Here is a 142,997-nt window from a genome sequence, read left to right as displayed (position 1 = left end):
TTTTTTTTTTAAACACTGTCTGGCTCTGTTGCCCAGGCTGGAGTGCAGTGGCACGATCTCAGTTCACTGCAACCTCTGCCTCCTGGGTTCAAGTGATTTTCATGCCTCAGCCTTTCAAATAACTGGGATTACAGGCACGTGCCACCATGCCCGGCTAATTTTTGTGTTTTTAGTAGAAATGGGATTTTGCCATGTGGCCCAGGCTGGTCTCAAATTCCTGGACTCAAGTGATCAGCCTGCATTGGCCTCCCAAAATGCTAGGATTACAGGCATGAGCCACCGTGCCTGGCCTAAAGATGCAATCTTTCTAAGGCAAATATCAGGTTAAGAGTGTGGCCTTCATGGCCAGGTGCAGTGGTGGCGTGTGCCTGTAGTTCCAGCTACTTAGGGGGCTGAGGTTGAAGGAATGCTTGAGCCTGGGAGGTTGAGGCTACAATGAGCTGTCATCACACCACTGCACTCCAGCCTGGGTGACAGCATGAGACGCTGTCTCAAAAAAAAAAAAAAAAAAAAAGAGCAAAAACTATAAAACTCTTAGAAGAAAACATAAGGAGAAAACTTCATGACATCAGATTTGACAATGATTTTGAAAAAGCAACCCATAGAATAGGAGAAAATTTTGCAAATCATGTATCAGATAAGGGATTAATACCTAAAATATATAAAGAACTCCAACAACTCAACAACAATAAAAAAAAACCCCAAAACAGGTAAGGTTATGAATAGATATTTCTCCAAAGACATACAAGTAGCCAATAAGCACATGAAATGATACTCAATACACAATTTAAATCAAAACGCCACTTTACACTCACCGAGGTGGCTAGTATTAAAAAACAGAAAATAACAAATGTTGGTGAGGATATACAGAAATTGGAACCCTTTTGCATTGCTGGTGGGAATGTAAAATGTTGCACCTGCTATCGAAAACAGTATGGCCATTCTTCAAAAAAGCAGACATGGAACTACCATATAATCCAGCAATTCTACTTCTGGCTGTATACACAAAAGAACTGAAAGCAGAGACTTGAACAGATATTTTTATTTTTTTATTTTTATTTTATTTTATTTTTTTGAACAGATATTTTTATATCTGTTATATAAAATGTTCATAACAGCACTATTCATTACAGCCACAAGGCGGAAGCTATCCAAGTGACCACTGACAGATGAATTGATAAACAAGATGTAGTACAATGGAATATATCCTGAAAAAGAGATTCTGATGCAAGCTACAATATGGATGAACCCTGAAGACCTTATGCTAATTGAAATAAGCCACACACAAAAGGACAAATATTTTATGATGCCACTTATATGAGGTACCAAGAGTAGTCAAATTTATAGACAGAAAGTAGAATGGTGGTTGCCAGGGGTTGGAGAGCAGGGGGAATGTGAAGTTATTGTTTAATGGGTACAGTTTCAGTTTGGGAAGATAAAAAAGTTCTGGGCCGGGCGTGGTGGCTGACATCTGTAATCCCAGCACTTTGGGAGGCTGAGGTGGGTGGACCACCTGAGGTCAGGAGTTTAAGACCAGCCTGGCCAACATGGCAAATCCCTGTCTCTACTAAAAATACAAAAAATTAGCTGAGTGTGATGGCGGGCACCTGTACTCCCAGCTACTTGGGAGGCACAGGCAGGAGAATCGCTTGAACCTGGGAGGCGGAGGTTGCAGTGAGCTGAGATCGTGTCACTGCACTGCAGTCTGGGCGACAGAACAGGACTCCATCCCCCCGCCAAAAAAAAAAAAAAAAGGTTGGTTGCACAACAATGTGAATGTACTTAATGCTACACAACACTTAAAAAGTTAAGATGGTAACTTTTGTTAGATACATTTTAGTGCATAACATACAGTCTGACTAGTTGAGACTTAAAATAACTTTAGGCTCCCTTGTTTTCACTAGTAGGAAGTGGCTTGGTGAAAGCTGAGCATTTTCCAAGGAGAATGGTCATACTTCCCAAAGCCAATCTCAGATGTGGCCATGAAGGGTAATCAACAAGGAAGAAGTCAGGCAGAGCAATGTGTGCCTGTAGTAGTTGGGGCTACTTGGGAGGATAAGGTAGGCGGATTGCTTGAGTCTAGGACTTTGAGGCTGCAGTGAGCTATGATCCTGCCACTGCACTCCAGCCTGGACAATAGAGTGAGACCCTCTCTCTTCAAAATAAAATTTTAAAAAGGCAAGGAAGAACTTGCTAGAAAGTCACATCCAGGAGCCATGGAGAACAACGGACAAAAGAATCCATCCCAGCCCAGGTACGGCAGCTCACGCCTGTAATCCCAGCACTTTGGGAGGCCAAGGTGGGGGGATCATGAGGTCAGGGGTTCAAGACCAGCCTGGCCAACATAGTGAAATCCCGTTTCTACTAAAAATATAAAAATTAGTTGGGCATGGTGGTGCATGCCTGTAGTCCCAGTTACTCGGGAGGCTGAGGCAGGAGAATCACTTGAACCCGGGAGATGGAGGTTGTGGTGAGCCAAGATCGCGCCACTGCACTCTAGCCTGGGCAACAAAGCAAGACTCCATCTCAAAAAAAAAAAAAAAAAAGTCCATCCCATAACAAAAACAAGGTCTAGGCTGGGTGTGGTGGCTCATGCACATAATCCCAGCACTTTGGGAGACCAAGGAAAAAGGATCGCTTGGGACCAGGAGTTCAAGACCAGCCTGGGCAACATAGCAAGACATTATCTCTATAAAATATGGCAAAAACTAGCCAGGCATGGTGGAATATGCCTGTAGTCCCAGCTACTTGGGAGGGGCTGAGGTGGGAGAATCCCTTGAGCTCAGAAGTTTGAGATTACAGTGAGTTATGATCACACCACTGCCTTCCAGCCTGGGCGACAGAGTGGACCCTGTCTCTAAAAAAAAAAAAAAAAAAAAAAATCACATTCTAATCCAGGAACTCCCTGCAGTCCAGGGAAAGGGGCTTTGACCTGCCTGAGCAGTGGGAATTCAAAACTGCTTTGGACCAGTGACTGTGGCACTTCTTCCATGCTTTCCTTTTCTGAACGGGGGTTTGTATTGAGGTTATCCTTTTCGTGCTCTACCAATGTATACTGGGTATGTTTGTGAAGTGCAGATAACTTGCTTTTTCAGTTCACAAATCACCATAAGGAACCATACTGAAGCTGACTGAGAGACTCTGAGCTGAATACAGTGACTAGATGGGATTTGGGGCTATTTCCCCTGGGCAGGAGTAAGTGTATTCTGTGAAGAAAAACAGGTATTTGGCTCAGAAACACAGACTGTAACATACAATTATCTGTGTTCTCTTCTTGAACTCACAGCCAGACTTCACTTCCCAGTAGGGCTACCAGATATAGCAAATAAAAATATGGGAAGCTGGTTACATTTGAATTTCAATTAAGCAAGGAAGAAATTCTTAGAAGTATGTCCCATGCAATATTTGGAATGTAATTATACTGAAAAATAACTTGTTTACCTGAAATTCAAATGTAACCGGGCATGCTGTATTTTATCTAGGAAACTACTTCCCCACTCCTTTGCGGTTAGACGTGGCCATGTGACTAAGTTCTAGCTAGTGGAATGGAATGATGTGCTGACTCTTCCAGGCTGGCTCCTTAAAACTTTTCTGGGAGTGGAGGACTCTGAGGAGCTAGAGCAGGACAGTCACAAAATGGACAAGACTGGGTCCCCAATAATTGGGCGGAACAGACCTCCCTTCCTAAACCTGCACTAGACTATGAAGTAAAAAAGAAAGGAACTTTTATTATTAAGCCACTGAGTTTTGGCAGTTGTTTGGTATCACAGTTAGCCTACCTTGGATAATATCCCTAATCCCTAAATTCGATAGTTTTTCTCATCCTTTCCTTAACAGCATATGACCCTGCTAACCATTTCTTTCTTCGTGAAACTTTTTTCTTGAGACAGGGTCTCACTCTGTCACCCAGGCTGGAGTGCAGTGGTGTGATCATTGCTCACTGCAACCTCGACCTCCTGGAATCAGGTGACCCTCCCACCTCAGTCCCCCGAGTAGCTGGGACTATAGATGCCCACCAGGATGCCTGGCTAATTTTTGTATTTTTTGTAGAGATGGGGTTTCACCATGTTGCCTAGGCTGGTCTCAAACTCCTGGGCTCAAGCAATCCACCCACCTCAGCATCCCAAAGTGCTAGGATTACAGGCATGAGCCACTGTGCCTGGCCTTGAAACTCTCTTTTCCGTCAATGATAGAATTTGTTTCTGGTCCTTTAATGACAATAATGGTAATAAAATGGCTACCATTCATGAAGTTCTTGCCATACAGGCATTGTGCTTTACCTTCATGTGCTAGCATAGTGCTTTACCTTCATGACTGCCCACGTGGTAGATGCTATCACCCCCACTGTAGATGAGAAAACAGGCTTACAGAGGTTGAGCCACCTACCCAAACTCTTTCAGCCCCTCCCTCTTCTCTCTCCACACTCTTTTTTTGACAATTCCATCCAATAGCATGGCTGCTGTAATAACTGTGCCTGTGTGCATGGTTCCCTGACCACTCTCTTGGTCTCCAGTTCCACATTTCTTGGCACATAAATGTGCTGCTTGGCATTTTGGACCCAACATGTCCAAAATGCAGCTATTCCTTTGTTAGCACTGTTCTCAACACTTTTCATACGGTGACATTTAATTCCCACCACTACCCTATGAGATGTTATTATCTATGAGCTAGATATTATTATCTACATTTTACAGATGAATAAACTGAGGCTTAGAGAGTCAGTATCTGGCTCAAGTTTACACAGCTAGTACACACTAGAGCTGGGCTTGGGGCTGATTTCAAAGCCTAGATTAAGACCTCAGCTCCACTCACACTGGGCTCTCCCTGTCCTATCCTGTTCCACTTCCTGCCTTCTATATTCACTCTCTACCCTGAACTTTCAAATCCTACCTATCCTTCAAAGTCTAGCTCAACTATCATTTGTCCATGAAGTCTTTTCAGGTATCCCAAGCTGGAAGGGATCTCCATCTTGTGTGAACTTACAGAGTACATGCTCTGTGCCTCACTTACCTTTTCCTTTCCTTTTTTTTTTTTTTTTTTGAGACGGAGTCTCGCTCTATCACCCAGGCTGGAGTGCAGTGGCCGGATCTCAGCTCACTGCAAGCTCCGCCTCCCGGGTTCATGCCATTCTCCTGCCTCAGTCTCCCGAGTAGCTGGGACTACAGGCACCAGCCACCCCGCCCGGCTAGTTTTTTTGTATTTTTTTAGTAGAGAATGGGGTTTCACCGTGTTAGCCAGGATGGTCTCGATCTCCTGACCTCGTGATCCGCCCGTCTCGGCCTCCCAAAGTGCTGGGATTACAGGCTTGAGCCACCGTGCCCGGCCTCACTTACCTTTCTCTAAGGGCACAAGTAAAACTTGAATTCATTCTAATCATAAAAAGTTCAAGTAGGGCTGGGCACGGTGGCTCATGCCTGTAATCTCAGCACTTTGGGAAGCCGAGGCGGGCGGATCACGAGGTCAGGAGTTTCAGACCAGCCTGGCCAACATGGTGAAACCCCCCGTCTCTACTAAAAAATACAAAAATTAGCTGGGCGTGGTGGCGGGCACCTGTAATCCCAGCTACTTGGGAGGCTGAGGCAGGAGAATTACTTGAACCGGGGAGGCGGAGGTTGCAGTGAGCTGAGATTGCGCCACTGCACTCCAGCCTGGGTGACAGAGCAAGAATCCGTCTCAAAAAAAAAAAAAAAAGTTCAAGTAGTGAGATATAGAGCAAGAAGTTTAAGTGTCCTTTCACTCCCGAGAATTTATTGCTTTCTGCCTTGATTAATGTTTCTGTGTCTGCTAGCAACTCTATTAGACAGATACATGAGGACAGGAGGCATAGCTGAGTCATCTTTATTCCCCTAAAATAGGCATCAATAAACAATTACTGAAAGAATCAATCAGTTTCAAACCCCTTGAGCCTGCACATATTACACTTTTAGACGTCAGTGAGAGGGTCTGTTCAAGAAAAGTGACATTTTTCCAGGAGGACTGGTAAAGGTATGTCAAACACTCTGTCTCCTCCCACCTTCATTAAAGAACAAAAAAAAAAAGCATCTACTTCTAGGTACATGAGGCGTCTGGTTTCTGTTTTAGCAGGGTCTCAGAAGGAAATGACTTTTCTCTGAAACTGTAGACACCCCACCTAGCTGTGGCATTGTTAGGCCTCAGGGTAAACAGGAAACTTCCTGCCTTGGGCCCTTCATGTCCTTCTCCCAGACTATTAAAGAGACTGTTAATAGGATGGTAAAAGGACAGCTGCTGGTCATAAAATCAGCCCATTCCTTAGATCCTCAGAGAACAACTAAATCCCTGCAAGGTCAGAGAGAAAACCTTGTCCAGCTCACACCAGGTGCGCCTACCTAGCTGGGCTCCTGTTACAGGGTTTCTGGGCATGATGAGATCTACTGTGAAGGTTAAGCTGAGACTGCCAGAGCAGTGACATCACACCTACTCTGTGGGGTCTGAGTCACCTTTTCCAGTAGAGGAATAATCAGTCCTGATTATCCCCCAAAAGGAGGCAAAGAGGAGAGCGAAGAGCCCAGTGCTCCTACCTCGGCAATGAAGAGCTGAAACAGGACCCCAACACTTCCTGCACACAAGGTGGAAGTGTCTGGATTTGCAGCTGTTGGCAAGGAGAAAGGGATCAGTTTCTGCCAACTAACTGGAGGGACACTAGGGCAGGGGTGATCATCGTTTGCCAAGAAGGGCACTCGGTGTCTTGGCAGAAGGCAGAGGGCTGCCCCGATCTGTGTGTACATTTTCAGAAGCATTTGACTCTGGACCAAATTCTCTCAGCTGTGCTAGTGCTGTGGCGATGGATGGGAAATGCTTATTGGCCAGGCTGACCAGAAGCTCCAACAGAGGGTACTGGGGCTCAGCCAGGAGCTTCCCTTCAGCTGGCAAGTTTAGCTTTCTGTCACGGTCAAAGGGAGTGTGTCAAAATTCCAATTCTCGAGGCTCTCTAGAAGCTGCTTAGGATTACCCATCTGTTTTGAAGAGTTTCTGCTTACTGGATTTTTTGGCTTAAATGGGAAATAAAAGAGGTGATGGATGATACAGAGCCAAACTCTCATTTGGCTCAAGGAATAGGCAAAGGTAGCTCAGCAGGGGTCAATGATCTTACTTCCATTATAGTGGCAGGCTTATGACCAAACTGGGGCCAGGAAGCAGGGCAAATACCATTTCATTCCACCTTGGACTTAACGTATGATTTACCAATTCCTGCCGCTGTGCTGGCGCCTCTGACCCATGTCGACCGATCAAGTAAGCAGGCACCTGAGAACGGGACAACAGGTGCCTTATCTGCCAGATGTCACTGCTTTCCCTCATTGAAAGGAAAAACCACCTAAGTTACTCCCAAGAGTTGCACTCGGGGGTGGAGGAGGAGTTTCTTCTAATTGCTGAAAACATGAGAACTGGATATTTTCTCCTAAAATCCCACGTTTAAGCCTCTACATTAGCATTTAGACTGGGGCGTTTCTGTTGTTTAAGGCAGTTCTTAAGATCTTAGAGCAGAAAGGGACCTACAAGAGACTGTATGGTTCACCACCACCCCTTGAAGAATATCATCATTTCCCACGGTTTCAGAGATGGTAACTAAGGTTCTGAAAACTCTCCCAAGTCACATGGCTGGTAAATGGGGTTTTATTCAGAGGACTAGAATCCAGGGTTCCTGATGCTTTCTTCTTACCCTTTTTCCCCCAACTGGTTTACATTATTTTAATTTTTTAAAGTTATTTTAGTTTTTGCCACGAGAAGGGAAGAGCATGGAAAGATCTGTATTATTTTTATTTTTTACTTTTTCTGAGACAGAATCTCACTCTGTTGCCCAGGCTGGAGTGCAGTGGCACAAACTTAGCTCACTGCAACTTCCGCCTTCCAAGTTCAAGCAATTCTCATGTCTCAGCCTCCCGAGTAGCTGGGATTATAGGTGTGTACCACCACACCTGGCTCATTTTTGTATTTTTAGTAGAGACGCGGTTTCGCCATGTTGTTCAGGCTGGTCTCGAGCTCCTGGCCTCAAGTGATCTGCCCACCTCGGCATCACAAAGTGCTGGGATTACAGTGTGAGACATTGTGCCCGGCCTGTATTATTTATAAAAAGGTAATTCATTGCATGTATAACTGTAAGAAGTTTAATTTGCATATCTTTGTAAGATTTTTCTCATATAAATAAAAATAAATGCACAAATCATAAAAAAATTCATCAGAAACAATGTCCCATTTGGAAAAAATGGTCCCACTTTACTACTCCCACTACTTTGTTCAGGCCTGTACCATCTTGTGTAGACCGTTACCAGCCTGTCAGCTAAAGCCTTTGATGAAATTTACACTTCAATAAATTGACATTTAAATTTACACACAGGTCAATGGTAGGTTTAAGACTGCCTCTGCTATGTTAATTGACTAGACAGATCCAGGTGTACTTTAAACTTGGAATAAGACAATCTTCACTTACAGAGAAAATAGTTATCTAAAATTTGCCCTCGCCAGGACCAGACGGGGCTCTCTAGTGGCTGACACTTCTCCCATCCCTGACCAACTTTCAAGGAGAAAAAGATAGATTATAAAGGACATAGTAATGATCCCAGGGCAGCACAGGCAGTTCCAATGTGTATTTTTACTTTCAGACCCCTGGGTTAAGTCGGCTTCCAGCCTGTCCCTGGAGAGTCCAGGTCATGTCCAAGGCAGGAAGTTGCAATGTAGGAGTAGTCCCAGGAGCCAGTAAGTCAGGAAGTAGCCTAGAATGTATCGTGTGATTGGAGAACAGGTTTTCCAGCGATACAAAAGTCCCATGATAGGATTTCTGGGGACCTTTTGTCCTGGTGGGGAGTCCTCTGCAACAGGCTTCCAAGGCACAGTCTTTAAGGATCTCAACAGCGGCTCTTGATCCTGAAGCAAGTGAGCTGGAAACCAGTACACAATAGGAGTGGAGGAGCCCAAAAACCTGGTGAGAACCTAGAAATCATGAGAGGGGAATACCCAGACATTTACTGGAATGTCACTAACTCAAATTGGACTAGCCTGGGGACTTCTTCACTGCTGGGTGAACTATGGTCACCCAATGTATTACACTGGTAAAGAAACTGAAAACAGCTTAGGATCCATCTTAGAAAGATGTATGTAACAGCAGACAGGCATCCTCCATGTTACAAATAAACATAGCTACAGACTAATTACATTAATTACTATTAAAATAATGGGCCAATGAATACTAGAAACTCTGTGGGGTCTAATTTTAGCCCAGGGCCTGGACTCTAAACTCTGTGATATTGATTTGGGGCTTGGGAACCTGAGGTGGTTCCCTTATCCCATGGGATGGCAAAGCACAGGGAAACAGGCAGAAGACCCATTGCTTGAACATTCTCTCTCCTACTGGAGTTCAGAAACAAGTTTCCAAATGGTCTCCCTCAGCTAGCCTGGAAACTTTAAGCTTTGCTGGCACTCATTCTGTGATTTAATCTAGCTGAAAACACAGAATGCTACTTTCTATTTTCTCTGTCTCTTATCCATACAGCTTGGAAAAACTTTAGAAACAGCCAATGTGCAACTCCAAGAGGAAGAAACTGTTAAGAAGAGGTCAGCATGGGGAAAAAAGACGTCCCCAGGGTGGTGCCACAGCCAATAACAGAAAATCAGATATAAGATCAAATCCTTCCCATCCTGCTCTATCACCACCGCCACCACCCAAAACATTGGTTAAGGTATCTCCTCTGGAAATTGGGGGACTGCCTGAGTTGAGAAGCTCCAGAAGTCAGCAGTCAAGAAACCAATATGGATATAACTGTATATTAGGAAAAAAGATCCCAATATACAACTGTATAAAAGATTCCTAATATACAGTTATATATATAACTGTATATTAGGAAAAAGAGACATCCTCTGTGCTTATTCTTGTATCTCAGTCCAATCAGGTCCTTTCACAACCTTCGTGTTTTTGCATATGCCCTTCCTTTTACCTAGAATGTTCCTCCTCTGCTTCTTATATGGAAAATCTCATTCTTTAGGACCCAGCTGAAATATGACGCCTTTCTCAAGTACTACAGTGAGTTACCTACTTCTTCTTTGCCTTCATAATACTTTATCTGAGCTTTAAAAAAAAAAAATATCGCTGGGCGCGGTGGCACACCTGTAATCCCAGCACTTTGGGAGGCCGAGGTCAGGAGATCAAGACCATCCTGGCTAACACGGTGAAACCCCATCTCTACTAAAAATACAAAAAATTAGCCGGGCGTGGTGGCGGGCGCCTGTAGTCCCAGATACTCGGGAGGCTGAGGCAGGAGAATGGTGTGAACCTGGGAGGCAGAGCTTGCAGTGAGCCGAGACCGTGCCACTGCATTCCAGCCTGAGCAACAGAGATTCCATCTCAAAAGAAAAAAAAAAAAAAAAAATCTCAGGCTGAGCATGGTGGCTCATGCCTTTAATCCCAGCACTTGGGAGGCTGAGGCGGGTGGATCACTTGAGGTCAGGAGTTCGAGACCAGCCTGGCCAACATGGTGAAACCCCATCTCTACTAAAAATGCAAAAATTAGCTAGGTGTGGTGGCAGGCGCCTGTAATTCCAGCTACTCGGGAGGTTGGAGCAGAAGAATCGCTTGAACCCAGGAGACAGAGGTTGCAGTGAGCTGAGATCGCACCACTGCACTCCAGCCTAGGCAACAGAGCGAGACTCCATCTAAAAAAAATAAAAATAAATAAAGTAAAATAAAACAAATCTCAAAATGGCACTCCCCTTTCTATCCCATTATACTATTATTTTATGTTAAATGTCTGTCCTCCTGTTTATACCATGAGACCCTGTAAGGCAGTAATTTTGTCTTTTTTTTTTTTTTTTTTGAGATAGAGTCTCACTCTGTTGCCAGGATAGAGTGCAGTGATGCGATCTCAGCTCACTGCAACCTCCTGGGTTCAAGCAATTTTCTGCCTCAGCCTCCCGAGTAGCTGGGATTACAGGTGCCTGTCACCACGCCCAGCTAATTTTTGTATTTTCAGTAGAGACGAGGTTTCACCATTTTGGCCAGGCTGGTCTTGAATCCCTGACCTCGTGATCTACCCGCCTTGGCCTCCCAAAGTGCTGGGATTATGGGTGTGAGCCACCACACCCAGCAGTAATTTTGTCTTATTCATGTTTCATCCTTAGAGGTCTGACCCAGGGTCTGGCACAAAGAATACCCCTAAATAGTCATTGAATGAATAAATTCAGTATGGATCACTCAAATGGGAGATGTTAGCTGCCTTCCCTGTCCTTGGCCAAGGGGTTTTGCCTGTATTCACATCTTTATCCCAGTCAGGAATCCACCTCACCTGAACATGCATGCACAGACCTCCAAACAGCAGCAGCACTGCAGCGTGGACCAGGTACACAAACACCTTAGGACTGAGGAATCCAAGATCGGGCTTCTCTAGGGTCTTATTGTTCTTGCTCCTTTGCAGCCCAAGTGTAAGGCAGAGCCAAGGGTGGGTGGTCACGTATGTCCAAGTTGCCCAGACAACCAGTATAGCCACTGGTGCAGCCAGTAGAAAATTGGGCACCTGCCTGAGCTTGTAGTATTTCAAAAAGCCAACATTCCAGTAGACATCCTGGATATAGCTGTATATTAGTGGAACATCCCAGAAGCACCAAGGTGGTTCATTTCCCTCTGCAATCCGGTAGCCCTTGTCTACGGCTAACTGTACCAAGGGCTCAGGAATGGGGCGGGCTGAGCCTGGCAGACAGAATTGGGTGTAGGCATAATACTGAAAGAGGGCAAAGGGAAGGCCAAGTGTGAACACCGACAGAAACAGAGAGGCCATCAGCTTAAAGAGCTGTCTCAGGGGATTCAGCATCGTAAGAGAAGAGAAAAAGCCTTGGCACTGAGAATGCATGAGGAAGCCAACACTGACCAACCCATTGGAGCGTACCCCAGTGGCAATGGCAAAGAGGAGTCCACTAGTCCAGACTCGGCCCCTCTCCAGCTGCCCCATGGCACTGAATGTCAGGAGGGCAAACAAAGCTTCTGAGTAACCAGCTGCCAGGAAGACATTGGCAGGGCTGAGGCAGAAGAGCAGAGCTGCATAAAAGGCCTGGCGGGGACAGTGCAAAACCAGACAACCCAGGTCATGAAGTGCAACTGCAGCCAACATGAAGAACAAGAAATTGAGTGATGCTACTGAAATCAGCAGGCAACTGCGCAGAGTCAGTAACCCCCGTAAGGGTCGCAACAGTTCGGTCCCCACCATCAGGGCCAAGGGGAAACCAGGAAAGAAGGCGAAGTTGTGCTCATACAGGTAGCCATGCTCAGCAATGAACAAGAAGTGTTCAGCATCCCAGCGAGACAGGCCACCCAGAAGACCATCCACAAGTTGGTCCACAAAGCCTGAGGGGGCCAGGCGAGGAGGAGAGAAGGCTTCTGCATGGTGATCTGGGATGATGGCATTGAAGAGGGCCTGTGGAGTAAAGAAAAACCAGGATTTTGGTTGAGTAACTGGAAGAAAAGAATTGCCATTTAATAAAATGAGGAAGAAGGCCAGGCTCATGCCTGTAATCCCCACTTTGGCAGGCTGAGATGGGAGGATTACTTGAGTCCAGGAGTCCATGACCAGTCTGGGCAACATAGCAAGACCTTGTCCCTATAAAAACTAAAAAAATGTCTCAGCACAGTGGCTCACACCTGTTATCCCAGCACTTTGGGAGGCTGAGGTGGTAGGATCACTTGAGCCCAGGAGTTTAAGACCAGCCTGGGCCAACGTAGCAAGACCTTGTCTCTACTAGAAATAAAAAAATAAAAATTAGCTGGGTGTGGTGGTACATGCCTGTAGTCCCAGCTACTTAGGGGGCTGAGGTGGGAGGACTGCTTGAGCCCAGGAGGTTGAGGCTGCAGTGAGCCGTGATTGTGCCACTGTATTCCAGCCTGGGTGACAGAATGAGACCCTGTTTCAAAAACACTCAGAACTCTTCTTGAGGACTGAACCCTGGACATGTTAACATCTGAAGGTTAGAAAGAGGATGAAAATCCGGTAATGAAGAAAAAAAGGAACAGTCAGTGAGGTGGCAGGGAACCCAGGAGAGCATTAGAACCAAAGGAAGAAAAGGAAGTGATCAACTCTGTTAAATGCTGCTGGGAGGTCAAGTAAGATGGGGGCTGAAAACTGACCACTGGATTTAACAATGTGAAAGTAACTGGTGACTTTGACCAGGGCTATCTCAGTGGAGGGGAAGAGACAGAAGCTTGCCTAGGCTGGGTTCAACAGAGAATGGGAGAAGAGAAACTTTGAGGAGTTTTGCCTTAAGGGGAAGCAGACAAATGCGGTAGTAGGTGAACAACAATGTGGGGTTAAGAGAAAACTTTTTTTAAGGTGGGAGATAAGGGTGTGTATGTTAGTGGAAATAACCCAGTAAAAGGGTATGCAGGAGAGAGGGAATTGCAGGGTAGGCAAAAAGGGATGGAATCTGCTACAACGGTAGAGGAGCCAGCCTTAGAGAAGAGGACAGACAGTTCATCCAGTCTCCAATCTTCAGTACTGAAAGCACAAAGGTGCAGAAATGGGTAGGCTGAAGAATGTGGTGGGCACACATGGAAGTCTCCTCTAAAGCCTTCTATTTTTCTGAGTTGTCATTTAGGAAAACAAGTTGTTACATGTTACATGTTTTTCTCTTTCCTCAAATCTCTAACACCCCCAGAACTCACTCTCAAGTGATAGCCTCTTTTCAGGACACGGCACACATCATCTTCATTAATAATGAAACCACCAGGAAATCAACAGAAGTTGTGCTGGGAAGAGTGACAGTGAACCGGGGGCTAAAACCGTCAAGGATTAGCTGTCACTGACAGAGACGATAGCAGCAACGACGGGTAACTTAGGGATATAATCTGATGGCTTGAGCGTTAAAGCTGGAGGTGGGGGGATGATAATCACATTTACTGTTAAATGTCTTTTTGCTGGCCAAGTGCAGTGGCTCACGCCTGTAATCTCAGCACTTTGGGAGGCTGAGGCGGGCAGATCACGAGGTCAGGAGTTCGAGACCAGCCTGGCCAACATGGTGAAACCCCGTCTCTACTAAAAATACAAAAATTAGCTGGGCATGGTGGTGGGCGCCTCAGCTATTCCGGAGGCTGAGGAGGGAGAATCATTTAAACCTGGGAGGCAGAGGTTGCAGTGAGCCAAGATCACGCCTTTGCACTCCAGCCTGGGGCAAAAGGGCGAGACTCCATCTCAAAAAAAAAAAAAAAGTCTTTTTGCCCTATCAGATGGTCACCTACTCAAGAGAAAAGAGACCATGTTTTTTTACACTTACCATCTAGCCCAGTTCTTGGAACGCAATAGGTACTTTAAAAATTTTTGGTGGTTGAATGAACTGCCTAGAGGAAATATACTGTTTCCAAAATTACCACCTGAATTAGAACCCAGCTGTCCTGGTTCCCTATCCTGATGCTGACTTGCAGCATTGCTCCTTTGGTCTGCCAGTAACCCAGCTGATGCTGGTTGAAAGACATCACTGAGTAAGTCTCCCTAGCCTGGCAACAGGAGCATAGCCCCATTTTTAAGGCTTTTTAAATTTTGGTCAGTTTCCTTATCAGGCCACTTCAAACAGTAAAAACAAACAGGACAGGAGTGACAGTCACAGATAAACAGCCCTAGCCTGCAGGTGGACACGTTTAACTAATCTCGAAACCCAGCAGAGTCTGCTATGCCTTATATAGTGGGGAAGGAGAGAGGAAAGTTTCCACAAAGGGACCGGTTATGAGCCTCAGAGACAATGGTACTGGCATAAAAGGCACACATCATTATGTGAATCTAACACCCCTAGGGTGTCGACATACATTCAACAACATTCATTCATTTATGAACATACTGAGCTAGGCACCAAGCACTGTGCTAGGCAGCAAATAATTCATATATACACGATATTTTATTAAAATATGTATCAAGGGGAGCCTCAGAGGGGAAAGGGAACTGCAAAAGGGCAAGTGCACTGAGAGTTGTGAGTGGGTGAGGCAGGAAGGGGAGGCACTCGGGGGAATAGGAGGAACCATTATATATCCAGATGGTCTCACGACTTGCACATTGCCATGTTTTTCCCACTCAACTGACTGATACAATGCTCAGTCTCCTGGTAAGGGGGACATAGGGCAATACTTTGAGCTGTCACACCCTACAAGCATCTCTGGTTACAGAACATCACAGTCTGTTGGAGAGACCACTAGCTCAGGAGTTAGGAAACATGGGGTCAAACTCCAGCCCTTCTCTATCTTGCTGTGTGGCTTTGGGGATGTCACTTAACCTTTCTGGGCCTCTGCTGCTTCATGGGTAAAACAAGATTAACAGACCATTTTTCTTTTTTTTTTTTTTTTTTTTTGAGACGGAGTCTTGCTCTGTCGCCCAGGCTGGAGTGCAGTGGCCGGATCTCAGCTCACTGCAAGCTCCGCCTCCCGGGTTCACGCCATTCTCCTGCCTCAGCCTCCCAAGCAGCTGGGACTACAGGCGCTCGCCACCTCGCCCGGCTAGTTTTTTTTTTTTTTTGTATTTTTTAGTAGAGACGGGGTTTCACCGTGTTAGCCAGGATGGTCTCGATCTCCTGACCTCGTGATCCGCCCATCTCGGCCTCCCAAAGTGCTGGGATTACAGGCTTGAGCCACCGCGCCCGGCCAACAGACCATTTTTCTAAGATTCCTGACCACTTTTCAGCTCTAAAGTCTATGTCTCTGTGGTTTCAACCACATGGAGGGGCACACCTGAGAGGTGGAAAGGAGATGGGGATTCTTCTTACTGCCTAGTCCAGTCATGTAGCAATGACACATTCAGGACAAAGGATGGGAGACTGACCTGCAGCATCAGAGTCAGGATACGGCAGCTGACTGCAAACCTCAGCACCTCCTTCCGGGATGGGTCCTGGGGCCACATCCTCTCACCATCAGGAATTCAGGGGTGTTGCTACCAGGATTAAGCTCCCTCAGGCCTCTAAACTCCAAAGGAGGAAAATGTCACATATCGAGTGAAAGCAAATTCTTGAAAGCATTCTTCACTGGAACCTCCCCTCTCAGAATTACTATGACAAACTTAACCAACCACCTAACTTCCCAGATGAGGGGAAAGCATCTTGACAGCAAATGGGTTCAGTAGGTGTCACTTTGAAGCACTGAATTCTCGTTGGGAAAGTTCCATACAGCTAAGCAGGTAGCTGGAAAGTTAAGGTCACAGAAAATCTTTTAAAGTCTATTGAATGTACCTCTGCAGGAACTAAAGATCTGGGTTCAACTCCTGACTATCACTTACAAGTTCTCATTAGTCCCTCTGAACCTCAGTTCTTTAGATAAAAAATGGGAGCAGACTTTTTTTTTTCCTATCTCACAAAATTGTCATGATGGTGAAACAGACCAAAGTGTGAAGTTCTACTCAAATCTGTGTTGTGGTTGCTATTATTTAGTGTGTGCCCTTTTCCTCTTGCCCAGAATAATAAACTAGGTCCCAAACCAGAGTCCCCAAAGTGGGGCATAAAACCATACTGGAAGACCATAATGACTCCACACTCTAGCTTAGCTCTCTGATGTGTGTTCAGCTGGTCTGTTAAATTAAGTGGGGAAGGAAAAGAAAACCACCACTCAGCAGGACCTCAGCCAGCTCACACTGCTGAAACAAACTGAGGGTGAACACAGAGTAGACTACCAGGGATGGAGAAAACTGTTATTTCCCATCTCTTTATTGGGATGGTAGCAGTGTATAAACAACTACAAAGCCACTCCGAGGCAGGGAATGCACCTTAATCTTTTATAATTCCCTGGGCTAAAAGAAGTCATAATAGCTCCTCAAGAACTTTCAAACACCAGCCTGGGAAATTCGAAAGGAAAGCAAAAGCATCAGTGGCAGCTCATCAATTTGGGGTGAAGAACTATGCCCAAAAGGAAAAAAAAAATTTGAACTGAGAAATTTAAGGAGGAGGGCTGGAAGACTCTTCTCTTATTTGGCGAATACCTACCAAACCTGTATCACTTGTTTCTGGAATTCTCTGATCCTCACTAGACAGTGTGCTATGCTCTCATTACATTCTGCCCTATTGCCTTTATTGTTTTGCTTATTTAAGTTGCTAAGGGCAGGGGCTTTATATCACAACTATATCCCAGGGCCTAGAACACAAACAGGCATCTTAAACTTGTGTTCTGAATGAAAGGAAGTGGTAGGGACAGGATACAGCATCATCAGTTCACTGACTCTAGATATGAAATCACTGCCCCAAGTATTCTTCCCACCATATCTCACGTCAGCAGCATGACGACAAAGTCACAGAAGGCACAGGAGAATAAAATTTCCCCAAAAAGGGAGCCAAGTTGGCCAATGGCAACAGTACTCTTTCCTTGGCACAAGGGGGCGCCTGCTGCTTACTCCATCGCCAGGAGACCTAGAGGAAGGGAGGGGCCCCCAATTCCACGCCGGTTGGCTCACGAAAATTCACTTCAAAGGCAAGCTTCTGAAAGCCCCAGAGAGCAGCGGTAGTCTGTGAATCTACCCTACGTTTCCAACGTGTGACTCGCTGAATCGAGAGAAATCACGGAAATGGGCATACCCAACCTCACACGGCTACTCCTTCCCTATCCTAGGGCGAATTCACTCTTCTTTCCTCTTTCTTGGCTTCCCACCCGCACGCAGAAGTTGGGAACAGAAAAGCACTCAACCCACCTATGCCATTTGACCATGCTTGCATTCTTCCTTTCCTCTCTCGAGTCAAGCTCTAGCCTCAGCGACTATAGATGTGTGTACCCCACACTTTGCTTACAGGTAAACCAAGTAAAAACAAAGCCAGTCAATTCTCCCTCTCAGCTAATTGCCAGCCTCCCTTCCCAACAACCCCTTTGCCAAATCACAGACTCTTAACTGGCAGGACACTTACAGATCAACTAGTTTCACTCTTCAAAAATTTTCCCGTGAGATAAATAGGCTCCAGAGATCTCATCAGACACGGCGAGGCCAGTGTAATTACCATCGCCATTTTATGGATATGGAAACTGAGGCTCACTGGGGTCAAGTGACACACCCAGGGCCACTTAAAGATGCTGTCATGTTTTTTGCTTCTTAAACTTCACGGTACCAGCCCGCATCCCTCGCCAAAGGGTATGCGCCCTTTCCGGGCCAGGATTATGACCCAGGTCACCCAAACGCCTAGCCCAGTACCTCCATGCCACAGTCTGCCCTTGCTGGGTATGCCTAGGGTAGTTGGGCCCTATCTGAGAATCTGGGACATCCTGTTGAACTGCAGCTCTGGACCCTCTGAGTAAGACCAACACCCCCAGCGTGGGCTGGAGAAGTCGCTCTGACCCAGGGTCCTCAGAGCCAAAGGCCTCGTGGGCCGTCCCGAGATAGGGGCTGCCTTCTGTGAGCCCAGCCGTGTCCGCAGCCCGTTTCTGGCCGGCTCCGTCTGGACACAGTCCCTTCTGGGTACTAATCATCGACTCTCAACCCAGATGGGCCACGGCCCAGGGACCACTCCCGAGGAAGCCTGCGGAGCCCCACCAGGCCACAGGGCCGGAAGCAGGCGAGGGCGGGAGGCTGGAAAGGAAGAGGCGGCGCCCAAGGCTGCTATGGCGGAGGGGCGGGGCTGCCCGCTTCTCCGGGCCTCTGCCTCATTTCTACCGGCCTCCAGTTGATAGCTTCCCTCCCGCCAGAACTCCAGGGCTCCCAGGCTGGCGCCAGGTCCTCAGCCCGGCCCGTCCCGACCTCCCCGGCGGGGACCGAACCTTAGCTTCTCCATCCGGGGCCCACGCGGCCCGCGCCTGCGCGCTGGCTCCGCCGACGGCTTCCCCGCCCCCCTCCTGCCCGGACTTGGAGCAGCCCCGCCTCCCTCCGCGGCGGCCATGTTGACTCCGGGCGAGCGGGGTGGGGGCCCCCGCTCGGCGCTTCGTCTTGTAGCACCTTCCCACCTTGGTGACTCCTGAAGAGTTTCCTCGCACTTCTCTCTTCTTCAAGGCCCCCCGCCACCCCGCCTTCAAATAGTGAGCCGAGGCTGCTGTCTCACAGTCAGTGCTCTTGCCCCAGTTCCTTCCCGCTGACGTTCACTGAGTTCCCGGTGTGGGCCGAGGCTCTTGTAGTCGGGGGCTGACCCGCAGCCTCTTCATAGAAGCCAGAGCCGCGCTCTTCCTGCTGTCAGGCAACAATAGCTCAGCACAGGGCCTGGCACACAAGGGATGTCCTCCGAATAGCCAAAGAAAAGCATTCTTGGGGTTTCTGTGGCCGGCAGTGGCACCCTGCGTTTTGGGTGTGAAGAAAGTGGGGGATCCCCCTGATTTTCCCCTCCTTTAGCTACCAGAGACCTTCTGTCCTAATTCAGTCCTCAGCCCCACCTCAGGTGGCTAATGAGGATGGCGAGGAAAACCTCAGAGAACACCCCCCAGGCCAGGACTCCTTTCACCTCCCTCACCCAAGTAGTTTCTCTCATAGGAAGTGGGGCCAAAAAAAAGAAGAGGCGAAGTCAAAACCGTCTACTGGGGGGAGCGGCCAGTTTGTACCCTTGTAACGGAAACTGTTAGAACAACTTTGCACCCTTCTTAAAGGAAACAGATGATAAATCCTTCTCCGTTGGTGGATTTCTTGTTTCTCAGGATTCCAAAGTCTTCTGTGGTTTCAGTTATCTGCTCTCCAAACGAAGCCAGGGGCCGGGTTAGCCTCTGGCCACAGCCTGGCTCAGGGAGGGGTTTATCTTCTGCAACAGCTACTCATGTGGGTGGGAACAAAGAGATGGTTGCTACCTCTCCAGGCGAAGACCAGCCCACATCAGTCTGTGGGGGCCTGGGACTGTATCTCTTGACTCTTTATAACTCATTTCAGGCCCTGAGACCTAAATTGCCTTCAGATATTTGTTGTGTGCAAGGTGAAGAAAATGCAAATCACATTTAGTCGTTGTGTGTTGGAGAAGGGGGAAAAAAATGGAGTTTCATGGCCCTTCCCCCAGGTTTTTCAGTGCCACGCACTTGTTCTCAGCTCCAGAGGTCTGTGAGTGACATGGCAAAGCCTGGGGGCACGCTCGTGACTGGAGCCTAAGGCTGTGACTTGAATCTCTAGAAGTCCACCATGAGGCTCCAAGCAGCACTCTCTTTGCAAAGACAAAACTGAGACATGAACTGTCCTTGCTGTGTAAATTCACAAGGGGAAAAAGACGTGCATTCTCAGGGTTCCCTCTGTCCACACCAAATTCTCTCAAAAATCTATTTGTAAAAAGGCCAGGGGTCTCTCAAGACAAGTCAGAATGTTTTTTAAAAGCTCAGCTGTCACCCTGTAGAGGTAGAACTTTATCCAGATTTTCAGCTGTACTTTCCTGCAATTTCTCCTTTCCTTCTCTGCTACCCAACCCCCTCCTCTTCCGCTCTGTTTCCGTTTCATTTTCTGACTTCTGCTCTGACAGGAAAACAAGGAAGCTGAATCTTGTGCTCTCAAAGCCCTGACTCCCTGGTATCAGATTGGAAGAAGGCTAGGTGGTATAGGAGGGGTTTCTAGGGCTCCAAGGCTTTGAGTAGTGAAGGAGTCAGCCTCTCAGTGTTCTTGTAGAGTCTGCAGCTAAGATGGAGCCTGCATCTACCCAGGGAGCCAGCTGAGCTACCAGAACTGTGGAAAGCAAGTGAGACAGAGCCATATCCCAGGCTCCAGAAAGACTCCACACTTCCCAGACATTTCCATTAAGAAGCACATATCCCACATCACCAAGAAACAGTATCACATGCAAATCCCTAACCCGAACAATGCAAGCAATGCATTACTATTCTAGAAGCTTAGGATTTAAGAGGGTTACATCATTTCTGTTCTTTGAACTTGCCTCATTCTGCTCTTGCTATTTTCCCTGCTTGAAGCACTCTACTTTCAGACCACCCTTTGGCCAGTCCATTATGTTTGGGTCTCAGAAGAGATGTCACCTCCTCAGAGAGGCTTTCCCTGTACTATCCCATCAGTCTGTTCTTTTTTTTGTTTGTTTTTGAGACGGAGTCTCACTCTCGCACAGGCTGGAGTGCAGTGGCTGGATCTCAGCTCACTGCAAGCTCCGCCTCCCGGGTTTACGCCATTCTCCTGCCTCAGCCTCCCGAGTAGCTGGGACTACAGGCACTGCCCCCCCTCGCCCGGCTAGTTTTTTGTATTTTGTATTTTTATTATTTATTTATTTATTTATTTAGGCGGAGTCTTCACTCTGTCGCCCAGGCTGGAGTGCAGTGGCACCATGTCGGCTCACTGCAAGCTCCGCCTCCCGGGTTCGCGCCATTCTCCTGTCTCAGCCTCCCGAGTAGCTGGGACTACAGGCGCCCGCCACCGCGCCCGGCTAATTTTTTGTATTTTAGTAGAGACGGGGTTTCACCGTGTTAGCCAGGATGATCTCGATCTCCTGACCTCGTGATCCGCCCGCCTCGGCCTCCCAAAGTGCAGGGATTACAGGCGTGAGCCACTGCGCCCGGCCAGTTTTTTGTATTTTTTAGTAAAGACGGGGTTTCACCGTGTTAGCCAGGATGGTCTCAATCTCCTGACCTAGGTGATCCACCCGTCTCGGCCTCCCAAAGTGCTGGGATTACAGGCTTGAGCCACCACGCCCGGCCTTTTTTTTTTTTTTTTTAAAGATGAAGCCTCACTATATTGCCAAGGCTAGTCTGGAACTCCTGGGCTCAAAGGATCCACCCACCTTGGCCTCCCAAAATGCTAGGATTACAGGTGTGAGCCACTGTGCCCGGCCTCCGCTTTCTTCATAGCACTTAACACCATCTGCTTGTCCTGTCCATGAATTTTATTTGTTTCAATGTCTGTTTCCCTCTTCTGGAATGTAAGCTTCTGAGTGTAATGAAGGAGCAAGGGCTTTGTTCACCAATGTATTTCCAGTGTTAGAACAGTGCCTTGCACACTGTGTGTCTTCAGTAAAGATATGGTCAATAAATCAATTTCTTTAATCCTATATCTCTGTTTTATGGATGAGGGAGTTAAGGATCACAAAGGGGAAGTGACTGGCAAGAAGTCACATAGCTAGTGGTAGTGATGGGACTTGAATTCGGGTCTCCAGCCTCCCAGGCTGGTTCTCCCACTCCACACTATTTTAATCTTTCACAGATTTACCTCTTTCCCTCTCTTCCTTTTTTCCCATATGACTAATAGTCTTTACGGGCTATGCTAAGATGGGCACACCAAGTCTTAACAGCTCCAACCTACTCTTTTCCTCCATCAAAGTCCTATCTTACCGTTTGATTTGTTCAACAGTACAGGAATGCCTACTATGTGATGGGATGATGATGCAACACTGAGCAAGACAGAAACAATCCTTGCCTTGGTGGAGATGATATCTACTTCATAGGATTTATAGTGCTTGGCATACAATGCTCATAAAGAACAGCTGTTATAACTCACTACAAAAAAGTGATTTTCCCACTGAAGGTGTAGAGAAGGAAGTTACGTGGTTCTCACAGAACACCCACTTCCCTGGAGAAACTGACAATTCATTTCTCTCTGTAGCTGCCTTGCCGTGCTCCTGCCTCCACTTCTGGAGGTGGCCTTGGCCCTAGACTGGTTAGAGGACCGGCCCAGTGTACCTACTCTCAGCAGTTTAGTTTCTAGACGCTACACTTTCCATGGCCCCAGTCCTATGGAATTGGAGTAGCTGATCCTAATCTGGGATGCTGGCTCTGATGTCATGCCATTGTGGGGCCAAAGTGACCATACTGGCCTCTGATGAAAAGCAGCTATGCTTTACCAGAACTTTATGCTACTTCTTTTTGCTGTGGATAAAAAGGCATTCATGGCCGGGCACGGTGGCTCAAGCCTGTAATCCCAGCACTTTGGGAGGCCGAGACGGGCGGATCACGAGGTCAGGAGATCGAGACCATCCTGGCTAACACGGTGAAACCCCGTCTCTACTAAAAAATACAAAAAACTAGCCGGGCGAGGTGGGGGGCGCCTGTAGTCCCAGCTACTCGGGAGGCTGAGGCCGGAGAATGGCGTAAACCCGGGAGGCGGAGCTTGCAGTGAGCTGAGATCCGGCCACTGCACTCCAGCCTGGGCAACAGAGCGAGACTCCATCTCAAAAAAAAAAAAAAAAAAAAAAAAGGCATTCATTGGCAGTTTCCAAGAATGCTGGGTGACATTTACATCCATCCTGACACTTGAGGTGACACCAGTCAGGTGTCATTTACCAAAAGCATCCTTTTTGGCCTCTGCCTGATCACTTGAAGATGCCCATCCACCCAAGGACAAAGACTCTGCCTTGCCTGCAACTGCAGGAGCCAAACACTCATCATTTAAAGCCCATGGTCACTAGATATTTTTCACCCTTCCTTCAGTGTTTGCCTTTCAATAGTTAGAAAACCTTGACCCCACTGAGAGGCCTAGTGGGAAGGCCTTAGCCACTTGGGGGTGGCAGTGGCTGCAAGGCAAAAGAGCCAATGAGGTTTAGAGTATTGTTTAGGCTGGACTTGGCTGCTCTCCAGCTATGAAAGAAGGTTAAGGTCATTTGGGGGGTGGGGAGGGAGGAGCCTGGGAAAAGAACTACTGGCCACACCCCTGGGTTCTCTGCTGGCTAGGTTCTATTTACTTCTCAAAAGCAAATTACTCACAGCTCACTGGCCAGCAGTTCTCTTGGCCATGGTAACTCCAGTCAGAAACTGGAACCAGGCTAGGCTCTCCCTGCATTGCAGGAGAGCAGATGAAAGGAACCCAGGAAACCGAACTCCTAGGTAATGCTCCACACACAGTCCAGATACGCACTTTCTAGACTAGCAAACGGAGCTCGAGACCCAGAACAAAAATAGCCATTAGCAATATTGCTTACCAAAATTGTAGATATGAAAAACTTCCCATTTAACTTTTTCTAGAAGAGTCCTAGGAAGGCATCTTGGTTGACAAAGGTTTTCCTTTCTCAATTGAGAAATACTAATTATTCAAATCCTGTTCCTGACCCAAATATTAACAGCCACACTTAGTCTGATGAACACTTGATTGAAATTCTTAGGACAATTTTACCTTGTGTTAAAGACAATAAAAACAAATCTTGCTTGCTGAGCTCCACAGCTAGATCCCTTACTCCTGGTTGGGTTCTCATCCAGAAAGGATGGACATCCAGAAAGACAGGACATTTTAGCTTTGGCATGTTCAAAGTAAACTTCCAAGCAGGGATGACAAGAAAGAAGGTAGTGTGGCATATTAAGAAAAGCATGATCCTTGGAGTCAGGTGGAACTTGCTTGGTGTATGAACTTAGTCTTTCACTTTTCTTAGCCTCTTTCTTCAGCTGTAAAATGGGAGCCACATACTGACTTCACAGGCACAGGATTGTTGTAGGATTGTGATGTGTTATGTCCAGAATATAAGTAGGTACACTATAGAAAACTGTTGTTTGTTTCAGATTTCACTTCTAAGTGTCCACAGTAATAGCATTTTTTCTCTTACTGCTTCTGATTTCTCCTGAGGAACTTGAGGCTTCTCAGTTTCCCTAAGGAAGGGGGTGAACAGAGAAACTATACATTGTGACATTAGCCTCATAAAAGCAACTGCATCTAGCCAACATTGACAGTATCATTCAACTACTACTTAAGTAGATGCTATATGCCAGGCTGTATGTTAGCACAGGGATGCACCAGGGAACAAAATAACCCTCCCACCACCCTCAATTTACATTTCAGTGGAAGGTGACAGGTAAGTATAACTTGTAATAGGCCAGATGGTAACAAGTGCCACAGGAAAAATTAGGCAGACAAGGGAAATGTAGTGGGGGGGCAGAGATTGCTATTCTAAGTAAGGTGACCAGGAAAAGTCTTACTTATGTATTTGGACAAAGACTTGAAGCAGCTGAGGACTTGAGCCATGCAGTTATTTGGTGAGAGTAGAAAGTACAAAGACTCCAAGGTGGAAACATCTCTGTACAGTGGGGTGAGCAACGGGCAAGACGGATGGTGCAGGAAAGGTAGAGGTAAGCTAGATAACTCAGGGCCTTGTAGGCCACTTTGAGTCTGGATTTTTACTTACTCAGAGCCAGAAGCACTGAAGGCATTTTATCTGACTTACCTTTTGTAGGGGTCCTTTTGGTGGTTCTGTTGAGAATAGGTTCAGCCAGGCAAAGCAGAAGCAGGGAGGCCAATTTGGAGGTATTTCAAGAATCCAAGATATAACAGTGTCTTGAACTACAGTAGTAGTGCGGGATTGAGGATTACTTTATGAAGAGTGCTAACAGATTGGATGTGGAAGTGAAAGAAGTCAAGGATTTTTTTGGCAAGTGATAGAATGGAGTTGCCATTTACTGAAAGGAAAACACAAAAAACCAAAACTATGGTAGAAGCAGGTTTCTAGTGGGGGAAGACAGGACATTTTAGCTTTGGCATGTTCAAAGTAAACTTCCAAGCAGGGATGACAAGAAGATGGCTGAATGCTCTAGTCTGGGGTCAGGGAAAAGAGCCAGTCCAGAGATATTACAAGTGATTAAGTTGGAGGTTGCCTCCAGATAAATGGTTGTCTTATTTTGGACAGATGCCACTATTTAGGGGAGATCTCACACTAAGGGAGGTTTGCAAAAACAGGACTACCTCCTACCCCCCGACAAAGGTCAAGTTTTAGTTTGAAAATAAAAAGCTTCACAAAAGTCTTACCAAGATTTAATGTACATTTATTCTTAACACGTGGAACATATAGTATAAAGATTTCATACTGAATAAATGATATTCATTAAGCCAAAAAAGGAAAAAAAGGAGGAATTTACATCAAGTTTTAGCTACATTGTTGAAATACAAATATGCAGATTTTATCACTGAAAAAATCTCAATTGTGTTTCTTCATCAGAACTTCAACTGAACCTAGAACTTTTTCACACCTCGATTAGAAAGAAAACAAAACAAAACAAAAACCCAGAAAAAAATAAACTATAAGTTGATTGGCTGCTGAGACAGCAAGGACTTTTTACAGAGACCTGTACAGCATCGCACCAAGAGGGGCGATGTCTGGCAAGAGATTAAATAGCTGTGTCTCGCTTTGTGCAGGTCACCAACTTGTTAACTCGTCATACTATAAAGGGGTAGCTGGGATGAGGACCAAACTGTGGGGATCCAAGGGTATGTGCAATGTACAACGTCATATATATACACACGTGGCAGCGCAGCCGCTGCAGCTAAAGGTTAAAACCAGTTCTAAGAGGTGATCTCAGGGTTATTCATACAATCAAGGAGGAGAGAAAGAGGTCAGGGTGTTGTAGGTTCACACATGATACTTTGGGGGAAAAGCCTTTTTTTTTCTCCTCAACGTTTAACTAAAAACATTTTTAAAAACTACAGCTTGCTGCTGACCCAGCGTTTTCTCTTGTTTCCATGTGAGACATTATTATTACAGTATGTTTACAGTATCAGGTGTACAGTACAGTACATGAAAGGGTCTACACTCTACTGCACAGGCCTCTCCAGTGAACAGGGTCTGTTCACAACTGCGAACTTCTTGGCTCCTGCAAGATTGTGAATGTACAACAATAAACCACACACAGTTCAGCAGTCACCTTTTTTGTCCTTCAGAATTTTTTTTTTTGTATTTTTTTCCTTTTTTTTTTTTTACCATTAAAAACAGTTATGAAATGTGGCGTCCCGTTGATGCAAGGACTGGGAAAGCCATTTTTATTTTATTTTTTTTTCCCCAAACTCACTGTAAACAACAGTAACTTTGGTTAAAATAAAAAAAGTATTCTATGTAGGCAGAGCTTTGTCTTTTCAAAGAGGGTGGGGTGGGGTCCTGAGGGGAGTAAGGTGAGGACAAGGAACAGAAAGGCGTGAGGTGGTGGACGGGGGGAGGTGGAAGGAGGAAAGAGAAACAGGAGAGACTTTTTCCCAAGGGAGAAGCTGGACAGCACAGGGTAAACTGGATTCTGAGGTGGTTTTGCATAAATAAAGGGCAACAGTCAGTTTCTAAGTTCTCCACACACGCACACACACACAGGGGGGGAGGTGTCCCACGGCTGTCATGACTGGCCAATCAAAAACAGTACATCACAAATGACTTGTGAAACCAATGAGTTCATCAACGGTGATACCGAGATGTCCAACAGCCGTGATTCGTACAGAGTAAACTCTGAGTGGTTCTCGTCCACCTTGGCCAGGGCAAGCAGCGCGCGGGCAGCCCGCCGCATCATGTCCACACTAGTTGGCTCAAAGGGTGGGTTCTGCATGTGGAGGAGGCTGGCCTGGCTCTGCTGGAACTGCGTGGCGGCAAGGCTGTCCTCTAGGAAGCCCAGGAGGTTGCCGATACTGCCCTTCTGCACTGCAATGGCACGAGCTGCCAGGCTGTCCCCCTGAGCCAGGTTGGCCAGCAGTACCACAGCCATCTCCCGGCACACCGGGTTCTTTCGGTCACTGAGGAAGCGCACCATAGTGCTATACAACTTCTCCAGGCGACTGAAGGGGGGTGTGGCCAGAATCAGGTCCACATTGTTGTCCTGGATGCTGAGTTTGCTGAGGGTTTCCAAGACCAGTCTCTGCGGGGAAAGGACGGCATTGGGGCCCAGGGTGGAAAAGGGGTCCTGGGCTTCAGCTGAAGGGCAAACTGCCCAGTGTAGGAGTCCGTCCAGGACAGGCAGGCAAATGCTCTCGGGGTATGGGGATAGGTCCAACTGCCCCGAGATGTTGGCGAGTGTAACCAAGGTGTTTTCCCGGAGCATCTCCAAGCAGTCCCACCACCACTCCACTTTGTTGCAGCTCACCCCTTGGTCCTGTTCCTCCTCCTTCTCATAAGTTAGTGGTGCCTGCTTCCGTTCTGGGTGCTTGTGGTGCAGCAGGATCAGCTTGCCCAGGATGAGCAGCAGCCCCGGGTGTTTGGACATCTCAAAGTCATTGCCTGGCACAAATGACAGGCTTCGAATGGTATTGGAGACACAGACACAGCGCTTGGCAAGAGAATCCTGCCAGTCCAGAAGGGTACACAGTGGGGTCTCATCCTTACTGTGGGGTTCGTCCTCTAGGATCTTGATATTCCGGTGGCTCTGTGCTGGGCTAATGCCAAATGGAAACTTGCTGCTCTCCTTGATGGCCTCTGCACTCTTAGCTCCATCCTCGGTCAAGGTGCTAGACCGAGTAGACAACATGTCATCCATAGTGGCTGTGATCCGTTTTTCTGGAGGTCCATCAGGTGGGGGTCCCTCCTGGTCTGTTGTCCCTGGCGTACCCTCTGCTGTTGTCACATGCTTCCGGGGGGCTGGTGGGCAGGGTGCATGAGGCCGGGAAGGCAGCAGCTCTGTCTTGCTTTCGAAGTGGGTCTGGATATGCTCAGTGGTGTCCCCCCCACCAATCCGCCAGTGCAGCAGGCCACTGTCAAACTCCTGCACACGCCCAAGCTTATCTGAGCAGTCCACCACAAATGGGTCATTCTTCTGTACGATCTTTACTGGAAGCTTGTCAAACTTACTGATCAGCTTCTCCTCACTATTCTCTGAAGCTGGCTTGTCCTTGCCTGAAAAGGCTATCTCCTCATCATTTTCAACTACTTCCTCTTCTTCTTCCTCTTCTAGTTTAGGACCTAGAAGTTCTTCTTCTTCTTCCCCACCCTCCATGGGAGCTGGACTAGACACCTTGCTGAACCTCCCAGGATCCAGTAGCGTTCTCTGTCCTGGGTCACCCACCTCATACTCCTTTAAAATGCCAAAGATCTCAATCAGGCATCGTCGGAAATATTCTACAAGGAGCTCTAGCAACCCTGGGAGCTAAAAAGAGAAAGAACAGGAAATAAATTAAGGGATAAAAGTGGTCAAAGAACAGAATCCTTGACTTGAGAGACCTCCCCAAGTCTTCTGTATCAGCTGGGAGAGGCAGAGTTGCTCCTTTCCCAAAGGTTCTCCACAGAGCAAATTGTTCATCTTAATCTCTTCTATGCCCAACACAAAGTTCTTTCTTCTGCCCAACCTACCTTCACATAAGCCTATCTCCAGGAACACTAGCCAACAGCTTTGCACCTCACCCACCAGGGCCAGTCATCTCTTAGCTTTCTCTTTTCCCAAACAATCTTCTGCTGTTCTTCACCAGGCCAGTTTTCAACCTGGTGGTCACTGCCATTATCTCTTTTAGGACATTCTCTCCATCTCACTGCCAAGTGGAACCCAAGCTTAGGCATGGTGACTCAAGCTAAGAGAAGAGAATGCAATGTGGGCAGATGTTCATGGCTCTCTTCTCCAAGCTCCCCAATAGTCTAGGGGGCTGGAACTCCATGGATCTTGCAGCATAAGGAGTGGGATGAGGCTTCAGCTCTCCAAACACTGGTCCAAACTGGGGCTACAGAGACCCAAATTCCACCTTGGATAATATATAGGCCATTTATTTACCTCTAGAAGAAAACACTCCTCTCCAGTCACAATCTTTGGCTGAACAGTAGAGCAGATGGGAAAAAAATAAGGGCTTTCAAATTAGATCTAGGAGCTGGAAGCAGTGGCTCACACCTGTAATCCCAACACTTTTTTTTGTTTTTTTTTGAGACAAAGTCTCACTGTCATCCAGGCTGGAGTGTAGTGGTGTGATCTCAGCTGGCTGCAGCCTCCGCCTCCTGGGTTCAAGTGATTCTTCTCCTGCCTTAGCCTCCTGAGTAGCTGGGATTACAGGCGCCTGCCACCACATCGGGATAGTGTGTGTGGGGTGTGTGTATTTTTTTTTTTTTTTTTGAGACAGAGTCCCGCTCTGTTGGCCAGGCTGGAGTGCAGTGGTGCAATCTCAGCTCACTGCAACCTCTGCCTCCTGGGTTCAAAGTGATTCTCCTGCCTCTGCCTCCCAAGTAGCTGGGATTACAGGTGTGTCACCAGGCCTGGTTAATTTTTATATTTTGGTAGATATGGGGTTTTACCATATTGGCCAGGCTGGTCTTGAACTCCTAACCTCAAGTGATCCACCCACCTTGGCCTCCCTCCCAAAGTGTGAGGATTACTGGAGTGAGCCACCACGCCCAGCCTAATTTCTGTATTTTTAGTAGAGACGGGGTTTCACCATGTTGGCCAAGCTGGTCTCAAATTCCTGACCTCAAGCGATCCTCCTGCCCGGCCTCCTGAAGAGCTGGGATTACAGGTGTGAGCCACTGCGCCCAGCCGGTAATCCCAACACTTTGGAAGGTTGAAGTGGGAGAATCAGTTGAGCCTAGGAGTTTGAGACCAGCCTGGGCAACACAGTGAGACCATGCCTCTACAAAAAATAAGGAAGTTAGCTGGGGCCTGGAGCAGTGGCTCACACCTGTACTTTGAGAGGCTGAGGCAGGTGAATCACTTGAGCCCAGGAGTCTGAGATCAGCCTGGGCAACATGGTGAAGCCCCATCTCTCAAAATAATAATAATAATAATAATGATGATAATAATAATTAGCTGAGCATGTTGGCGTGCACCTGTAGTCCTAGCTACTTGGGAAGCTGAGGTGGGAGGATCACCTGAGCCTGGAAGGTCGAGACTGCAGTGAGCTGTGATTGCACCACTGCACTCTAGCTTGAGTAATGGAGACCCTGTCTCAAAATAAATAAATAGCTGGACATGGAGGCTGAGGCAAGAGGATCGCTTGAGCCCAGAAGTTTGAGGCTGCAGTGAGCCATGAGGGCACTACTACACTCCAGCCTAGGTGCCAGAGTCTCTTAAAAAAAAAAAAAAAAAAAAAAAAAAAAAAAAAAAAAATTCTGGCTTTTCCAGGAAGTAGCTGTATAAAATAAAAATTCCTAAACTTTACAGGGTTATTCTGAGGTGTAAATGGGAGATGTCAAATACCTGGCATATGAAAACTGCTCTATCAAAATTTTTCCTTTCTCATGGTAGGCAATAATATGCAATGGAAATAAAATCAGGCTTAGGAATCAGATAGATTCTACTGACAGCTATGTGAACCTCAACAAGGGTAAGACTCTGAGCCTATTTACTCATCCCTAAATGACCATATCTCCTGTCTCTGAGGGCTGTTGCTAGGATGACATGAAACAGAATATTAAGGACCTGGCACAAAATAAGAGCACAATAAATGGTAACTATTAATAAGTCAGCTCCTTGATATACAGGTTGGTAGGTATTAAAGATGATCAAAAGAAAAAGAGTAGGATGATGCAGCACAAACTCTTTCCAGCACCTCTACTAGTGTGCACATCCTATGGAGGGTGGGTCTGAACAATCAGCTTTGTAAGAATATTGTTAAACAACCAAATCCCCCATCCACTCTACATCTAAGGACACTGGGATCAACAAAGGCCCCTACTGTTCAAAGAAGAAAGGGAAAAATGGAAACAATGTACTCTGCTCACTGATAAAAAGACCACAGATTCAGGCCAGGCCTGGTGGCTCACACCTGTAATCCTAGCACTTTGGGAGGATCACTTGAACTCAGGAGTTCATGAACCTGGGCAACATAGTGAAACCTTGTCTCTATTAAAAAAAAACAAAAAACACAAGATTCTTCTAGAAAATGTGGTGTCCTCACTGGCATCAATAGAATCTGCATTCTTACTAATACCCCAAAGTGTCTCCCAAATTCCTTTTGAAGTCAATCCTGTGTTAAGGTATCATGTAAACAAATTATTATTGCTCTCAAGATCCTGGGCCTGTGCCCAGAGGCAAAGGAAGCAAAGTACTGGCATGGAAGATATCTACAAGAGTGAAAGAGAAAGACCATGGTGGCTAAAGATGAGACATTCCCATTGTCTACACTAAGAAGATCCCAAACCATCTCAATCTTCCCCAGGCACTGATACTCACCTGACTGAGATTGAAGGTCATGATGCTGTTGTCATCATATAGCAGGATGTTGATGGTATCTAATGCCCATGTGCTCTCTGCCAGGAGACCAGACTTGAGGGACATCATTACCCGCCATGCCTCCGGGGTTCCTGAAATAAACCTCCATGTCGTCCATCCACCAAGCCCGGGTTGGCTGGAGGCACCCCCAGGGTTGCCCCATCAGTGAGGCTACTCTGAAGATAACACAATGTAGAAGGCAGTTCCTGTCTGGGAGATGACACACACCAGCCCCTCATGGCTTCTAAGCTGTCTGTCTAGGACATCACTGCATGGCAATGTTTTGAAGGAAAACTTTTAGTTAGCTTATTTCTTCCTTTTCCAAAGTTCTTTGGTTCTATTTTAGTCAATATTGGACCAGATTCAACCTCATCCAGAATATTAAGGTGGAGGGAACAATGGACAAGACAGAAAGGGGCAGATTAGGCAACCGAATGAGGGAGATCTCCTTACCAATGTCTTTCATTGTGAGCCGCCTCCTCTGCTTCAACACAGGCTGTGTGGCTTCAACAGAGCCAGGTGGGAAGGTGATATCCCGCCGAATCATGGGGGGCTGCACAGGGGCAGGTGCTATGTGTGAGGCAGGTACTGGGGGACCTGCCTTCTGCATTTTCATCCCAGAGTGCAGGAATGGAGACTTGCTAGGAGAGGTGCGGTTCTCCATTGGCCGGGGCAGGGGAGCAGGGCTGGATACCTGAGGAATGTGATTCTGCATGCTTGGCGGGGGCTGGTAGTTAGATGGAGGGGGCCTTGTCATGGGGGGCACAGGGGCAGAGGGACCATATGGGGGCTGGCGTGTGCCATGGGAAGGCCACGGGCCTTCGTGGTTGGCCCTCTGATCTGTGTGCAGCATTTCATCTGTTCGGTTCACGCCATGATAGGTGGGCCCCTGGGGAGCAGAGCCCGTGCTCTGCCTGTTGGCATAATTATAGGTCATGTCATTACGCCCCTGCCACATGGTGCCTTGCTGAGCAACCTCAGCTGATGCCTGTATGGGGCCGCCCATCATTTGCGGTGGCATGTTTTGCTGGGCATTGGTGCCAGGGGGTGCAGAGACACGGTCTCGGCCAAACTGGAATGGAAATTGGTTCTGGGGGCCGCCTGCTGGTCGGCGCTCAGTAGCAGCGGTGGCAGTGGCAGGATAGGCATTGCCATATTGGTTGTATACATCTTGCTGAGGGGAAGGCTGGGCAGCTTGTTGCTGGCTGGCAGGCTGGGGCTGGGCTGGGGGCAACTGCTGCTGCTGAGGCTGCCCCTGCCCAGTGCTGTATGGCACGCTGTACATCTCCCCTTCATGCCGCTTGGCAGGAGGGCCATATGTGCCATCCATTGGCCGCTTGTAATTCTAAGGCAGAGACAAGCAGAGGGGAAGTTAATACTCTGCACTCAGGGACATAAAGCCCACAGATGCCGAGATGGCTACAACTAGATGCCTGGTGGCCATAGACTCCAAGGAAACATGGGAATCACCTTAACAAATTATCTTTTGAAGTTGTTTCCAAAAGCAACCACCACTCTTTCTTCCCCTCCCTTGCTCTAAGTAGAAAAATATACAAAACCTAACGATCAAAATAAGGTCTATTTCTAGCCCCTTCCAACTCCAAATAGAGAAGAGACTGAGGACTTGGCTCTTCAAGCAGGACTGGCCAGTCAGATGAGAGAAGAATGCCAAAATATCTAAAGTGAGCTTCTTAGACTTCAACACGTTAGTTTACTACTAGCTTTCAAGACGAACCTGCATGCCGGTCCATTCCCAGCTACCCTCCTCACCTGCTGCTGCTGTTGATACATTGTGGTCTGCTGGCTGGGGAAGGGGCTGCCAGAAGGGGTACCTTGGGTGGAGAACTGATTGCCATAGGAATCATGTCTACAGGAGGCAAAGAAACACAGGATCAGGGTGGGTAGTGGCAAAGTCTGAGTCACAGCAGCACCAAGACCAGGCTTTACTCACCGTTGCTGCTGCTGCTGCTGCTGCGGGGGGTAGCGGCTAGGAGAATACATCCCCGAGTCTGGGTTGGAAGGCATGAGATTAGGCTGTGGGGCCCCAGTGCTCATGTTTCCCTCAGGCCCTATTCCAGGCTCCGTCCTAAACAAAATTGAAGAGACAGATTGAGCCCACTATAGCCTCAGGGTGCTGGCGGGTGGACAGGAGCTGGGGTCATGCTTACCTCACTCTGTCATAAGGACCTCCATAGGGATAGTGCTGTCGTGGTCCCATCGCCACATTTCCTAGCCCAGGGCCAGCAGCACGACTGTAGGGGTCACCCATCCCGCCGTTGGGGCCCTGCCCTGAGGACATGAAGGGATCACTCCCTGGAGCTGAGTGTAGAAAGGCAAGCAGTGAACAAACTGGTAAGTTGGCAAAGCTGGTAATATATATTTGTCTGCTCCAAAGACCCAGGCCCTCTTCAAGTTTGATCTCATTGTTTTCCAGACAAGTTCAAAACAGAGATCTAAAGAGGCCCCAACCAGCAGAAGGCATGTACTTGTTAAGGGATGACAAGGTGAGGTCAAGGAGGAGACAAGAAAGGAGGTAGGGATGAAGAGGGGTAGTTAGGGCAGGAAATGCATTATCTCAGAAGATGGCTCCACAAGAACCCTGACCCACTCTCAAGATTTCCCACCATTTCACTGGTCCCATCTTTACGAGCACAAGCTCAAATAGCAATCAGATCAGTCACCTTTCCTCATGCTGCCATAAGGATCCTTATTTGGCTCATAGGACATGCGCCCCATCATGTCAGAGGTATTCATACTGGGCTGATACCCAGGGTTTGGAGTCATGGAATTCCGCTTCTGGAATGTGGAGTCACTTCCATCATTAAAGGCATCCTGGATCCCAACCGAATTGCTCCTGCTCCAGAGTGAGGAAAACCAATTAGACCACAAATAGACCAATTTTTCCAATATAACAGGACACGCAGTAGTCACTGGCTGGGAAGGCAGAGGCAAAGACCACCCTTTGGCTGCAAAGGAGTTCCCATGCACTTATCTCCAGCCATCCCTCCCAACCATCTGCCCTGCTCTTGGCCATACCTCATGCCTGGCAATGGGGGGATCTGACTGTGTGGTGTGGATGCTGGAGTTGGTGGCTTTAAGTCTCCTCCTTCTGCCATGGAACTGCTGGTTGACTGAGGAGTCTGGGGCCCCTGCATAGATCCTGATCCCGCTGTGGACAGAGATACAATTTGAGCAGTTTGCTTGGCATGAAAGTGTTTAACTCTCACACAAACACACGAATGACCCAGAATCTCTTTGGGAAAGTTCTTCCTAAGGCCTTTAAAGCCTGATCACCCTTCTTAGCAGAGGATCTACAAGGCCAGGTCATAAAGACGGGAATTTGAGGGTTTTGTAGCTCTTTGTTTTTGTTTTCCATGTAGAAAAGAGGAGTGTTGTGGCCATGACATCACCATGCTGGTGATTCCTTGAGTCACTGCCAGCTTCCCTGGCTATTTCTTTTCACTCCTCCAAAGGACCTTGTCTAACCTATTAAACCCTGTAATGCGGGCCCATGAGCTCCAGTCAGAGCCTCCCAAATCCTGGGTAGGGAGGGGCTTCCAAATCTGGGATGTATTTTAGGAGTCTAGGAGCTCCTGTTCTGAAGCATCCAGCTTGGTGTCATCTCTCAAGTTCAAATGTTCTTCTAAGCTGATGAGTACAAAACTACTAGTAATTAATGTTTCCAATAGTTACCATTCCTGGCAGTAGATATCCCACTGCTGAGGCCTCCCCAGCTGATGAGTCATCTCAGGTACTCATTACACCCTCAGAGGTCAACACCAGGGCACATGTGTTTACACCCACCTTCCAGGCACCCTGGTCTTCTTTCCTCTCTAGGCTCGCCCTAGGCCTCAGCCTCCTCTCAGAAAGGAGGGTGGGCAGAGGCACTCCCATCAGGGAGTTCCATTCATATGCCTTCCCCACTCCCTCCTTTCCATTCATTACCATCTCAGCTCCCTGGGGAATTCAGGGCTCTAGTCTGAGCTGCATTCTAAGGTGCTGATATCAAGGGGCCAAAGCTCCCAGATGGCCCTGTCTTGCTGCCATTTGTCAGTTCCCTCAACTCCTCTTGTGCCCCTCCCATTCACAACTTTACAAACATTTGGCAAGTTGCCAGCTGCACAACAAAAATTAAAACTTTAAGGGCTGCTGCAGAGTACCTCCCAAGGGAGTTTTCACTGCCCACTCTCTAGTCAGCCAACCTATTAAGCCCTGTGGTAGGGCAAGGCAGAGCACAGATCCTTGGCATATCCTACTGGAGGCAGGTACCACTGAATATGAGGCCAGGGCAACAGGCCCTCTCAGCCTTGGTGGGGCCGCTGATCCCATCCTTACCAGGAGAGGGAGGCTGGATCTTGGGCTGCGACTTCTTGGAATCAGCAGCTGCAAAGATGTCTGGGGGAGGGTCTTCTCCCCGTTCAATCTTGCATTCAAAGGCATAGAGACACTGGATATACTGCTTTTTCAAGGAGCTGGCAGCACTGCTTGATGTGCCCACATTGAGGTTGGTTGCAAGTTCCCGCCATTTTTTGTTCTTGTTGACCTGTATAATCAAACCAAAAGAGTCGGGGTATATCTCCCGCCTGGTTTTCTGCCCGAAAGTCCCAAGCCCCATCAGGCTGCAAGGTATTCATCTTTGTAAAATCACAGTTCTTAGTTAATTAAAAAAGTTAAACTTGCTTGGTGGATACTCCACAAGAAGTGCTAAATCTGCAGCTGGCTTCGTTTTACCCTCAGGATGTTCCACTGCAACTATCAGACTGTGCTTATGCAAAACAGGGCAAATTTCACATTACTACTGGAACAGAATTCAGAGTCCAGTTTTTTAGTACACTGCTAAAAAATGGTGTACAAATCATCTGCATATCTAAATCCTTTTTTTTTCTTTTTTTTTGAGACAGAAAAAATAAATCTCGCTCTGTCGCCTAGGCTGGAATGCAGTGGCACGATCTCAGCTCACTGCAACCTCTGCCTCCCGGGCTCAAGCGATTCTCTTATCTCAGCCTCCCCAGTAGCTGGGATTACAGGCGTGCACCACCACTTCTGGCTAATTTCTGTATTTTTAGTGGAGACAGGGTTTCACCATGTTGGCCAGGCTGGTCTCAAACTCCTGGCTTCAAGTCATCTACTCGCCTCAGCCTCCTAAAGTGCTGAGATTACAGGCATGAGCCACTGTGCCTGGCCCTAAATCCTGTTTTAAATGCACTAATAAAAACTAACATTTTATAAAATGGAGACTCGTGATAGTATCAATGACCACCCTGCTTGACTTGCTTTGTCAAACTGGGAATTTTCACATCTGGTTTTTTTCTTGGCATGGTGCTCCCTGCAAATTTGACATTCTTGTGCCACTGGCTCCCCTAACATATCTCACTGACAAATAACCGGAGATCCCTTTCCCTTACCAGTCACTGTCCTGATGGTCCAGGTGTTCAGGGTCTTATTTATTTATTTATTTAGAGACAGAATCTCACTTTGTCACCCAGGCTGGAGTGTAGTGGCGCCATTTCTGCTCACTGCAACCTCCTCCTCCTGGGTTCAAGTGATTCTCCTGCCTCAGTCTGCCAAGCAGTGGGACTACAGGCGCCCGCCACCATGCCCCACTAATTTTTATATTTTTAGTAGAGACAAGGTTTGGCCATGTTGGCCAGGCTGGTCTCAAACTCCTGACCTCAGATGATCCGCCCGTCTCAGCCTCCCAAAGTGCTGGGATTATAGGTGTGAGCCACTGTGCCTGGCCCAGGGCCTTATTATGACTTTTTTTTTTTTTTTTTTTTGAGACGGAGTCTCGCTTTGTCACCTAGGCTGGAGTGCAGTGGCGCGATCTTGGCTCACTGCAAGCTCTGCCTCCCAGGTTCATGCCATTCTCCTGCCTCAGCCTCCGAGTAGCTGGGACTACAGACGCCCGCCACCACGCCCAGCTCATTTTTTGTATTTTTAGTAGAGACGGGGTTTCACCATGTTAGCCAGGATGGTCTCGATCTCCTGACCTCGTGATCCGCCCGCCTCGGCCTCCCAAAGTGCTGGGATTACAGGCTTGAGCCACTGCGCCCGGCCTTATTATGACTTTTGTACCTCCCCAGCAGCCAACCTACAGTTCTGCCTCCTTCCCTCAGCTTTAGGGCACACTGACCAAGCCCATTCCCCAGATGCTCCCTACAATTAGTCTTTCTGCTCTAGATGGACAGGTCTCCTTCTTCATGTATTCTTAGGCTTATTCATCTACCATATGGTAAATCTGTTCCCCCAAGGCCTGGGAACAAGGGTTTTCCAGTCCCTATACACAAAGGAAGTTCAGTAAGTCGTAATGTCTGCTGATACGGTACCCATGACACTAGAAAGAGGAGTTTCAACAGGCAGAGGGGGACAACCTAGATGGGGCAGAGGTGACTAGGAATACTTCTTAGAGTGGGTAACACCTGAGCTAAGTCTTCATGGTTGGAGACGGCCTTGGTGGGAAATATCCAGACTCTCTCCCATCTCCGTGGCATCTAGGCCAGTCTACTGGATTGGCCACTCTTCCACCTAAACCCTACTAATCCTTTAGATAAGCTCAAGATGCAGCTTTGCTTTCTTGGAGCCTTCATAAACTAACTTATAAAAAGCACTCTTTTGCCCCTGAATTATCACTGTCTTTTAAAAGTTCAATTACAAGGCATTTTAAAGGTTTGCATCCTTTTGCAATCTGGAAGAGACTCAGACATCAGAATTCTCTCTGTATCTCATCCTAGGTTCAGTGAACCCTGAAGCTCACCGAATCAGAAGCGAGCGAAACCTAACCCAAAGCTCTCCTTCCCTATAGGCAGGGAAGACTTGACTATGAGATCTGAGTATCAGGGAGAATGGCAGGAATATACATGGAGTCACCTCAAAAGCCTTCCATGGCTTTGCTTCTCATGCCAGTTATGTGGCAGTATGCACGTGTCTTGTTTTGTTTTGTTTTCCTTTGTGGGGGAGGGGAATAAAGCCTGAAGGGAGAAGGAATTCATAACTGACTGTTGGCTGGCTTCATTCCAATCACTTTCTTTTCTGCTGGTGACAGCTGTTTTCCTCTTCTGATTTAGAAGGTCTGGAATAAGTCCCTCCCTGCCACGCCTCCCCGAGCTCAGCCACAAACTGATCCAACAGCAGGCTTCTGGTCTGGTGACTACAGAACACACACAGGAGGAAAGTCTGCAAGGCACAGTCTGCTGTCTGCCTGTGCTGCCTCACCTGTTTGCCTCCTGGGCTAAGTCTACAAAATTGTAAGGTATCAGAGTAGGCGCAAGCTCTGGGTGGTGTCCAATTCAGGTTATCATTTAAGTTTCCCATACAGAAAAACTAAACACATCATTTCCTACTACTTCTTCCTTTATAATAAACTATTTCTACTAAACAGTTCCTGAAATCCTGTCTCTACTGGGAAGATTCCAGGAATGGGAAGATCTACTTATACTCTGGCTGCCTCTGTACCATCTTGCAGGCCGATTTATGTGGCAGAAACCTTGCTGAAAGTCAAGGTTTTTCTAACTTTTGATAGTCTAGTGAGTTATATACTGTTACATAGTGTTTGTATTTTACAAATAAGAAAATTAAGGTTCAGAGTGGTTACACACCTTAAGGTCATATATGTTGTAAGTGGGTAAGAAGGGACTCAAAACCAGGTCCATCTCTCCAAATCCTGTCTTTGCTACTATGCCAAATTGCCTCCCATGGAATCAGAATGCCCACAGACCTTCCCTAGCTTTGCATCTCAGTGGGACCCTAGATATACGGTAAACTTACTGCTAATACCTCATACTACCAGGGAGGTCTCTGCTTCCTGCCTTATCTTCTGGGAAACCTGTGCTCCCTGGTCTATCAATATTATCAATATTCGACTCAGAGAGCAGGAGAGGATGATGTCCCTGTGGGATGCATGGTACCACGTGAAGCCAGTGAGTACCTAAGAAAGGGGTTTGTGGAAACCACAGGGGCAGTCAAGTGTCAGGCACCCACTCACCTGAGTCAATCCACCAATCTCCTTCACAGACACATAGAGGCGATAGAGGTCCAGAGGTTTCCTACCCACAGCAGGCAGATTTGTCATGCCCATGGCCTTCTCCTCAGTGAAGGCCAGATAACGGTCCACCCACATCTTCCTCTCAGGCTCACCACCCAGCTCATACAACTTGGTGATCTTCTCATTGGTTGTAGTAGAAGAACTGGATTTCTGGAAGGTTCAGGTCAAAATTCATAGGAATGGGTCAGATTCAAAGCCTATGCTAAGGGTCTCAGAAGTCTCTTGACAGGAGCAGTGTTAAAGCTTCTTACTCTGGGGTGGTCACTAACACCTGCCCTGCCTTCACAAGGTTGAAGGGCCAAAAAAGAACCAATTTTTTTTTTTTTCCTATAAAGGAAGGAAGCTAACACTGAATATATGTTATGTACTGGGTGGGATGCTAGATGCCTTTATATATTAGATACTATAAAATTATCCCCATTTTTAAAGATAAGGAAGCAGGCACCAGGAGGCAAAGCGTAAGATCTCACAGCTTTTAAGTGGCAGGCTGAGGATCAAATCCTTGTCCATCTGACATCAAAGCCACTACTACTCCCACACTACTACCCAGGAGCCTGAACGTACTTAGGTACTATGTTTTAGGTAAATCGAAAAACTCACAACATGATCTTGAGGCAATGGGATGGACTAAAATGAAAAGAAACTCTTTGCCTCTTCTAAAGAAAGGAAGGGTTTCCCACCTGGTTGAAGGGCTTTGGATATCATCCTGTCCAAGACAGGAGGATGGTCAAAAGGGCTGGGAGCTAGAGGTGAAAACTCATAGGAGGTAACAGCTATGATTTTTATTTTCCCTACGTATATAGATAGGGAAAGTGAGGTATGGCCAAGGACAGAAATATTTCAAACGACCCAAATGCTGAGTAGGACCCATTACTTCTGCACAGCCTAACAGCACACCCAGGACCAACCTAAGGGAAGCCAAGGAATCAAGTCTCATGTGCCTTATCTCCTTCTTTACAGTACACAGGGTACCATTCCTGCTGCCACGAGTAAGGTTCAGGAAGAGAAGAGCAACTAGTTGCCCATGGCACACCCCATCTATCAATGCTTGAGTACAGGAGGCATGGTTTCACAGAGGGCACCAGCCAAACAGCACAGAGAGTTTGATGCTGCAGGGTCTGGCATTTCCCCCATAACAAACAGCTGTGAGAATATTATGTTATTTACCAGGATCCCTTAGACCAACCCAGACCCAACTCACTGAGCTATTATTCTGAGACCCTTCATGATAAGAGGAGGCAACAGCAGCTTTTTCAGAGACTATCTAGTCCGGTGTCATAAAAGGCTGGGATCTTGTCTCTCTCTTTTCTTTTTCCTTCCTACCACTGAAAAAGATAGGACACAAAATTGAAAGAGTCAAGACAAAAATTGCTACCTTGGATTTGGATTCTGTCTTGGGTGTCCCGTCTGCCTTGTTGTTCATTTTGGTGGCTGGAGTTAACTTGACATCCCCAAGGCCCATCATCTCTGGGCTGGCTGCCATCCCTGTAAAAGAGAAAAAAATTCTCAAGACCAGTAAGTTTAGCTGTGATGTGACTCTTGAAGAAATCCCTAGTGAGAATGACTAGCACTTACCTGCAGAATTGTTGGCCATGGTTCCACCCATGGAATATGGGGGTCCCTGAGGGTTGATCATGCCAGCCATACTATTAATCCCTTGTCCATAAGGAGGTCCAGTTCCCATCATGCCCCCTTGATTCATATTGGGGTAGCCTGGCGGCCTAAGGAAGAAGATGGAAAGTGAGAGAGACAAAGGTTAGACTCTGGGCTTTTAGATTTGAACTTGAGCCAAATAATGCTGTGTGATCATCTAGTTAGGATTAAAAGGAAAACACTGATGGGTCCCCAAAACTAGAACTATGCAACATCCAGGTATTATTTTTCTTTATTTTCTTGAGATACGGTATTGCTCTGGCACCCTGGCTGGAGTGCAGTGGTGTGATCATAGCTTTTTGCAGCCTTAAACTCCTGAGCTCCAACGATCTGCCTTCCTCAGCCTCCTGAGTGCCTAAGACTATGAGGCATGCACCACCATGTCCAGCTAACACCCAGATTCTCTTATCTTCTACATCCCACAAAAGATACTAAGAGAGTTCAAGTTCTGGATAGCGAACAATAGTTTATTTAATTTTTTTTTTTTTGAGATAGAGCCTCGCTCTGTTGCCCAGGCTGGAGTGCAGTAGCGTGATCTCGGCTCGCTGCAAGCTCCGCCTCCCAGGTTCACGCCATTCTCCTGCCTCAGCCTCCCAAGTAGCTGGGACTACAGGTGCCCGCCACCATGCCTGGCTAATTTTTTGTACTTTTAGTAGAGACAGAGTTTCCCCGTATTAGCCAGGATGGTCTCAATGTCCTGTCCTCGTGATCCGCCTGCCTCGGCCTCCCAAAGTGCTGGGATTATAGGGGTGAGCCACCGTGCCCAGCCAATTTTTTTTTTTTTTTTAGATGGGAGTTTCATTCTTGTCGCCCAGGCTGGAGTGCAACGGTGCAATCTCGGCTCACTGCAACCTGCAACCTCCGCCTCCCAGGTTCAAGCGATTCTCCTGCCTCAGCCTCCCAAGTAGCTGGGATTACAGGTGCCTACCACCATGCCTGGCTAATTTTTTGTATTTTTAGTAGAGATGGGGTTTCGCCATGCTGGGCAGGCTGGTCTTGAACTCCTGACCTCAGGTCATCCACCTGCCTCGGTATCCCAAAGTGCTAGGATAACAGGAGTGAGCCACTGCACCCAGCCACAATAGCTGAATTTCAAAGGGTACAATTCTTTGAAGCAGAGCCCTGCTGTGTCTTTTAAGTACTGCCTTCCTCAAAGCCACCTCCAAAGTCAAGTTGTATTTCCATTTAAGGGCCCTGTCTGTGGCAAAAGACATAGATGAAATGCCGAACTGTACCACTTTTTGTCATGCTAAATTCCAGACTGGAACCCTCAGCATATCACCCAGAGGTGGCTTTGCATTATTTCTTGATGGGCTAATGCAAACTTTGCACTTCTATCTTTCTGAAGTTCTACCAAATCCAGCTCTTTATAGTCAATCACCCTATTTTACCTTGGTTCATCAACAACTCAATAAGATTTAGTGGCCAAAGAAGTCGTTAAACCTAATCACGTGAGCCTTCTGCACTCTAGCACCAGAGTCAACACACAGGACCACATAAAACAGTAAGAGAAATGGCAAACCACAAGCTTACCATTTGCTATTTCTAACACCAAAGATCCAAGACATATGTATCATTAAGAATCCTTTTGGAAACCAAAATGTTGACTGATAGAAGTTAAACTACCTACTCTGAACACTTATTTTGCAAATCAAAATAAGCTGTCTTTAGCCCTGGCAACATAGTGAGACCCCACATCTATTTAAAAAAAAAAAAAAAAAAAAAAAAAAAAAAAAGGCTAGGCATGGTGGATCATGCCTAGCACTTTGGGAGGCCAAGGCAGGCAGCTCGCTTGAGGTCAGGAGTTCGAGACCAGCCTGGCTAACATGGTGAAACCCAGTATCTACTAAAAATATAGAAATTAACAGGGCATGGTGGCGGGTACCTGTAATCCCAGCTACTTGGGAGGCTGAGGCAGGAGAATCGCTTGAACCTGGGAAGCAGAGGTTGCAGTGAGCTGAAAGTATATCACTGCACTCCAGCTTGGGCAATGGAGTGAGACTCTGTCTCAAAATAAGTAAATAAATAAATAAAAATAAAAAATAAATTAGCCGTGTGTGGTGGTGTATGCCTGTAGTCCCAACTACTCAGAAAGCTGAGGTGGGAGGATCACCTAAGCCTGGGAGGTCAAGGCTGCAGTGAACTGTGGTCATGGCACTGCAATTCAGTCTGGGGAACAGAGCAAGGCCCTGTCTCTAAAGATCCCAAAACAAAACAAAACACTCCATAAAAACCTTTTTTCTTTTCTTCTATTTTTTTTTTTCAGTCTAGTTCTGTCGCCCAGGCTGGAGTGCAGTGGCACAATTTCGGCTCACTGCAGCTTCCGCCTCCTGGGTTCAAGCGATTCTCCTGCCTCAGCCTCCTGAGTAGCTGGGATTATAGGCGTGCACCACCACACCCAGCTAATTTTTGCATTTTTAGTATAGACGGGGTTTCACCATATTGGTCAGGCTGGTCTCAAACTTCTGACCTCATGATCTGCCCGCCTTGGCCTCCCACAGTGCTAGGATTACAGGCGTGAGCCACCATGCCCGGCCAAAACCCTGTTTTTTTATAAAGTTCTTTACATATGATGTTTAGTCATGTGAAATTTCAGACCCATCTAAGACATGTAAGAATTAACACTTCATACACACACCCATTTCCCCGCCGCCCGATTTAGGTCCAGAAGCATCTCAATAATCTGAGTGGGTCTACACTTCCCAGGCCTTACCTGTTTTGGATAGAGTTGGCAGCAACATGCATGGCGACAGCAGTTTCTTGGGTTTTCCGGTTCATGCCCCCTGGTGGGGGACACATCCCTGACCCAACCTGAGGTGGCATATTGGCCATGTTAGGGCCATAAGGCCGGTTGCCCATGGAGGCGTGACTCATCCTCCCTGGAGGGAGTGTGCCGTAAGGTGGGATGCCAGGCTGTCCATGCATCTGACCTCCGGCACCCATGGGGTTTATGCCTCCAGCCATGCCTGCACTGGGATAGTTGGCATTGGGCAAGGCATTATAGTTTGGCTGCCTGGGGTAGCCACCTGAGAGGGGAGGAAGAGAAGACAGAGACTTGGTTAGTGACTCACTAGCAACTCACTAATATCTCTCAACTCTAGAACACCAAACAATGTCATTCAATATTTTGGTTAGGAAAGAGACCAACTTCATGGTAGCCTTTATCTCCATGAGAAAAAGTGGGGGGGTGCCAGAAGCATGTAAAGGCAGGTCAGTTATCCCCTCCATCTTAAAGGCAGCACAGAGCAAGGCTGGCTTTGCTGCCACACAGGCACTTCAACTTCCAGAAGAAGATAACTTCCTTTTTATCTCCATGCTCTGTGTAAGATACTCAACTTTTGATCTGCCTAGGGCTTCAATTTTGAGCAAAGATCTATTCCATTATGACTTATTCACTAAAAATAATTAAAAAAAAGTAATAACCAATAGCTACCATGTATTAATTGTCTGTGCTCAATGGTGGAGTAAACACCTTATCTCCATTTTTACAAATGAAACAGAGGCTCAGTGAAATTGAAAGACTTTCTCATAGTGACGGAGTAAGTGGAGACAAATGGAATCTTTCCTTGCCCTTCTTCAAGGGCCTGGCCTGGGTGGATTTAAGGCAAAGGACAGCCGGGCGCGGTGGCTCAAGCCTGTAATCCCAGCACTTTGGGAGGCCGAGACAGGCGGATCACGAGGTCAGGAGATCAAGACCATCCTGGCTAACACGGTGAAACCCCGTCTCTACTAAAAAATCCAAAAAACTAGCCGGGCGAGGTGGCGGGCGTCTGTGTTCCCAGCTACTCGGGAGCCTGAGGCAGGAGAATGGCGTAAACCCGGAAGGCGGAGCTTGCAGTGAGCTGAGATCCGGCCACTGTACTCCAGTCTGGGCCACAGAGCCAGACTCCTTCTCAAAAAAAAAAAAAAAAAAAAAAAAAAAAGGCAAAGGACAGCCCTTCTCTCACAAGGTTACAAGCTAGATGGCAACATATCAGACAAGGAACTGTTTTCTCCTCTCACCCCTATCTACTCCTAACTGGGTAGTATACTGACCTTGTGGGCCATACTGACCCCCCTGGGGACCATAGCTCCCCATGGAGTTCTGCTGGTAGGAGCCCATGCCTGTGTGTATCTGTCCTCCGGAAGGCTGACGCGGAGATAAGGCTGAGCCGGGCTGGGGGGAACTGTACTGGGGCATCTGGGGGTTCCTCTGCATATAACCTATTTGTGGGTAGTATCCATATAGTTATTAGCTTTATACAATGCGAACAAATGCTCTCCCTCCTTATCCTGGGACTTTACCATCTACATTTTCTTTAGCAGCTACTTGCATGGAGTCTCTATCTGATTTTCTATATAGTGGTGTGTCATTTTAGGCACCTTCAGAGTGACATAAGCCATTAACCAGGGCATGCCAACTGTTTCTGCTAAATGGAGGTTTGAAAAGACAAAAAGGAATGACAAAAACCAAAATGAATGACTTAATGAGTAAAGACCAAATGTTGAGTCTTCAGCAACTGCCGACCACATGAGGCAAAATGTAAGAGGGCAACCATCAAAACAGAGATAAGTACTGAGAAATGGAGACACTAACATGGCCAAGCCCACTCTAACTTCACAATTTGCTGCTGGGTCTCAGCACAAAGAAGTAGTAAGTGTTTGGGATTATATATCTGCTAATTACCCTGATCTGATCACTATACGTTATATCTATTGAAACATCACTATGTTCCCCATAAATAAGTACAATTATCATGTCAACTTTTAAAGAATATAAAAACAATTTGCTGCAGGGATTGTCCTAAGCTTCATGGTCAAACAGCTCTCTAAAAGCTACTGCACAGGGCACTCAAATGTCTGTCCTAGCTCCCTGCCCCTCCCCAACACCCAGGCTCTCACCTCGATCTTGGGCAATGCTTGATTGGTTCATGGAAGGATGCATGATGCTGTCCGACTGGCCACTGGGTGGCCGAGGTGGCATCTGGTTGCCTGCTCCAGACAAAGAACAACATAAGAATATCATGGCTAAGCCTGGGAATTCTAGCTAGGTAGTCAATTCAGAGCTAGAAATGGCTCATGGAGAGGCCAAGTACCTCCCAGTATCACACACACAGAGATCCAGCCAACAGGTTCCAATCTCCCTTCTCCAAATGCTAAGGGGGAAACTATGCAAGCATGAGCCAGAGATGCTTTCTCTGCCAGGGGAAGACTAGGACTCCTTAATATTACTGGGGGCAGTCACCTTTCCCTCTCCCTAAAGCCCAGCACTTGAGGGTACCTGGCACTGCAGCAGGCGAGAGTGGTCCTGAGCGAGACTGAGCAACACTGGCGGGAGAGCCAACAGGGGACGGGGAGGGGCCTCGGATGCCAGGCAGGTGAGGGGAAGTATGAGGAGAAAAAGGAGACTGAGCTGGATTACTCTGCTCTCCTTGGCTGCTGGAAATCCCTGATGTGCTCACTCCAGGACTCAGAGCTCCTTCTGTCCCCATGGGGAGGTCATCTATTGAACCAGATAGATCCTAGAACATATACATAAGAACATGGATTAGTAATATTAGGCAGAAAGATTCTACTATCAATAATCCTACTACTTGCTTAGCATTTTCCTTAAATAATCAAGAGCAAATACATCACACACGTTCTTTACTCATGATGCTATTTTTATTTAAAAAAAAAAAAAACAATTTTTTTTTTTTTTTGAGACAGAGTTTCGCTCTTGTTGCCCAGGCTGGAGTGCAATGGTGCGTCTCAGCTCATCGCAACCTCCGCCTCCCAGGTCCAAGGGATTTTCCTGCCTCAGCCTCCTGAGTGGCTGGGATTACAGGCATGTGCCACCACGCCTGGCTAAATTTTTTGTATTTTTAGTAGAGACGGGTTTTCTCCATGTTGGTCAGACTGGTCTCGAACTCCCGATCGCAAGAGGCCCTCCTTGGCCTCCCAAAGTGCTGAGATTATAGGCGTGAGCCACCGCACCCGGCCCTAGTCATAATACTATAATTTACATATGGCAAACTCTGTTAAGGACCAGGTGGAATATATATTAGACCTTGGTGGGCCATAAAGCCTCCTTCAAAACTATTCAACTCTGACACTATAGTGCAATAGTAGTGAGACAATATACAAACAATGGTGTGACTGAGTTTTGCTGATTCCTTTTCTATGCTTCTAGCCCCTCAGAAGCAGATCTAGCACTTTCGTCTTCTTTCCCAGTCCTAACTTCTATCGTCATAAGAAAGCAACTACTTCAGTGAGGCTTTAGTTCTTTTCCAATAGCAGAACTTTACAAAATGCTGCCAGGATGGTACCAAGAGCTACAAGAGAATGTTAACAAGTTTGGGAAACATTTATAGATCCCCTCTACTTCTATTATATATTAGAATGATGATTATTATTATAGATTATCATAGCCTCCATTTGCCAAGGACTCACTCCAAGTCACCATACTTTACAACATAAGGGGTAGGAGGTAAGAAAGAGATACATTGGATGAGAAAGGCAATTTCTTAACCGCCAAGAAGGTCTGGGACTATACTCCTAACACCTGGTCTATAACAGTAATCAACAAATGTTTGCCAATTGAACAAATTCTGTTTTTTCCCAGCTTTTATGTTTTTCAGTGAGAACTTGGTATTTATTTGTAGGCTTTGCTTGTCTTGAATTAATCAATAAAGAGTTCACTCTAGGTCAACAAACTCCAGTATTAGCAAACAGGAGCTCAATATGAAAAATATTCACCCCAGAAAATATACCCTAACTCCATCCCCTGCGCCATGTTCATTCTCTAGCTAGCAACATTACTTCAGGCTTGGAACTAACTGTAATTGAAGAAAGGATGAAAACCCTGACACTTAAATGGTAAACAAAAGAGTTCTCTTAAACACACTGGGTCACATGCAGTGGCTCCTTTTGGAAGGCTGAGGCAGGCAGATCACTTGAGCCCAGGAGTTCGAGACCAGCCTGGGCAACACGGCAAAACCCTGTCTCTGCTAAAAACACCCCCAAAAATAAGCCAGGTGTCGTGGTGTACAGCGGTAGTCCCAGCTACTTGGGAGGCTGAGGTGGGATAATCTCTTAAGCCAGTGACGAGGAGGCTATAGGGAGCCAAGATTGTACCACTGCACTCCAGCATAGGTAACAGAGCAAAACACCGTCTCGAAGACAAACAAAAACAAAACTGAAAACACCACACATCTCGAGGAGGAGGAGATCCAAGTTGGTTTGAGTCTATTCCTGCTCCAATAAACGAGCTCACCCTGGAAAGATCGACTGAAAGTGACTTTGACACTAAGCTCAGACAGTTAACACTGGAGGTCAGAGAGTACCTTTTAGGCTCTCCTTCAAGTATCCAAGCTGGGTGGACCTTCCACAAACCACTTGGTACCTCACTAGGCTGGGAGCATTTCTGCTGAGCTCTTGGAGACAAAGTTTGCTCTGAAGGCAGGTAGATAGGTATGCATTTGTGCCTGTGTCCAGCTTTCCATGTTAGTTGAGAAGTCAGAAAATGCTAGCTTTCTTTTTTGTTAAGAAGTAGGCCAGGCATACCACAGCATACTTTAAAAATGCAATGAGAATTAGTTCCACCATAGAACGATTTCAAGAGGTCAACCACGAGGTAACAGCAAAGGACATCTTCCTTTCTTGAAGGACTAAAGTACCTGGAGCTATGAAGAGCCCCACGTTAGTCCCAAGAGAGAGGGACTCCATCCTTGGTTCTTCTTTTTTTTTTTTTTTTTTTTTTGAGACAGGGTCTCACTCTGTTACCCCAGGCTGGAGTACACTGGCACGATGCCAGCTCCCTACAGCCTCAACCTGCCTAGCTCAAGTGATCCTCTTACCTCCACCTCCCGAGTAGCTGGGACTACAGGCATGCGCCACCACATATGGCTCTGTGTGTGTGTGTATAGGCATGCGCCACCGTGTGTGTGTGTGTGTAGAAGAGATTCTGCCATGTTGCCCAGGGTGGTCCCAAATTCTTGGGCTCAATCCTCCCACACTGGCCTCCCAAATTGCTGATATGATAGGCATGAGTCACCGTGCCCAGCCCCATCCCTGTTTTGATGCCTAAGTTACACCACAGACATCTAGCCTCTGAACCAAGAACAAACTAAAAGAGGCAACAAGATGACAAGGAGAGCCACTGTAAGTAGAAACGGCCTCAAAAAGCACTCATTAGGCCCTACAGTCTACAGCAAATCCCACAGCTCAATGATCTGTTTTAGGGATCAGCAGGTTCCCTAACCTACTCCTTACTACAGTCTCCATTCCTTATCAAACTGCCAGCTTTTGGTAATAAGAACTTTCCTGCTTACAGGAAAAAGAAGTGTATTTCAGAACAGAATAGGAATCAAGGATCCATCCATCAGACGAGAACTTGGTTCAGTTCAAATCGCTTTGAAAAATTAAATGTTGGCCAGGCGCAGTAGCTCATGTCCGTAATCCCAGCACTTTAGGAGGCCGAGGTGGGCGGATCACGAGGTCAGGAATTTGAGACCAGCCTGGCCAACATGGCGAAACCCCATCTCTACTAAAAATACAAAAATTACCCGGGCATGGTGGTGGGCACCTGTAATCCCAGGTACTCAGGAGGCTGAGGCGGGGAGAATTCCTTGAACCCAGGAGGCGGAGGTTACAGTGAGCCAAGATAGCACTACTGCATTCCAGCCTAGGAGACAGACTGAGACTCCGTCTCAAAAAAACAAAAAAAAAAAAAACAAAAAAAAAAACAACAGTTTTGATCATTTTTGTCTTTAGTTATACAAGTAAAACATGAACAGTCTCATGAAAAACACATTTCAGATATTACAGGTGAAGCCAAAGTCCCCTACACCAAAGTTCCCCAAGCTGTCTTTCTGTTGCCCTCAATAGAGAAACCACTGTTCAATTTGGTGTGCATCTTTGTGCGTTTTTTTGTTGTTGTTAATTTATTTTTATTTTTTATTTTTAGAGAAAGGGTCTCGGTCTGTCACCTAGGCTGGAGTGCAGTGGCATGATCTCAGTTCACTGCAACCTCCACCTCCCAGATTCAAGCGATTCTCCTGCCTCAGCCTCCTGAGTAGCTGGGATTAGAAAAATTAAATGTTTTGTTTTGATCATTTTTGTCTCTAGTTATACAAGTAAAACATAAACATTCTCATGATAAAAACATTTCAGATATTATAGGTGAAGCCAAAGTCCCCCTTGGCTGTCTCAATAGAGAAACCACTGTTCAATTTGGTGTGTATCTTCGTGGATTTTTTTTTTCTTTTTTTTTAAGAGACAGGGTCTAGGTCTGTCACCCAGGCTGGAGGGCAGTGGTAAGATCTTGGCTCACTGCAACCTCCACTTCCTGGTTCAAGTAATTCTCCTGCCTCAGCCTCCTGAGTAGCTAGGATTACAGGTTAATTTTTGTATTTTTTAGTAGAGACGGGGTTTCACCACGTTGGCCAGGCTGGTCTCGAACTCCTGACCTCCAGTGACCTGCCCACCTTGGCCTTCCAAAGTGCTGGCATTACAGGCATGAGCCACCATGCCTGGCCCCCAGCTAATTTTTAAATTTTTTTGTAGAGATGGGGCCTTGCCATGTTGCCCAGGCTTGTCTTGAACTCCTGGGCTCAAGCGATCTGCCCTTCTCAGCCTCCCAGTGTTCTAGGATTACAGGCATGAGCCACCACCACTGGCCTTGGTGTGTATCTTTGGAAGTGCTAAGAAAAAAAACCAAACAAGAAACAAAACAAAAAACCAAAACCTGGCCGGGTGCGGTGGCTCACGCCTGTAATCCCAGCACTTTGGGAGGCTGAGGTGGGCGGATCATGAGGTTAGGAGATGGAGACCATCCTGGCTAACATGGTGAAACCCCGTCTCTACTAAAAAAGACAAAAAATGAGCAGGGCGTGGTGGCGGGCGCCTGTAGTCCCAGCTACTTGGGAGGTTGAGGCAGGAGAATGGCGTGAACCCAGGAGGTGGAGGCTGCAGTGAGCCGAGGAGATCGTGCCACTGCACTCCAGCCTAGGCAACAGAGTGAGACTCCGTCTCAAAAATAAATGAATACATACATACATACATACACATACACACACACACACACACACACATATACATACATAAAAACCCACCAACCACTCCTATCAGCTCACGGCAGGAACTGAGGAGGTCCCTTCAGCCACATTTACAATTAAAAAACCAGGCTCGCCATAGATCCACAAGGAGAATGCCCCTGCTCCACCTGAGGGATCCTAGAAGCCTAAAGAAAACCTTTGTAGCTCTTGGGGCTGGGGTCTCAGAACTCTGGAGGCATCTGTGGCTGACAAAGATGTGGCTTTCCCTTCTTCAGGAGAGCTGTCACTTTTGGTAAAGTGCCCTGAGCTTCTTGGAGAAAAAGTGCTAAATAAACCACTGTCAACAGTAGTCCCACCTGGCTGGGATGCCTGGGCATAGAAAAATACTGGGGAAGGAAGAGCATTAATCTTCTTATCTCTCTGATTTGGTTGGCTTGGGGCCAACCTCTCAAAGTGTCATTTTCATTAGATGGCAACTGGTCAGCATGGGATAGTTGGTTTCAAATAATTTTAGGAGCCAAAATGTTAGCACAGAAAGGGGAAAATCATTTACGATTAACAGCTACCATTTAAGCATCTACTACATGCCAGACACTTTGCAAAGTTACCCAATTTTCTACAATTCTTGGTTACAGATACTATTACCATTACCATTTTGGTTTTGGTTTGGGTTTTTTTGAGTCAGGGTCTGCCTGTTACCCAGGCTGGAGTACAGTGGCACAATCCTGGCTCACTGCAACCTGTCTCCTAGGTTCAAGCCATCCTCCCACCTCAGCCTCCCGAATAGCTGCGACTACAGACACCCGGTTAGTTTTTTTTGTATTTTTGTAGTGATGAAGTTTCACCATGTTTCCCAGGCTGGTCTCAAATTCCTGAGCTCAAGCAATTCTCCCACCTTGGCCTCCCAAAGTGCTGGGATCACAGGCGTGAGCCACTGTACCCAGTCACATTACCAATTTGAAGATGAGGAAGTTGATGCCGAAAAAGATTGGGCTACATGCTCAGGTCATCTGGCAAGTGGTGGAAGCCAGATTTTAAACCCAGGCCTGTTGAACCCCATAGGCCATGCTGGCTTTCTCTCTCCATTATGTTGTGACACTATATGAACTGAGGAGAAAGGTCACGCCTCTTAAGGAGACCAAGGCCCAGCTTTTGGTATTTATCAGTTGTGACCTTGGGCAAACTGGCAAGAAGCCAGGCTTCGGTTTTCTCACATATACAATCAGAGAGGGCTGGATAAATCTAAGTCTGTGACACCTCTGGCACATATGCATGAAACCCCGCTAACACCATATGGTCAGGGTTAAACGACCAGCAGTAATATTCTGGAATGAGAGATATAACAACATACCAGCAATATAAGTTATAAGACATACCCACCAGTTCCAGTGGCTAGGCATAGTAAATATTTTTATTGGGAAATGGGAGGGAGTAGTAAGGGCAGAAGTCTCCAAAAGATGTTTTGCCCCTCTATCTACATGAACAGATATTGCTCTGAACTCCACATCCTTTTATTACACAGGACACACCTCTGCTTTCTACTCCACAAAAAGCCAGTTTTTCAGGTCTTTTGTTCCACAAAAAGCCAGACTCTGTTAAGCCAGACCTCAATGTTCATAACAGTTCAGTTTTCTATAACACATTTATCATTAATAAAAAGTTCAATCGGGCTGGGTGCGGTGGCTCACACCTGTAATCCCAGCACTTTGGGAGGCTGAGGTGGGCGGATCACGAGGTCAGGAGATCGAGATCATCCTGGCTAACACGGTGAAACCCCATCTCTACTAAAAAATACAAAAAATTAGCTGGGCGTGGTGGCGTGTGCCTGTAGTCCCAACTACTTGGCAGGCTGAGGCGGGAGAATGGCATGAACCCAGGAGATGGAGATTGCAGTGAGCCAAGATCGCGCCACCGCACTCCAGCCTGGGTGACACAGCGAGACTCTGTCTCAAAAAAAAAAAAAAAAGGCCCCTATTCTCCCTGGTGGGGGATGCCCTTGGCATCTCAGGACTCTCAGGTTCTCAATTATCCCAAAAGAGCCCACCTAACAAGCATCTTCTGGAAAGACTGTTAAAAGAACTGTAGCAATGCCCCTTTAATGGGAAGATTTCTTTTCCAGGGTTTGTTCTCCTCCAAGTATAATCCTGCTGAGAGATGGGAGGTGAGGATCAGCCCACTCAGTGCCCTACCAGTTCCAAGGAAGCAGCAGGGCCAGGAGAATTTCCTCACGTGTTTCCAATGTGTTTTGTGCATTTTATTGCTCATCTACCATGCAGATCAAAAGCGCTGGAGCAGATCCAACTATTTCACACAGAATCTCACACTCCAGGCTGGCTACAGCCCTGAAAGCCTTCATTTCTTCACTTGAAATACTGCCCAATGTTATTTTGGGATGTGACCTGATAGAGGAAGCCCACAGGGACTCCATGACGATAACTGTTCCAGCTGTGATTGGTTGCCCAGCCCTAGTGAGCGCCAGCATGAGTCTGTCAGGCTCTGCTGACAAACAGAACTCAGCAGCTAACACCTTCTCTTCACACCACAACAAAACCATGCCTGAAATCACACAGTCCATACCTTATTTTGTGGGGTAGGGGCAGTGGGGGTGCTGGTACTCTCACAGGAAGAACTGCAAGTTCTAAGATGAATTGGCTGCCCGCTGAAGAATATTTTTAAGCAGGAAGATACCAGATCAGGGTTAGAGGAGGGAAGTTTAAATTATCTCCCAATAGAGCCACATAAGGATGACATAAATTCATTTTGCCGAGCAGGTGAAATGGCAACAGGTACCAAGTATAAAGAATAGGCTCATGACAATGCTCAGATTTAGGGTTTTCCCATAAATCTGGCTAAATCCTTGGGGAATCCCAGATAGAGTTCTTGTATCCATTTAGTTGGGAAAAGCTTTTGCTGAGTTGTGCTGATACAGGCAGGTAAACTACCCATCATGAGAACCAGGTAAATCCTACACATAAGCTTGTAGTAAGTGTGTGCCCTGGGAACCTTGCAACTCAGCCATCCCCATTTAAATGATAATACTTGAATGAAAAAATTCCATAATGACCAAATCTACACTAGTAATTTGTCAGTCCCCTATCCCCGCCCCACCCCTAGGCTGCTCTCATGCTGAAGAATGGGAGGAAATCCTGAAGAACACAGAAGAGACTGGGAAACATAACCCATGAAGAAAAGGAAAAGGTAGGAGAGGAGGCAACAGCCTTAAACTCTAAGGAAGAAAAACTGAGACAAAATTAATTACTTAAGGCAAATAAGTTTTTGGGAGACTTGGCTTTTCATAAAACCTTCCTCAAGCAACAATTTATTGAGGGTAGCACAGAAGAAGAGGCTACCTCTACTGAACACTTGTACAATAAAGTTCCAGTTATAAGTTCTCTTTTTTTCTCCTTAGTCTTTGCTATAAATGTAAGAAAGATAAATTTGACCCACCCCAGACTGGTAGGGACTCCAAGAGTTACAGAATTGCTGTGACATTATTCCATGGTTTCAATCCAACAGATTAACTGCCACCTATGCCTAGAGAGCAGGCTTGCTGGTGTTAACTGAAATGCCAAGAAAGAATCAACACACAGAATAGGCTGCCTTTCACACCCGGTGGTAATTCCAGGTCAGGAGTTAAGCAGGTAAGGAAGGGGAAGAAAAGATGCAGAGGTGGACAATACCCTTTTAGTGTAAGACCAAGCCCTATGACCTACATGGACTACCTCCATGGTTTGGAACAGCAGAAACTACTCCAGGAAAGGCTCAGAAAAATCTGTTTCCTACTTGCCCCCGTCAAGTTTCCAAAAACTTGGTTTGTATCTTAGAAACCATCACATAGGATGAGATCCCCCACCAAACTCCCTCTTCTCCTTTTCTACAACAGGCTATTGTTCTGAAGATAATGATTCAGTCTTCCTGGTACCTTTTGGCCACCTGATGGGGAAGGCATAGAAGAGAAGGGTTAGACTCTTCTTGTCTCCAGAATGCTTTTCAGGGGCCCATCTCCAAGAGGAAACCCCCTATATACACATCTGAATTCATAAAGACAGCTCTGGAGACCAAATCTCCAAATACAAAGGATGTTGGAAAAAGTTAATAAAGTTTCTTTATATCTTCCTTTTGAAAGGAAGCAGAATTGACACAAATATGTGACTATCACATATTCAACCCTAAGGTGAGTGGCTTTCATTTAATTTTCACAATCATCTTCTGATATAGGTATTACCCCCATTTTAACAAAGAAGCAAGTTCAGAAGTGACTTGCCCAAGGACAGACAACTATTAAATAAACCTGAGGTTCAAATCCATTACTTTACACTCTTTCCATAAGGTATTAATAGAAGCTTGACATGATCAAAGGCTGGCTTCCATGCTCCAAGAGAGGTAAGGCCAACAGCCTATATCACCAGACATGCTGAGTGATTAGCTACTTGACTCAACTGGCTAACCTCATGAGGCTCACTTAACTACTTTATTGAAGGAAAGACTGATACTAGATAAATCAAACTCTACAAAATCTATGATGATATGTGTTCCCCTCTTTCCTTTTTTCTTTTTTTTTCAGACAGAGTTTCGCCCTGTCCTCCAGGCTGGAGTGCAGTGGCGCAATCTCAGCTCACTGCAACCTCCGCTTCCCAGGTTCTAGCGATTCTCCTGCCTCAGCCTCCTGAGTAGCTGGGATTACAGACCCTTGCCACCAAGCCTGGCTAATTTCTTTTTTTTTTTTTTTTTTTTTGAGACGGAGTCTTGCTCTGTCGCCCAGGCTGGAGTGCAGTGGCCGGATCTCAGCTCACTGCAAGCTCCGCCTCCCGGGTTCACGCCATTCTCCTGCCTCAGCCTCCCGAGTAGCTGGGACTACAGGCGCCCGCCACCTCGCCCGGCTAATTTTTTGTATTTTTAGTAGAGACGGGGTTTCACCGTGTTAGCCAGGATGGTCGCGATCTCCTGACCTCGTGATCCGCCCGTCTCGGCCTCCCAAAGTGCTGGGATTACAGGCGTGAGCCACCGCGCCCGGCAATTTCTGTATTTTTAGTAGAGATAGGGTTTCACCATGTTGGTCAGGTTGGTCTCGAACTCCCGACCTCAGGTGATCCACCTGCCTCGGCCTCCCAAAGTGCTGGGATTACAGGTGTGAGCCATGGTGCCCAACCCCCCTCTTTTGTAATTACTCCTGCTATAACCTTCAGTGTTTATTTCAAATCAGCACTTTCACCGATAATCTTTGACTTAAACCTACTTTTTCTATGCTAAATTAAAGGGTACAGTACTTCTTTTCACCCCTGGGTTTTCTGTAGGGTACTTAAATGTATAAGAGGACAGAGGGCTATAGGGAGGGTGACTTTTAATGTAGGGAAACAAGCAGAAGTCCCATTAAGGTAGAAGTCCCATGAAAGTAGGAGCCTGGTCTCTGCTGGGTATTCAAACTGAATGTGTTCGAATCCTTTTATTAATCACAAGGGCGTGGCTCACAGATAAAAAAAAAAAAAAAAAAAAAAAATCAAGGTATTCCTGGCCTCTAGATGGCCTCCTCAAACCCTCACACTTTCCTCCTCACCCAGCACTGTAGCCACCCTTCCGAACTGCAGGATGTTTGGGTTTTGTTTAGGTACCCCACTCCCCAAGCTACAAGATGGGAAGGCTCCTTTCTAGGGGCTTTAAAAGCCAAGCAAGCTTCAACCCTCTGGCCACAGAGGTGCTCCAACAACAGGGCAAATTAACTCTCCTTTCACACACATCAGGCTGGCTGATTTCCCAACCACCAGAGTAGAGTTGGGTGGGAAGATAAATTGCTTGAAGATGCTTTATAGGTACAACAACTACAGGCTAAAATTTTTTTTTTTTTAGCCTTGGGAACTTCCAAGATGAAAACAGTTTTGTGGAGGCAGTGAGGAATCAGAAGCCTCCACGCTCCAAGAAGAGATCTGCTAGCCATTCTATTAAACCATCTACTTTGACCCAAGTCAGAGGGCTAGTTCCCTACTCTCACCCTATAGGTAGGGCCCAGAGTTCCTCTGAGGCTCCTCTAGATGCAGTTACAGGACTGATGGCACTGTGCTCTATCTCCACTAGCCTGTGGGACCAGAGCAAGATCAGGCTATTTAGTGACCAGAAAGATGCCAGACACACAAACGACAAGATGCTTGATAAATGTTGCTCAATGAATTATCTACTCAAAAGCATCCTCTTTAGACACAATCTCTATTAGTCCTCTTTCTTTCCCTTAATCTCTATTCCCCCATCCTAAACCCCTATACCTGAATTCTAAACCTCCACAAGAGACGGGCTCTTGGGTGCTGGTATCAAGAGAACCCGATTCTCCTGTTTAAAACTCAGAAGTACAACCCCAAATGGGTCTTGACAACTTGGTAAGAGCTGTTGCTAGAACTGCAGCAGTGCAGAAAAGGAGTGTCTGGAAAGGAGGCTGTCAGAGGCAGGGCTCTGTGTCACTGGAGAAATTTCAATCTAATTGTGATAATACGAGAACGTGCTGTTCTAACCCACCTCTGCAAAATCTGAGGCAGGTCTGACCCTTTGGGTGGAGGCTGAGGGCACTGCTGAGGTAAAAAGGTGGGGAGAAGAAAGACTGCTGGGCTGCTTGCATTCCTGTGGTGGGAGCCCCTGCAAACAGCGGCTGGGTCACTGCAGCAGCCATTGATTTTCTAGGGGTCGATATTCTACTCCCACAGATATGCTCAGCTGGAGGTTTAATCACATCGAGTGCTTCTGCTCAACATTTCCCCCATCGTTCCCCCCACCCCCCTGCAACAAACCAATAAAACAAACACCAAACACAATGAGAACTGGCAAAGGATAGATGAGAAGGTGCTCCTCACAGCTGTCCCCCACCCCCGGAGAAACTCTAGGCACCAGCTCAAAGGGAGTAAATGCAAGAGAGAGCCAACGCTACAAGGGGCAGTCCACAAGACACTGCAGGGACAGACCCACAGGCCCCAGAAAAAAATTTTTTTTTTTTTTGAGACAAGAGTCTTGCTCTGTCACCCAGGCTGGAGTGCAGTGGTGCGATTCTTGGCTCACTGCAAGCTCTGCCTCCCGGGTTCATGCCATTCTCCTCCCTCAGCCTCCCAAGTAGCTGGGACCACAGGCGCCCACCACCATGTCTGGCTAATTTTTTGTATTTTTTAGTAGAGACGGAGTTTCACCATGTTAGCCAGGATGGTCTCGATCTCCTGACCTCGTGATCTGCCTGCCTCAGCCTCCCAAAGTGCTGGGATTACAGGCATGAGCCACCACGCCCGGCCGAGAATTTTTTTTTTTCTTTTTCTGAGACGGAGTCTCACTCTGGAGTCACCCAGGCTGGAATGCAGTAGCCAGATCTCAGCTCACTGCAAGCTCTGCCTCCCGGGTTTACGCCATTCTCCTGCCTCAGCCTCCCGAGTAGCTAGGACTACAGGTGCCCACCACCTTGCCCAGCTAGTTTTTAATATTTTTTTAGCAGAGACGGGGTTTCACCGTGTTAGCCAGGATGGTCTCGATCTCCTGACCTCGTGATCCACCCGTCTTGGCCTCCCAAAGTGTTGGGATTACAGGCTTGAGCCACCGCGCCCGGCCGGCTGATAATTTTTTAATTCATTGCCTAACACCCTCATATAGACCCATCTAAAAACTGGGAGATTTTACATAAAAATCCAGGCATCTAACTTCTTCCAAAAGAAAAAAAAAAAAAAAAAAAAAGATAATGATGATGATTCTGGAACTCCCATAAGCCACGAACTGGTTGAAACCCTGCTTTTCAGTTTGTCACAGTCTCATCAGGCCTGTATAATACCATGTTATCTGCCTGACCAGTCACCCTGCCCCCCAAAGGCTTCTCACTGTCTTACCCAGTTAGTAACCACTTTTTGGCCAAAAATGTATGAAATGTTTTGAGAGTCACTAGTTAATAGACTCAAATCTGGGCAAAAAAAAAAAAAAAAAAAAAAAAAAGAGAATCTGGGTCAGAGCTGGGCCTGAGTTAGAGCAGCCAAGAGCAGTGCATATTTATGGAATAGGGCTGTTCTAATCCCAGCAGGAAAGAAGAGCACTGTAAAGCTAGAGAAGGCAAAGAAGTTAGGAACCCCCTACTTTCTCAAAGCCAAGCATTCCCTGTTAGGAAGGTTAACCAAATGGAGTTTGTTCTATTATGAAGATCATCAGCTATAATCTTAGAACTTGAGTAAAGAGGGCAGGAAAGGGGAGTGAAAGGAAAGGAACACAGAAAGCAAGCAGAGTTCTGGGTATGAGAAGTGTAACAAGGAGGGGGTGTTGCCTCAGGCTTCCACATCATCTGGCTCTCCTCTCTACAGCAAGCCTGGTTGCCCCTCAGAATTATAGCAACCAGAAAGCAAGCAAAAACAACCAGGGAAGGCAAAGTTGGCACTGTGCTGAACACGGCTTAGAACTAGGGGGCTGGATGGCCTCCTTGGTTTTGTAAACTCTTAAATTTATACTTGTCAGTGATCTTCCCTACCTTAGCCTACTGGTCTATATACAAAATCCAAATATTTAGGGAGAGAAAGTGGAATAAACAGATTTGAGAGTGAGAAATGGATAGAATCTTAAACCAGAATACAACCTCAAAGGACTTTGAAAAGAACAACTCTGAACACAGGGGAGCTATAATCAAGTTCCAGAAGATAACAGGGGATAAAAATCCAAATATTCTTGATAATGGTTCCTCTGAACATTGACCTATTTTGTTTGTTTTTCAGACATGGTCTTGCTCATAGACCCAGACTGGAGTGCAGTCGTGCAAGCATAGCTCACTGCAGCCTCAAACTCCTGGGCTCAAGCAATCCTCCTGCCTTAGCCTCCGACATTGCTGGGATTACAGGTGTAAGCCACCACACCTGGCCACTGATCCCTTGTAGTTTAAATTTGTTTTCTCTCTTACCTTTCCCAAAATGTCAGGAAAAATTACTTTCACCCATCCCCATCTCAGTAAACAATATTCAATATTCTTCCCATATCAAAGCTGGCCTTAAGGGACAGGTTCACTGACTCTCAAGATTAAGCCTCCAACCCCTAGTTCGCACCTTCAACAAGGCATGGATTCTTAGCTTCTTTGGGAAAGGTCAAAAGGGAAGGAAGCTAGCAGCTTGGAGGTAAGTTCTGCCTCAAGGCAATCAGATTATGTCACAATACCAAACAATTCTATGCTGGTAACAGGCAGGGAAGATGAAACAATTTCAGGCCGTAGAGTAGGGGTTTCAGGAGACCAAGCACTGGTCCCCAGAGGGATGGCAACAGAATACATACCGATGTCATCACAGCTTTCTAGTACGTCTTAGACACGAGAAAAAAAGAATACGGCTAATTCTACACTTGACTTATCAGGTATAGTGTTTTTTTGTTTGTTTGTTTTTTGAGACGGAGTCTTGCTCTGTCACCCGCTGGAGTGCAGTGGCTCGATCTCAGTTTACTGCAACCTCCGCCTCCCGGGTTCGAGCAATTCCCCTGCTTCAGCCTCCCTAGTAGTTGCTAGTAGCTGGGACTACAGGCGTGTACCACCACACCCAGGTTTTTTTTTTTGAAACGGAGTCTTGTTCTGTAGTCGAGGCTGTGTCAGTGCAGTGGTGCAATCTCGGCTCACTGCAACCTCCACCTCCTGGGTTCAAGCAATTCTCCCTGCCTCAGCTTCCCAAGTAGCTGGGATTACAGGTGCCTGCTACCACGCCCAGCTCATTTTTGTATTATTTAGTAGAGACAGGGTTTTACCATACTGGCCAGGCTGGTCTTGAACTCCCAACCTCAGGATATTCGCCCGCCTTGGCCTCCCAAAGTGCTGGGATTACAGGTGTGAGCCACCGCGTCTATCCCACACCCAGCTAATTTTTTGCATTTTACTAGAGACAGGGTTTCACCATGTTGTCCAAGGATGGTCTCGATCTCCTCACCTCATAATCTGCCCGCCTCAGCCTCCCAAAGTGCTGGGATTACAGGCGTGAGCCAGTGCACCTGGCCAGGTATGTTAACATAGCTGCACACCTACAGGTCCTCCCCTCTGGGCCAAATTTCAAGAAACAGATTCTCACCTTGGCTTAAAGGACCCTACTGGTTTCTACAAAGATAATATTTCTAGGTGGACTTGGCTCATTTCCTGTTTGAAAGGCCCAAGTCCGCCCAAGGACAGACATGAAACAGCTGGGCAACCAAACATCTGGGAGCTGGTTTTCTGATTTTGGTTGATCTTTTTGGACAGAAAAGCACCAACAGCAAAAGAAAATGCTAGGGGGAATGGGTGAAGGTGAGCCACTGTCACTACGACAACTAGTTCATCCATGATGACTAAGGAATATCAGGACATTCTAGTTTCTGAGAATTCTTCCTTTCAGAGTAAATGCTTCTTACATTCTTCTGGAGAACAGAACTAAATCCAAAAGCTGTAATAGCATTAACTTTGCCTAGAAATCTAGAAATCTCAACATCATATCTGTTCATAACTCCTTCCCTTTCTCCAAAGAGAATATGGAAGGCAAAGTCCATTTTCTGAATACGGCATTTTTCCTCTTCTATTTTTTTGAGATGGAATTTCGCTCGTTGACCAGACTGGAGTGCAGTGGCGCGATCTCGGCTCACCGCAACCTCCGCCTCCCAGGTTCAAGTGATTCTCCTGCCTCAGCCTCCCAAGTAGCTGGGATTATAAGCACACGCCACCACGCCCGGCTAAATTTGTATTTTTAGTAGAGACAGCGTTTCTTAATGTTGGTCAGGCTGATCTCGAACTCCCGACCTCAGGTGATCTCACCACCTCAGCCTCCCAAAGTGCTGGGATTACAGGAGTGAGCCACTGCGCCCGCGGCCTTCCTTTTCTTAAAGGATCTTTTTGCTGATCTTGTATAGGAGTTGGTCCTAACAGTAAAAGCAACAGTAGAACCAGTGGACTAGAAGTCAAAGAATCCAATGTTCTCGTTTACTGAATGACCTTGGACAAGTGTCTTGCCCTTTCTGGGCCTTAGGTTCCTCATGTAAAGTGGAGGTGGGAGGGGAGACAGGAATGGGGGTGTCAATATTGTAAATATTCTGTCGTGCTGGTTCACGCTGCCTTCATTCTATTCTTTCTCTAATTGTAAAGGTTAAAAAACTTAAAAATGAAATTTCCAAGAATCCCTTGGTTTTGCATACAATTCAGCTTCTGGTAATGAGAAGCTGACTCATGAGATTAGATCAAAGCAAGCAGAGACCATATTTCTGTCTCCTTCACTTGTTTCTGCAGGAGCATTTTGGTTCCATCCTCCACTTAACTGGGTGCTGGTTCTGGCAGCAGCAGCTACTGCTTCTTGATTCCAGCTTACTGATCCTGGATCACAGATTTAGGGATATGATTCAAGAGCAATCAATCCAATAGTAGCTCCGAGGTCAAAGTTCCCCTGGTAGGTCAAATCTAGGTTAAATCTGGGTCCAGTTTCTTGGAGGCCAAGCCTAGAGCAAGCTCCCTCACTCTTTCCAGTTGTAAGCTCAAATTCCCTATATTAAATCTCTATTAAACATAGCTAGACCTAGGGTCTAGTACAGAAATCCTCTGACTCAGTATTATCAAATGATCCCAAAAGAGAAGCTGTAAAGGAAGAGAGAAAAGATTTATTCACAAAGCGTATTTTTTTGGAGGAAATGGGCAAGAGCGGGGAGCCTGAGGACTTTAAATACATTTGTCCAGGACAACCTCCTTCACTTCTTCCCTTTTTACAACCTCACTGTACTTTCTCTCTCTCACTTTAAGCTCTGAGGGGGTGGGTGGGGGGTTTGAATTGCTCACACAGGATGGAGGGTTGAGAACGAACCCACAGTCGTGTCATACTACTGTCCCGAGGACTTCAAATCCTATTTCCACTAATAACCTTTTGGTCAGCACACGCTTTCTTTTCCATCCCCATGTTTTCTGCAGCCTGTTATTCTGCTGAGGATGGCATAACCTGTCCAACTCAATAAGTATCACCTGGGCTTCAGGGACGCTTGGGCCAGAGAGAATACCAAGTGTCTTCCTCAGTAGTAGGAAATACGTTTATAAGCTCCAGGTACAAAAGAATCAGGACATACCAGTCCCGATAGCCCTGTATACTAGTAAGTGAGGACAAGTTTGGCCCAACTTAGCTTCCTACAGCAGGGCTGAGGACAAACTGAAAAACAAGGTAAAATTCAAATGGTGTGCTTAATGGGGGAGGAGGTACTTCCACCCAGTCCTCTGTAGGACTAAGTGACTCAAGAGCCATCATACTAGAGGTAAGGCTCAGTTGCTTTTCAAAGATTGAGGCTGTTCCGAAGGAAACAAAAGGTTCCAGCAAGAGGAATCTGTGTGAGACACACAGGCAGGAAGCAGAGCTGAGCCACCAGCGACTAGAATAGAAACAGGAAATGGGCCCAGGAACAAGCATACAGTAATCTGCTGCAAGCAGCAAAGGCTCAAGCAGGCAGCAGGCAGTATCGAGGCTGGAGCAGTGTGACTAAGATAGAGAAGCAGATTGGCCAGTCCAGCCCAGAGAACCAGCGTTCTAGAGAAGGGATGGCTACATGCACAGGGTACATGCTGCTCTTAGCAGTCTGGGCAGATATGACAGAGGGGGTGGGGATTTCCTTTTCGAGACTCTGAGAGAGCACCTGGGCTATAATTCAAGAGGAGCAGGCACAGAGAGATAGATGGTCAGCTATAAAGAAAACAGGTCACCAACCTCAGAAAGACCCTGCTTCTCTGGTTACCAAAATTGCTAGTGACATTTCTGTTATCCCTTTGAAAATAAACCATCAAAAACCTAGGTAAGGACTGTGGGCCCTCTCTCCTTCTATCATGAAATGAACAAAAGGGAACAGAAACTGTGTAAGATTAAAATCCTTCAGACATTCTAATTTTCTTTTCTTTCTTTTTTTTTTTTTTTTTTTTTGAGATGGAGCACTGCAACCTCTGCCTCGGGTTCAAGCGATTCTCTTGCCTCAGCCTCCCGAGTAGCTGGGACTACAGGCCCCCGCCACCACACCTGGCTATTTTCGTATTTTTAGTAGAGACAGGGTTTCGCCATGTTGGCCAGATTGGTCTTGAACTCTTGACCTCATGATCCACCCGCCTCAGCATCCCAAAGTGCTGGGATTACAGGTGTGAGCCACTGTGCCCAGCCAAACGTTCTAATTTTTAAAGCATTTATTGAGAAGATTTGTCACTCCTCTCAATAAACCTAAACAACAAAACGTTAGCTCCCAAAGCTCAGCTAGGTAGCGAGAATCTGGGGGGTATTAAACAAAGATTTACGAATATCTGCCTGTGCTGGGCACATGACAGATGTCAGATACAGTTCAAGCAGAGGTACTAGCACAAGGCTATGCCAACATGAAAATGGGGAAGAAGTCCCAGAGGGGTATTTCAGCTAGGTTTTGAAGCCAAAGTAGAGGTTTGCTGAGCATGACAGAAAGAGAGAGAAACAGATGTATATCCTAATCAAGAGGACCAGGAATTGTGAGGAGCTTAAGGTACAAATGAGTGGCTGGAGAGGAAGTTGCAGAGGTATGCTGGGGGCTGTGGATGGCTCCACTACGGGTTCTGAACTGGGTAAGCCACCGGGAGCCAGGGTCCCCAAAACATGCACGAAACAACTGGTGGTGGTCTCCCACACTGACAAAGTCTCACTCTGTCACATAGGCTGCAGTGCAGTGGTGCGACCTTGGCTCACTGCAACCTCTGCCTCCCAGGTTCAAGCGATTCTCCTGCCTCAGCCTTCTGAGTAGCTAGAATCACAGGTGTGTGCCACCATGTCTGGCTAAATTTTTGTATTTTTAGTAGCCTCATGATCCACCCGCCTCAGCCTCCTAAAGTGCTGGGATTACAGGTGTGAGCCACCGTGTCTGGCCTACCAGCTTGATACTTCATTTGAAAATTTTATTCTCAGCTGTCAGGGTCTCTGTGCTTCTAAACCATTAGACATATGAATCACTTAGAGATCTTATTAACAGAGTTAGATCCAATAAATCTGGGATGGGGCCTGAAAATCTATATTTCTAGCAAGCTTCCAGGTGATGCTGGTGCTTCTAGACAATGGACCACACTGAGTCACAAGGATCTAACTGACTAAAGTTAGCACTGACCAGGACAGTATATTCTAAGAAGACAGAGACAGAACAAGGCTTGCTCTCATCCAACACAGGAACCAAACTCTAGTCAATGGTTCACTGTTTGAGGTGATTCCCCAGTTGGCTAGTTCCTCCAAGTAGGTCCTATATGTCTGGCTATCTTTCCTACCACCCACCCTTTCCACAACTCATCTGTGCCTCCATCATAGGGATGTCTGGGAAAACAGAAGTAAAATGGAAATCCATTGACATTCCTTCTTTTAGTTCAAGTCTAGTAAATGCTAAATGGCAAAGAGCTGAGTCTTTTGCCTAGAAATGAAGAGAGGATCAGATTGTCCATGTCTTTCCTCTACTGGGTGGGATGTTGGAGGAAATATTTCACCTGAAATATCAGAGCTAGATTCAAATCTTGATTCTGACCCTTGGTTTTTCATATGTAAAACAGGAGTGGGTATTCTGTACATTCTAATTCCTATCTTTTCAGAACAACTGATGTTGACTGTAGCTCCTTGCCTAGCCTTAATCCTGCCCTCTAAAATTTGGATTCTACAGGGACAGCATAGCTCCCTCCCATTTCCTCTTTCTAGACCAAGATCTCAGCATCTGAGAGCATTACAGAAGTAAAAACATGAATGGTAATAGCTAAGATGTTAAGTGAAATCTAAAGAATGGCTCAGAAACTCAAGGGATAATTTGATAGACATTACAAATCCTAATTCTATTCTCCACCTCCCTCCCGATATCAATAACATCCAGTCCTACCTAACCTGAGGAAATGAGTATGACCCAAATCTTCAACAACAGGCTTTAAGATAACCTTTTTTTTCAGCCAAGGGTATAGTGTCCCTTAGAAATTAATTCAGTGGATGCCTTTGATTCCTTTTTCTCACAATTCCAGAAAGACGTGCCTGTTTATACCCTCCTAATATTCTGCTAGCACCTTCACCTTTCCCTCTTCCATCTGCCTTATACATATGCAGGTCTTTGGGATGAAGCGGAGGAACTGGACTGATTCAGCCAGACTCTCCTTTTTCTCAGTGCCTTTCAAGAGTGCTCTTTCCCTTTCCCTTGTTCATTTCCTTTTCTCAAGCCCTCAGAAATCAGGCCTTTTCCTTATCTAAAAAGGATCCCAATAAAATGCTTTATGACAAATCCAACTGCCTATTTTCTTTGAAATACAAGTTTGACATCTTCCCTCCTCCCTTGGCTTCCAGAAATATTACACAATCCTGGTCCTTCTCCGATCTCTCCAACTCTCTGTTGGCTGCTTCTACCTGATGGCCTCTGGCATCGTCCAGAGCTCCATCTGGCTTCTATCTCTAAACTCCACAGTTTGGGAGGCCTGTTTCATTCCATGGTTTAACTATTAACTACCACAGTTAACTCTCAAACTCGTATCCAGACTCAGGTCTTACCTAAGTTTCAGTCTCCTATCTCCAACTAGAAACTGGACATTTGTTTTCAGAAATCTTATGATATTCCACAAAATAAATATGGAATTTAACTTCTCAAAAATGAGACTCTCCCTGCCCACCAGTCAATCAAAATCTTTAAATATTCCACCCCGTAGAACCCACTTATTCTCAGTCCTATATTCTTTCCTGCATGTTCCACATGTGGGAGCAGGTGGCTATGCAAATGAGACAGAAGGAGCAGAACGCCATACCTCTTGCCAGAAGTAGTTCTACAGTTTAACTTATTCCACTGCTTTAAGACTCTCCCCTTTTCAAAGCATACTACAAACTAATGGATCATTTTGGTAAAATATTAGTTTTATCACATGATTGCACCAGTTACCTATCTGTAAGCCCAGAGATCAGATCTAAATGGCTGAAGCTCAGCAGGATCCCTGTGATCTAGCTTTCCTTCCTGTTACTTCCCACCCCAGGAAGCTGACCAGCCCCCAAGTATCTATACTTCACCTCATCCCCATTCCTGCATGGCCTCTGCTCAAGCTGGACTTTCCTTCCTTTTGTAACCACTTAAATACATCCACATCTAGCTCATACTGACTGAACTTCAACATGACTTTTTTCTTCAACTATTGAGACATAAATGGATCAGTGACTTTGCCGAACTCTGACAGCACTCATTATAACATACAGGCACATGGTCTTCTGTTTTATGTCTATTTTACTAATGAAACACAGGAGGATCCTTCAGGATAGCAACCGTATCATATTCAGAATCATGGACCCAAGAGTTCGAATGACCTCAGAAGTCATGCAAGTTCAACCCTTGTCAAATGTCTACTTGTTTTCTACATAACACCCACAGCAAAAAGTGTGCCTGGTTTTACTCCAGGGACAGGAAACTTACCTACATCCCTCCTCATCCTCCAGATCCCAAAGGAACTTACTTGTATGTCACACTTGGACTTAAATCTACAGACAACAGGTAGCCAGGTTTTAAAGCATTAATGTAACTTGGCCAGGTTTGTTTGTTTGTTTGTTTAAAGATGATCACTCTGGTGATTATGTTGAGGACAGACTTGGAAGGAAAAGGGGAAGAAAAGAAACAGAACAGTCAGAAGTTTGTGGCAAGACACCAGGTGAGAGATAACAGGGACCCAAAAAAACAAAAGGCAGTAGAGAGAGGGGAAACCAGACTCAAAAGCAAAAACCATTTCTGTGGTAGACTAAGATTTGGTGACCAACTAAGTTTGGCCCCACTAAAGGAAGGGATCCAGTGATGAGCACCATAGAGCAGTGGAGCTCCCAGGGTGGTACTGGCAGGGCAACGGTTCCGCTACCCAGGAATAAACTGCACTGAGGCCACAGCTACAGGAGATCTAGTTTCTTTCAAGTTTCTTCTTTCTACCATTCTTTTTTTTTTTTTTTTTTTTTTTGAGACGGAGTCTCGCTCTGTCACCCAGGCTGGAGTGCAGTGGCCGGATCTCAGCTCACTGCAAGCTCCGCCTCCCGGGTTTACGCCATTCTCCTGCCTCAGCCTCCCGAGTAGCTGGGACTACAGGCGCCTGCCACCTCGCCCGGCTAAGTTTTTGTATTTTTAGTAGAGACGGGGTTTCACTGTGTTAGCCAGGATGGTCTCGATCTCCTGACCTCGTGATCCACCCGTCTCGGCCTCCCAAAGTGCTGGGATTACAGGCTTGAGCCACCGCGCCCGGCCCTTTCTACCATTCTTAACCCACAGTGTGCCTTCCAAATCATCAAGAGTCAAACTATAGTGTAAATCACCACTATTATTCTAGTTACCGCTATGGCTTCCTAGTCTAGTACTTTTTTTTCCTTCCCTTTTCAGAAGGTTACTACCTACCTCAGCCTCATTCCAACTGTGGTCTTCTGAACTGGCAGCATCTGTACCACTTCAGAGCTTGTTAGAAATGCAAATTCTTAGGTCCCAGCCCACACCCACTGAATCAGAATTTCTCAGGTAGCAGCAGTAATTCAGGTGATTCTTAACACATGCTAAAGTTTGTGAAGCACTAGCTAACCTCTTCAGATCACAGCTTTCAATCCCGTATCCATTTTCCATTACTCTATCCTAGGTATACTTTCAAGACCAAAATGTAAATTCACAAATGTGTCTCAGTAAGGAAAGTTACAGAAGCTGGGTGCAGTGGCTGACACCTATAATCCCAGCACTTCGGGAGGCTGAAGTGGGTGGATCACTTGAGGTCAGGAGTTTGAAACCAGCCTGGCCAACGTGGTGAAACCCTATCTCTACTAAAAATACAAAAATTAGCCAGGAGTGGTGGTGCACACCTGTAATCCCAGCTACTCAAGAGGCTGAGGTAGGAGAATTGCTGGAACCCAGGAGGCGGAGGTTGCAGTGAGCCAAGATCGTGCCACTGCACTCCAACCTAGGTGACAAAGCAAGACTCTGTCTCCAAAAAAAAAAAAAAAAGCAAGCATTCATTATTCTAGGGAAACGGCATACACTTGGAAGAATCATTTAAATAGAAGCTTTAAGATAAAACTCCATATGGTCTCAAAAATGACTATTATCAAAAGTTAGATACCAATTTCCAGATGAGTCCCTTAAAGATTTTATCCCAAAATGAAGAAATTAAAGACCTGGGCTGGGCACAGTGGCTCACGCCTATAATCCTACCACTCTGGGAGGCCAAAGTAGGAGGATCACTTGAACTCAGGAGTTTGAGACCAGCCTGGGCAACGTAGTGAAACTTCGTTGTTTTTTTTTTTTTTACAAAGAATATATATAAAGACCTTAATGAAACACCTAGATTTGCTCACATATCCCTTACAAGAATCACCTCCAACCCCCCTTTTTTTTTTTTGAGACAGGGTCTCATTCGTTTTACCCAGGCTGGAGTGCAATCGCAACCACAGTTCACGGCAGGCTCAAATGATTCTCCCACCTTAGCCTCCCCAAGTAGCTGTGACTACAGGCATGCTCCACCACACCTGGCAATTTTTTGGTTTTTTTTTTTTTTTTTTTTAGAAACAGGGTTTCACCATGTTGCCCAGGCTGGTCACAAATTCCTAAGCTCAAGGGATCCTCCCGCTTTGGTCTCCCAAAATGTTGTGATTAAAGGCATGAGCCACCACTTCTGGCAACCTTATTAACATAAGGTGAAGTGGTAGACATTTTACAAGATAGATGACAAACCCTAACCTCACTTCTTCTATTTATTATTCTTTTTTTGACATGGAGTTTCGCTCTGTCCTGCAGGCTAGAGTGCAGTGGTGCCATCTCGGCGCACTGCAACCTCCGCCTCCCGGGTTCAAGCGATTCCCCTGCCTCAGCCTCCCAAGTAGCTGGGATTACAAGCACATGCCACCACGCCTGGCTAATTTATTGTATTTTTAGTAGAGATGGGGTTTCACCATGTTAGCCAGGATGGCCTCCATCTTCTGACCTCGTGACCTGCCCACCTCGGCCTCCCAAAGTGCTGGGATTACAGGCGTGAGCCAAAGGCGCCCAGCCTAACCTCACTTCTTAAGGCCACTGTCAGGAGGCACAAATAAATTAATCCATTCTCTAAAACGAAGTTTGTGTCTCCCCATGACAGTCTGTGATACCTGCTTTGCCCTAGCAGTGGAAACAACAATCTGGTAATATAGTCAAGCTGCTCCTGTCAGATGTATAGTTCCTGAATGAGCATTATAATGAACGCTGCTCAGGTTCATCTGTTCAGTAAGTTGGAGCCTACTACATGCCAGGCACTATGACAATAAGTAAGAGAGCAAGTCAGCCCTCACTGAACTTGCAATAAATAAGTAATTTAAATTATACTTAAGTACTGACAAGAAGTATGGGTGCTAAGAGTTTACTATAGGCTGGGTGCCGTGGCTCATACCTGTAATCCTAGCACCTTGGGAGGCCGAGGCGGGTGGATCACCTAGGTCAGAAGATCAAGACCAGCCTGGCCAACATAGTGAAACCTTGTCTCTACTAAAAATGCAAAAATTAGCCGGGTGTGTTAGCGGGCACCTGTAATTCCAGCTACTTGGGAGGCCGAGGCAGAACTGCTTGAACCTGGGAGGCAGAGGTTGTGGTGAGCTGCAATTGTGCCATTGCACTCCAGCCTGGGCAACAGAGAGAGACTCCATCTCAAAAAAAAAAAAAAAAAAAAAAAAAAAGTTTACTATAGCAAAGGAACCTGAAACAGTCTAGAATAGATCTCTACCTGCAAATCAGGATTCACCTGGGACAGCCACTAACCACACCAATGCCCAAATCCCAAATCAAACAAATCAGAACTCTGTGAACCCTGGGCATTAACTAATTTTTTTTTCTTTTTTCTGAGACGGAGTTTCGCTTTTGTAGCCCAGGCCAGAGTGTAATGGCACGATCTCGGCTCACTGCAACCTCCGCCTCCCAGGTTCAGGCAATTCTCCTGCCTCAGCCTCCTGCGTAGCTGGGACTACAGGCGCCCGCCACCACGCCCAGCTAACTTTTGTATTTTTAGTAGAGACGGGGTTTCACCATGTTGGCCAGGCTCGTCTCAAACTCCTGACCTCGTGATTCGCCCGCCTCGACCTCCCAAAGTATTGGGATTACAGGCGTGAGCCACCGCGACCAGCTACACCTTTTTTTTTTTTTTTTTTTTGAGCTGGAGTTCACTCTGTTGCCAAGGCTGGGAGTGCAGTGGCGCGATCTCGGCTCAGTGCAACCTCTGCCTCTCAGGTTCTGAAGCGACTCTCCTGCCTCTGCCTCCCGAATAGCTGGGACTACAGGTACCCGCGGCTAATTTTTTATATTTTTAGTAGAGATGGGATTTCACCATGTTAGCCAGGCTGGTCTCGATCTCCTGACCTCGTGATCCGCCCGCCTTGGCCTCCCAAAGTGCTGGGATTACAGGCATGAACCACCATGCCCGGCCCTTTTTTTTTTTTTTTTTTTTTTTTTTTTTTTAAGGTAAACTAACAATGGCCTTTAGTCAATGAAATCATCATAGAAGTTATTTAAGCTGTGTCTTGAAGCTTGGTTAGGTAGTAGTTTTCTGAAGGAGCAATCTTTAAGATATAGTCTGAAAGATGAACAGGAAGAGTTGAAGGGAAAAGTATGAGGCAAAGGGAAGGGTGTGTGCAAAGGTCTGAAAGCAAAAAATGGCATGTGATGCCTTAGAGACACTGAAAGAAAGCCAAGAGCAGGCCAGGCGCGGTGGCTCAAGCCTGTAATCCCAGCACTTTGGGAGGCCGAGACAGGCGGATCACGAGGTCAGGAGATCGAGACCATCCTGGCTAACAGAGTGAAACCCCGTCTCTACTAAAAAATACAAATAACTAGCCGGGCGAGGTGGCGGGCGCCTGTAGTCCCAGCTACTCGGGAGGCTGAGGCAGGAGAATGGCGTGAACCCGAGAGGCGGAGCTTGCAGTGAGCTGAGATCCGGCCACTGCACTCCAGCCTGGGCAACAGAGCTAGACTCCGTCTCAAAAAAAAAAAAAGAAAAAAAAGAAAGAAAGCCAAGAGCAAGGCAGAGAAAAAAGAATAAAGTAGAGGTTCTCAAAGTACCACCCCTGGTCTAGCACCAACAGAATCACAGAGGAACTTGTCGGAAATGCACATTTTCAGGCCCCACTCCAGACCTACTGAATGAGAAAGACACAGGGGACGGGAGCTGAGAGGGAACAGCAACCTGTGTTTCTGATGTCTAACATTAAAGATTCTGGATTTTAGGCTGGGCAAGGTGGCTCATACCTGTAATCCCAGCACCTTGGGAGGCTAAGGCAGGTGGATAGCCTAAGATCAGAAGTTTGAGACCAGCCTGGCCAACCTGGTGAAACCCTGTCTCTACTAAAAATACAAAAATTAGGTGGGCGTGGTAGGGGGCACCTGTTATCTCAGCTACTCGGGAGGCTGAGGCAGGAGAATCCCTTCAACCCAGGAGGCAGAGGTTGCAGTGAATCAAGATCGTGCCACTGCATTCCAGCCTAGGTGACAGAGTGAGACTCCATATCAAATTAATTAATTAATTAATTAGCTGGGTGTGGTGGCGAGCACCTGTAAACCCAGCTACTCCGGAGACTGAGGCAGGAGAATCACTTGAACCCAGGAGGCGGAGGTTACAGTGAGCCAAGATCGTGCCACTGCACTCCAGCCTGGACAACAGAATGAAACTCTCAAAAAAAAAAAAAAAATCTGGATTTTATTCTAAGATTAATGAAAAAATAATTGAGAGGTTTAAATATACGGATAACATGATCAGGATAATAGCACCTAAATGGCTTGGCATCAATAGCTGAGCATAGACTCCTCAAAATTTAATTTTTGTAATATTCAAGGGTCACAATCATGCCTTTAGGGCCAGGGAGGTACCGTGAATGAGTAAGGAGGGCAATGTGAAATCCGAGGCGCTGCTCTCCAGCCAGCCTGCAATCTGCTCTGGTGCCAATAGATAGCTCACAAACATTTGTTTAGTGAAGGGATGCACTGGCAAACCTAGGAATCCTTTAACAAACTGGTTAAGAAAGGAGAGGGCTCTTGTAGGGAATCCAACTTCTCATTTCTTCAGATGGGGCTGCTTCCTAGCCTGCGTAGGCAAATCTGGCATTAAACCAAAATTTCAAAGAATAACCACTTTTTGATGCCTGTCCAAGTAGCAAAGGGATAAAAAGCAATTCAAAAAACAAGATGCCAATAACCCAGCCAGCTTACCTCCCACATGGAGCTTCTACCACTGAGCAAATGACCCATTTGGACGAATCTTTAGAAAAAGTCAGAACTTGGGAATGTTCCTTGTGATAGGCTTCCCAGGAACAACGATCCCCTGGGCCTAAAAGGCTGCCAAAACCTTCACCTTCACTTCAGTGGGTCAGATAAGAAGTTCTTAAGATTCCCAATCCTTACTAGACATGTAGCATCTCTGGATACAAGGCTTCTCAGGACCAAAAAAAAAAAAAAAAAAGAAAAAAGCCAAATACAGATCTATCAAAAGGTCACCAGAAGCAAGCAAAAACTTTTCGGAACGAAGCAACTTACAGCACTGACAGAAATCCACCGATTTGGGTTCTTGACACAATAGCACCTCACCCAGATTTAGCCACAGACCACAGATGATGAGGGAGTGGTTACACATTCTGACTGAATCAGGTTAAAAAGCACATTCCAATGAAGTTCAGGATGCAGAAAAGGATTGCAACAGACACTAATGAGAAGGGAACAAAGAGTGATCGCTTTATTAAGGCACTTCCTTCCCCCAATTCCTCAGTTGAGAAAGTCAACAGTCTCAGACGTCCTATCTGCATTCTGGCCTCAGAAGCCTGAACACCAGGTACTAAGGGATTCTGCAGACCTTGCCCTACTGAGGTGTCTCAGAGACCTTCAGGGGAATCCATGGGAGGCACTTCATGATGAAGAGAGTTCCCGCCTTCTGCCTATTTCTTAGAGATCCTGAAACCATTTCTCTCAGGTCAGAATAAATGAAGACACAGGCTTTAAATCCAAGTAGAGTCAAAATTCCAAAAGATTCTTATCTGGATATGTGGCTGAATTTTCATTTCCTATCTGAAGCAGGATTTGTCATGGTGGGTTTGCTACCCACCATCTTACCAGATGACTAGATTTCAGAGTAGCCTATTTTATCTCTGTGCCCAGCAGATTAACTTTCAGAGGCTGAGTAACTTGCCCACAGAGCTAAGACTAACGGTAAAGGTTCCCACAACCACCTAGTTGGTGTTAACTGCCTTTCAGGTATAAAGTACAGTCCCAATGCCCTCTGAGGCGATGATTACAAAGGCTGACATTTATGGAGTGCCTACAATGTGCAGTGCTCGTGTGTGCTCTCTAGTAACCTATTTAATGTTCACCACCACCCCCATGAAACAGAGTTGGTGGCAGAATCTAGAGCCAGGAACTCTGTTGAGAAACAGTTTCAGACGTCCTATGTGCATTCTGGCCTCAGAAGCCTGAACAGCCAGGAACTCTGGCTCTAGAGCCCAAGCTCTTAATCACTAGACTATACTGCCTTTCTCAGGATATGGTCAGTCCATTCCATAAATAAGTACCTGATTCCATAATTAAGCATCTGGGCATCAAGTACTCTACCAAAAAAAAAAAAAAAAAAGAGTAGTCACACAAAATCACCACCAGAAAAACTGCTTTTGCTCCAGCAATGCTCAATGTGACAACACATGCTGAATTGCCCCAGGATCCTACCTCGTAGCTAAACATTAAGCCAAAAGCCTAAAAATTAAGCCCTTAAGAGTAAAGTCAACAAACTGATACTTTTCTCAACTTTGATGGAGAGCAGACAGTGCTTCTGATATCTCCATCTTCTCTGCCCCTCATGTGGGTCCATGTCTAAAAGCACAATATTTAAAAAAACAAAAACAAACTAAACAGATCATAAACCTATTCCCTGGGCAGGGAGACAGAATAGACATCTACAAGTCAACCTTTAAGTTCCTTGAATTCAAGAAATAACTTATTCATTTAGATCAAAATTACCAAAACTTCCAACCAGAAACTAGTTTGCTTTGGTTTCCTCTCTGCCCCATCACCTTTCAGAAGGTGCAGAAATACTCACAGGCAAGCTGGAGGGTCTTGACTGAAGGCTCAGGTTCATATCTTCTTGTCCTCCCTTACTGGAGGTCATTGAGGGGGCTGAGGATGCCTGAGACCCAAATGAATCTTGAGATAGCTCCTACAACAAGAAAAACAAAAGCTGTGATGGCCTGGTATTGATAAACCAGGCAAGCTTACTTCATGGTGAAAGGGTTATGGGACTGTCTCTCATGAGTGTGAGAGAAAGCCCAGTTGCGAACAGTATTATCTGAAGGCCAGAAAAATCCAAGCCGTGACTTGCAAGAATGTCAACAGTGGACTCTTTCTGGCAGAACTGTCACCCATTCATTGCTACCTACAGAGGGCTATTTCTTGGGGTTAAATGCAAATGTATGGCCAACTTCAAGTTAAATCTATCAAGGAATGAGACCAATGAAACCACAAAAATCATGCTAGATCCTCTGCATTAAAATGAGTACTGCTTCCTTCAAATACATCACCTTGGGATGAGATATTTATTCCAACAGTGCCACCAATACATAAACTTTTTAGGGGAACTGTCATCACTCAGTCATCTCTCTTCTTTGGGCTCTACAAAGAATAAAGCCCCAAATGCTATTTTAGGCTCTATTACCTATATCTTGTTCACCAGACATAACTCCAAATGAATTTTTGCTATTTCCCCAAACAAAATCCACCCACAAAAAATAACATTTACCACCACTGAGAGTATTCTAAAGAAAGTGGTATCAGCTCTGGTGGCAATTCCAAATGAAGGGATCCAAGTATTTTGAGTGATAGCAGAATGGAATGGCAGTTGGAGTGAATGTACAGTACCACCTCTCAAAGTGACTGTTTTGAAAAAAGACCAACTCACTTGGATGCTCAAGTTCTGATGTTGATTTAAAAAAAAAAAAAAAAAAAAAAAATTCAGTCCCATTATCTTTAATTTCTTATCCATCTATACAACTTTCCATTGCCCTATTTCTTCATCATTAAGGAGAGCTATAGATCTTTATGTAGTTAAGTAGGTTATGCCTTTATTAGTTCAATCAATCCAGTTATCATGTTTACTCAGAGTTTAATTGGTCTTTAAGTGCACATTAGAGAACCATTCTGTACAGTAAAGTTCTCATGACACTAACCCCCAAGCTGTCTGTTGTCACACACAGGGAAGGGCAGGAGGTCAAGGATATCTTACCTGCGGTGGAGGGAAGCGCTGTTGGGAATAGGCAGTTTGCTGGGACTGCTGAGACTGGGGCTGAGGATACGCAGCCTGCTGGGAGAGCGTCGAGGGTGCTGGCTGCTGAGGTTGCTGCTGCTGGTAGGGAGACTGAGCCTGTGGCTGTGAGTAGGAGGGCTGGCTCTGAGGGTGCTGCTGTGTCGTGGACTGCTGGGAGGGGTATGGAGTCGGGGACTGCTGATGTGGAGGTTGGGATGGCTGTTGGGAGTATGGAGTCTGAGAGGACTGGAGCTGTGGTGGCTGAGACTGTGGCTGCTGCTGATACGAAGGTTGGGCATGAGGGGTCTGGGATGGTGGTTGCTGGGAGTAGGGTGGCTGCTGCTGCTGAGGGTGAGGACTTTGCTGGTTGTAATATGGAGTCTGGCCCTGTTGACCATACCCGCTGGGGCCTTGTTGTCCATAAGGAGGAATCTGTAGGAAACGAAAATATACTTTTAGCACTGACTCTCCTGAATGAGGAAAGATGAAGTGTTTTGTCAGAAGCTATGCACTGAGGATGAGTATAGAAAGCAAGCATGCAAGGCCTCATACTTAGGAGGCCCGGGGTTTTTCTCTCATCCCTGCCTAAACTGAGCCAGCAAGGACGGCCAAGCTGGGTTTTTAGGTGGTTTGTTTACAAGTGGACATTTATCCACTGAAAATTTACACTATTTACTATTGAGGCAACTAACACGAGTTTAAGAGCAGCTGTTTCTACCAATGAGCCTACTCTTTTTATCACGGCCTAGACTGTTTTTATAAGTGTTAGGAATCTGTACCCTAACCACAATGAATAGTCAATAGCAGCCTGGCTCAGCCAACTGAAAACCTAGGGTTTAGTAATTCAGACAGTGTGCAAATCACTAAGCTACTTTGGTTCTTTCATTTAGTTTTCATTCAAAAAAAATGTTTGAGAGCCTACTCGATTACTTGTACCAGGCACTATTTTAGTCACTGGGTATGTATTTAGTAAGCAGGCAAAAGAATAAAATAAAATAAGTAAATAAATAAATTACCTCATCTTTCCTCTATTAAAAAAAAGAGACAATTTTCTATATTAAAGGCATACGTTGCTTTAAAGTCTTAGAAGTAAAATTTGTTTTATATTCTCTCCCTATTTTCAGTATCAATATCAAATATAAGTGATAGAAAACTTTGTCAACACAAAAATGACAATAAAGAGATAATGATGTGAATGGTTCGACAAAAGGAGATGGATAAGGGGAAATCTTAACATTTGTAACAATGCTGTTAACATCTTTTCTGTTCAATCTTCCCCTTTTCTTCTACTCCCAGTAACATTCATTTTGAACCAGATGGCAGATATGGTAAAGGCATTCAGAAGCATAAAGGGCCTTTTCTGTCCCCAGGGCACATGATATGAATGGTTTTCTTAGTAGTAGCAGTGCCTAGGTGTTCAGCCACTGCCTTTCATCCCACCTCATTCAGAGATCACCACTCACTAGGTATAAGCTGGCCTGTCAGGTCAAGAGAAAAAGAGGTATGTACCTGTGACCAGGGAGTAGTTTTCCTTGGAACACACATGGGACGGTGCCTATAGCTTTGGCTTTGCTAGTAGCACTCTGTAATTAACTGAGCCAACAGGTCTACAGTCTTGTCAAGAGGCTTGGAAGCCAAGGATACATTCTGATTCTATAGCTCACAGATCAGATTTTGGACAGCAACAAGGGTCAAGGTAATCAGAATCACCATCTACCTGCTGTGTATAAGAAAGGCCGCCCATGGCACTCTGCGCCCGGCCCTGCATGGTCATCGGGTACCGCTGCGGGGTCTGGGACCCATATGGCTGCCCTGGGTACCCATGTCCTTGCTGCGGTCCTGACGGAGGTCCCTGTTGCTGCGAGTATGGGTTAGTCCCGCCATATGGCTGAGGTCTCATCTTGCCCATCTGATCCATCGGACTGGATGGCTACAAAATAAAAAGCATTTCATTAACCTGAGCTTTGATGGTCTCTGGCCACTGAATATACAACCCAAGTATACAGGTTTTTTCAGTCTGTATGCTACAAAGAAATCCAGTTACTTTGAAAGAGCAATGAGACTAACCTAGTAACCTTTAAGTCAACTGCCCTGCCTCAGAACCCTAATTTTGTCATTTGAAAAATGAAAATACCACCTATTTGTGAAAACATCTTATAAGCTAAAAACTACTTTGTAACTGTGGTACTGCTTGAGATCCAAGGGACAGGCCAGGTGTAAACAACAAAGGCCCTTCAGTTGGTAGAGGACGGTGCTGCTATGCACTGCCATCACCTTGTTAAACACCAAAATTGATGCTTCAATACTATGACGGGGAATTCATATACACAAACATCTAGATGTTTCTATTTTTCCAATAGTGAAAACTCCCCTTAAACACCTATAGCCTATCTGCACTACGGCACAGTTAAATTTATGCTTTCTTCCAAATAAGCAAAGAAGCTAAGTGACAGTTGAGGGAACAGTAACTCTGAATTAAGAGCCTTGTGCATCTCAACTGAAAAGCTCATTTCCTTTAATATTCAAGAGTTTGAAGATGTAAGGAGGACAGAACTTTTGTTTCTCTGAGAGACAAGAAGATTCAATGGTAGACTATCATGGATGTTGCTTTCTTTCCAGCTCTTTGCGGAGCAACAGGTTCAATCGGCTCATTCACTTTTTGATATGCCTTTATCCTACTGGCGCTCCAGAGCACACCTTCGACGGCCAGAAATATCTACCTATATCTATTGGTGGTGTGGGGCAGGGGGAAGTTTCTCTAAGCATCTTTTAGATACACACAAGATGCAGAGTAGGCGTGAGTCTGATATAAAACTTAAAAACTGGCTCTTACATTGGGGGTAAAGTAGATACTGATAATCTAGGCCTATCGTTAACTGTCAAATGAAGGAGTTCAGTGGTTCATTGATTTTAGCATGCATCAGAATCACTTGAAAGGCTTGTTAAAACAGACCACTAGGACCCACCTCCAAGGACTGGTCTAGGTTATCCCTAGGGTTCCTTCCAGTTCTATTATTCAAAATTAATAAGCTATTCTATAATTTAAGATATTAAGACCTTAAACAACAACAAAACCTCCAAAATAAAGGAAGGGGACATCCAAACAATTGGTTCTCTGTATTTATTTTTTAATAATGCTATTAAGTGTTTTATAGTAGAAGAAGTGAGCTTTCATGAAAGAAAACAGATAAGACAATAAGCCACAGAGGCTGTTCTTAATATCAAAAGGAAAAAAGAGAAGCAGAGTTATTTCTTAGGCTATATCTGAACTCTCAAGTAACCTGGTGAGTGATGATGGGAATACTCCTCTCCCATGTTTCTGAACTGTATAAAATCATACTAAAACTGTGTCCCAAATCACTACTACATGTCAACATTATTAAAGTACTGTTTCCAACAACCCTACATGTCAATATTATTAAAGTACTGTTTCCCACAATCCTAACTAAACAATTTTTGCCCGTCTTTCATCCATATTAGAAGCTCCAATAACGTTCCCAATCATAATTTCAGAGCTACATAGATTTTAGAGTTACTTAGGAAGTTCAAATTTAACAACAATTAAGAAATAGCATATGGTCCTCCCCAATACACCTGGCAATGGAGCCAAAACATCACCATTCTCTCCTGTAAAGAGCTTGGGGGCTTACATGGCCATATCATGCCACAATATCACACTGAGGTCCTCATCTCATCCCAGACTGCAGCTGCTGTCCATGCGGCCTCCAACTGCAGAGACTATTTTGTTGAACAAAGAGATCAGCCTGCTCTGGGTATCTCTGTCAGTCTAGGTCTCCCCACAACATGAGGGGCAGTCATTACCATGGTTACTATAGAGCTTCTAGAGCAGTAGCTATTAACCAGGGATGCAGATTAGAATTTTCTGTGAAGCTTCATAAATGGCTAGGCCTCTCTCTAGAGATTCCAATTTACTGGGTCTGGAAGGGCTTGTGCTCTTCTCCAACCTCCTTAAAGATCTTTGAATGAGTCTGGTATATACTATTAGCTAAGAACCAGTGATCTAGAGAAGCACTGGCCAATAACATTTACTGTGATGGATAACTATTAAACACTTAAATTATCAAATATTACTCAGGAACTAAATTTTTATTTTTATTTACATTTAATTAATTTAAATTCACATAACTACATGTGGCTAGTGGCTTATTATGTTAGAGCAGTTCTAGGACAATGCTATTCCCAAATCATTTCCACCACTCCCTGGTCAATAATAGTTTCAAACTTCCTAACTACTAAATCCTGCACAGTATTATTACATAGAGCATAGTGTAGTAATTTGATAGACTTGGGTTCACATCCTATCTCTCTCACCATCCTGCCTTGAACACATCAGTTCTTTAAACGCACATAACATACTTCACACAGTACCTGGTATTTAAACGTCCAATAAATGGTAGCGATTATCAGTAATGATAAAACAGTGCTTCTACCTGGCTCTAAAGCCCTCTACAATGTGACCCGGTTTTCCACATTTTTTCAGTCTCACTCCAAGATTCCCCACATACTATCCACACCCAGCTCTATGCAATGGCATCCTGCCCTGCCCTCCTGTCCACAGTGGCTTCTAGTAACAGAAACTTGACCTTTCAAAATGAAGCCACTTCCTGTATCTTTAGCACACTTTGATCTCTCACATTTCTAAATGCCTTATTGTAAATCCAGTTAGCATCCTAAGATTTAACACTTAGTTGCAGCTAACTATTCCAACTAACTGATTGCATTTCTCAAGACTAGCTTCTGGGAAGCCAGAGATCAGGTGTTTTATCTTCAAAGCTCTCCCAAATACCACAGTACAGAGCTTGGGCTCAGTGACTGTTCAATGTGCAATGCTGTCCTATTCCAAAAAGGGGTAGGAGACACTATGGGGACAAAGCCCAAATCAAACTATCTAGCCATAAAGCCAGGGTCATACCCTAAATCTAACTCTAACACAGGTTATGACTTTGAAGGTAGAAAAAGAGTTGGACTGAAGTGAAAGAGGAGAGAGAAGGAAAACAATACTCAAGAGAGAACAGGCACACTTTAAGAATAACCTGGTTGGGCGCAGTGTCTCACATCTGTAATCCTAGCACTTTGGGAGGCCAAGGCAGGTGGATCACTTGAGGCCAGGAGTTGGGAGACAAACCTGGCTAACACAGTGAAACCTTACCTCTACTAAAAATACAAAAATTAGCTGGGTGTGGCGGCGCATGCCTGTAGTCTCAGCTACTTGGGAGGCTGAGGTATGAGAATCACTTGAACCTGGGAGGCGGAGAACTGAAGCGAGCTGAGATCGCACCACTGCACTCCAGCCTGGGCAGCAGAGCAAGACTGTCTCAAAAACAAACAAACAAACAAAAAACCTCCAAAGGCCAGGCACGGTGACTCAGGCCTGTATTTGCAGCACTGAGGTGGGTGAATCACTTGAGGTCAGGAGTTCCAGACCAGCCTGGCCAACATGGTGAAACCCTGTCTCTACTAAAATACAAAAATTAGCCGGGCGTGGTGGCACGCGCCTGTTAATCCCAGCTACTCAGTAGGCTGAGGCAGCTGAACCACCTAAACCCAGGAGGCAGAAGCTGCAGCAAGCGGAGATCATGCCACTGCACTCCAGCCTGGGCAACAGAGCGGGACTCTGTCTCAAAAAAAAAAAAAAAAAGTTGATACCAGGGAGAATTTCAGAACTGCAGGGGCATCCTCATATACACTGCTTAAAAACAAAAGGCTAAGGACAAGTCACATTTTCCTCTCTCACATGGGGGCCTGCACTCCCAATTGAGTACAGCTATTTACATGAGGGCTATAAAGGGTTCAAGGAATGTCCCACCTCAACTTTAGGAAATCTTTGTAGACCAAAAAATAAATGTACATCAAAGAAATTTTTATTCTAAAAATAAAATCAATATGCTTCCTTTTTCTGGTCATCAGATTTCTGACTCCCTCCCATCACAAAAGGCTTATGATCAACAGAATATGCAGCTTATTTGGCAAACTAAATACATATTCAGTTCAAACAATCAGGTTATTCTGGTCTTATGTAAAAGTTAGACATCTGCTTGAATCAGAAGGCGAGGTCGGCAGAGACCTAACTCACACTTATGACATTTAAAACCATCGTGAAAGATTTGTGATTTGCAGTTATAGATGAAATGCCATCTCCCAATCTCTAGTAACAGAGAAGGGGCCTTAAATCTTCACTGATCAGTTTTATTGGAAAGTAGCAATTTCACACCAGAAAAATCCCTAGATGCAAGATACAAAAGCCAGTATCAGCAGTCTGCAGGCACAAGGCAGGGGATGGAAACACCAAACCCTAGCTGCAAAAAGCCAGAGATTCCACTCTGGGAAAGACAGAGGAAATCCTTTCAATGGGAAACCACAGGAGTAGATTACTGTGATTACACTTCAAAAGCAAAGGCTCTGCCACAGAAACACATAATTGAGAGGAAAATGCTGCCCCTTGATCAGCAAAGTCAGGCCCCCTGCTATATACTCTCCTGAATTCATAAAAAATAACAATAAAAAAGGAGGAAAGAGCCATAAGAAAACTCCTCATCTCCATCCACCATTTATCTCCTTCCAGATCACTGGCCATGTTATAAACTGCCTGCCAAATGAAATGTATCAAAAGATGCAGTTTAGGGGCATCAAAGGCAAGGACGCCTAGCAGCTTGTCCTTCTGAATATATTCAGAACAAACAGCTAGCAGACAGACCCCTTACATAGGGAGTTCCCCTGCTCCAAGCCAACAGAATTACAAGACCCTCCAGACTAATGGGCTACTGGAACCTCTTGCATCAAGGAAAACCAAAATGACCCTCAAAAACTGCTGAAATTAACAGACTAGACTTTTAAGGTGGACCTAGGCTAAATGTCTTATAACCCAAAGTAACCACTTTGTGAAACTCACAGATTAAAATATGCTTCAAATTCTCCATCTGACCATGACCGAGGAGACAGCAGAGAAGACACAGCCAAGAACTCAAAACTTCTAAGCAGAGATATACCATTTACAAAAATGTACCACACCACGTGGCAATGGCACCAGGAAAGAGAAACTTCATAATTTTATTTAAATAAAAGTACAACTGAGGAAAGCTCCAGTTCCAATCCAAGGATATAGAAAGAAGTGACCAGGCAGCAACCCTAAGGAGCTAAATTTAGTACTCAACAGTGCCAAGGGCTAGCAAAAGTAAGAACAGAGAGGGTTGGGCCAGGGGCTGCCAAAAAGGTGTCCATCAGAGAGAAGTCTTGACCACCACTCATTTTGTCATCCTAAATGCTAACTAGTTGGGGCCAGTGTAAACCTAGAGCTATAACCTTGACTTTTGGATATTTAAATATTATTACTCCTTGTGCTTTCAATTTATTCCTGGCTAGATTTGTTATATGACTTTTAATAATAACAATAAAAAAAATGCATCCCTGGCTCTTTAACCAAAAGAACCCCCCTAATTGATTCCCACAGTAATTAACCTGCATTTTACCTCAGAGAGCGGTAGTTAAGGAAGTCGGCACTGCTATTTATAACTCATCTCAAATTGAGGGCAGACTGCCTAAAATCTAACACATCCCAGCTGTACTCCTGTTTGAACTGGGGCCAAGGGAATTTTTTAAAGCAATCTTGGCACCGAATGAATGACACCAACAGTATGAGAGCGCGAGTGGTTGTGTTGTGGTGACGTAGCATTGGAGGTGGAATGGAGAGGGGGGCCAGTGTACTGTGATCCCTCTGGTGCATGCCTGCTGCTTGCTGAGTCCCAGTACAGTAAGCTGGGAACCGCCCACTGAGAGCCAAACACAGGAAAAGGCTTTTCCTGTGGAACGCCTTGAAGTGAGAAACACATGGCTAATCTGCATAAACTCGAAGCCACACCGCCCCTGCCAGGAAGGTTAGTGCTCGTAATCTCTGGCCATGAAGCTGGCTGCCTGGGAGGACTTGGACTGGCGCCTGATAACCCAGAAAGAGCCGAGAGAACAGATGGGTAAGGACCCCAGCAGAAAACAGCCCCAGGTCACATGACTCGCCACATGGCCCCGCCAGCACAAACTATTGTCTGGCTTCAGAGCTCCCTTACAAAGGCACCCCGTCCTCCGCTTCCTGTGATTCCGGGGACAGGCGGCAGCTGTTGATCCAGTTCCAGCATGGGACCCTCCCCTGTGATAGGGCATTCCAGGCAGGGACAAGTGTAAAAATTAAGGCCTCTCCCAACCAACAGCTTTCAGCTTCCTGCCAGCTGCACGTGGCTCACTTAGATCTCAGGAGCAATATCTCAGGACAGACTAGGCTTCCACCAAAAAAAAAAAAAATAACACCCTATGTACCCTGGCACATAAAATGACCAGCATAAATCATTCTCATTGTCCCTTCTCTCCCCAGCCACAGACATCTATATCTAATGCCCCTTATCCTGTCTTTTCTCTATCACCTAGTACTTCAGGCCTTCTTTGAAGACTAGTCAAGAACTCCGAGCCCCCAACTGAGGAGAAATTGTCCAGAAACCTGTTTGTCTTAGTTTTACCCCTAAGACCCTGCCTCCTAAAATAAGGAGACTACCTTCATCTTGTTTTAAACAGTGGGGAAACATGACTGTTTATATGACCTAGGACAATAAGAGATTTCTAACCTCCTATATGGCCTCAACAGAGACAACACTAAAAATTTCCTGAAGCCAAGCTGATGATAGGAAAAGAAAAAAATCTCATCAGATTATACCCACACCTGATGCAGGGAATCAAACCCACTCAGTCTAGGATTCTCTTCATTCATAACCTAGGAACCATACCTCAGTTTTCTACTTCACAATTCATTCTAGTTCATTCAAGTTCTAAACAAACTGACCATCTGCCTTTGGTGAGAGAGGAATCATCAACAACTAATTTGAACTACCACTCCCCAAAAAAGTTTTGTTTTTTAAAAATTCTTTCAAGCTTCCATAAATTTCCAAGTGGAATAAAAATTGGCCAAGCACAGTGACTCACGCATGTAATCTCAACACTCTGGGTGGCCTAGGGTGCAGATCGCCTGAGGTCAGGAGTTTGAGACCAGGCTGGCCAACATGGCGAAACCCCGTCTCTACTAAAACTACAAAAATTAGCCCAGCATGGTGGCACGTGCCTATAATCCCAGCTACTCAGGAGGCTGAGGCAGGAGAATCGCTTGAACCTGGGAGGCAGAGGCTGTAGTTAGCCGAGATCCCACCACTGCACTCCAGCCTGGGCAACAGAGCAAGGCTCTATTTTGAAAACAAAAACAAACAAACAAAAAAAACCACCACAAAAATCAGTGAAAATTTCTATCTACTTCATTCTGCTTACAGAAACCATTCTAGAAGATCAGACACATTCCCCTTTGCAGACTTAGCCCATTCCAATGATATCCCCTGAAGCACCAGCCTGATCAAACCTCCAGGAAGGGGCTTGCGACCAGATGTCAAACCAAGAACATCTAGAACGTGATGTAAAGCAAAACAAAGGCCTCATTATCTTCTGGGCTTAGCGATATATAGGCTACCATCTCTATCCTTCCAGACCAGAAGAGAAAACTTACTAAGGTTAGAAAAAGGAGATCAAAAGGGAGTCATTGAATCATATAGCAAAACTCCATCCCATTATAAGAACCAACCATAACCACCTCACAGCTATCTACCAAAAAGAGGCATGCCAGAAAAACCACAACCAGGTGACTGATACTTCTTCACTTCTTTGGTGCCAGAAAGAGCCCTTAAAATAAAGCCGCTAGAGCATCAAACTAATGAATTCCAACAAATGGTAAGTACTTCTCTCTTCATCCAGAGCACTTTCATTAGCCACCTTTTCCAGAACAGGTAGCTATCATCATTTCCAGAGAAAATGCTCTTCCTAAAATGAAGATCACTTTTTTCTAAGTCCAAACTTAACTAACCAATTTCTCCCTATTTCAAACAAATTACAAAAGCCACTAAAGAAACCAAGTTAACTTCTCTGGAAAAAAAATCCTTTCAGGTACTGCTTAAAACCCAGGGTTAGGCCAGGCACGGTGGCTCACACCTGTAATCTTTGGGAGGCTGAGGACAGAGGATCATGAGGTCAAGAGTTTGAGACCAGCCTGGCCAATATGGTGAAACCTAGTCTCTACTAAAAATACAAGTATTAGCTGGACATGGTGGCACGCGCCTTATAGTCCCAGCTACTCAGGAGGCTGAGGCAGGAGAATCGCTTGAACCTGGGAGGTGGAGGTCTCAGTAAGCCAAGATCGCACCACTGCACTCCAGCCTGGGTGACAGAGCAAGACTCCGTCTCAAAAAACAAAAACAAAAACAAACCAGGGTTATAAAAACAACAGTCAGGCCCCAAGAAAACTATCAAACAAGAACAAAAATGTCATCTCATAAAATTAAACGTCCCCTTCTTTACAACTTTTTATCTCAGAAGGCAGCAGTACAACCAGGTGCAAAAAGCAGATAAACTGAGAGGCAGTAAGCACATCTGGGGTCCAATGCCAGTTCTCAAACCAACTTCCTGAGGGAGTGGTCAAGATGATCAACCAGGTTGAACCTCAACCTCCTCAGCTCCTCAATCCAATTCTACCCTCCAGATTCTTAATTAGCAGGTCTGGGATGGGGGCCAGGCCAGGAATCTTTTTTTTTTTTTTTTTTTTTTTTTTGAGACAAGGTGTCTCAATCTATCAACCCAGCTGGAGTGCAGTGATGCAATCATGGCCCACTGCAGGCTCAACCTCCTATCCTTGGGTTCAGATGATCCTCCCATCTCAGCCTCCTGAGCAACTGGGACTATAAGCACATGCCATCATAGCCAGTTTTTGTAGAGATGGGGTTTCACCATGTTCACAGGCTGTTCTTGAACTCCTAAGCTCAAGTGATCCGCCAGCTTCAGCCTCCCAAAGTGCTGGGATTACAGGCATGAGCCACTGCGCCCGGCCAGGAATCTGTATTTTTAATCTTAAGAGATTCTCATATCCAGTCTGGGAGCATTTTGGCTACAGGGCCAAAGGTTAACTGACAATCAAATAAATTAAGATTGTACTTTTTTTTTTTTGAGACAGAGTCTTGTTTGCTCTGTCACCCATGCTGGAATGCAGTGATGCCATCACTGCAACCTCCACCTCCCGGGTTCAAGTGATTCTCCTGCCACAGTCACCCTAGTAGCTGGGATTATAGGCCTGTGCCACCACGTCCGGCTAATTTTTGTATTTTTGGTGAAGACGGGATTTTACCATGTTGGCCAAGCTGGAAGGTTGTACTTTTTTTTTTTTTTTTTTTTTGAGACAGTCTCATTGTCACCAGGCTGGAGTGCAGTGCGCGACCTCAGCTCACTGCAACTTCTGCCTCCCAGGTTCAAGCAATTCTCCTACCTCAACCTCCTGAGTAGCTGGGATTACAGGCGCGTGCCACCATGCCCAGCTAATATTTGTATTTTTAGTAGAGACGGGTTTTCACTATGTTCGTCAGGCTGGTCTCAAACACCTGACCTCGTGATCCACCTGCCTCAGCCTCCCAAAGTGCTGGGATTACAGGTGTGAGCCACCACTCCCAGCCCAGTTGTACCTTTTTAAAAAGAAAAAAAAAAGTATAGAGCTTCACACTACTTTGAGCAAGTCATTTCATTCCTTGGCACCAGAACTATCTGTAAACAGGGATTAAAGACTTTAACAAAAGTATGAGACAGTTCAAATGATAAGTATGTGAAATGCTTGTTATAGTGCCAATCCATCTCCAGCAGAGTATCTCTAGAATTCAGATGTACATTCATTTTCCTTAGCCAAACAATGGTCTGAAGAGGGCAGTGCCTGGCCAGCAGAGAAAAGCCAGAAATGCACCTCAGATTCCCAAATGAGCAGCACTTTCAGTTAAAATCAAGCTTTCCCAAATTTCTATACTCAGTCTCAGATCGTCTGGTTCACCTGGGCAAGTATCACTAACATACTAATGCTTTACTTATTTATCTTGTTTGCTGTCTGTATCCTTGACTAGAATATAAATTTCAGGTAGGCAGAGAGAAAGATATGTGTACAAAACAAACATGCTCCCCTATGCCCAAAAGCAGGAAAGGAAAGGGGAATGTAGAAGAAAAAGTGAAACTCTAGTGGCTGGCAATTCCTATCCGCTTTAATGCTGAACCGAAATGCTCTGGATCTACAGGAGTCCCCCCTTATCCTTGATTTTGCTTTCCAAGGTTTCAGTTACCCACAGTCAACCACAATCTGAAAACGTTACATACAATAAGATATTCTGAGAGAGACCACAATCACATAATTGTTGTATTTTATCATTAGTTATTGTTAATCTCTTACTGCGCTTAATACATCAAACTTTATCATAGGTACGCATGTACAGGAAAAAACAAAAGTACAATCAAATCTTTGTATCCATGGGTTTTGCATCCACGGATTCAGCCAGCCTCAGATCAAAAATGTAATTAGGCCTATGATGGTTGTGCCTGTACTGAAAGTGTACACTTTTTTTCTTGTCATTATTCCCTAAACAATATAGCATAACAACTACTTACATAATATCTACATTGTATGAGGTATTATAAGTAATCTAGAAATGATTTAACATATACAGGAGAATGTACATATTAATAGTTTATATGCAAATATCATGCGATTTTATATATTCCCCAGATTTCAGTATCCTCAGGGAGTCCTGGAACCAACCCCCTACGGATACTGAGGGGCATCTGCACATTCAGGGTCTGGTACTTTTAGGCATCCACTGGGGGTCTTGGAAGATATCCCCACACAGATAAAGGAGGACTACTGTACATGGCCAGTTCTATGCAGTGGCTTAAGAGCTCTGCCCCTACAGTGCCTTCAACTTTTGTCTCTCAGTTTCCTTATCAACAGAACAGATAGTAGTACCACACTTCAGGGTCAAATAAAGTAATAAAGAACAACAACAAAAAAAAACGGTCAAGTGCGGTGGCTCATGCCTGTAATCCCAACACTTTGGGAGGCAGAGGCGGGCGGATCACCTGAGGTCAGGAGTTTGAGACCAGCCTGGCCAATATGGAGAAACCCCGTCTCTACTAAAAATATAAAAATTAGCCAGGCGTGGTGGTGCATGCCTGTAATCCCAGCTACTCAGGAGGCTGAGGCAGGAGAATTGCTTGAACCTGGGAGGCGGAGGTTGCGTTGAGTTCAAGATTGCGCCATTGCACTGCAACCTGAGCAACAGAGCAAACTCTGTCTCAGAAAAAAAAAAACAACTGTTCCTCAAATCAGCTGGGCATCCTCTAGCCTCAAAGCCTTTGTATTCACAGATCCTTCCACTTGGAATACTTTCTTCACCCAGATATTAGTATAGCTCACTTTTATGTCAAATATCACTTCAGTCTGGCCTTTCCTGGTGAACTCATCTAGTATTTTAACCCTGCACATTCCTATACTTGGTCCCTGATTAACTTTTTCTCCCAAGCATGTATCACTAATGTAGTATATGGTTCACTTATTTATCTTGTTTAATCTATGTGTCCTGTGTGTGTTTAATTCACTGCTGTATCCTCTAGCACCCAGAATGTCAGCTATCATAATCCTACACAAGTGCTAACAATTAAGGTCTGTCCCATACACTTAAGACCAGAAGCCCAAAGTCATCAACTAGAGGTTAACTATAATCAAATAAATTTAGGTTGTACTTTTTTAAAAAGAAAAAAAAAGTATAGTTTCACACCACTTCGAGCAAGTCACTTCATCTCTTGGCACCAGAACCATCTGTAAATAGGGATTAAAAACTGTTTAACAAAGATACAAAATAGTTCAAATGATAAGTATGTGAAATGCTTGTTACAGTGCCAGTTCATAAAGTGCACACATAATGGATGTTACTTCTCTCTCTTCACCCTCAATAGAAGAAATGGCAAAATGGGGTTGAGAGCAGTTTCAAAATACCTACTTAAAAAACATGAACTCACAAGTCAGACACCAAAAGGGTTGGCCAGTCCAAGTTTCAAGCACCACCTACTTTCAGTCTGTTCTCCCAGAGGATTTTGTTCAAAGCTCCTTCCAAGAATCCTGACAGTACAGCCAATAGTATTCAACCGGGGCAATACCAACCACTGAGAAGTGTTTGGAAATAAATGTATGAAAGTGCCTTTTTTGGTTGTCACAGCAACTCTATAGTGCTACTGGCATTTATTATCTGGGGAGCAAGATGCCAATGTCCTGCAATATAGCACCACGAAAAGAAGAGCCTTGCTGGCTGGGCACAGTGGCTCATCCTGTAATCTCAGCACTTTGGGAGGGCCAGGCAAGCGGATCACCTGAGGTCAGGAGTTCGAGACCAGCCTGGCCAACATGGGAAAACCCTGTCTCTACTAAAAATACAAAAATTAGTTGGGTGTGGTGGCGCATGCCTGTAATCTCAGCTACTCAGGAGGCTGAGGCAGGAGAATGGTTTGAACCTGCGAGGCAGTGGTTGCAGTGAGCTGAGATCACAACTGCACCTCACCCTGGGTGACAGAGTGAGACTCCATCTCCCCCCCCACCAAAAACAAAAACAAAAAAAACCAGAAGAGCCTTGCTGAGGAACAATGGACTCTAACCCAGTATGCCTCAATGGATAACTTCCTATAAAACCTGACCCTAGAGGGAAAGGGACTCAGAACTGACCAGCACCCATCCTAAGAGCTCAAGAGTACAAAGCTACCCATCAGACAAGGTGAGTATAAGTAAAAATTTTAAAAAACAGTTGTGTTGTTCTCCAATGCATTTATTACAACTGTAACTATATAGTTATTTGTACTTATCTGCTTACATATTTTTCCCCACTAGAAAGTACTCCATGGAGGCAGGAATTATGAATCCTATGTTCATAACATACTACCTGATCCACTATAGAAGCTCAATAAGTGTTTTTGCATTAACGTAAGCAACTAGCTTGTGGCAGATACTCACAGGTTTTTTTCTGGTTTTTTTTTTTGAGACAGAGTCTCACTCTGTCACCAAGGTTGGAGTGCAGTGGTGCGATCTCGGCTCACTGCAACCTTTGCCTCCCAGGTTCAAGCGATTCTCCTGCCTCAGCCTCCTGAGTAGCTGGGATTACAGGCACGCACTACCACTCCCCACTAATTTCTGTATTTTTAGTAGAGATAGGGTTTCACCGTGTTGGTCAGGCTGGTCTCAAACTCCTGACCTCATGATTCGCCTACCTAAGTCTCCCCAAGTACTGGGATTATAGGCGTCACCGCACCCAGTCTGATACTCACAGGTTTTTCAAAAAAGATCTCTGCCATATGACTTCTTACATTGGCAAGGCCCAACTATTTTATGGTTTTTTTTAAAGACGGGTCTCCCGACATTGCAAACTCCAGGGCTCATGTGATCTTCCTGCCTCAGCCTCTGGAGCAGCTGAGATTAGAGGCGTATGCCACTGTCACCAGCAGATTTTATGCTTTAGATTAAACAACATTTCAACAACAGGACTGCGCAATTAAGTGAACTTTAAAAAGTTCTTATCCTAAAAATTCTTGAGAAATGGAAAATATCATAAAAGTCTAGGAAATCTTGATGGTACGCAAAGACACGCTGGTATACTGCATCCCAGTATATGCTCAAAAATTAGAAACTTGTTCCCCATGTGAGGTGATAAAGATTGAAATCAGATAAAGGTACTTCCTCCCACAGACCATCCTTTCTGGTGCTTCTACTAGGAAAAGGACCTTGGCACAGACGGACCACATGCCCAACTGAATATTGCTGTCCTTTTGATGTTTTCTGCCTTATTACCTACCATTAAGTGATATGGTACACTTAAGGAATACATGGAGGGGCAAGAGTAATGTTACAGAGCTTTACCCAGGAGTGCACATTCCAACTTTTGTTCTATATGCATCTTCTGATCTAGTTTCTAAAATACTCCTCCCTCTTCCATGTTAAACTGATTTGCAGGTTAAGTGCTGAATACAAACAAAGTATAAATAAAGGTAAAAACTGCCCCTAGCCACAAAACTTCAAAGCCTTGTTTTCTTTCTCTAATTTCTCCCATTCTTTTTATTTTATCTACAACTGCAAACTTGGGCTGGTCTTTCAGTTACACAAAAAAGATCCTAAATTTCTCTAATACATAATTCTATATCCTGCTATCCTGCCAAAGAAGATATCTCTGACATATCACTGAGCTGTAGGAACTTAATTTACATGCAGTCTTGGATTCTGTTTGTCATCATGCTTCTACATCAATCCAATCAAGTACTGTATTTTGATAAAAACACCAAGCAGCAGCAGCAATGCCACTGCGTTTATTTCATTAATTTCTAGGGCTGCCTTGGACTACTTTCCCAAAATACCAGTCTTTCACTAGGTCCCGCCAAGTCCACTCTGAACTATAGTAGGCACAATTAAGTAAGTTAAAGAACAGCCCAGGGCATAGTCAACCTTATTAAGATTATAGATGCGGTACGGTGGCTCATGCCTGTCATCCCAGCACTTTGAGAGGCAGAGGCAGGTGGATCATGAGGTCAGGAGTTCGAGACCAGCCTGACCGACATAGTGAAACCCCATCTCTACTAAAAGTACAAAAATTAGCCGGGCATGGTGACACACGCCTGTAGTCCCAGCTACTTGGGAGGCTGGGCTGAGGCAGGAGAATCGCTTGAACCCAGGAAGCAGAGGTTGCGGTGAGCCAAGATTGCGCCACTACACTGCAGCCTGGGCAACAGAATGAGACTCCATCTCAAAAAAAAAAAAAGATTATAGATGCATCCAAATCCTCAGGTTTTAAGGTGAGCAATTTCCTGGCTGGAAAACCAGAATACTACAAATTCTCTAGTTCTTTTCAATGTTCCAAAAGTATGCTGGTACATAGCAACCTCATCTACACCACTGTCTATACAACTATACAAGTATGTACAGGAGACTCTGGCTTCATGATTTATCCCAGGAGTGTACAGGGCCATACCAGTTAGCAGTTGTCTTTTCAGAAGCTTATTGTCTCTATTATTTGCCATCTCTGGCCAGTATAATCAAGTTGGGATGGACAGTTGGCATTCTAAACTAGCCAACATTTAATTCTCTTTTTCCCTACCCCCTTCAGTCTATGATGCCTCGAAATTTCCCTTTGGTGAATGTGTTTGGCTGGGTGAGCCTAGCTATCTTAATTTCATTTTAACCCAAAATACCATAATGAGACCACATATTGGTCACTTGAGGTTTTATGTTGGAGTTTTAAAGAAGCCAATTCAAAGTGGCACTGGGAAAGCAGAGGATTGAAATCACAAACTGTAAAGAAAAACAATGTTACAAATCTGTCCTGGGCCAACAGAACCCCAAAAACAGATTAAGGAATCTGTCTCCAGACCAAAGGCAATAAAGTGGGAAATGAGAAGAGGTAAAGACGATTTAAAAACTTATTAATCACACACAGACACTTCCTGCCTCTACTTAGCCAGGCTTTTTCAAGAGAGGAAAGCAGATACCAAGAATCTTCACCAAAATGATGTTAGTCTGAAACTGGTGTATGTTGCATCTCCAGTGTTTTTAAAGACATTTTACCAGCTCTGGTGTGGTAAAGTTACCGGCGTTTCCATGTGCTCCGCATTCTACTAACGCAGAGTTAGACATCAAAGAAGAAAACGAAAAAGGAAAAAAAAAAAAGCCAAGAACAGAGAAAATAAAGCTTAAAAGTGATAAAGTTTAAAATACACATGCACAAACACACAAACATAAGATTCCCTACTAAAGTATTCATCTGTACATAGAAATATGAAATTACAGATCAAACTGTAGTTTCCTCCTGGAAACTACTGCCTTCATCGCAGCTGGGTCCCAGTGATCACAGCTACGCTTCTCAGGCAGGAGGGAAAAGAGGCCTGGTAGCAGAATACTTGTTTTTAATGGGAAGGACAGAGAAATCACATAAGGTGTTCAGAAAGTCCAAATGAATTAGAACACTGGTTCTTCACTTGGTCTTCAAACTGTTAATATTTATCACCTGACCACTTCTGTAACTCCCACATCTGTGCCAAGCACAATCCTTATTCATTAAGTTATACAACCAGAGACAGGTCTTGGCTCAAATGTCCACCCCTCACAGAGTCCTCATTCACTGCAGAAATGAGGTGACTTGTTCAGGAATCTACTTAGAGGGTTTATTTTTATTTACTTAATTTTTTTGAGACAGGGTCTTGCTCTGTTGCCCAGTCCATACAGTCCAATAACACAATCAGGTCTCACTGCAGCCTCCAATTAGCTCCTGGGCTCAAGTGATCCTCCTGCCTCAGCCTCCCAAGTAGCTGGGACAATAGGTGCATGCCACCAGGTCCAGCTAATTTTTAAAAAAATTTTTTAGCAGAGACAAGGTCTTGCTATGTTGCCGAGGCTGGTCTTGAACTCCTGGGTTCAAGCAATCTTCTCATCTCAACCTCACAAAGTACGGGGATTGCAAGTGTGAGCCACTGCTCTCGGCCTACTTAGAGGGTTTATTTACTAAAACTTCATAAGAGACACAAGGAAAGGAATTCACAGCAAAACTCAGACTGGCCACTAAGCAGTAGGGGGTAAGGGAAAGAGGTCAATAAAGGCCTACTGTGAGACCACCAAATCACCCACGGCCCTGTTCTCAGATCAGACAGCCATCACAGGCAAAAGGAACATTATGGCATTTAATTAGTGCTCCAACACTGACCTGTAAATGGCACTTTCAAGAATCACTTTCTTGGAAAAGTGTACTGTATTGGTCATACTTGGAGACCACCACAGTCAAGATCCTTTTTTTTTTTTCTATATATAGACAGGGTCTTGCTGTGTTACCTAGGCTGAAGTACAGTGGTGCCATCATGGCTTACTGCAGCCTCAGCCTTCCTTGCTCAAGTGATCCTCCCATCTCAGCCCTCAAGTAGCTGGGACTACAGGCGCGCATCACCATGCCTGGCTAAATTTTTTGTTTTTGTAGAGACAGGGTTTTGCCATGTTGCTCAGGCTGGTCTCGAACTCCTGGGTTCAAGCAACCTGCCCAGCTCAGCATCCCAAAGTGCTTGGATTACAGGCAGGAGCCACCGTGCCCTGCCAGTCAAGATCTTAAAATACCTTTCCCACCTTCATCAAAATCCCAGGACCACAGGTCCAGATTATCTTCACGCCATATTGCCAAAGAACTAAGAGAAAGAGAAATGGAAGGCAGGGAGCCCCCAAGTCCTATAAACAAGCAGACATGTTTTGTGACTAGAACTTAATCATCAGTGCATAGTAAAGATCCATCTCAAAAGTGTTTTGTTTCTTCTGTTACCATCTGAATGTTTATGTAACCATGAAATTAATACGTTGAAACCCTAACCTCCAACGTTACGGTATTATTAATAGGAGGTGGGGTCTTTGGGAGGTAATTAGGGTTAGATTAACTCATGAGGGTGTGCCCCCATGATGGGCTTAGTTAGTGCCCTATATAAGAGCAAGAGACGGGGGCACTGGCTCACGTCTGTAATCCCAACACTTTGGGAGGCTGAGGTGGACAAATGGCTTGAGGTCAGGAGTTTGAGATTAGCCCAGCCAGCATGGTGAAATCTCGTCTCTACTAAATAAATAAATAAATAAATAAATAAAATTAGCCAGGCGTGGTGGCGTGGACCTGTAATCCCAGCTACTCGAGAGGCTGAGGCAGGAGAATTGCTTGAACCCAGGAGGTGGAGGTTGCGCCACTGCACTCCAGCCTGGGCGACAAAGCGAGACTCTGTCTCAAAAAAAATAAAAATAAAAAAAGAAGAGGAGCAAGAGACATAAGAGGATAAGAAGGCTCTAATTGGGGTGGCAGACTGGCAAGAAGACATAAGACAGTAAGACAGTTGCCTACAAGCCAGGAAGATGACTGTCACCAAGAACCAGATCTGCCAGCGTTTTGATCTTGGACTTCTCATCCTCCAGGACTTCAAGAAGTAAATGTTTATTGTTTAAGCCACCTCGTCTATGGTATTTTGTGAAGCAGTCCAAGCAAACACACTCCCCTAGCCTCAAGCATTTTAACCTTTTCTCCATTCAGTAACACTTTTTTCATAGGAGGGGCACATATACATAAAACATCAGTCTATGGTATAATTTAGAAGCAGCCCCTCAGGTAATTTGGATATACTCTGGCAGCCCAGTTGAGTGTAAATGTATAAATCCAGTAGTTCTCAAACTTCAGTGTTCATCCGAATGGCCTAGAGGACTTGTTAGAACATATTGCCAGAGTTTTGGATTCAGTAGGTCTGGCCAAGGGTTTGCACTTCTAAACAGGACCTGGTAATGCTGATGCTGGTGGCTAGGGACCATACTGAGAACCACTGCACTAATCCACCTCTCAAGCTGGAACAACAGGTGCTGTGTGTGTGTGTGTTCTATTTTTTTATTTTTTGAGACAACATCTCACTCTGTTGCCCAGGCTGGAGTGCAATGGCGTGATCTCAGCTCACTGCAACCTCCGCCTCCAGGGTTCAAGCGATTCTCCTGCCTCAGCCTACCAAGTAGCTGGGACTACAGGTGCCTGCCACCACGCCTACCTAATTTTTATATTTTTAATAGAGACAGGGTTTCACCATGTTGGCCAGGAGGGTCTCAATCTCTTGGCCTTGTGATCTGCCTGCCTTGGCCTCCCAAAGTGCTGGGATTACAGGCATGAGTCACTGCACCCGGCCTGTGTGTGTGTTTTAAAGCACTGATAAGCCAGGTGCTCACGCCTGTAATCCCAGCATTTGCGAGGCTGAGGTGGGTGGATTACCTGAGGTCAGGAGTTCAAGACCAGGCTGGCCAACATGGTGAAACCCCATCTCTACTAAAAATACAAAAATTAGCTGGACGTGGTGGTGTACGCCTGTAATCCCAGCTACTCAGAGGCTGAGGCAGGAGAACTGCTTGAGCCTAGGAGGTGGAGGTTGCAGTGAGCTGAGATGATGCCACTGCACTTCAGCCTGGCTGACAGAGCAAGACGCTGTCTCAAAAAAAAAAAAAAAAGCAAGCAAGCTAGCCCTAATAGCTGGCATAGTGATACGTGCTTGTAGCTCAGCTACTTGGGAGGCTGAGGAAGGAAGACTGCTTGAGACCAGAAGTTTGAGAGTGGGCTATGATTGTGCCTGTGGATAGCCACTGCACTCCACCCTGGGAAACACAGCAAGACCCTGTCTCTAAACAAATTTTAATTAAAAAAAAAAAAAAGGCATTACAATAACTCAGATATAGCTAAAAACTAGGGATAATTTTGAATTCGGTAAAGACCAATGCTAGCTTTAACCACTCAGTTCTATCTCTCCTGAATTGAGAAGCAGGGCCCAGTGGGAACCTGGGGTCCTGGGTCGGGGGGCACTGTCGAGAACTTCCATGGTAGTGCTGCAATCTTCCTACGTCACCCTTCTGGCCTCCTGGCTGGACCAGGGTGGTAGCATTCCAGGAGAGCTGGGTGCAGGGAAGGAGAATGTGAGGTAGATTGGTGGATGCATAGGAGGAAGGTGGGAGTAGTGGTGTCAACTCTCCTGGAGGCTTGCTTCTGAAAAGGACAGTTGGAGAGTGGGAGAGATAGTTGTGGGACTGACCAATCAGGAGTCATGTTAGAATTGTATTTGATAAACGAATAGTACTTTCACATATCTAATATTTACTACAGCTTCAAGGTAGATATTTTTTCCTCATTATAATATAGTTGAGAATACAGATTCAGAGAAGTTAAGTGATTTGCCTAACGTCATACTGCCATAAGAGAACTTTAAACCTAGATTTTAGAGATAACTCTGCTATGAAAACTTTGTATGTGGCACTCAACTTTATGTGTTCATTTCCCCCAAGTGGCAAATTAAGACGATAATCCGCTTGGCACGGTGGCTCACGCCTGTAATCCCAGTACTTTGGGAAGCTGAGGTGGGGGGATCACGAGGTCAGGAGACTGAGACCATCCTGGCTAACATGGTAAAACCCCATCTCTACTAAAAATACAAAAAAATTAGCTGGGCGTGGTGGCAGGCGCCTGTAGTCCCAGCTACTCGGGAGGCTGAGGCAGAAGAATGGCGTGAACCTGGGAGGCAGAGCTCGCAGTGAGCCGAGATCATGCTACTGCACTCCAGCCTGGGCGACACAGCAAGACTTCGTCTCAAAAAAAAAAAAAAAAAAAAAAAAAGACAATAATCTGAGCCTCTTCAGCAAGTGCTCCAAGTTTCTGGAAAAGTAGTATCACTCTGCACATATTTTCATAATTCAAGTCATTTTCACTCAGATCAAAGTGAAAGACTCTGACTGGGTGCGGTGGCTCACACCTGTAATCCCAGCACTTTGGGAGGCTGAGGTGGGTGGATCACAAGGTCAGGAGTTCAAGACCGGCCTGGCCAACTTAGTGAAACCCCATCTCTACTAAGAATACAAAAAAATTACCTGGGCGTGGTGGCGGGCGCCTGTAATCCCAGCTATTCAGGAGGCTGAGGCAGACGAATCGCTTGAACCCAGGAGGCAGAGGTTACAGTGAGCCGAGACCACGCCACTGCAATCCAGCCTGGGTGACAGTGCAAGACTCCATCTCCAAAAAAAAAAAAAAAAAAAGTGGCCAGGCACGGCGGCTCACACCTGTAATCCCAGCATTTTGGGAGGCCGAAGTAGGTAGATCACGAGGTCAGGAGATCGAGACCATCCTGGCTAACATGGCGAAACCCTGTCTCTACTAAAAAAAAGTACAAAAATTAGCCAGGCGTGGTGGCGGGCGCCTGTAGTCCCAGCTATGCGGGAGGCTGAGGCAGGAGAATGGCGTGAACCCAGGAGGCGGAGCTCGCATTGAGTGGAGATGTGCCACTGCACTCCAGCTTGGACGACAGAGCGAGACTCCATCTCAAAGGAAAAAAAAAAAAGGTGAAAGACTATCTTAAAGCCTGAATCTCACTCCCAACCTCAAAGATCCCTCTTGAGAAGGAGAGGACCGGGGACTAGAGGACCAGATGCTGCCAGTTCTCACCAATGGAATCACAAGGCAGCTGTAAACCAAGTGCCATAGCCATCCATCAGAAATCCAAAACAACAAAACCCTGAATGGAAGGGATGGAAGGGACTGACAGAGCTCGAGGCACAATGTCAAATTGTAACTAATGGCTTTTCAGTCTTTCACCCCATTTAAGAGTTTCAGACTATTGCAAAAATAACGTCCTAAACAATCTTGGTGCCTGAGTAATTTATTTTGAAGAAGCAAAATTAGTATTTTAGAGTGTAATACCTTTGAAGAGTCAGACAAACCCAACTCTACCTTTTACCAGCTATTTTTCCTACGACAAATTTCTTATCTTACTCTATCTCCTCAATTGTAAAGTAGGAAGATTAATAACAGAACCCACCTTCTATACAGTTTTGAAGATTAAATTAGGAAATTCATCAAGAAGACTAAGCATAGTGCTTAGCACATAGTAAGTGTTCAAATGCATGGTAGCCATCATTTGAAAGTCAGGATCCTTGCCAGTCACAGTGGCTCACACCTGTAATCCCAGCACTTCAGGAGGCCAAGGCCAGCGGATCACCTGAGGTCAGGAGTTCGAGACCAGCCTGGCCAACATGGTAAAACCCCATCGCTACTAAAAATACAAAAATTAGGCCGGGCGTGGTGGCTTATGCGTGTAATCCCAGCACTCTGGGAGGGCGAGGCAAGTGGATCAATCATGAGGTCGAGTTTGAGACCAGCCTGGCCAAGATGGTGAAATCCCATCTCTACTAAAAATACAAAAATCAGCCAGGTGCGGTGGAAGGCGCCTACAGTCCCAGCTCCTTGGGAGGCTGTGGCAGGAGAATCACTTGAATCTGGGAGACGGAGGTTGCAGTGAGCCGAGATCATGCCACTGTACTCCAGCATGGGTGACAGAACAAGACTCCATCTCAAAAAAAAAGAAAATTAGCCTGGCAGGGTGGCACACAGGTGGCGCACACCTGTAGTCCTAGCCACTCAGGAAGCTGAGGCAGGAGAATCCCTTGAACCCGGGAGGCCGAGGTTGCAGTAAGCTGAAATCGTGCCACTACACTGCACTCCAGCCTGGACAACAGAGCAAGACTCCGTCTCAAAAACAAAGTCAGGATCCTGGTGAGTATCTGTGACCCAAGAACAGATAAACTACCTACAGAATTGTTCCCCAAACAATTGTAATAAGGTTCTCTTTAGCAGCCTAAACTCCTAAGCAAGCAAAATGTTAGAAATCTGGAGACTAAAAGCCGGTTATCCAAACCTAAATTACCAAGAGTTTCACATAACACTGGATCAACCTGTGAACTCCAGCACCTTAGGACCAGAACAGAAAGAATGTTGTCCAAAAAGCAAGAAAAAAAGACATACATATTTGCCAAGAAGACACAGTAATAAACCAATTCCCAGCATTTCTGCCCTGTTCTCTAAGGACAACAGAAAGCAATAATGTCTACCCCAGACAGGAGAAATCACTGGGCAAGAAGAGCCCAAAGATATATCTGTTTTCTCTGAAAGGAAGCATCCAACACTATGTGGCCTTTAATCCTCTACCACGTGGCTGAACTCGCACTCTTCTTAAAGTCAAAGTACACAGCAGTTGAGAGTAAACAGCTGGGCCCAAACGCACTCATGCCCGGCAAGCACGTTGTGACCTCAAGGAAAACATGAGGCAAAATAAAAACACCAAGCACACACCAAATGGGCTTTTAAATGACTGATATCACACCAACCACCAAGCTCCCCTGGTGCTAGATCTTAAGGGGAAAGAAGGGTTCCTTTAAACAGAGATGCCTATAAACAAGCAAGCTGAAAACGAACAAGTTTAAGAGAGAAAAGCATACAAAAATCTTGGCTGCTGGTGATGAGCCATGGAAAATCATGAATGTGCCAGTGCCAAGGGAGGAGGAAGTCTAATATCTAACTTTGCAGACTTGGGAACATAAAAGCAACAAAGCCATAAGGAAGCCCAAATGCAAAAGAGAAAAAAAAAAAAGGCACATGGCACATTTCCTCTTCATATGGGTAGCAATTCGAGCAGTGCTTTGGGCCTGCAGAGCACTTAGCTCAGTACCCAAAGCCCCTTAGTATTTAATATCAACATAACTTCCTGAAGGGTGACAAAAATCTGTCCTGGATTACTGGGTGATTTCTAATATGTACCATAACCAACACTAAGTCAACATTTCAGGGATCAAATTTCCTACTCTGCAGCATGTTGGAATGCATTCTTGGCATTAGACTTCTTCCCATTCCAGTCCACCCTCAGAAAATGCAGAAGCCACTGGGAAATAAAGACTCAACCTGTCCCAAGATAATATTCCAGCTATGCACAAGTGACTAACAAAAACAAATAGAAGTTCATTCAGATGTCCCTTCACATTCAGTAAAAAACTAATTTCATCCATTTAAACGCAGAGGAGGGGCAATTTCAGGAAGAACACTCAAGACTGTTAAGTCAATATTCACCAGAACTTGGATTCCTATAAAACCTGGGATTGATCAAAGAGTTCATCTCAAGCCCCTAAATACCTGTAATCCATAGCAGGTTAACTATGGTGCCCAATTCTGAGTAACTGAAAACCCACTTTCGCAAAATGCAAAAATGGCAAGGCAAAAAAGGTGGAAGCAATACTTCTAAACTATAATGTTTATCCAAGACTCCAGTACTTTCAGCAGGTCATGGACAATTATTAAAAAAAAAAAAAAAAAAAAAGAAAAAGAAAAAGGCCTGTCACGGTAGCTCATGTCTGTAATCCTAGCACTTTGGAAGGCCAAGGTGGGTGGATCACCTGAGGTTGGGAGTTCAGGACCAGCCTGGCCAACATGATGAAACTCCATCTCTACTAAAAATACAAAACTTAACCTGGCATGGTGGCGGGAGCCTGTAATCCCAGCTACTCGGGAGGCTGAGGCATGAGACTCGCTTGAACCTGGGAAGCAGAGGTTGCAGTGAGCCGAGATTACACCACTGTATTCCAGTCTGGGTGACAGACTGAGACTCCATCTCAAAAAGAAAAAAAAAAAAAAGGGCTGCAGTACTTCTGTACTGGAGCAGTGTAACCAGTGTAACCAATCCTTCTCCAGGTAAAAGCATTATAGTGGCCTGGCACTGGACACACCATGCATCTTCAGCTGTTAAGCATTCACTGATGATCCTTGACCAGGGAAGTGCCAAGGTCCAACCATACATGGACCAGCAGGTAAAGAAACCAAAATCACTATATTCCAGAGGCTCCACAAGGATTAAGCATTGGTGAGCAGCATTTGTTAGCTGCTTGGCCATAGAAATCTAGTAAAAAACAATTTTTTTTTTGAGACAAGGTCTTGGCTCCACTGCCCAGGCTGGAGTGCACTGGCGTAATCACGGCTTACTACAGCCTCAACCTCCTGGGCTCAAGCGATTCTCCTGCTTCAGCTTTCTGAGTAAGCTGGGACTACAGGTGCATACCACCACATCCAGCAATTTTTGTGTCTTGTAGAGATGGGGTCTCCCTATGTTAACAGCCCAGGCTGGTCCTGGGCTTGGGCAATCCTTTCCCCTTGGCCTCCCAAAGTGCTGGGATTATAGGTGTGAGCTATCGCACTTGGCCAAGAACAGTATTAAAGGCCATTTCTATGAATAAATGGGCAGACTGCGTATATGCACTTAAACCTAACCCATCAACCTCAATATAAAGTCTAACACAAGCAACTTGGCTTGAACACAACTCCCAGCTCTTCAGAAATAGCAGCCTAAGAGTCCCAACAGGTACTTCATGGCTCTTGATTTAAGAAAGGTCAAGTAACTCTGCCAAGACAGAAAAGGTCCAGACTCACCAACAAAGTTGAACCACCATTACTACAGAGCTGTCCAGGGCACACAACTCTGAAGGTGACGTGACCTTCCAAATCCAAATTTACTAGAAAAGTGCCCCTAAACTAGCCAAGAACATAGCAGTCTGTACCAAAGACTTGACCTAACCACAGGAACCACTAAGACCCTGGAACCACTCTTTCATGGAGTTTTATGATTAGAGTCCAAATTCTCAAAGTCACTGGAACACTGAGACAACTACTGGTCTGGAGATGGATGTGCAATGTGGATTCTATCAAGTCCATGGAACTTAAGAATAGCATTATGAAAAGGCAAATTAGTACTTTAACTTTCTTGAATATTTAGCTTCACAAAAAAAGCCTCTGAAAAGCTGTCCCAGGTTAACCCTGGGGCAAGCTGATTGAACCTTTTCCTCTAATGCCTTCAGCTCACATATTTAGTGTGGTCTATATCCATTTATAAAACCTTGCTTTGCAAGTTTTCCAGATATGTGCACATAAGTATGCTTTCCTAAGAAAACTAAATGCCTCTGATGGAGATATTGTTTCTACCTTTTAAATCTCTTCCTAGTACCTATCTGGTATAATCACACAGGGCTATTTCCCACCCCCAGTGGAATTTCCAGATCTCTCTGACTTAGAAACAAATGCTCTCAGCAGTAAGTCTGAAGTTCCTAATACCCTCACCACCAACATACTGGGAAAGGACCATGCAATATTAAGCAACCTATGTCAGTGTCAATCCAAGTTTTTGTGTTTTGTATTAAAACAAGCTGATAGCCTTTGGTAGCAAGTTAGCTGAACCTAAAAATCATGGTCAGGACCATAATTACATTCATATTCCCTGCTACTATATAAACAGCTAAGTCAAAAGGGCACTTCCAGGACTCTGGTCTAAAAAACATTTCTTATAAAGAAAACTGGTGTCAGAGTCAATGAATCTAGTTAAAAAAGACATTCTGAGAAGGCAAATCTGGTCATCTCACAAGGCTACCAAAGAAGAAGACCACAGGCAGACAGCTAAAATATTCATAGATTCTTCTTCTTCCTCCATAAAAACAATGTGTCACTGAAGGAACCCAGATATGTTTTTAATCCTAAAATGGCAATTTCAAAAACAAAGACAGTGTCTACTCACACAATCCTTCAAGTAAGATGTAGTGAGTCCCCAAACATTTGGACTTTGTACTGCCCCAGGAACAGGGGGTAAAGGCATGTTAATTTTATCATAAGTGATGCACAGAAGTCCAGTAAAAACTGTGTAAATAAACCCAGGCCCTTGGGTAGCGGACTTACAATCCCAAGTACAACAGCAAAACTGAGGATGAAGACGACACTCAATCTGCAGTATCTTTTTTCTCCTTTCTAATATTCCAGAAATGCAAACCAAGCCAAAAACAATCTCACCAAGCTACCCTTTAAACCTCAAAGTCTCATAAGCCAAGCGTTTGGGGTAATACTTACCTTACTACTGACACTTAGGATCTTCTTTCCAAACTTCTATTTTCACTATGAAACTGCAATTGACTTTAACAAGGTATCACATGCCCTGAACTTAGCATGGAGGCAGGGCCACAGAGGTTTCACTGCCAGGGCAGCATCTTTCCATGTCAATTTTTTTTTTTAGATCACTTCTTATCTCCACACTTACTGCCCCCCAGCACTACCCTTTTCCTATCCCCAAGTCTTTTTCCCCAATGTTATTTTACTCCACCACATGAGGAGGCTAGCATTATCTTTGCTTGAAAACTGTTTACTAATTTGCCTGTCAAACATTCTATAGAACCGTTTACATCTTACTACAGAAACCTCCTGGGTACATATTGACAGCTCAGCAAGTATTTACACAAAGCTCTGAAACATTCGGTTCCTTCAGAGACGAAGAAGATGCTGTGTCAAGCAGAGAATTATCAAACACCGTTTCCTCTACTATTTTCCCTCCTTTATAAAGGAAAGCTCCCTTCCTCTAATATACCTAAATTACACTTCTAAACTGCTAAGCCAGGAAGAGAAGAATGGAAATTCAGGTGTATTGGAGAAGAGAAAGAATAGCATTTCCAGGACCACGTGCAAAGCACACCATGTAGTTTTTTAAACCATAGCTATGAGAAACAACGAATGCACCTATGAAATTGACCCTGAAACACAGCTTTTCCTCTTCCAGTCTCAGGAACTTTTGCTTCTCTCTCAGCAAAATTTACAGGACAAGTCCAAGCACTCAGATTACAACCAACTGCCCAAACCAGACCTAGACCTGCCCAAACACCAGGAATCTGGAGAGCTTAATGTTCCTCTCTCTCCCTACTCCTTCCCAAAAGCAGCAGAATATTAACACTGAACTTATGAATATCCATTCCTCACCCCAACCCCAAGTGCCAAAGCCTGCTGGGGATCCTGAAGCAACTATTTTTCAAGTCTTGCTTTAATGAAATCTAGCTAACTTTCCAATGACTATTTAGTGTTTTAAAACCACCAGCCAGGTGGAATGACTAATGACAAACAGATTAACAGTTTCAAGGCAACAGTCTGGTAGAGCTTTTTCTGTAAAGGTCCACAGACCACAATGGCACCCAACTGTTCAGAGCTTGTTCCTGTGAATCTCAGGAGAAAATAGCTTTGAGTTCCTTCAGCCCAGGGGAAGAAAGATGGTCTCAAGACCCCTGATTTATGTATAGAAAGCTGCCCTCACAAACAAGCCAGCTATGGAAGCACAGATGTGTAGCATCTTAGAGTGAGGTCATGCAGACCAACTTCATTTTATTGATGAGGGAGAAAATGAAAAACAAGAGAAAGCAAATGACCTGCCCAGGGTCACACAGCTTAATCTGGAGCTGTATGTGGAACCTAAGCCTCCTCCTTCCTCCTCCTGTTGTGAGTCCTGTGCTCTTTACCACTAATGCAACACACAACTGAAGTGTGCACCAGTAATAACAACTTAAGTGTGCATCAGTAATAATAATGACCAATCTAAACAACAAAAAACTCAGAGATAAAAGTCACAGGAATCAGGACTCCATTCGAGCCCCAGGCATTACAGCTCACTGGCAGAAAAGAACGACTCGGTGCCAATATATTTGAATACCACATTTTTACCATATTTACAAGCTTCAGTTGCTTCTAGAATTTTGAGAGTTGAAGCCAATTAATAAAACCTTTTGAGGGGTGGGAAGAGGAAAGGGCCCTGCCCATTACTTTGTTAGCCTATTCCCACATTTTTAAAAAGTTCACTAACCTCTTTGCAAAGGGCCTACTGTAGACATTACACCCTACAGGAGTCAATCCAACATATTAATGTTTAATGCAATCCAAGACATCCTGTTTCAGCAGGTGCTGCTTGTCATGGTTACCCATGTCACACACAAAGCAAGAAACCTAAAAAGTCCTCACAGGGCCCAATACACAAGAAGCCAAACCCGGTCCTGGCTGCTTTCTCTGTTCTCACACCACCATCTCAATCCTCATCACCCCAGTTCTCTCATGAACAGTAGAGAAACATGAAACCCCCACAACTAAAGTGCCATCTCAGTGTGGTTTTCCTGGTCCCTCCTACTTGAGAGAGCTCCAAGAGTCCTGTATTTCAGCCAGCCTAGAATTTCTGCCAGTAGGCATTCCCATAATAAATCTAGGATTCCTGTATCTGTTTCCCAGGAGTCAGAAATATCATTTGATATTTCCATAGTAGAAACTAACAACCAAACTTCTACAATCAAATCCAACTGGTTCCTGGACTATTTATTGTATTTCATTTTTTACCTTGGTAAACTGGTACTACTCTCAAAGTATTATTGCTAAACAGCGTTCCAATAAAAGGCCTTAAATCAACTTCGTGTGTGTAAGTAACCTAAAACTATGTCATCAGTACCAGGATTCAACACTTGACATACGCTACTTATGAAAAGGAATAAAGTAGAAGTTTGTCTGCTAGGACCTTCCCAGCTCCTGTGAAAAAGACATAGTCACAATACACACACCTAATCTTTATTTCATAACAGCAGAGTCAAATGAAAACATTATCACCTTAGCTATGTTAATTAAGTCGCTGCAAAATATTCTTAATCTAAGACTGGGCCAGGGAAAGATGGGGGCAGAGCAAGACTTTTTAATTTCAGAATGTTCAAGACTAAAGCATCATGGTCTGAAAAAACATTCATCCTCAAGTGGCAAAAAGGAATTCAGAACAAAGTCTGAACCTACAACCCTCACCTAGACTACTACCACACACCTGAAGCAGTCCACAAAACTGGAAGCTGCACTGTCTCTCAAACAAGTGAATGCTCACCAGCCCATTCCCTGGGCCTCTGGGGAGTAGGCCACTGAGCTGAAATTAATTAGGAATCTATGTTGTGTGTGTGTGGGTCTAGTGATAATAAAAGAGATCAGAAAATTCATCCAAAGGCAGCAGACAGGCTTCCAAACAGGGACTGTATCCATTCTCCTATCATCCACACAGAAAAAGTGTTCCATAATTTAATGACTGAAAAACAGAAATCATTATACCAAAAGAGTTGGCTTTTTCTTTAAAAAGTTTGACTAAATATTTCCAAACCAGCAGAGTTCAAATCAATTTTGCTTTTAAATGAACCCTGACTTACTACCCCAAATGACTTATTCTAATAGTTTTCAAGAAAGGTAAACTTTTCAGCCAAAACCAAACAAAACAAGGGGAATGAGGGGAAAGAGGTTCAGACTATAGGATGACCCAGAGACAAGAGGATGCTGTCTTTTAAGACAAAACTTTTCCTCCAGACACTAGAAAAACAATGTAACATCTCCCTATTTCTTGCCCAGATACACAACATCATGGAAGATGTAGAATCAAGGCACAGAGCTCCAAGCCCACCATCTAACACAGCTAATTTCAAAATGCCCAGCTCAAAGGACGAGTAGAAAAGTAGCTCTAGGATGGGCTGGGAATACAGCTAGTAAGTGAACAAAATCTCCTAGCACAAAAGCGCAAGGGGTTTGGGAGGCGATGGATGGAGCTTCCCCCTCTTTGAAAACATGTATGACTCCACAGAATACTCAGTATCCCTGACCAAAAGCACTGCTGACAGAGCATGATGAAAATGGAAGAAAAGCAATAAAATAAAACAAGATAGAATAGTATAAAAAGATACTTCGAAGTTGCAATTTCTAAGCTAATCTCAAGTGTCATTCTAGGTCATATCTTCATGTCTTGGAAGACAAGAAAAAAAGTGGTACATTAAAATGCAAAGGAATAAACTGGCCAGTCTCTATTTCAAAGCTCTAAAATGACTGATGACAAAACAGAAAACTAGACTTTTTGTTATTCCAGGAAAAAAACAATTTCACCAAACCAAGCCTTTAGGAGAAAGTCCCTCAAGATCATGAAAGACACCAACTTCCGTTTAAATTAAGCTGCTATTCCAAAGTTCAATTAACAAAAGAAAGTGTTAACAAGATTCAACATGTAAACAAAGAAAGAGGCCAGCCTTCCATAACACAGAACGCTTGAACCTAATATAAAATTCCTCAGAAAGCTCTCAGTTCTTAAAAAAAAAAAAAAACGAAAATTGTTTTCTCCCCCACCCATAAAGATCCCACATTTGCCACTCAATAAAAACCCCAGTAAAATCATTTCAATTCTGCAAAGCAACCAGTGTCAAAATTACTCAAGACAAATGCATCTTCAGAGCCATCAAAGAAGTCATTTATACCATCAGGAAAGTCACAAAACCAAAACAAACAGCAAACCCATTGTAGAGAAAAAACTCAGCTACTGTTCTGACAACACAGAATTCATTTCAGGCTGCATAAAACATAACAAGCAAAATAAATCCAAGGTACAAGCAAAATGCCATTGCCCCCTCTTTTGTTTCGGGCACAATGTAACAAGGGCAGGCTGTCTGAGGCTTTGCTCCTGCTGATACAGTATTGCTACTTAAACCTCCCTCCTCAAGGTCACAGCCAATTTCAGCTCTGGAATAAAAGGCAGATAGTGGCAGCGATGGTTTGGGTTATCACTGGCAGAAAAGCAGAGTGTAAAAGTTTATGAGCTCATCAGGATTGTTGTACCATTACATCAGAGGCAATTATAAATGGCCAAGAGCAGGAGATGGGGAGCCAATCAGATCACAGATAGGATGTCAACCTAAGACCAACTGTCTCCTGGCTTTGACAGAAGGATTTTACCTCCATAATTCAAATCCCAAACCAAAGCAATCTGCACTTACTACTCCAATCACTCAGCTGTTTACCAGCACTTCCAGAGAGAAGCCCAGGCCACTGGGCCGGCGGAGCCTAAGACAGGAGATGGCAAGGGCTGCCCTAGGTGAACCGCAGCCGGCCTCTAGCAGCTCCCAAGCGGTCCCCTGCCCTCCCTCGAGGTCCCCCCGAGCTCTAGGGGCCCTCTTTGAAAGCACAGATGGGGGGCGGCCCAGAGGAAGGCCGGGGGACGGAGAGGAGCGGCAGGTGAGCAAAGAAACGTTCATTCAACTCCTGGGTTCCTACCACTGCCTACACTCCTAACCTGAGCCCCCAGCACCCCCTCACTCCCGGCCAGGCCCTTCCCCACACACTCTGCCCCGCACCCCCATCAAGACCCCTGGAGTTCGAAGGGACCAGGGGAGAGGAACAAGAGAAGCAGACACCTCTGGGAAAGCCCGACACAAAGGCTGGAGGAGGAAAGGAGAGGAAGGCAGACAGGCAGCCATTTTAAGAGAGAAGAGCCAGACAATGGCAGCTCCCCAGCAGTGGGGGCCCGAGACTGAGGGGAGCCCAAGGCTGTGGCCCGCTGACCGCAGCCGCCACCCACCCCCAGGACCACGCTCGCCCCAGCCCCCTCCCCACTCAGCTGTGTACCTGAGGGGTCCGGGCGAGCGGCTGCCCCCCCGCCGCCGCTGCTCCCGGGGCTCATGGGCGCGTGGTGGCTCCTTTGTTGGGCCCCTCCCGAGGCGGCCGCCGCCGCCGCCGCCGCTGCCGCCGCCGCAGCCCCCCCAGCACTGCGAGGCCATGTCCGCCGGGCCCTTGCCGGCGCCCCCGTCCTGGGGCCCGCCGCCGTAGTCGCCCCCGGGGTAGCCCTGGTAGCCCCGGGCCGAGCTGGGCGACGTGAGCAGTTGGTTGAGGGTGGGGGTGGCGGTGGGCTGGGGAGTTCCCCCGCCGGCCGCGGAGGGGCCGCCTCCCCCCATGGCCCCGAAGCGCTGCTGAGCGAAGGACGAAGACGACGAAGAGGCGGAGGCGCTGGAGGAGGGAGGCGGCTTGGAGCCGGGAGCCGCCGCCGCGCCGGAGCCCGGAGTGCCACCTCTCGGGGAGCTCAGCGCGTAGGCCGGGGCGGGCGGGGGGTAGGCGCTGCGGTTGGGGTAGTAGGAGTTGTACTGGTGGTTGGGGAAGCCGTGGTCGTGAGAGTTCTGCTGGGGCCCCGCGTAGGGCTCCAGGCCCCCGCCGCCGCCGCTCTGCAGCGCTGCCAGGCCAGGGCTTTGTTGTCCGCCATGTTGTTGGTGGAAGACGGCGGCCGCGGCGGCGACAACGGCAGACGGGCTCCGGCCGTAGGGTTGCCCGAAGCCGTAGGCTGGGGGCGGCAAGGCGGCCGCGGCAGAGTGAGGAGGCGCCCCCACCCCATCGCTGCTGCCGCCACCGCCGCCGCCGGGCGGCTCCGTGAGGTTATTGTTCAGGGCGGGCCTAGGGCCCGCGTTCCCGTTCGAGTTCTTCAGGTCCGGCTCCGCGCCGGGCCCGCCGCCGCCGCCAGCTCCGCCGCCGCCGCCACCCCCATTGCTCTCGGCCCCGTCTTGCAGCTCCTTTCCCAGCGGCTGCGGCGGCCCCACGGCAGGGCCCTCGCTTTCCTGCCCGGCGGCTGCCTTCATTTCCCCGCGCTCGGCCGCTGCCGCCGCCGCCGCCTCGCCCCCCGCCTCCTCCCGCTGCTGCTGCTCGGCTTTCTTCAGCTCCGAGGGCGGCGGCGGCGGCGGGTTGCCCAGGCTGCTGGCGGCGGCGGGGGCGACCTGCGCGGCCATGATCCCCGCTGTCTCGTCCGCGGAGAGACCCGGCCCTGTCTTCGTCTTCTCCCCCCCTCCCACCCCGCCCCGGGGCCGAGTCCCCCGGGCTGCCCTCCCCCCCCGCCCGGGCGGGCCTCGCGGGGCTCCGCTGCTGCGCTGCGCTCGCTCCTCTCCCCCCCGCCCCGCCGGCTCAGGCTCCGGGCTGGCGGCGGCGGAGGAGGAGGAGGCGGCGGCGGCCGAGGCGCCGGCGGCTCAGCTGCTCCCGGCTCTGTAGGCTCGGGACCCGGCTCTCCCGGCTCATTCCCCCCAAGCCCTTGCCTGGGAATGAGGGGGGCGGTGGAGGCTCCGCTCCCCAGGGCCTGGCCCCGCTGTGACTCTCCGCTTTCTGCTGCCGGAGAAAGGAGGAGGGAGGGAGGGAGGGAGGCGAGGGGGAGGGGGCGGGGAGGGAGGGAGGGAGCGGGGGGAGGGGGACCCGGGACGGGCGGGCTGGAGGGCGCGCGGCAGCAGCCCAGGCGCCGGGAGCCAGAGTCAGAGCGCGGGCCGGGCCGGGCGCCCTGCCTCCCCTCGCCAGCCGCGGCTTGGGTCGAGGCTGCGGCGCGGCAGCGGGCGGGCGAGAAAGCGGTCGGCCGGACTGAGCGGCTAGAGCGCCCCACTCTCCTCCGAGTCCCCCTCACTCCGACACGAGGCTCAGCACTGCCATTTTACCCAGCGCCGTCGCGGCCGCCTGGCAAACCCGGAGTGGAGAGCGGAGCGGGCGCAGGCCGTGGAACGGACTCGCTCCCTACCCCTCACAAAGGAGGAGGGGAGAGAACAAGCCGCGGCGGCGGCAGGCCCTTAGCCGCTTTCGCTAGGCAGCGCCGCCGCCGAAGGCTTCGGAGAAAACCCGGCCCGGAGCCCGCGCATCTCTGGAGCCTGCGCCGCCTCCCTCCCGGCGTCCCTATCCAGGTCTGTCCCCTCCCGGCCGTACCGAGGGGAGCGGGCAGCGTGAACTTTACCCGCGACTGCAAAATTGGCCAGAGCCCGAGACCGCGGCCGCCTCGGCCCAGCCCTGACCCCCTGGCAGCCGGCCCGGTCCGTTGGCTGTTGTTTAGCACCTCTGAAGCACTTTTCGTCTTCAAAGCCTTCTACAGACCCCGCTAAAGACCCAGCCTTTTTACCCTCTTTGCGAGCCCAAAGGAATGACTGGTCATTGTTCAGACGATTCGTTTCCCACTCGCCTGCCCTCATTAGCCGGTCCTCACAAGGCTCTGGGGGCATGAGGTCCGGATTATCCCCATTTTACAGAATTGAAAGAGGGGAGGGAACTGCCTGTCACTTAAAGTCAGAGGGCAGAGGAGGGTGACTTTAAAAAGAAGTGGAGTCACCAAAGCTGCCTTCGGTCTACTTGCCTTAAAAAAAAAAAAAAAAAAAAGTCAGGTTGTGAGCACATTCAACAATGGAATCAGAATATCAAAATGGATTTGAAGTCAAAACTGATAATCTCACCACTGACTTAAAATGGAGGCCACTGAAGTTGCTTTAGGAGCATACAACAGTTACCCAGCAGGAGAACCTAAACCCCGTTTTCACTCCCTCTCAGGAAAACTTAGCCCACAATGACCAGTATCCCCAGTCTCCAAAGACAGTACCTTCTAAGACTGAAAACCCACAGAAGAGGCTCCAGGGACTGCAGGAACCTGAGTGTTCAAACCATTACAGAAGAGAGATGCAGAAAATGGAAACCATTTTCTCCTTGAAGAAAAGGCACAGTCCAACAAGTCACTTAGAAAATGGATGCTTCTCAGATTTGTTTTCTATCCTGTAGCGTAAAAATTGTTTAAAGTTTACCATTTACATTCTAAGAGACCCCGATTGAGCTGGATCTGAAAAGATCAAGACATACACAGAAAACTCCAGTGTTGTCCTGATCTACAGGCCCCACCAAATCCCAGCAGCAGCCTTTTCTTCCTCAGGCTGACTTGGAATGTTCTGACATGACAGGCTACGAAAGCCAGAGGGGATTCCAGCTCCTCACCAGACCCAAGGCTGCCCTGGGAAAGGCCCAGGCCAGTGTTCCTAGACACCAGGATCTTTTCCCCCTCAGATTTTGTAAAGGGAGACTTCTTGGCCACAGGACCATTAGCTTAGATTATGCAGGACCCCGGAGTGCTGGCCATATCCCTGGTCACTATGAATAATTCCAAAGCCTGAACTCACTTCTCCCCCCAAGAAAACTTAGTGAATCCTACATTGAAAAGGCAAAACCTTCCTGTTAATCTAACAGTGGTGGAAAAAAAAAAAAAAAAAATCCCACAGCTTTATTCTTCTCCCCTCCCCCGGTCTCAAGCCAAGAACCAAAGCAGCCTACCAAGAAGATCCAACTGACTGGTATGGGCCAGTGCCCTCTTTTCACTCATAGTCCTCAGGGGCAACAACTCTCCCCGGTGCATTAGGTCCTAGAAACCAAATTATAGGCTGCTCATAAATAGAGCTTGGCTATTTAATCAACTGCCTCTGAGCTGGCAAACAGTCCTGAGTCCTGCACACAAATGAGGATTTTTTTTTACATGCAATTACCCTGCCATTTTCCTCAGAGCTGGGGTGTAATGAGAAACCTGGAGCCCAGTGAAAATCTGGAAGCTAGAATGGATTTCTCTCCAAAGAAAGCCCTCATCCCCTTTCTTCAATGGCTGTGAAATATGGAAAGCGCCAAAAATCTCCTTCCCTACACGTGGGCACGCTGTTTTGAAAACAGTCACCATTTTTCTCTAGCAATAAGGTAAAGTGCACAAAAATCTATCCACCTGGGTTGGAGGAAATAATGTGGCATTTCTCTTTTTGTTTTTTAATTCACTAGGGTTCTCTTCCACTTCTACCTTTAGAGCCCCACACCACAATCCCAGGGACTGTTGAGCTGAGGGAACTTTTTTAGAAACTGGCCCATCAGCTTTCCCTAGGGGCAGTGGCAACGGGAAAGGGGGGGAAGGGAAGAGCTGGGCACGTGGCTGGCCCGAGCAGCGAGACCCCGGCTGGGGGCTGTGGTTCCTCCCTTCGGTGGAGTTTTCTCCCCCACGGTCCCTGCCTTTTAACCCCACACCCAGGCAGCTCAGGAATCCCGGCGCAGATTGGAGAACTAGGACTAGGACAGCGCTACCCTCGCGAAAGCGCCTCGGCCAACAGCCTGATGGCAAATATGGACTGAATCGTTGACATGGAAACCGGACTAAAGTCTCGCTAGCTCTCCCTCACAGGAGAGTTCTTATCGCCGTCCCCGACCGCACGGCACTTAGCAAACATGGACTGGATCTGCGGCCTGGAGTATCAGGCGGAGTTTCTGGGCGCATTAACTCCAGCGGCAGAGCAGCCAAGGAAGGGGGCAGGGCTGCCAGGACAAACCGGCTGAAAATGGCAGAGGATGTGCTCCCATTTTATCCGGCTGCACAGTGTGCATGGATTGGGCCCGAGGATAAGGGAACAACCTATTAAAATCCAGAGAGTCAACTGCAAAATGTGGAACCGAGGCCTGGAGGGTTTGCTAGGAGAGGGAAACGTGTGCAGGGAAGACAGCCCTTCCTCTCTCGCAATTTGCTTCCCCTAAATGTCTGAAAAACTCAACAAACAAACAGAAGATCGGGCTCGGCTCCTTCCTCCACCCAATCCTTGTGGGAGAAGTCGTTTTAAGCCCAGGGACCCTAGTGAGGGTTTGCTTAGGTTCCTAACTAAGGCGTGGAGAATCGTTGGAGCGCCAGGTTGTTGCCCCCACACGTTCCCGCCGCGGCACAGCAGCAGACACCCAGCAGAGCTCTCTCGAGTGCGAACTAGAGCTGCGAGTTTGAGCAAAAGGGCAACTATGTCAGTTGACGGAAGCCAGAAGCAGAGTTCAAAGCCTGGCGTGGATTTCCGTCTGGAGCTGTCTGTTTCTTAAAGTTTGTAACTCCGTGTTAAGAAACAGCCCCAGCGGAGGCTTTGGGATCGGTGTGAAAGTCTAGCACTACCATCTGACAGCGAGTTGCAAAACTTTGGGCTGCATATTAAGCGAGGAAAGTGGATTGAAGCGAGAGTCAAGGCAATTCATTATGTTACCGGCTCCCAGACGGGAGCTGTAAAATACGAACTGGATCCACACACGGAGAAAAATGGAATGAACTTGGAATGGCATTCAACAGCTCTTCGCGGTAAAACTGTGCCTGCCAAGGACCTAGAATGCCAAAGGAGCAAACCAGGAGGCCTCAAACTTGGTGGGCACACAGTAAATGCTTTTCTAGATCTTTTCCCCATTCATCTCAAACTCTTAAGCAATTTGGGGTCATTTATATTTCAGAATAATAAGGAACACATTTTGAGAAATGTTAATTTCTGAATAAGACTTTTTTCCCCCAAAGTAGCTGTGAAAAAAAGAGCCTCAGGCGTAAGTCAACCAGCTTATTTTGTCCCAAAATAAAATAAAAATTACCCTCACCCCCACTTTCCCCAAAACTAAAACAAAAAATAAAATAAGTAAAAGTCCAGGCTGGTCTGGCTTGTGGCAGGTTTCAAACAAAAATAACACCCAGGGCCAGTCTAATATGAGGAAAAAGGTACCAAGGCTTTCATATTCTCCTAAGTACAGCCTCACTCACCAGTCTTACTGGTGAGCTTGCTGACCAGTGAGCTTATTTTTGTGGAAAAGACTGAGTAAAGCTACTACTACTAATATTTTTTAAAAAAACAAAAAACAAAAAAACAGAACTGGGGTTTTATAAAACCACTGGGCAGATCAGGAATTTGGATTTCTTATTTCTGCTGAGCTCATTGAAGATTTGTATTCACCAACTAATACAAAAAATACTGTATGAAAAACCCATTTAAAGAAGCTTGAGCCAGGCGCAGTGGCTAAGGCCTGTAATCTCAGCACTTTGGGAGGCCGAGGCGGGCATATCATGAGGTCAGGAGATCAAGACCATCCTGGCTAACACGGTGAAACCCTGTCTCTACTAAAAATACAAAAACTTAGCCGGGCGTGGTGGCACCCGCCTGTAATCCCAGCTACTCGGGAGGCTGAGGCAGGAGAATTGATAGAACCAAGGAGGTGGAGGTTGCAGTGAGACGAGATCGTGCCGCTGCACTCCAGTTTGGGCAACAGAGCGAGACTCCGTCTCAAAAAACAAAAACAAAAACAAAAGCTTGATAGCCACTTCATAGTCAATCAAAAGAGAAACTTAACAATTTTGTACTTGGTACTTATTATACTAAGCTGTTTTTAGATCTGGAAGGCTAAGCACCAACAATATTACCAAGGAAGGGTAAGGTCACCAGTCTTAGCACAGAAGGCTATTGCTCAGGAACAGAAAAAATCTGTTATCTTGGACTTCCCATGTTAAACCAATGTAGGCTGCTTTTGTTTTGTTTTGTTCTTTAAAACCAACCTAGGTAAATTTCACACATATAAAATGATTATAAGGGAAGTTTTTGAGAGTTGACAAGAAAATCAGAAGGAAAAATCAAACACTGTATTCTAGGTGGAGATTTCTTTCAGCCCTTGCCTCCATAAAGCTTTCTTACACTGCCATTTTACTGAGTTAGGAAAAAAGAGTCAGTGGGGAAGTTTCTCACAGCAACTCTGGAATGGATCTGGAATGGAGTCTTTTGTTCCAACACAAGTTCTGTAGAAGAGTTGGAAAGAGAAGCAAAAACAGTGTAAGCACAGACAAAATGGAGGGAGGCAGGCATGCAGTCCTATGAAACAGGATAGGTGGCTAAAAAAGCAAACATGCTGTCTGTTCTCTGCAAAGCAACCACCTCAAGAGAATCCTCCAGCATGATGATACTGTTTTTTTTTTTTTGTATAAGAATCAGAGAAAATCCAAAGAAATCTATTAGGTATAAGACAGGAATTGAGTGGCCCCTAATGAAAAACATTCTGACCAGCTTTAATAGGGTTTAAACCCATCTATCCCTACAGAAAACGCCTATTCCCAAAGATAAAATGGACCAAACAAAAAAGTCAGGCGTGGGAGTGATTACTATAGTAGCAGTGTGGCACTCCACTCCAGTGAAATACAGAACTTACCGATGACACCAAGGGAAAGCTGCCAGGAAAAATCAGACTGAGTTTTGGCACTTTTCCACATTATCACTTTCTTCCCTGAAATTTAACAATATTGAAACTGGATTCAGAAGTCACCAGAGGGGTTGGGGGTAAGGACCAGCATGTTGGTTCTTATTGGCCTACCCTTCCAAAGAGACTACTAGAGACCTATATAGAAGTGTGTTGTTGCTCTTCTAGTCTTGCTGTGGGAGGGACAGAACAGGAGACAATGGACGAAAAAATCCAGCACACTTCATCAAGCCTATTCAACAAGCCATTTTAAAAACAGTATGGGAGGCCGAGGCTGGCAGATCACTTGAGGTCAGGAGTTCGAAACCAGCCTGGCCAACATAGTGAAACACCGTCTCTACTAAAAGCACAAAAATTAGCTGTGCATGGTGGCAGGCACCTGTAATCCGGGCTACTCAGGAGGCTGAGGCAGGAGAAAATCGCTTGAACTCAGGAGGCAGAGGTTGCAGTGAGCCAGAATTGCGCCACTGCACTCCAGCCTGGGCAACAGAGTGAGACTCCTTTCAAAAAAAAAAAAAAACCAGCATGGAAACACACACACACACCTCTACCACAATGTGTATTCATCAATATAACTCATCCACAAACTACACTCAAGAGCACACAGTGCTGTGCAACACTAGGCACTATTTTTGCCCCCAACACCAAAACCAGGATGGAGATTACACATTTTTACTAGTCCCTTTGGACTTTGGAACAAAGCCCAAGAGCTCATTGAAGTATTTTTCTTCTAATCACTCACAACTACTTAAAAATATGATACTCTAATTAGCCAGGTGTGGTGGCGGCAGCCTGTAGTCCCAGCTACTCGGGAGGCTGAGGCAGGAGAATGGCGTGAACCCGGGAGTTGGAGCTTGCAGTGAGCCGAGATAGCACACTGCACTCGAGCCTGGGCGACAGAGCGGGACTCCGTCTCAAAATAAATACATAAATACATAAATAAATAAAATATGGATACTCTGTCGAACAAAAACCCGAGTTTGTGGCTGATGTGTTTGCCCGTTTAGCCCAGATAAAGTTGGAAGTCCAAAGTGTTTAGAAAACAGGGATTGTAGTTGACTCCGCCACACCTACCTTCCAGTTCTTTATGAAGTAGTAGCTAGTGTTTCCAAGGTGGAATCACTGGAGAGTGGAGGTACCACACAGCCTTCAGAAAGAAAATACTCTCTAGGAAAAAACTTTAAGGTCAAGGGGGCTACAACCTGATTGGCTACTGAGAGTTTTTAGGAGTCCATCATTATTAGTACAATTTGTCACTGATTGTAGAAAGGGTAAACAGAAACCATTTTATAAGCTTAACCAAGTTCTGTAGACCAAGACCACGGTCTCTACCCTAAATACTCACCTTTCATGATGAAGCAACTTTAACCTATGCACTTGTTCATCCTCAGCAATCCTTGAGTTGCACATGCTCTTCTGACCCAATTTCCACCAAAATCGGTCTTCTCCTAAGGCTTAGAAATTTTTGTGAGCCTGTTATTCTTTCAACTAGAAATTAACAGTATGACGATTGCTAATAATAACCACTCCAAAGCCATATTTTAAAACTTCATTAAGTACCTTGTTCCTTGATCTAACTACCTCCTGGAATACTTATTAATGCTATAGAAATTACATTTAGTGCCAGGCACTGTGGCTTACACCTGTAATCTCAGCACTTTGGGAGGCCGAGGAGGGTGGATCACCTGAGGTCAGGAGTTTGAGACCAGCTCAGTCAACATGGTGAAGCCCTGTCTACTAAAATTAGAAAAATTATCCGGGCATGGTGGCAGCCGCCTGTAATCCCAGCTACTTGGGAGGCTGAGGCAGGACAATTACTTGAACCCCAGAGGCTGAGGTTGCAGTGAGCTGAGATCATGCCACTGCACCCCAGTGCAAGATTCTGTCTCGGGGGGTGGGGGGGAATTACATTTAGCTACTACTTGGCAGTAGAATTTTATTTTATTTTATTTATTTTTTGAGACAGGGTCTTACTCTGTTGCCCAGGCTGGAGTTCAGTGGTGTGACCATGGCTTACTGCAGCCTTGACCTCCCCGGACTCAGGTGGTTTTCCTGCCTCAGCCTCCCTAATAGCTGAGACTACAGGCATGCGCCACCACACCCAGCTAATTTTTAAAAATGTTTTTGTAGAGATGGGGTTTCGCCATATTGCCCAGACTGGTCTGAATTCCTGGGCTCAAGTGATCCTCCCACCTCGGCCTCCCAAAGTACTGGGATTATAGGCATGAGCCACTGTACCCACCTGGCAGTAGAAATTTCTGAAATTCCACAATAAAATTCACAGGAGAGCCCTGCAATAGCCATAGTGCTAGGACTAAATACAGTATCAAACAGGAGCAGTCACGCTGTGCCATAACCGTTCACTGACATCACCTTTTGACTGCCTGTGAGTGATTCATATTCTCAGTGATCTGCTAATGTGAAGATTAATTTAGTAGGTTCTTCACCATTGCACACTGTGCTATAGGACCAACCAAGTCTCCCCCTCACCTCCACCACACACATGCACACACATACACACAAACCTCTGGCATCATATTTTTGTATGTGATGCCAAAATATGAGAAATATTTAACAGGAAGAACTTGAGAAACATTTTCTTTCTTTCTTTTTTTTTTTTTTTTTGAGATGGAGTTTCACTCTTGTTGCCCAGTCTGGAGTGCAATGGCCCAATCTCAGCTCACCACAACCTCCCGGGTTCAAGCGATTCTCCTGCTTCAGCCTCCCAAGTAGCTGGGATTACAGGTATGCGCCACCATGCCCAGCTAATTTTTATATTTTTAGTAGAGATGGGGTTTCTCCATGTTGGTCAGGCTGGTCTCAAACTCCCGACCTCAGGTGATCCACCCGCCTCGGCCTTCCAAAGTGCTGGGATTACAGGCATGAGCCATCATGCCCGGCCCAGGAGAAACATTTTCTAAACAATTAAAAATATGTAGGAGACCTGGATAATAAGGGAGGTTTGTTTTCTATTTTGTTTAAGGTTTTTACTTCTGTATTTTTAACCCTAGAAAACACTCTCTCTCTCTCTCTCTCTCTATATATATATATATATATATATATATACACACATACTTTTTTTTTTTTTTAGGGATCAGAGATGCTGGCCAGGATTAAGGTTATACCAAACATATTCCACACTTTCCACACTGCCATTTTTCAAACTAAATGAAACAGCAAAAACATGGAGAAGGAATTTACAGGAACGGAGTACTGCAAAGACAGATGAAAACTCTACAAAGGTGTTCTTGGAAGTGAGTGAGGGTAGGAGATGAGGAAAGGAAAGTTAAAGGCTTATGCCCTACTCAGTATTCAAAGCAAGGAGCCTATAGTTTGAGAGCTAGCTCTACTTTTGAAACAAATGTCTAGACGTTCATTCTAAGTCAGGTTTCCAAATGGCTGTATCCATTTATAAACTGTAATAACCAGGATTTCAAATAGACTCACAAAATCCAGTCATATGGACTATGTCTGCTTAGAAGCATCAGAGCAGAGGGTCCCCTCCAGTAGAATAGCCATCTCTTCACCGTGATATTTTGAAACCAGTTTGCCATTTTCCACTTTTTGGTTTGAGATGTCAATCCTTTCATTCAATTTACTATAATGGGAGATCCTCTTATAATTACTCTGCTATGATATACAACATTGAGTATACACTACCATTGTACCTCCCATAAAGCTGATATCTACTTAAAAGGAAAAACATGCCTCCAAAATCGTACAAGCCTGTTGGATTCAATATTTGTTTATAAGTGCCTGGCACTCAGATCAAGATCCCTCATTTTGTCCGGTACAGTGGCTACTCGGGAGGCTGAGGTGGGAGTATTGCTTGGGGCCTGGAATCCAAGGCTGTAGTTTGCTATAATTGTGCCTGTGAATAGCCACCACACTCCAGCCTGGGCAACACATGGAGATGTCATCTTTTTTTTTTTCTTTTTTTTTTTTTTTGAGACGGAGTCTCGCTCTGTCGCCCAGGCTGGAGTGCAGTGGCCGAATCTCAGCTCACTGCAAGCTCAGCCTCCCAGGTTCACGCCATTCTCCTGCCTCAGCCTCCCGAGTAGCTGCGACTACAGGCGCCCGCCACCTCGCCCGGCTAGTTATTTGTATTTTTTAGTAGAGACGGGGTTTCACCGTGTTAGCCAGGATGGTCTCCATCTCCTGACCTCGTGATCCACCCGTCTCGGCCTCCCAAAGTGCTGGGATTACAGACTTGAGCCACCGCGCCCGGCCGAGATGTCATCTTTAAAAAAAAAAAAAAACAAAAAAAAACCAGGCCAGGCCGGGTGGCTCATGCCTGTAATCCCAGCATGTTGGGAGGCTGAGGTGGGCTGATCACTGGATGTCAGGAGTTCAAGACTAGCCTGGCCGACTAAAAATACAAAAATTAGCTGGGCTTCATAGCAGGCACCTGTAATCCCAGCTACTTGGGAGGCTGAGGCATGAGAATTGCTTGAACCTGGGAGGTGGAGGTTGCAGTGAGGCGAGATCGCACCACTGCACTCCAGCCAGGGTGACACAGCAAGACTCGGTCTGAAAAAAAAACAAAACAACAAAAAAACCCTCACTGTCCAAGAAAGCCCATGAACAAAGAGAAGAAAAACAAGGAAAAACTGAAGACATGGCAACTCCCATTTTATGGGACCTTAAAGTGAATTTGGTGAGTACAAGGAAAATAATGAATTTTTTTTGTACTTTGAGGTCACGGGCATAATTACCAAAGGTATTAATATCAATATTATTACTACTCTGATACTCAGGTTTATACATTAGTCATTTTTTTCTTGTAGAGAATAAGATAATTAAGTAACTTATCCTCCTCTTCTGCTCTTCCCTTCCTTCTCACTCTTATCTTTTTTGTTTTTCTTTTCTCTTTTTTTTTTTTTTGAGACAGAGTTTTGCTCCGTCACCCAGGCTGGAGTGCAGTGGTGTGATCTCGGCTCACTGCAGCCTCCACCATGCCCAGCTAATTTTTGTATTTTCAATTTCACCATGTTGGCCATCACCATGTTGGCCAGGCTGCTCTGAAACTCCTGACCTCGTGATCCTCCTGCCTTGGCCTCCCAAAGTGCTGGGATTACAGGCATAAGCCACTGCGCTGGGACTTTTTCCCTTTTTTGTTGTTGTTGTCTGTGGGTCACTTAGGCTCTCACATTGCGTGATTATACTTGGACTAAATAGCACAAAAATGTCCACAATGTACAATTTATACCACACCATATGCTCTCAAACTCAGGCTCCTGTACATAACAGTGCTCGTGCCAAGGATTCCTGCATGGTTTGAAATCCTGTGCTCCTAAGGCAGCTATGTGGAATCATGAGATATTTGTTCTACCGATTCAGCTGACTCTGGGTTTAGAATGGTCCTTGGTCTTTGTAACAAGAGAAACATCTGTCCACCAAAATGAATGGCTAAGATGCGCCAAATCAAATAATTTCCTTAATTGGACAGATGAGAAAGGAAAGAGCAAGCCCCGCTTAGAGTCCATTTCATTGGAACTCCCCAACAGAATCCTGGTGCTAGATGAGGAAACAGAATAAAGTCTTCCAATCTTTCAATCCTTGCTACTGAAAGACTAGAATTTGATCGTTGGATCAGTGTTTGGTGGGTTTCAAAATTAGTGACCTGGGAAGTCCCAGACTGGCAACCAGCACTTCCTCACTCCATGAAAGTGTGGCTATCCCTTTCAGGGAGTTCATTCCTTCAGTTCAGCCTTTTTGAGTGCCTCACCTAGCAGCGACACAAAGCAGAACAGTTACCTGAAGAAATCTTTTTTTTTTTTTTTTGAGATGGAGTCTCACTCTGTTGCCCAGGCTGGAGTGCAGTGGTGTGATCTTGGCTCACTGAAAGCTCTGCCTCCTGGGTTCACGCCACTCTTCTGCCTCAGCCTCCCAAGTAGCTGGGACTACAGACGTCAACCACCATGCCTGGCTAATTTTTTTGTATTTTTAAATAAAGACGGGGTTCCACCGTGTTAGCCAGGATGGTCTTGATCTCCTGACCTCGTGATCCACCCACCTCGGCCTCCCAAAGTGCTAGGATTACAGGCATGAGCCACCACGCCCAGCAAGAAATCTTAAATATTCAAAGCTGCACTGACTACGTAGACCCCCTTGTTTTATTTTTCAAATTTGAAAATATGTGCTCAACAGAATTCTCTATTTAAAAAAAAAGATTTTAGGCCAGGTGCAGTGACTCACGCCTGTAATCCTAGCACTTTGGGAGGCCAAGGTGGGAGGATTACCTGAGGTCAGGAGTTCAAGACCAAACTGGCCAACATGGCAAAAACCCATCTCTACCAAAACTACAAAAATTAGCTGGGCCTGGTGTTGCGCGCCTGTAGTCCCAGCTACTTGGGAAGCTAAGGGAGGAGAATCACTTGAACTCAGGAGGTGGGGGTTGCAGTGAGCTGAGATTGCTCTACTGCACTCCAGCCTGGGCGATACAGTGGGACTCTATCTCAGAAAAATAAAAAGTTTTTTTTAAATGACATCTCGAAACTCAATTTTCTTTTTCTTTCTTTTTTTTTCTTTTTCTTTCTTTTTTTTTTTTTTTTAATTGGCATGGGGTCTTACTCTCACCTAGGCTGGAGTGCGGTGGCATGATCTCAGCTCTACCTCCTGGGCTCAGCAACTCTCCCACCTCAACCTCCTAGTAGCTGGTACTACAGGTGTACACCACCACGCCTGGCTAACTTTCGTATTTTTGGTGGAGACGAGTTTTTGCCATGTTGCCCTGGCTGGCCTCAAACTCCTGGGCTCAAGTGAGCCTCCCATTTCAGCCTCCTAGTAGCTGGAACTACAGGTGTACACCACCATGCCTGGCTAATTTTGTATTTTTGGTGGAGGCAGGTTTTTGCCATGTTGCCCTGGCTGGCATCGAACTCCTGGGCTCAAGCGACCTGCCTGCCTCAGCCTCTCAAAGTGCTGGGATTGCAAATGTAAGCCACCATGCCTGGCCCCAAACCCAGTTGTCTGTTATAGTATTTGTAAAAGTATTTGTTAACTTTGTGATGTTTACCTTAAACTCTAAACATTTACCAGTTGACAGCATTAGATGCCTAATAATTTGGAAAAGAGAAGAAAACAAATTCTTAAGTTTCTATACTGCTTAGGCATTCATATGGGTAGTGCTGGGTACACAGTAATAGAAAGTTGTTGGCAAGAGGTCAAATTTATAAAAAGTATATTGAAAAATTATTTTAAAAGGAAAAAGCAAGGTCGGGCATGGTGGCTCACACCTGTAATCCCAGCACTTTGGGAGGCCAAGGTGGGTGGATCACTTGAGTCCAGGAGTTTGAGACCAGCCTGAGCAACATAGTGAAAAAACCCGTCTGTATCAAAAATACAAAAATTAGCCAGGCATAGTGGCATGGGTCTGTAGTCCCAGGTACTTGGGAGGCTGAGGCAGGAGGATCACTTGAGCCCAGGAGGCAAAGGTTGCAGTGAACTGAGATTGCACCACTGCACTCCAGCCTTCCTGGGCAACAGAGTGAGACCTGTCTCAAAAAAATAAAATTAAATTTAAAAATTAAAAAAGGAAGAAGGAGGCTGGGCATGGTGGATCACCCCTGTAATCCCAGCACTTTGGGAGGCTGAGGCGGGTGGATCATCCTGGCCAACATGGTGAAACCCCATCTCTACTAAACATACAAAAGTTAGCTAGGCGTGGTGATGTGCACCTGTAGTCCCAGCTACTCAGGAGGCTGAGGCAGGAGAATAGCTTGAACCTGGGAGGCGGAGTTTGCAGTGAGCCAAGATCAGGCCATTACACTCCAGCCTGGGCAACAAAGCGAGACTCCGTCTCAAAAAAAAAAAAAAAAAAAAAAAAAAGAGAGAAGAAGCACATTTCACTAACACGGTGTGCTAGAAACTTGCCTGTGACAGTATAAGTATATGTCACATTTTCTTCCCTACACTAGGAAAATCAGGGAGATAAGATCAGCCTAAAAGTTGAAAGAATATGAAAACAAAATGAAAGCAAACAAACTGGGCAGCCTCTTGAGTCTGTCTTTATAACATTCAGAGGAGACTAGCCCAAGTATTACATGAGAGGACAAGGTGCCTGGGTGATCACCTGGTGCTCCAGTCTGGAAATCTTCTGGGTCAGAGCACCTCGAAAAGGAAGCCACAGTCCTCACCCCAGCCCAAGCTGTGTGCCAGTGATGTCAAGTCATTTGCAGCAGTACAGTACTAGGAATCCTTCTTTCATGGGGAGCTATTGAGGAGCAACTCAGTTCCAAAACAGGGTTTTCTAAATTGCCTCACTCCTCACTCTATAAGCTTCCCTGAGGGCCAGGAATTAGGAGAACTTGCCTAGTGTACCTGTAAAGGAAAAGGAAAACAACCGAGGCCATAAACCACAATGAAGTAACTAAGTGTGAAAGAATTTGTAACAAAAATAAAAATAACTTTTGTGGAATTATTTCAGCTTTACACTTAAAAATCAGAGTGACCAAAATTCCTTTTTGAATTTCTCTCCTTCTTTCTTTCCTTCCTTCCTTCCTTCTTTCTTTCTTTCTTTTTTTTTTTTTTTTGCTTTGTTTTTTGTTTGTTTGTTTGTTTGTTTGATTTTGTTTTTGAGACAGAGTCTCACTCTGCTGCCCAGGCTGGAGTGCAATGGCATGATCTTGGCTCACTGCAACCTCCGCCTCCCGGGTTCAAGCGGTCCTCCTGCCTCAGCCCACCAAGTAGCTGGGACTACAGGCATGTGCCACCACGCCCAGCAAATTTTTTTTTTGTATTTTTGGTAGAGACAGGGTTTCACCATGTTAGCCAGGACGGACGGTCTCGATCTCTTGACCTTGTGATCCGCCCGCCTCAGCCTCCCAAAGTGCTGGGATTACAGGTGTGAGCCACCGCGCCCAGCCTTTTTTTTTTTTTTGAAGACAGGGACCCATTTTTTCACCGAGGCTGCAGTGCAGTGACTGGAGTGCAGTGGCGTGATCGTGGCTCACTGCAGCTTTGACTTCCTGGGTTCAAGTGATCCTCCCACCTCAGCCTACCAAGTAGCTGGGACTACAGGAGCACACCACCACACCGGGCTAATTTTTTTGTTTGTTTTTTATAGAGACGGGATCTCACGAAGTTACCCAGGCTGGTCTCAAACTCTTGACCTCAAGCAATTCTCCTGCTTAGAGGTGTGAGCCACTGCAGCTGGATCCTTACTGAATATTCTAAACTTTTACTTTGTTTTTTGTTTTTTGTTTTTTTGAGATGGGGTTTCACTCTGTCACCCAGGCTGGAGTGCAGTGGCACGATCTTGGCTCACTGCAACCTCTGCCTCCTGGGTTCAAGCGATTCTCCTGCCTCAGCCTCCTGAGTAGCTGGGACTATAGGCACGTGCCACCACACCCAACTAATTTTTTTGTATTTTTAGTAGAGATGGGGTTTCACCATGTTAGCCAGGCTGGTCTAAAACTCCTGATCTCAAGTGATCTGCCTGCCTTGGCCTCCCAAAGTGCTGGGGTTACAGGCGTGAGCACTACACACGGCCTAAACTTTTACAGAGTCTTGCTCTGTTGCTCAGGCTGGAGTGCAGTGGCATGATCTCAGCTCACTGCAACCTCTGCCTCCCAGGTTCAAGCGGTTCTCTTGCCTCAGCCTCCTGAGGAGCTGGGATTATAGGCAGGCACCACCACACCTGGCTAAATTTTGTATTTTGAGTAGAGACGGGGTTTCTCCATGTTGGCCAGGTTGGTCTTGACCTCAGGTAATCCACCTGTCTCAGCCTCCCAAAGTGCTGGGATTATAGGCGTGAGCCACCACGCTGGGCCCCCCTTTTTTTTTTGAGACAGGGTCTCTCTGTTGCCCGAGCTGGAGTGCAGTGACATGATATTGGCTCACTGTAGTCTCAACATCCTGGGCTCAAGTGCTCCTACCACCTTAGCCTCTGGAGCAGCTGGAACTACAGGCACACATCACCATGCCTGACTAATTTTTGTATTTTTTGTAGAGACAGGGTTTTGCCATATTGCCCAAGCTGGTCTTTAACTCCTGACCTCAAGTGATCTGCTTGCCTCACCCTCTCAATGTGTTGGGATTACAGGCATGAGCCACCGCACCTACACATAGGTGTGTGTTTTCTTTTATTTGGATTGGTTCCAAATACTACATTGGTTCAAAATGATACAGCCTGGATGTGGTGGCTCATGCCTGTAATCCCAGCACTTTGGGAGGCTGAGGTGGGCAGATCACCTGAGGTCAGGAGTTCAAGACCAGCCTGGCCAACATGGTGAAACCCCATCTCTACTAAAAATACAAAAATTAGCTGGGCGTGGTCATGAGCCCCTGTAATCCCACCTACTTGGGAGGCTCAGGAAGGAGAATTACTTGAACCTGGAAGGTAAAGGTTGCAGTGAGCCGAGATCCTGCCACTGCACTCAAGCCTAGGTGACAAAGCAAGATGCCATCTCAACAAAAGAAAAAAAATTATATTCCCTATAGATATTACTAGAGGTCTAAATGACAGTGATGTCTTCAAATGAATAAAGAAAAAATATCTTGGGAAGCATCTCTTACACAACCAAAATTTCAAGATTTGGGAGATTTAGAAGATTTAAAAGAAAATATTGAGTAATATAAACATGAAAAGGAAAGTGGGGTAGATCCTTCACCTCACACAAATTTTTCCACAACGATAGAAGCTATCTTGGGCCAGGCATGGTAGCTCATGCCTATAATCTCAGCAATTTGGGAGGCCAAGGCAGGAGGATTGCTTGAGGCCAAGAGTTTGAGACCAGCCTGGGCAACATAGCCAGACTTAATCTCCACAATAAAAAAAAATTCACCAAGCATGGTGGTTCATGCCTGCAGAATCAGCTACTGGGGAGGCTGAGGCAGAACTGCTTGAGCCCAGGAGTTTGAGATTACAGTGAGATATGATTGCACCACTGCACTCCAGCCTGAGTGACAGAGCAAGACCCTGTCTCAAATAATGATAATAATAATAGAAGCTATCTCACAAGTGACTATTGTGTGTGCAATATAGTCTCTAATACTCACAAAAATCCAATAAGATAGGCATTATTATTTCCTATATAAGCAAAGAAACAGAGGCTCATATAGATTATGTAATTCAAGGTTACAATACTGGTAAATGATGGAGTCAGGATTCAAACTCAGCTCTCTTATAAATTCTGAATTCTGAGGTTTTCAATAAAAATGTGTAATAAATCCAATAATGTTAGAAATGTACTTTTTCTTTCTTTTTTTTTTTTTTTTGAGACGGAGGAGTCTCGCTCTGTCACCCAGGCTGGAGTGCAGTGGCATGATCTCGGCTCAGTGCAACCTCCGCCTCCCAGGTTCACGCCATTCTCCTGCCTCAGCCTCCCAAGTAACTGGGACTACAGGCACCCGCCACCACACCCGGCTAATTTTTGGTATTTTTAGTAGAGATGGGGTGTCACCGTGTTAATCAGGATGGTCTCAATCTCCTAACCTCTTGATCCACCCGCCTCAGCCTCCCAAAGTGCTGGGATTACAGACGTGAGCCACCGCGCCCAGCCCGAAATGTACTTTCTCAAGGTACCAATATTAACTGTTAGTAGAAGCACCTGTTTTTGTGTGTGTGTGTGTGTGTGTGTGTGTGTACTGATCCCAAAGAATATAATTTCTTTGGGCCTCTTAGAGCTTCTCATTTCCAAGTGTGATCCTAGGATTAGCAGTTTAAACATCACCTTGGAGCATCTTAGAAATGCACAGTCTCAGGCCCCACTTCAGACCTTCTGAAACAGAATCTGCATTTTGACAATATTCCAAGTGGTTTTTCTGCAAATTAAAGTTTGAAGCCTGGCCAGGTGTGATGGCTCATGCTTGTAATCCCAGTGCTTTGGGAGGTCAAGACAGAAGGATTGCTTGAGGCCAGGAGTTTAAGACTACTCTGGCCAACAGTTATATAGAGCCCTGGCTCCTAAAATAACATGAAGTTTGAGAGGCACTGTCTTTTTTTTTGTTTGTTTTTTTGAGACAGAGTCTCACTGTGTCACCAGGCTAGAGTGCAATGGTACGATCCCGGCTCACTGCAACCTCTGCTTCCCGGGTTCACACCATTCTCCTGCCTCAGCCTCCCAAGTAGCTGGGACCACAGGCGCCCGCCACCATGCCCAGCTAGTTTTTTGTATTTATAGTGGAGACTGGGTTTCACCGTGTTAGCCAGGATGGTCTCGATCTCCTGACCTTGTGATCCGCCTGCCTCGGCCTCCCAAAGTGCTGGGATTACAGACGTGAGCCACGGTGCCCAGCCAAGAGGCACTATCTTAAGGATGGGTGGTTCCCTCCCAGTTACTAAGGAGGCTAAGGTGGGAGATCACTTGATTCCAGGAGGTAAAAGCTGCAATAAGCCTAGAACAACAGAACGAGACCCTGTCTCAAAAAAAAAAAGATGGGTGGTTCCACGAAGAGGGATGCCTCTTACCCCCGTTGTGGCCATCCACATTCATAGGACCAGGGAGGGAGGGGAAAGATGGTAAGAATGCACTCACATTATAACCTTTCCTGTCTGATTTTTAGCTAAATGTTCATCAGTCATTTTTAATGACAGCTTTGAAATATAATTACAATTCACCCATCAAATTGTACAATTCAATGGTTTCAGCATATTCAGAGTTATGCAACCATCACCACAATCAATTTTAGAACGTCTCATCACCCTGAAAAGAAACTCCATACCCTTTAGCCTCCTCTCCCCATTCTCCCCAGCCTCACGCCCTAGGCAACCATTAATCTACTTTCTGTCTGCCAGGGGTGATGGCTCACACCTGTAATCCCAGCACTTTGGGAGGCCAAGGTGGGCAGATCACTTGAAGTCAGGAGTTTGAGACCAACCCGGCCAACATGGTGAAACACCATCTCTATTGAAAATACAAAAATTAGCCAGGTGTGGTGGCAGGCACCTGTAATCTCGATTACTTGGGAGGTTGAGGCAGAAGAATTACATGAACCCAAGAGGTAGAGGTTGCAATGAGCAGAGATCACACCACTGCACTTCAGCGTGGGTGGCAGAGTAAGATTCCATCTCAAAAAAAAAAAAAAAAAATCTACTTTTCATTTCTACAGATTTGTATATTTTGGACATTTTTTACAAATGGAATCATATAATATGCAGTCTTTTGTGACTGGCTTCTTTCACGTGGCATACTGTTTTCAGGTTTCATCCATGTTGTTCACCTGTATTAATCCTGTCTCATAAGTGATAGTATTCTTCCAACAGATGTGTGGGTGCCGGACAGCAATGTCACCCTCTCAGCCACTCCTCCCAGTGGAGCTCCTGAGTACCGTCGCTTCCCTATGAGAAGCCTTTCTCCTCCCGTTACTGACTACCCTCATAAGGAGGACTTTAGCAGAGTTCTTTTTTTCCATTTTCTCCCTGGGACTTAGCAGCTGAAGTGCAGCTGGCCCTTGGCCAAGCTTCCTCTCCAAGACACCTGCAGGTGCTACCAGTGCTGCCACCTTATGCCCACTTCTTGAAGTAGTGGACACTGGATCAGGCACTGTCTTCCTCTCTGAGAGCCCTGCTCTTTGCTGTGTTCACAATCAAGGTTGTGACTCATGACAGAGTGTGACCAGGAGAGGTCGAGGGTGTGCTGTGTGGGAACTCATGCCTGGTGCCTTCAAACAACCAAGAGGCAGAGAAAGAAGCAAGTGCAAATGCACTTGGAGATCAAGAGGAGCGTGACTTTAAACCTCTCTTTCTGATCCTCTTGGCTGTTTCTTCAGCTTCCACTTCTCTTCCTCTCCTCAGTTCACTTTCATTTCCCTATGTTACTCCTCACAGAATAGGGAACCTACACGTCTCTCACTGTTCATTTCCACCTGGATTGTTTTCTCTTGTCACGTCGATTGTTTTCTCTTGTCTCTAAGTTTCATACTTAGACATTTGGGTGGGCTTAAGTTACTTCTATAAAAAAGAGTCAGTCTAAACATTCTGCCCTACTGAACGGCAAAACAAGGAAAAGGTTTTCTGTTCTCCAAAAAAATAAAGATGTTCTTCCTGAATAAATGAAGCTACCCAAACTCAAATTTTTAAAACATACTTAAATCATCAGTCCCACAAAGAAAAACTAGCATAGTAATGAAAATACTTTCCCTAAATGTTCATGACTGAATCTGGGACCTTATCAAAGTTCATTCTGGGGCACATGGTTCCATTACAGATTATCATGCACTACCCTGAGCTCCCTGAATAGCCCATATATCTCCACTCATGCTCTTATTCCTGGGAAAAGCTTTCCAAATTAAGGCTCCAGGTACTTATCTACCTCAGACTGTCATTGCCACTCTATGATATTTATTTGAGAAATGTTTGAATACTACCATATGCTAGCCTTGTGCTGTACACAAGACAAACAAGGTTCCAGCTCCCATGGGGTTTAACTTCTAGGTAGGGAAATGTAACAGTAGGCTGCAGCCCTAAGACCTGTGGTGTGCTTGGCTGAGTCCCTCAGTGTGTCTTGATGAGTCCTGCTACCCCTAAGTAAAACAGGCAGGAAACACCTTGCTGTCTTAGACAGCAAAGAAGAAAAGCAGATGGGCTGGGTGTGGTGACTCACACCTGTAATCCCAGCACCTTGGGAGGCCGAGGCAGGCTGATCATTTGAGATCAGGAGTTTGAGACCAGCCTTGCCGAAATGTTGAAATCCCTCAATTAAAAATACAAATATTAACTGGAGGTGGTGGCAGGCGCCTGTAATCCCAGCTACTGGGAAGGCTGAGGCAGGATAATGACCTGAACCTGGGAAGTGGAGGTTGCAGTGAGCTGAGATCATGCCACTCCACTCAAGCCTGGGCAACAGTGAGACTCAGTCTCAAAAAATACGAACAAAACAAAACAAAACAAAAAAACCGAAGAAAAGCAGATAGATTCAGGTGGTCTTGGGTGATAGCCTTACAGAATCTTCTGCCTTCATCTTATTTTGACCTTCCAATAACTCCCTGAGAGCCTCAGAAGTGTCCCAAAGTGATAACCGTACCATTAATGGATTTCATAACCTTATTAAATTCTTAAACTCTTAAACTATAGCATATATGTATGCTATAGTTCTAAGCAATACCATATATATGTGCTATAGTTCGAAACAATTTCTAAGCAATGCATATATATATATATAATGCATGAGCCATAGAATTGTTTTCATGTATAATTTTTGTTAATTTATATAGTTTGATATTATTTAACAGTATAAACATTACATTGTGGGTTGTTTTGTATGATCATTCTTTAATCCTTGAGAACTCAGAACAAAGTATTACATGCCTTTCCTATTTTCTACTCATTCTGTCTTCCGAGGGGCTGGGCATATCAATGGGATCTTGTTAAACTTTTACTGTTAATCAGCTCGTAGGGAAATGCATTATTTATTCTCTCTTGCTTGGGGGTCAAAGCAGCCAACCAGATCTAAAGGGATATTTAGAAGACCTGTCAATGTAAACAGGTGTGTATTTACTCTGACTTTGCTATAAGGCTTCATTTATCTGACACCTTTGGATAATATGAAAAGCCTGAATTCATTTTCTAAATAATTAAAACGAATCCCTTTCAGTACAAGATGTTTTAAAATATGCCTTTAATGAAAAATTATTTTAAATAAAACAGATCCCTGCCTTCTTGAAATGTATAGCAAATATAATTTAAACTTTTCTTATTTTCTTGGTCATTGTTAGCATTCAGAACGAAACTCTAAAGTACTGCATCTCTGAGAAATATTAAAATATGCTATGCTTTTTGCCCTACCCAAAATAATCCAAGGCTAGTGTGATTTTGAGTTCTTTTGTGTCCTTCCAATAATTTTCTTTCTGTTTCATCCATTCCTTTGCCAAGATATTAGATAATACCTCTTGCTACTTCCTGGGGGCCTGGCTGTAGCAATTCTCTTCCTAATCTGTGTCCTAGGAAACTAGGTAACAAAATTTATTAGCGTTGTGTGTAAAGTAAGAGCAAATAGGCTTTGAATCTGACAGTCTTTCCTAGAAGTGAATAGTATTAGCTTTTCAAGCAGTTCATTTTTTAGTAGTATTCTCAATTTCCCTACTGATACCCTAGATTGTTGGATAAATTACCTTCTATAGAAAATTGAGACGTTAACATAGTCCTTTTCTTTTTGTTATTGTTGTCTTTTTTGAGACAGGGTTTCACTTCCGTCAGTCAGGCTGGAATGCAACGGCACGATCTCAACTCACTGCAACCTCCACCTCCTGGACACAGGTGATCCTCCTGCCTCAGCCTCCCGAGTAACTGGGACTACAGTTGCGCGCCACCACACCCGGCTAATTTTTTCTAGTTTTTGTAGAGACGAGGTTTTGCCATGTTGCCCAGGCTGGTCTCCAACTCCTGCCCTCAAGTGATCCAGCCACCTTAGCCTCCCAAAGTGCTGGGATTACAGGCGTGAGCCACTGTGCCTGGCCAACATAGTATTTTTTTTTGCTGATATAATTTAGCTAGATATAACTTTTTCCACCAACCTTCTCCTTTGATTGGATGGGTGCGGTGGCTCATGCCTGTAATCCCAGCACTTTGGGAGGCCAAGCAGTGTGATTACCTTGGGCCAGGAGTTCCAAACCAGCCTGGGCAACATGGCAAAACCTCATCTCTACAAAAATACAAAAATAAGCTGGGCATAGTGGGTGTGGTGGCATGCACCTGTAGTCCCAGCTACTTGGGAGGCTGATGCATAAGAATCACTTGAGCCTGGGAGGCGCAGGTTGCAGTGAGCTGAGATCGTGCCACTGTACTCCAGCATGGGTGACAGAGTGACTCTGTCCCCCAAAAAAGTTCTCCTTTGTTTCTATTCTTTTTAGTTTCTCCTAATTTCTGATTTCAGACCATTAGTCCTTTCAATATGGCATAAAGAAATCCTAAATCTAAATAGCTGGACAGGGTGACTTAAGCCTGTAATCCCAGCACTTTGGGAGACCAAGGCGAGAGGATCATTTAAAACCAGGAAAAGGTGCAGCACAGTGGCTCATGCCGGTAATCCCAACACTTTGGGAGGCCGAGGCAGGCTGATCACTTGAGGTCAAAAGTTCGAGACCAGCCCAGCCAACACAGTGAAACCCCCTCTCTATTAAAAACACAAAAATTAGCTGGGCATGGTGGCAGGTGCCTGTAATCCCAGTTACTCAGGAGGCTGAGGCAGGAGAATCGCTTGAACCCAGGAGGCGTAGGTTTCAGTGAGCCAAGATTGCACCACTGCACTCCAGCCTGGGCAACAAGAGCGAGAATCTGTCAACAACAGGAAGGAAGGAAGGAAGGAAGGAAGGAAGGAAGGAAGGAAGGAAGGAAGGAAGGAAGGAAGGAAGGGAGGGAGGGAGGGAGGGAGGGAGGGAGGGAGGGAGGGAGGGAGGGAGGGAGGGAGGGAAGGAAGGAGGGAAGGAGGGAAGGAAGGAAGGAAATTTAGAAACCTGGTAAGATTTAAAGATCTTATAGATTACAGGGAGCCTTCCAAACACAGTGAGTTTTTGTATGTTTTTCTGATATAAAAAAAGACCCAATTTGTCAGCTTTAAGTTAATAACAATGTAGGCCGAGCGTGGAGGCTCACACCTGTAATCCCAGCACTTTGGGAGGCCGAGGCGGGTGGATCACCTGAGGTCGGGAGTTTGAGACCAGCCTGACCAATGTGGAGAAACCCCTGCTATGGGGTTTCTATGACCCCATATGACCTCTGCTTCCCAGGTTCACGTGATTCTCGTGCCTCAGCCTCCCGAATAGCTGGCATTACAGGCACCTGCCACCACGCCTGGCTAAATTTTGTATTTTTAGTAGAGACACGGTTTCACTATGTTAGCCAGGCTGGTCTCAAACTCCCAACCTCAGGTGATCTGCCTGCTTTGGCCTCCCAAAGTGTTGGGATTACAGGCGTGAGTCACTGTGCCTGGCCAGCTCATCCTTTCTTCAGGCCCTCCGCCCCATCAAAGTTGGAGCCAAAACTCAGTTGTGGTCAAAACTCAGTTAACTAAAAGTTTACAAACGGTAATAATTCATCATGCAAAGATTTGCTTTGGGGCTTTGTATGAGGAGGAGATGAGTGGGGATGTGGGCCGTGAGCTGTGCTACCATCTTGATGCTGTGTCTTGTGTTTTCCTGTCAGTGTCTTGTTGCTTCAGGTCCTGTAGTTGTAAGCTGCAGTGATGGAGAGTGGGGTTAACCTAGTGCAGTTTTTACTTCAATAAATGACTCCTCTCTAGGGTGTTACTAATATATCTCTTCATACCTTTTCTCATGCTGCACCTCTTTCAGATGTGCTCCTATGGTGTCCCCAGTCTCGTCTTAAATATCACCCCTTTAGGAAACAATCTCTAACTCCTCTAAACCTGGGGTCAGCAATTTTTTAAAATAAAGAAGCAGTTATGTAATCCCAGCACTTTGGGAGGCTGAGGCAGGCAGATCACCTGAGGTCAGGAGTTCGAGACCAGCCTGGCGAAACCCTGTCTCTACAAAGAATACAAAAATTAGCCAGGTATGGTGGTGTGCACCTGTAATCCCAGGTACTAGGGAGGCTGAGGCAGGAGAATCACTTGAACCCGGGAGGCAGAGATTGCAGTGAGCCGAGATTGAACCACTGCACTCCAGCCTGGGCAACAGAGCAAGACTACGTCTCAAAAAAAAAAGAGAAGCAGATAGTGGCCAGGCAGGATGGCTCATGCCTTTAATCCCAGCACTTTGGGAGGCGAAGCAGGTGGATCACCTGAGGTGAGGAGTTTGAGATCAGCCTGGCTAACATAGTGAAACCGTGTCTCTACTAAAAATACAAAAATTAGCCAGGCGTGGTGGCAGGTGCCTGTAATGCCAGCTATTCGGGAGGCTGAGGCACGAGAATCACGTGAACCTGGGAAGCAGAGGTCATAGTGAGCCAAGATCACACCACTGCACCTCAGCCCGGGCGACAGAGCAAGACCATGTGTGTGTGTAAAGGTGTGTGTGTGTGTAAACATACATGTGTGTCTTTAAAAAAAAAAGCAGATGGTAAATATTTTAGGCTTTAGGCTTTATAGGCCAAGAGTGGTAAGAGTGTACTCCAGCCTGGGTGATAGAGTAAGACCCTGTCTCAAAAAAAAAAAAAAAAAAAAAAAAAGACAAACAGGTTGAGAATTTCCTATTGGAAATGCTTGAGACCAGAAATGTTTCAGGTTTTGGAATTTTTAAACATGAAATTCACTTATGTTTCATATACACCTTATAAACATAGCCTGAAGCGAATTTTATTTTTCCCTTGGGGATGCTATATGTTGTATACCTGCATTTTGACTGTAGCCCATCGAATAAGGTCAGGTATGAAATTTTCCACTTGTGGTGTCATGTCAGTGCTCAAAAAGTTTCACATTTTGGATAATTTCAGATTTCAGAATTTCGGATTAGGAATGTTCAACCTTCAATAAAAAGTGTTGGCTGGGCATGGTGGCTCACACTACAATCCCAGTACTTTGGGAGGCTGAAGCAGTAGGATCACTTGAGCTCAGGAGTTCCAGACCAGCCTGGACAACATAGGGAGACCCCATCTCTACAAAAACAAGTTTTAAAAAAGTCAGATGTGGTGGCGCACACCTGTGGTCCCAGCTACTCAAGAGGCTGAGGAGGGAGGATCATTTCAGCCAGGAAGTTCTAGGCTACAGAGAGCTGTGATCACAGCACTGCACTCCAGCCTGTCTCAAAAACAAAAACAAAACAAAGAAACCCCATGAACAATCAAGAAAGACGTATTGATGAAGATGTGGAGAATTTGGAACCCTTGTACATTGTTGATAGTAATGTAACATGGTGCAGCATTTTGGAAAACAGTTTGGCAATACCCTAAAAAGTTAAAAGCAGAGTTACACTATGACCCAGCAATTCCACTTCCAGGTATTTCTACAAAAATAAAAACATGTGTCCACAGAAAAATGTGTATGCAAAAAGTTGTACATAAATGTTCACAGCAGTGTTATTTATAAACAATCTAAATGTTCATCAACTATCAAATAGAAGCATTGAAAGTAGGCCGGGCGTGGTGGCTCATGCCTGTAATCCCAGCATTTTGGGAGGCCAAGGCGGGCAGATCACCTGAGGTCAGGAGTTCAACACCAGCCTGGTCAACATGGCAAAACCCCGTCTCTACTAAAAATACAAAAATTAGCTGGGTGTGGTGTCACATACCTGTAATCCCAGCTACTTGGGCGACTGAGGCAGGAGAATCGCAGAGGTTGCAGTGAGCCGAGATTTGCACTGCAGATTCAGCAACAGAGTGAGACTCCATCTCAAAAAAAAAAAAAGAAAAGAAAAAGAGAAAAAAGTGGTATATTCATTCAATGGAGTATTATTCAGCAGTAAAACAGAATCAAGGCTGGGCAATGTGTCTCATGCCTCTAATCCTGGAACTCTGGGAGGCCGAGGCAGCAGAATTACTTGAGCTCAGGAGTTCAAGACCAGCCTGGGCAATGTGGTGAAAACCCATTTCTACAAAAAATTTAAAAATTAGCTGGGAAGCCTGGGTAACATGGTGAAACCCCATCTCTACCAGAAATACAAAATATATGTATATATATACACATACATATTAGTTAGGTGTGGTGCTGTGTGCCTGTAGTCCCAGCTACTTGGGAGGCTGAGGAAGGAAAATTGCTTGAGCCCAGGGAGGTGGAGGCTTCTGTGAGCCATGATTGTGCCACTGTACTCCATCCAGCCTGGGTGATAGAATGAGACCCTGTCTCAGGAAAAAAAAAAAAAAAAAAAAGACAAGAAATCAAATATTGGTATATGCTATAACATGGATGAACCTGGAAACATTATGCTAAATGAAAGAATCTAGTCACAAAAGACCACATATTGTAAGATTCCATTATATGAAAAAATCCAGAATAGATCCATAGAGACAAAGTGAATTTGGTTCTACAGGATGGGGAGTGACTAATGGGCAGGGTATTTCTTTTGGGGATGATGAAAATGTTCTAAAGTGTGGTGATAGTTGCACAACTCTGTGAATATATTAAAATTATTACATTGTATCCATTAGCCAGGTGTGGTGGCTCTCACCTGTAATCCCAGTTACTCAGAAGGCTGAGGTGAGACAATCACTTGAGGCCAGGAATTCAAGACCAGCCTAGGTAACAGAGTAAGAGCCTGTGTCTTTAAAAGAGAACCATAGGCTGGGCGCGGTGGGTCATACCTGTAATCCCAGCACTTTGTGAGGCTGAGGCAGGCAGATCACTTGAGCTTGGGGGTTTGAAACTAGCCTGGGCAATGTGGCAAAACCCTCGTTTTGACAAAAAATTTTAAAAATTAGCCAGGTGTGGTGGTGTGTGCCTGTCGTCCCAGCTATTCAGGAGGCCTGAGGTAGGAAGATGGCTTGAGCCTGGGAGGAGGAGGTTGCAGTGAGTCGAGATTGTGCCACTGCACTCCAGCCTGGTCTACAGGGCAAGACTCTGTCTCAAAAAATGAAACTGTACACTCTAAATGAGTGAATTTCGTGGTATGTGAATTATTTCCCAATGAAGAAACATTTAAAAAACAAGACATGTACAAAAATATAATCAGATACAATGAATAAGATCTAGTATTTGATAGCACAACAGGGTGACTATAGTTAGCAATAATTTGTTGTCCATTTTAGAATAACTGAGGGAGGCCAGGCATGGTGGCTCACGCCTCTAATACCAGCACTTTGGGAGGCTGAGGCAGATGGATCACCTGAGGTCAGGAGTTTGAGACCAGCCTGGCCAACATGATGAAACCCTGTCTTTAATAAAATTACAAAAATTAGCCGGGCGTGGTGGTGGGTGCCCGTAATCCCAGCTACACAGGAGGCTGAGGCAGGAGAATCGCTTGATCCCAGAAAGTGGAGATTGCGTAGAGGCAAGATCACACCATTGCATTCCAGCCTGGGTAACAAGAGCAAAACTCCATCTCAAAAAAAAAAACCCCAAACAAAAAGAATAACTGAGAGAATACAATTGTAATGTTCATAACACAAAGAAATGATGAGTGCTTAAGGTTATAGACACCCCATTTACTGTGATGTGATCATTACACATTGTTTGCCTGTATCAATATATCTCATGTATCCCATAAATATGTACATCTACTACGTATCCATAAAAATTAAATATTAAAACATGAAAAATATATTTAAGTCCGGCGTGGTGGCACACGCTTGTAATCCTAGCATTTTGGGAGGCCGAGGAGGGTGGATTGTCTGTGCTCAGGAGTTCAAGACCAGCCTGGGCAACATGGCGAAACTCTGTCTCTACTAAAAATACAAAAAATTAGCCAGGCATGGTGGCGCACGCCTGTAATCCCAGCTACTCTGGAGACTGATGCAGGAGAAGCGCTTGAACCTGGGAGGTGGAGGTTGCAGTGAGCTAAGATCGCATCACTGAGCTTCAGCTGGGGTGACAGAGGAGACTGTGTCTCAAAAATAAATAAAAGTTTCTTAAAAACTGTATATATACATATATATATATATGTTTTATATATATATATATATATATTTTTTTTTTTTTAAACAAAACAGGCCGGGTGCGGTGGCTCACGCCTATAATACCAGCACTTTAGGAGGCCGAGGTGGACGGATCATCTGAGGTCAGGAATTCAAGACCAACCTGGCCAACATGGTGAAGTCCTCTCTCTACTAAAAATACAAAAATTAGCTGGGCGTGGTGGCAGGCGCTATAATCCCAGCTACTCGGGAGGTTGAGGCAGGAGAATCATTTGAACCTGGGAGGTGGAGGTTGCAGTGAGCTGAGATTGCGCCACTGCACTCCAGCCTGGGGGACAAAGTGAGACTCCGTGTCAAAAAAAAAAAAAAAAATTGCATAGCAATGACTTGAAGAGCAGAGAAATAAAACTCTAGAAGTTGCTTATTCTACATTTCCATTTGGGATTCGATTCTAAATGTGTCTGATGCCAAAGGATGTATGTTCTTTTTTTCTTTTTTGGGGGGGGCGGGGGGGCCGTACCCAACCCAAACATGTATGTTCTTAACGACTCTACTATACTGTCTCCTAAAGATTACTTCCTCAGGTTAGATTCCCAGATGTAGCATTACAAGACAAAGGATATGAACAATTTTCTGGAACAGCTGAATGAAGTCCATGCATCCATCTGGGCTTGCCATGTACATGGCCCCCTTCTAGATAAAGTGAGATACCGTTCTTGCTCAAGTGCGATGATTCACACAACCTGTTTTGAATGAAACAAACCCAGCTATCACAGCTGATTAACCAGTAGCTTAAACATAAGTCAAAGGCCACTATATGCAAGCTACCTACTGCCACTGAGGCAATAGGATTTTTGAACTACTAGTTCAAAAAATAGCTGTTCAAAAGCAGCACTCGATATCAAGTAATGGCAAATCAATCCAATCAAATTCTCTCTTTTGGGACGTATAGTATAAATGCCAAGCGAACAAAGAGAAGACAAGTAACTCAAACTCAAGTTGTTGAGCTTTTGGCATCTGTGTGGTAAGTGTAGAAAATGAATTATTTGGCCAGGCATGGTGGCTCACTCCTGTGATCCCAGCACTTTGTGAGGCTGAGGTGGGCAGATCACGAGGTCAGGAGATGGAGACCATCTGGCCAACATGACGAAACCCTGTCTCTGTTAAAAATACTTTTGAGTGTGGTGGCACACGCCTGTAACCCCAGCTACTCGGGAGCCTGAGGCAGGAGAATCACTTGAACCCAGGAGGCAGAGGTTGTAGTGAGCTGAGATTGCACTACCACACTCCAGCCTGGGTGACAAAGTGAGACTCCATCTAAAAAAAAAAAAAGAAAAAAAGAAAATGAATTATTTATGGAGAAGCTTTCAATCGTCATCCAAAGATTGAACCCAGGCCAGGCGCGGTGGCTCATGTCGGTAGTCCTAGCACTTTGGGAGGCCAAGGCAGTGAATCACTTGAGGTCAGGAGTTCAAAACCAGCCTGGCCAACATGGTGAAACCCTGTCTCCACTGAAAATACAAAAAAAATTAGCTGGGCATGGTGGTGGGTGCCGTTAATTTCAGCTACTTGGGAGGCTGAGGCACAAGAATCGCTTGAACCCTGGGGGTCAGAGGTTGTGGTGAGCTGAGACAGTGCCATTACACTCCAGCCTGGGCAACAGAGCGAGACTCCATCTCGAAAAAAAAAAAAGAATGAACCCAAACACTTCTTGAAAACAAGCTCACCCCACTAGGAGCCCAGGTATAGCACATTGAGGTCAAGTCACTTACACTATCAGAAAAATATAACCATATGATGGCTGCACACAGTGGCTCACAACTGTAATCCCAGCACTTTGGGAGGCCAAGGCCGGCTGATCACTTGAGGCCAGGAGTTTCGAGACCAGCCTGACCAACATGGTGAAACCCTTTCTCTAATAAAATTACAAAAATTAACCAGGCGTGGGCCAGGTGTGATGGCTCATGCCTGTAATCATAGCACTTTGGAAGTCCGTGGCAGGCAGATCACCTAAGGTCAGGAGTTTGAGACCAGCCTGACCAACATGGAGAAACCTTGTCTCTACTAAAAATACAAATATTAGCTGGGCATAGTGGCAGGTACCTGTAATCCCAGCTACTCAGGAGACAGAGGCAGGAGAATTGCTTGAACCCGGGAGGCAGAGGTTGCAGTGAGCCGAGATCGCACCACTGCACACTCCATCTCAAAAAATAAAAATAAAATAAAAAATAAAATTAGCCAGGCGTGGTGGCACACACCTGTAATCCCAACTACTCAGGAGGTTGAGGCACAAGAATCACTTGAACCTGGGAGGTGGAGGTTGCAGTGAGCTGAGATCGTGCCATTGCATTCCAACCTTGGCGATAGAACAAGACTCCATCTTGAAAAAGAAAAGAAAAGAAAAATATAACCATATGAACCATTCCTTAAGGATAAATAAGTTTTCAAAGGAAAACAGAGTCATTCCATCAGACTGAATCATTGTACTGATAAAAACTTTAAGTAAATAATCTTTTATTTCAAGGGGGAAAAATGAAGTTAGAATTGCTAATCAACCTGGCCTCTAAACCTCTAAATCTCCATCTCTCCTCAAACCTTAACAGCTTTTTCCTGCCCTGTTCTCTCAGCTAATGAATTCGCCTTTTTTTAGCCGGGCATTTTGTTTTTTGAGACGGAGTCTCGCTTTGTCACCCAGGCTGGAATGCAGTGGCGCGATCTCTGCTCACTGCAAGCTCCGCCATCCGAGTTCACGCCATTCTCCTGCCTCAGCCTCCAAGTAGCTGGGACTACAGGCGCGCACCACCATGCCCGGCTAATTTTTTGTAATTTTAGTAGAGATGGGGTTTCACTGTGTTAGCCAGGATGGTCTCAATCTCCTGACCTCATGATCTTCCCACTTTGGCCTCCCAAAGTGCTGGGATTACAGGCGTGAGCCACAGCGCCCGGCCATGAATTTGCCTTTTATGTCATTGGGAAAACATAGGCAAGCAGATAGGAACTTTGTCATCCTCTCACCACCAAATCCCCCAACCTACCTGCATCAGAATCCATATCCTGTCTTCTCTCCTGTGACAAGGGGAGAAGTGAGGCTGTTCCAAAGTCCATCATTCCATTTGGGCTCTGTTTCCCATCCCCTCTAGCCTAGTCATGGACTTTGCTGCTGAAAATTTCCCAAATCTCTCCCGATTCATCAATTTCTTCCTTTTTATTGAAAACATACAATCATGCTCTAGTTTCTCTTTCCCAATACTTAAAAAACTCTTCTGGGAAATTAAGGGGAAAAAAGTA

At 45.7% G+C, this 142,997-nt stretch overlaps 2 protein-coding genes across 2 annotated transcripts; both read right to left on the bottom strand.

Annotated features, from left to right (window-relative positions):
• Nucleotides 1-8,100: 8,100 nt before the first annotated feature.
• PIGV (phosphatidylinositol glycan anchor biosynthesis class V) lies at nucleotides 8,101-18,713 on the bottom strand. The gene is made up of 4 exons (XM_025380909.1): nucleotides 17,851-18,713; nucleotides 15,792-15,926; nucleotides 11,292-12,413; nucleotides 8,101-8,946 (listed from the first exon to the last, which is right to left on the bottom strand). Exons 2-4 carry the CDS (start codon nucleotides 15,867-15,869, stop codon nucleotides 8,665-8,667), a joined length of 1,482 nt encoding a protein of 493 aa, XP_025236694.1. The 5' UTR covers nucleotides 15,870-15,926; nucleotides 17,851-18,713; the 3' UTR covers nucleotides 8,101-8,664.
• Nucleotides 18,714-25,546: 6,833 nt separating this feature from the next.
• On the bottom strand, nucleotides 25,547-111,249 carry ARID1A (AT-rich interaction domain 1A). The gene is given in 22 exon segments (XM_025380900.1): nucleotides 25,547-28,633; nucleotides 31,634-31,764; nucleotides 32,126-33,017; nucleotides 33,443-33,539; nucleotides 33,624-33,758; nucleotides 33,841-33,991; nucleotides 34,354-34,529; nucleotides 34,709-34,841; nucleotides 36,008-36,215; nucleotides 39,654-39,863; nucleotides 41,089-41,198; nucleotides 41,289-41,434; nucleotides 44,080-44,392; nucleotides 45,402-45,569; nucleotides 46,248-46,337; nucleotides 46,627-46,867; nucleotides 75,387-75,503; nucleotides 76,566-77,018; nucleotides 78,304-78,516; nucleotides 110,105-110,134; nucleotides 110,136-110,234; nucleotides 110,236-111,249. Coding segments are annotated over 22 exon segments (6,861 nt in total). The 3' UTR covers nucleotides 25,547-26,899.
• Nucleotides 111,250-142,997: the final 31,748 nt, after the last annotated feature.

Source organism: Theropithecus gelada, chromosome 1, assembly GCF_003255815.1.
Source record: "Theropithecus gelada isolate Dixy chromosome 1, Tgel_1.0, whole genome shotgun sequence".
Lineage (NCBI taxonomy): Eukaryota > Metazoa > Chordata > Mammalia > Primates > Cercopithecidae > Theropithecus > Theropithecus gelada.
Note: the sequence above shows the minus strand (reverse complement) of the source record. Positions and strands in the feature narration are given on the sequence as shown.

Bases quoted from the DNA above. Each gene is read 5' to 3' on its own strand.
- PIGV (XM_025380909.1), bottom strand. From the start codon at position 15,869: ATGTGGCCCCAGGACCCATCCCGGAAGGAGGTGCTGAGGTTTGCAGTC. The intron at 12,414-15,791 runs GTCAGTCTCCCA...TTTACTCCACAG, and splicing joins TCCTGACTCTGATGCTGCAG to GCCCTCTTCAATGCCATCAT. The intron at 8,947-11,291 runs GTGAGGTGGATT...CATGATTTCTAG, and splicing joins GTCTGTGCATGCATGTTCAG to GTTCTCACCAGGTTTTTGGG.